The 144,179-nt window shown below is 42.0% G+C and overlaps 4 protein-coding genes and 1 long non-coding RNA gene across 12 annotated transcripts; 3 read left to right on the top strand and 2 right to left on the bottom strand.

Annotated features, from left to right (window-relative positions):
- Positions 1 to 67,656: 67,656 nt before the first annotated feature.
- LOC133049930 (uncharacterized) lies at positions 67,657 to 71,849 on the bottom strand. Its single transcript, XR_009691496.1, has 4 exons — positions 71,513 to 71,849; positions 70,969 to 71,042; positions 70,477 to 70,580; positions 67,657 to 68,797 (listed from the first exon to the last, which is right to left on the bottom strand). It is a non-coding gene; the product is annotated as an uncharacterized LOC133049930 (long non-coding RNA).
- Positions 71,850 to 73,203: 1,354 nt separating this feature from the next.
- DUXB (double homeobox B) lies at positions 73,204 to 77,575 on the top strand (the record flags this gene model as incomplete). Its single annotated transcript, XM_061137429.1, is given in 6 exon segments — positions 73,204 to 73,295; positions 73,297 to 73,320; positions 73,322 to 73,388; positions 75,833 to 75,854; positions 76,009 to 76,092; positions 77,436 to 77,575. Coding segments are annotated over 6 exon segments (429 nt in total), but the record flags the coding sequence as incomplete, so codon positions are not given.
- Positions 77,576 to 83,176: 5,601 nt separating this feature from the next.
- TERF2IP (TERF2 interacting protein) lies at positions 83,177 to 91,689 on the bottom strand. The gene is made up of 3 exons (XM_061138068.1): positions 90,905 to 91,689; positions 86,021 to 86,145; positions 83,177 to 84,466 (listed from the first exon to the last, which is right to left on the bottom strand). The coding sequence occupies exons 1-3, from the start codon at positions 91,575 to 91,577 to the stop codon at positions 84,065 to 84,067; spliced, it is 1,200 nt and encodes a 399-aa protein (XP_060994051.1). The 5' UTR covers positions 91,578 to 91,689; the 3' UTR covers positions 83,177 to 84,064.
- Positions 91,690 to 91,738: 49 nt separating this feature from the next.
- KARS1 (lysyl-tRNA synthetase 1) lies at positions 91,739 to 105,574 on the top strand. Of its 2 annotated transcripts, XM_061138066.1 has the most exons (15): positions 91,744 to 91,878; positions 93,386 to 93,572; positions 95,365 to 95,515; positions 96,532 to 96,697; positions 99,023 to 99,116; positions 99,415 to 99,601; positions 99,688 to 99,813; positions 100,949 to 101,068; positions 102,086 to 102,248; positions 102,358 to 102,531; positions 102,691 to 102,776; positions 103,115 to 103,200; positions 103,798 to 103,924; positions 104,586 to 104,729; positions 105,295 to 105,574. In XM_061138066.1, exons 2-15 carry the CDS (start codon positions 93,427 to 93,429, stop codon positions 105,391 to 105,393), a joined length of 1,869 nt encoding a protein of 622 aa, XP_060994049.1. In that variant the 5' UTR covers positions 91,744 to 91,878; positions 93,386 to 93,426; the 3' UTR covers positions 105,394 to 105,574. The 2 variants fall into 2 exon arrangements, with proteins under 2 accessions (XP_060994050.1, XP_060994049.1); XM_061138067.1 differs by lacking the exon at positions 93,386 to 93,572 and having other exon boundaries at positions 91,739 to 91,878.
- Positions 105,575 to 107,323: 1,749 nt separating this feature from the next.
- On the top strand, positions 107,324 to 137,070 carry ADAT1 (adenosine deaminase tRNA specific 1). Of its 7 annotated transcripts, none has more exons than XM_061138056.1 (11): positions 107,364 to 107,401; positions 108,039 to 108,151; positions 110,143 to 110,340; positions 110,626 to 110,694; positions 111,668 to 111,722; positions 113,225 to 113,355; positions 117,669 to 118,272; positions 120,012 to 120,157; positions 120,660 to 120,759; positions 131,221 to 131,307; positions 134,116 to 136,228. In XM_061138056.1, the coding sequence occupies exons 3-11, from the start codon at positions 110,172 to 110,174 to the stop codon at positions 134,246 to 134,248; spliced, it is 1,494 nt and encodes a 497-aa protein (XP_060994039.1). In that variant the 5' UTR covers positions 107,364 to 107,401; positions 108,039 to 108,151; positions 110,143 to 110,171; the 3' UTR covers positions 134,249 to 136,228. The 7 variants fall into 7 exon arrangements, with proteins under 7 accessions (XP_060994045.1, XP_060994039.1, XP_060994028.1 ...); XM_061138045.1 differs by lacking the exon at positions 107,364 to 107,401 and adding an exon at positions 107,427 to 107,567; XM_061138062.1 differs by lacking the exon at positions 108,039 to 108,151 and having other exon boundaries at positions 107,324 to 107,401.
- The last annotated feature ends 7,109 nt before the right edge of the window (positions 137,071 to 144,179 follow it).

Genomic DNA, 144,179 nt, shown 5'->3' with positions numbered 1-144,179 from the left:
ATATATATGGAATTTAGAAAGATGGTAACGATAACCCTATATGCAAAACAGAAAAAGAGACACAGAAGTACAGAACAGACTTTTGGACTCTGTGGGAGAAGGCAAGGGTGGGATGTTTTGAGAGAACAGCATCGAAACATGTATATTATCAAGGGTGAAACAGATCATCAGCCCAGGCTGGATGCATGAGACAGGTGCTTGGGCCTGGTGCACTGGGAAGACCCAGAGGGATGGGGTGGAGAGGGAGGTGGGAGGGGGGATTGGGATGGGGAACACATGTAACTCCATGGCTGATTCATGTCAATGTATGGCAAAAACCACTACAATATTGTAAAGTAATTAGCTTCCAACTAATAAAAATAAATGAAAAAAAAAAAACCACAAGTCACAGCATGCGACTTTCCAGGCTCAACACTCTAAAATGGTCCCACGTGACTCAGAACAGCCCTCTTAGTGACCTACAAAAGTCTGACTTTACCATTTACTCTTTACTCCATCCTTCAATCCAGCCACAGTGACTTCTTACTTTTCCTCAAATATGCCAAGCACACTCCCACCTCAGGGCCTTTGCAACTGATTTTCTCTTTACCTGGCATAGGCATCCCTCTTTCAAATTATGACTCAAATCTCACCTCCTTTTATCTATTTTTTTCACTGTGGTGTCCCCAGCACCCACAGGAGACCTTCCGGTGCACTGCAGACCCCCATTACACTTGAAAGTCTAAACACAGATACTAAGTTGATACTGAGTATCAACCCTTTATCTCAGTAGTTTCAAAAGATGTTAGCTGAGAAGACAGCAGAGACAGTGCAGGTCCCTCACAACTAGATAACATCCTGAGAAGAGAGCTTGCCCAGGACTGCAGGGTCTGTGGGCGAAAGAACAGACACTGCCCTGGAAGCCATGAGTCCAGGGCTTTCCCACTTCACTCAGAACACTACACACACACTCATATCCATATATGTGTATACCTGTGTACGTGCATGCTAAGTCACTTCAGTCGTGTCCAACTCTTTGCAACCCTATGGAGTATAGCCCGCCAGGCTCCTCTGTCCATGGGATTCTCCAGGCAAGAATACTGGAGTTGGTTGCCATTCCCTGCTCCAGGGGATCTTCCTGACCCAGGGATTGAATTCAAGTCTCTTATGTCTCCTGCATTGCAAGCGGATTCTTTACCTCTGAGCCCTGGGGAAGCCCATGTGTGTATACATGGATATGTATATGCATATATTCATGTGCATGCACATACATGTGTGTGCCTAACTGGTTTCTAAAAACCTTAAGAACCAACTTGCCTTGAGTGACCCTGCAACAGTAGGCAGTAGCACCTCTGTCCTTGATCTCTTTTGAAACTCAGTATAGAGGCTGTAATCAGTGACATCTAAAAACACCTACTTTTCCTTCCAGGACTAAAGAACAGATATCTGTTTTACATTCCAGCACTGGTTTCAGAGTTCCATACAAAGATAGCATCTACACCCTTGGCAAATAACACTATCTGAATTACCTTAAACATGTCACGAAGCCTGATTTGGCTCAGCAAATCATCTACTAACGACCCCATTTTCCCTGCAGTGTTTTTTCCTGACACCAGGAAATGTAGTCCTCCCAATGTTTCCAGATTCCCCACACTCATGTTTTAAGATGTTTTTGCAAATTGTCCTGCACTAGTTTTAAAGTTAGATTTCCATTTCAGTATTCATGCTGCAGTTTAAGGAAAACTAAATCCTCTTACAAATCATGTGTCAACAATCCAAACAGACCATCGTGGCTGAATGTAAGCAACCCAGAAAGATAAGTAAAGTGTACGCTCCTAGAATTTAGTCAAACCGCTAACAGCATCTCGTAGATGATATGCTCTGATAGACCGGTACTTAACGTTGCTTGGAAGATCTCAATCTTCAGCCTTATCTTTTTTTGCTAATAGACTCCCTCACAATAAAAGAGGGAATAGAATTCAGAAATAAAGGAGACATTTTAGTCGCTCCTTCTCTTGATGTTCATCATAGGTGTTTTTCCTTGCTGCCAGCTCAGTACATATTTAGGTTTAATGTACTTGGATATTGGTAAATCCAGACACAGGTGTGTTTTTCATCAACTAGGACACTACCCAGGGAGACACCCAGGCTTCATTTACAGCTGTCCAGCCAAGCTGACCAAGCCAAAGTCCATGCAGCTGTGCTGGCCGTCCTGCATCTAAATGCCCCTTTATATGCTGTTTGCCATGAACAATGCTGTGTGGGAATCGGTGACCTAGAAATCGCAAGCAAGCTGAAATAAGCAAACCTCACTTGCACCCTGTACTTGGTGGGGGTATGTGCCCAGTGTACTGTGGGGCCAGTGTGAGGGAAGCAGGAGAGACTCCATCTTGAAGCCTGTCATCCATCCTCAAGACAGGATTCGCACTGGGCCGGAACCCTGCCCAAGAGTGAGAAAACCATTGCTAGTGAAAACCAGGTCTCCTAGAGACTACCCTCCCTACAGATGGCAAACGGAGATTGTAGTTGAGGTCAGGCTGTCCCTGTTAGATTAACTATGGAGACATCCCTTTAGTATAATCATTGTTCCTTACCTTTAACCTTGTTTGTTCTCCTAGCACCTACTTGTTATAAAACTCAATCATATACAACAAAGAGGTTGCTAACATGCAACCAGTCACGTAGTGGGAGGTATAAAACTGGGCCTCTCAGAAACATCAGGGTCCTTGTTGGAAACTGATTCCCCTTGGATCCGCTGGTGTAATAAACTGTCCTCCACTGTCTTGAGTGTCCTCCGAGGTGTGTTTTGCGACTCCGTATCCCACAACATACTCGGTGCCGAAGAAGAAAATGGGATGCGAACATCCATTTGTCTCAATTCAGGGTTCCATTAGGGTAATTATAAACCAGTGCCCCTGGAGTGAATGGGATACATGATGCTCAAAATGATGCTCATTTCGGGGAACCATTATATTCATTTTACAACCACCCCATCCACATAAAGAAAACATCCTTCCTCTCGTTAGTCTGAGAAAACAACCCATCAAACTCTCCCTCAGTTGAACTAGGAATATGCTGTCTTGATATTTTCACCCTTAAAGCTTTCGTATTTTCCTGTTGTGTGCACGCATGCACTGCTGGCTTCCACATCCTTGTGTATCCTTTTGTCATATCAGCATCATGGCAGCTCACCTTTTAAACAACCCATACCGAGCTGGAGCAAGTTTGGAGAAACAAACAGATATAGCTGGCAAACAAGAATGAGAAGTTCGTTTTCTTTGAGTTAGTGAGATCCATGTAAGACTTCATTTCCTTTTTACTACTCTCATGTTTTACCTATCAAGCACAAAGTGGGGGAACTTCCCTGGTGATCCAGTGGCTAAGACTCCATGCTCCCGAGGCAGGGGGCCTGGGCTTTGATCCCTGGTCATGCAACTAGATCCCACACACCACAGTGAAAGGATCCTGCATGCCACAGCTAAGATCTGGCGCAACCAAATAAATAAAAATAAGTAAATATATTTTTAAAAAACATACAAACTGGTTTGCTGCCTTTCTTTGGTAGCCAGAAGGAAGTTAACATACAAGTAACTCCATTATTTCACTGCCTTTGCCTATATCTCTAATGATTGATCCCAGGAGAATCAATTCTGGGAACATTACTAGACAGGGTCTTAGGCAGAACCATCCTGCAATGGTCTCTCTTTCTTCTGTATTTGCCTTTTTAAATTTTATAGACCAGCCAATCCCCAAAGAAAAACTCCTTCAGAAATGAGTGGGCTTTTTTTTCCCATGGACCCTATAATGTTCTGTGGCATTTTAAAGACATTAAACTCTTGGCTTCTATTTATTATGATTTACTCTTACACATGGGCTTCCCAGGTGGCACTGGTGGTAAAGAATCTATCTGGCAATGCAGATATAAGAGATATGAGACACAGGTTCAATCCGTGGGTCGGGAAGATCCCCTGGAGGAGGGCCTGGCCACCCACTCAAGTATTCTGGCCTGGAGAATCCCCTGGACAGAGGAGCCTGGCGGGGTCCATGGGGTTGCAAAGCACCTAACGTGACTGAAGCAACTTAGCACGCATGCACACAATCTTATACATATGGAAATAGTACCTCCAATTAATTCTGGTTCCTTAAGGATATGTGGGCATTTTGTTCCCATAGTATCTTCTTTAGTGCAGAGTACTAGGTAGGAATTACATAAAGATTGAAAGAATGAAGGAATGAAAGAGTGAATGAGTGAACAAACTGTGTCTTTGCTGACTTCTCAGATGTTCTATTTTTTTGTTTTCTTTGGGGAATACTCCGCTTGACTCACTGCGTGTGTGTGTGTTCCTGTGTGATGGTGTGCACAGAGCACCTCTATGCAGGTAAATTAGTATGATTTTTACCTCCTGGTAGAGTCTTGTTCTAATCTTCAAGACTCCATGCATCTTCTCTCAAGTGGCAGCTTGCCAGCCTCCTCATTTTCACCCTGAGTTCCAATCACCCCCTTCCAGAGTCATGATCTAGCTTCTTCATAGGTTCCAAAAGCAGAGGAAGTCAAGTCCTGGATAACTGGAGAGTCAAGTAAAGTACGACATGAGCTGTTAGATAAGGAGAGTGAAACCCTGGAAAGAGTGAGATGACTATAAAATTAGTTCCTATGCAACTTTTATTACATGCAGTCACCACTATATCAATACTTTTCCATTCTATAGCCTCTTTATCCCCAAATTATTTTTGTAGCCATCTATTAATTAATGTTCACGGTGTTTTGAGTCATATCACTTGATTCATTTTGTGCTATCTTGAAAGCTGCCATATGAACAAAATACTGGAGATTCACCAGCCATATTTCTGAAGCAATTTGAGCCAAGTCTCAATGTCTTACTTCCAGAACTGTATCCCTACCAATAAAAGACACACATCATAAGAATGAAGTTGGGAGAGGAGACATACTTCTATTCTTCCTGAGTCGAAACAAGATTCAGAGTCCTTTAAAGAAATGAGAAAGGACAAAATGCTCAGGTGTGAAAACTTAAAACATTTTTATTCTCAAACAAATATGAAAAAGCCTCTTCCTTAAAAGGTAAGGAGAAGAACATAAAGTAAATTTTTTATCTTGTTGTAGAGATAACTGTTCTATAAGAACAATTATTCATAAACTTCCAATGTTCTGCCCACCCCTCCCATGTAATACTCCATTTAATTAAAGTTGTCACTTATTTGTAAATGCTTTTTCAAGAAATAGAAACAAGAACCCAACAAATAAATAACTAAATTTGGATGATTTGAATATGTTTGGAATGTTGAGAATCTATTTACATTTTAATAAGGTATTTCTTCAGTGCAGGTATTAGATAAATCTCCATAGAGATGAGGCTAGGACACAGAATTAAGAAGAAAGAAGCGCCCTTGACAATTTGGAGAAAAGGAAAGATAAGCAGAGTGGTGTTTAACAGAAACAGATGTAGATGTAATCCCTTTTGGAAGAAAAAAAAAAAAAGCTGTACAAATATAACATAAGAGATAGGGGAATGGCTTTAAACACGAAGAATGCAAAAACCTGGGAGAGTTTGGAGAAACCCAAGCTCAGAATGGCTTCATGACTCAGACTCTCTTCCAATTCACATCCCAACATGGTGTGCTATGTGGATAACTTAAAGAAAGACATGGTGTCAGGCACATTATGCTATTTATAAGAAAGATTAACACCGGTTTCTGAAAGTGGCAACAGAGGGCTGAAAAAAGGAGGGTTTGTCAGCCTAAAATGAACACATCATTATATATATATATATATACATACAGCCACAGACATATTCTGGTTGGCACATCTCTAATCTATGACCAGTGACAATTGTTTTCTAGTCCAGCAAGAAAGATTTGAGTCAACCATAAGGATAAACCTATTGACTAAAGATAGAGCATTAAAACACGTTAATGTGAGTCAAGAATTCTATTAACTCTGTTTTCTTTTAAAAGTGATTACCTGCACTTGTGCGATGCTTTGCACGCTTTGTTGTTGTTTAGTCATGAAGTCGTGTTCACCTCTTGTGACTCCATGGACTGCAGCCCGCCAGGCTCCTGTGTCAATGGGATTTCCAAGGCAAGAGTACTAGAGTGGGTTGCCATTTCCTTCTCCCCGACCCAAGGATTGAACTGGCATCTCCTGCCCTGGCAGGCAGATTCTTTACCACTGAGCCACCAGGGAAGCCCTTGCATACCTTGCAAGAGCATAAATAGATCTAGATTTACAATCCCACCATCGACTGACAAATGGTTAAGTGATAAGGAGACTTTTGCAGTAAAGTTGGGTAGGACAAAATGTCTCCCAGTCCATTTTGACTCAGAATAGCGTTCCCTCACTTTTCAAAAATATTCTCTCTACCTCTGAGAAAATATTTCCACTTTTTGTGTTTTATGTTGTCCTCAATTTTAAGGAATAGAGACTCTGTGACACCTCTACCTTGCTCTATAAAGAAAATGAAATGAACTGAGAGGCTGTCACAGAAAATTTTACTGGAGAGGATTCAGAGAAACAGGTATGCAAATCTTCCTAAAAACAAAAAATAGAAAGCAATTCTGATTCTTCTAAACTTTGATCCTTCACCCCTGAGTCTCAGGCTGGAAGTCAGAACTCTAAACACACCTCTCAAAGTACCCATCATTGATAGCTATTACAGAACACTGTGAACAGTATTATATTACAGTGAATCAACTATTCCCAGTGATTCAACTAATCTAAGGCTGTGAGGTGTGTGTGTGAAGAGGAAAAGTTAAAATTTTACCTCCTTCTGCCTCTGTAACTCAGCTTGCCCCTTGTAAATTCTGGATCACGTCGGTCACGTAGTCTCAGAACGTGGGGAGTTGCAATACTAGGAACTGGAGCTTATCTCACTCACCTTGTCCTGCTCTTTGCAGTCACCCAGCCCCTGCACGCCTGCTTAATCATGCCTGTCCAGGCCAGGCATCTCCTTCCCGATCTTGACCACTGTTCCCACACGTGCAAAACCCCTTAGTTTAAACCAGCCTACTAACAGCTAGTGTTGCCCACTACAGTCTGTCTATAAAAACCCTGTAACCCCTATGTTCAGGGCTCAGAGCTTGGAGTGTTAACTCCTCTGGGCCTGGCGGCATAATTAACCTGAGCTCTCCAGCGCTCCAGACTTGGTGCTTGGTCTCTTGAGTACTGGTTTCTGCGACATGTGTGCATGCTCAGACCCTCAGTCTTTTCTGACTCTTTGCAGCCCCATGGACTGTAGCCTGCCAGGCTCCTCTGCCCATGGAATTTTCTAGGCAAGAACACATTTCCTTCTCCAGGGGATCTTCCCAACCAGAGATTGGACCCACGTCTCTTGTGTCTCCTGCATTGGCAGGCTGATTCTTTATCACTAGCGCCACCTGGGAAGCCCTAGCTTTAAATAATTTTCCATAAATGTTAAGTAATTTATAAATTTATTTATAAATTACTTCTGCAATAATTTATTCCACCAATAAATTTATTCTGCAGAGTTGTGGTTATGATACATACATTTATTCGGCATAGTTGTGATACAAAAAAGCAACAGCCTTCAGCTAGTACAGTCACAGGGAGAGAAGCACAGCTGCACAGTGTAGGATACATTCCCCACCACCTGAATCCCCAGTAAGCCACACTTTCTGCGTCTTAAGGCAAGGAGAATCTTTAGAGGAGAAAGACAGCAGCGGGGCCAAGCCGCACTGAAATGTTCCCTGAGCTAACAAGTAGAGGAGCAGCATTTTGTGACGCCTATTATAGATGAACAAAGAGTATAAATAAAGCAAGTTCATTTTAAGTATATGTAGACTCAGAATAAATTCTCTACAAGTTATCATTATTATTATGATTAGTGTTGCAAGGTTTATATACTCTAAAGAAATCGTTTCAGCATCATCACAAAATATTGCATTAAAAACTTCATCCGTGCTTTTTTTATTATTATTATTTGGCTGCACTGTGAGGCATGCAGGATCTCATTTCCCCAATCAGGGATCAAACTCACACCCCCTGCAGTGGAAGCGTAGTCTTAACCGCTGGACCGCCAGGGAAGTTCGCATTCATGCTTCTTAAAATACAGCAAACAGTGGATGTTATCTATTGTAAAGTGAGATATGGGTACTCAAGGAGGGCCAAACTAGGCAAAAAGCATCTTTTCTAGAATCTGTATTAACAGAGATTATCTCTCTCATATAGTTTTTTCCTTTAATACTCCAAGGAGCTTTAAGCAGGTCTTCCTATTTCCATGGCAGTTTATTTCATTAATGGTATGGCATATTGGCTGCGACTAGCACTTTGCTAGGTATTGTCAGCTGGGTAGGAAAAGCACTTAAGAGTCTACTCACAAGAGCCTAGATGGGGACATTTCTCACACACACACAAACGCACCCCAGTGGTATGCATGGATGTAACAGTCCAAGTGTATGGACATTAACTCTGCCTTGGAGGAGAGAAGTAGAAATGGGAAGGGTTCCTCACAAGAGCAGGAGGTGGGGCGAGAGGAAACAGACCATAGGAGCCTTCTGAGACCCCTGGGGCTGGACGCAGGAGCTGCTGCTCTAGGGGAGGAGGGATACAAGGTTGGCTCTGCACGTGCTCAGTTAGAGGCTGGACGAGGAGCTACCACACCCGGCCTGGTGCTGCATCTCTCTCATCAACCACAGCTCAACCTGGACGCTGAGAAATACCTGCACACAGAGGAGGAGTGCTTGAAGTCAAGAGAGTCAGCCAGTGGGGGGTTATTATGTCACAAACGAGACATCATAGCATCATTGCTACCACATCAAGAGATTTTCCTTCATGTTTACACAGTCAAGGGAAATCTAAAAATTTAATGCTTGGATTAGCACCTTGGATCATGCACCTTGGATTTGCCTAATCAACAAACTATCATTTCCAGCTGCAGCTCTCTTGCACTTCTTCCTCTTCATTTCTAGTAACAGTCTCACTCCAACGCTCGCCCCCGGAACAGGAGCTTCATATTCCCCACGTAGCTTGTGGGAAAGTGGCCAGAATGATTGAAGCCTATTAAATACCTGTTGTGGGTCTGTAGAAATCACCAGGAAAATATCACATCTATAACTATCACCAAGTATTTCAATTTAGTAGTTAGAAATACAGGCTTCTTATCAAAATGGATTTTCTCTTCCTAGAGAGAGTTCAGTCAGGATTCCTAATTCTTATCCGTGCGTATGTGGGTGCTAATTCGCTTCAGTTGTCTAACTGTGACCCTACGGACTGTAACCTACCAGGCTCCTCCGTCCATGCGATTTTCCAGGTAAAAGTACTGGAGTGGGTTGCCATGCCCTCCTCCAGGAGACCTTCCCCACCCAGGGATTGAACCCACGTCTCCTGCAACTCTTGCATTGCAGGTGGATTCTTGACCGCTGAACCACCAGGGAAGCCCCAATTCTTATCCATCTTTCCTTAAAAATTAGTTGTTCTTAATAAGTGGTGCTCATCAGGAGGGAGAGGACCTTGGACGTGGGCTAGTTCTGTCCTGCTCTGTCACCCCCTTGCCCCAGATCAGTGGAGAGCTGAGTGAGTGCCATGTTGCCAAGCAACTCTGCAAAGATTATGAATCTTGTTAATGAATGAATGGATGAACTCTGAAGGGCACTTGGACAACATGGACTATCCTGTCCAGCCAGGGCGGGGGAAATACCACAGGCAATAGCAGGACACAGTGTGAAGACCAGTCACAGAAGGAGCTGGGTGGACACAGTTTACACAGGCACGTTTCCTGCCTTTTTCCACAACATGGATGGACCATGAGGGCATTATGCTAAGTGAGATAAGCCAGATGGAAAAGATAAACACCATATGGTATCAGTTAGATGTGGAATTTTTAAAAGCTGACCTTGTTAAAAACAGAGAGCAAAATGGTGGTTTCCAGGGGTTGGGGGTGGGGGGCTGGGGAAATTTGGGAGATGTTGTTTGGGGGTACAAACTTTCAACTAGTAGATTAGTAAACCCTGGAAATCTAATGCCCAGCATAGAGATTATAGTCAACAATACTATATTATAAACTTTAAAGTTTCTGAGAGACTAGATCTCAGTTGTTCTCACCACCAAAAAAAAAAAAGAAAACCATGATAATTATGTGATCAGATAGGGATGTTAGCTAATGCTATAATGGTAATCTTATTGCAATATATAAATGTATTAAATCAAAACATTGCACTCCTTAAACTTACACAATGTTATATGTCAATTATATCTCTGTTTAAAATTTTTTTTCTGAAGGAGGAAATGGCAACCCACTCCAGCATTCTTACCTGGAGAATCCCATGGGCAGAGGAGACTGGCAGAAGCCTGGGAGTCCATGGGGTCCCAGAGAGTTGGACACGACTGAGCGATTAAATAAAAAATTTAAAGGGATACTGAACCAAAGGAGTAAGGAAAAAAAAAAGTCAAACCACACACAGGTGCCTCATATCACACACCGTGTACAGAAAGCACAGTAGCAACTGAATTCTCCTGAAAATGTCTCATTTGGAAGGAGTGAAAACTCAGACACCCAATTTATTTCTGAAACTTTCCCAGGCTTTGTCATTTTTCAGAAAATGCTCTGAGGAGATGAGCAGACTGAACTGGCAGAAGGAGAATCTTTTCTCTAGGTAGACTCTCCAGGCACCTGTCACTCTCCTCCTGCTGTTTGAAATCAGTAAGTGCCTACTCTTTTTATTGTTGTTGTTTTGCTTTCACGGGTATCTACTTTATGCTTTATTCAAGTAAATGTTTGTGAGTAAAATGCTCCACTGATAAAAGTAGATTAATTGTTTTAGTTTCTACTTCCATCACTGTACGCGGGGAATCACCATCATTTTGTGCGTTAATTCGCTCATGTTTTGGGACCTTTGTTTGGATCCAACTCTCTGTTTGCTATCATCTCTATTACATTTGAAGAACTTCGTTTGGCATTTCTTGTAGTACACGTCTGCTGGTGACAACTCCTATACATATTTGTCTAAAGAACGTCTTTTGCCTTCATTTCTGATTTTAAGCCAACTTAACATTCCAAGTAAACAGGGTTGTTTTCCTGTACCTTCCAGCATCATGGATGTAATTCCATTGTCCTCTGACTCTCATAGCTGTTGAGTAGACATCTGAGATTATTCTTATCTTCATTGCCCAATATGTAAAGTATCTTTTATTTCTAACTGCTTTTAAATCACTGTTTTAAGCACTGGTTTCCTCAAATTTTAGTGTGATGTGGCTCCATCTGTTTTCTTTTTCTGTATTTACCTAGCTTTGCTAGGTTCATTGAAACTTTAAGATCAATTGGCTTATAGAGTTCATTAATTCTGGAAAATTTTCAGTCATTATCTGCTTAGAAATTGTTTCTCATTCTTTATGTTCCAGGACAGCAATTAAGTGTAATTTAGACCATTTGATATTGTCCCACAGATCACTAGGACCAATTATGGTTTTTTTCTTATGTGTTTATTTATTCAATTTCTTTTTCTACATCTTAAGGTTCACTGATCTTTCCCTTTATGGTGGCTGCTTTTAGTTCTGTCTAGTAAAATTTTCATTTTATATATTGTCCTTTTATGCTCATCGGTTCATGGTTTATTTTTCTGTCTTCCATTCCTTTCCTAATTACATGTAAAGTGACGATTTTAAACATAATGATTTAAAATAAATGTTTTAAAGCACTTGAGCTAATTTCATCACCTTTGCTACTTCTAAGTACATATCTATTGCCTGATTTTCTCTTTGTTAACCATAATTTTACAAATAAAATGTATATATACACACATTTATGTAAATATATGTATTTATGTTTATATATATACTTATGTAAAATATATAGAACTGTATATTTTGTTATGAAAATATTATTATATATTTATTTTAATATATATGTTACTTTGCATATCATAATTTTTTATAAGATTTTAAGGGATACATTGTTGAGTGTCAGATTGAGTGCTGAAATTTTGGGAGGCAAGCAATTGATTAACTTTCAGATCAGTTTCTTTTTAAGTTTTATTAGGGCTGAATTAGTCTTTATTCTAGGACTAAGTTAGCCTTAGTACTAAGGCCTAACCTTTCTGCCATCTCTATTGAATAATTACCCAGGTTTCAATGAGATTTCCAGAGAAGGCAATGGCACCCCACTCCAGTACTCTTGCCTGGAAAATCCCATGGACAGAGGAGCCTGGTAGGCTGCAGTCCATGGGGACTGAGCGACTTCACTTTCACTTTTCACTTTCATGCATTGGAGAAGGAAATGGCAACCCACTCTAGTGTTCTTGCCTGGAGAATCCCAGGGATAGGGGAGCCTGGTGGGCTGCCGTCTACGGGGTCGCACAGAGTCAGACACGACTGAAGCGGCTTAGCAGCAGCAGCAATAAGATTTCTCTCCTCTGGTTGGACGGATCTTGTCTCCCAGCACTGTGTGAGTTCTGGGAGTTGTTCTTTGTGTTGCCTCATAGAGTTTCATCCTATGTCAACATATTCATCCTACATCCTACAGTATTTAGCAACAGATTCAAGAGGATTTCTATTCTGATTTCTGGAACTGTTTTCCCTAGGATTTTCTCTTCTTTAGCACTCTGCACTAAAAATTCCACCTATTTCATCCAAGAATTCTATACTCTGCCTGGGTTAGCCTGTCCTATGCCACAGTCCACAAAGGATTTCCAGGGTGATTGTAGCCAGAACAAGGGTAACTTTCACATCATTTATTTTCCTTTTCCCTGGATCACAATCCTTCACTAACTATTGCCCAATTTATGAAAACTGTAATTTCATGGTTTTCCAGCTTTTAAATTCTTTACAGCAAGAGGACAAATCCACTACCAGTTAGTACAGCATAACAAGAAGTGGAAAATCTATAATTTTAGAAGGTAAGGTATTCAGAACAAGCTAAATGGGTATTTCTGACTCCGAGTCCCTCATGAAGTTGCAGGTGACTTGTTGGACAGGACTACAATAATATGAAGTCTTTCATGGGGCTGGAGAATCGATTCCAAGGTGACTCACTGATGTGGATGGCAAGTGCTACTGCCTGTTTGCAGGAAGTCTAGTTCTCACCTCCTGCATTCAGTCTGCTTGTGTGTTCTCCTGGCACATCAGGTGGCTGCTCTCAGAGCGAGTGATCCTAGAAATACTAACGCTTTCTATGGCCACCAAAACACATAAAACACAGGGATAAAGCACCTGTGATTCTTAGGAAATGACTGATCACTGACATTCTCTTTAATACAAACCACACTGGATTGCATTCAGCACACAGAAGAACCAAGTCTCTCAAATTCTTCAGTGACTTACTTATTATGAAAAAGCAAACCAAAGTTCAGCTTGGTTCAAATAAATGCAACCCCCAAGGGAGCTGAGCAGCATCTTGTCACTGTCCTCCCTTCCTTTCACAAGAAGGTTGTCTTGTCATTTCAGAGATTCTAGAAGAAAATACACCCCCAAGAGCCACAAGAAGGCATGAGGGAATCTGAGTGACACACAAAGTCAGGATCCCCCCAGATAACTAGAGCCCTGATACAACACTGCCTTGGCACATCTGAGTGTACTTGGCTGCCCTTGCTGCTCCTTTTCACAAGGCTAAAGCCAGCAAACTCTTTCTGAGAGTACTGCCAGCTCATGCTGTCACCACAAAAACATAATAAGAAAAGAAAGCCTTTCTAATGAGGGGAATGCCAAGGACTAAGAAAAAGATGATCAAGCAGATGCTGCTTCACTATAAATGGTCAGTTCAATGAAGGGCAATGCTGCTTTTGCTTTTAACTGGAGGCAACTTACAAACCATGTAACATTTTTAAATGCATGCATTTCCTTAGACTTTATGTATTCATTACAGAAAATCCACTTTTTGCCAAACACATAAGGCTCATAGCTCTTAGCAATAAATTTAGCATTTAACGTGCAAAAGACTAAGCCAGGAAGTGAACAGAGGAGAGAGATTCACATTGAACTTTTATGGGTCATACAAAAGTGATGGGCTTTCCTAGTGGCTTAAACAGTAAAGAATCTGCCTGCAATGCTGGAGACCCAGGTTTGATCCCTGGGTCAGGAAGATCCCCTGGAGATGGGAAGGTCTACCCACTCTAGTATTCTTGCCTGGAGAATTCCATGGACAGAGGAGCCTGGCAGGTTACAGTCCATGGGGTCATAAAGAGTCGGACACGACTGAGTGATTAACACTTTCTTTTTTTCATATATATTACTTAAAAGAATATTAAAAAGCAGAGACATTTAGCCAATAAAGGTCCATATAGTCAAAGCTGTGGTTCATTCCAGTGGTCATGTACAGATGTGAGAGTTGGACCATAAAGAAGACTGAGTGCTGAAGAATCACTGCTTTTGAACTGTGATACTGGAGAAGATTCTTGAGAGTCCCTTGGACTGCAAGAAGATCAAACCAATCAATCCTAAACGAGATCAACCCTGAATATTCATTGGAAGGACTGATGCTGAAGCTGAAGCTCCAATACTTTGGCCACCTGAAGCAAAGAGCTGACTCATTGGAAAAGACCCCGATGCTGGGAAAGACTGAGGGCAAGAGCAGAGCGGCTGACGGAGGACGAGGTAGTTGGATGGCATTACTGACTCAGTGGAAAATGAGTCTGAGCAAACTCCGGGAGATAGTGAAAGACAGGAAAGTCTGGCATGCTGCAGTTCACGGAGTTGCAAAGTGTCAGACACGACTGGGTGACTGAACAACAGCACGTATACATTCATATTCATATTATACATCAATTTCCATTTAGCTTTTCTAGATAAGAATTAGAGAAATAAACAGGTGCAAAGTCTAGTAGTCAGTTCACAAGCATTTACTGCTGCCCGATCTGCACCTGTGCCTACACTGTTGATGTAGATGTTGAGGTGTTTGCCTTCAGGAACCATTAACTAGGCAATGCACACACAACTAACATGCTGTCAGCTATTCAGTATATATCAACCCCCTGCCATGTGATAGACCCTCAGCAAGACTCTAAGGGTTCAAAGAACAACAAGAGAAAGATTCTGACATTGACATGGTCCAAAAAGAATAAGCCAGAATTGGAAAGGGGACATTGGGTGAGATATTAATACCATTTCTATGATTGTCTAAAATAAAGATTGATTTTAAAATATGTTTGTAGAGCATATGTTTCTTGGTTGATGGCCTAACATTTGATAATCATGAAATACCATAGAGATTCTATGCTAAGAAGATGTTTTAAAAATAAAAAGAACGTCATCATTTCTCAGCCTTATTTATGTTCTCATTAATGCACTGTGGCATTTATAATGGCAATTTGTAAACAGTCTTCTAAACCTCATGATCCAATTGGATCATTAGTTGGATTGGTTGGATTCTAATGATCCAACCTTCTTTTAGTGTCTTAATTTCTACCATCCATAGCTGTGTCCTCTAATATGGCAGCCATATTGGTTGTTTACATTTAAATTTGATTAAAAGCGAAAAGCAAAATTCTCTTCTTCAGTCATGCTATTCTCATTTTAAATATTCAACAGCTACTGTATTATGCTTCACAGATGGCACAGTGGCAAAAAATCCACCCGCTAGTGCAGGAGCCACAGGAGACACGGGTTCAGTCCCTGAATGGGATTGGGAAGATCCCCTGAAGAAGGATCATAGAGAAGCTGGGTCACAGAGAAAGCAAAGGAATTCCAAAAAACCATCTACTTCTGCTTCATTGACTACATGAAAGCCTTTGACTGTGTGAAACACAACAAACTGTGTAAAATCCTTAAGGATATGGGAATATCAAACCACCCTACCAGTCTCCTGAGAAATCTGTATGTGGGTCAAGAAGCAACAGAACTGGACAACTGACTGGTTCAAAATTGGGAAAGGACTAAGACAAGGCTGTATATTGTCACCCTGCTTATTTAACTTCTATACAGAGTATATCATGCAAAATGCCAGGCTGGATGAATTACGAGCTGGAATCAAGATTGCTAGGGGAAATATCAACAACCTCAGATATGCAAATGACACCTCTCTAATGGCAGAAAGTGAAGAGAAACTGAAGAGCTTCTCGATGAGAATAAAAGAGGAGAGTGAAAGCTAGCTTAAAACTCAACATTAAAAAACTAAGATCGGTCCTTGGCTAAGAGGAGACTCTGCCTTGGACCCGCTGGTGTAATAAACTGCACTCCACTATCTGCATTGTCCTTCTGAGTGAGTTTGTTTCCCGGAAAGCATGGCTACAACATTTGGTGCATTGGCCGGGAAACTCCTCACTTTGAGGAGACAGGTCTCATTTGAGGCCACCCAGAGGCTTTGTAGCTTGAATCTCCTACAGCAGGGAAGGCGCCTCGCCCCTCTGGAAGGACTCTGCTTTTTAACGCCTGGACCTTTCACGTCAGCAGGTAGTGGACGGCAGCAGGGGAACTGAGCGCTCAGTTAAAGTTGCAGGTATTGTCCCTTGATCCATCACACCAGAGTGAAGAAGGCACACCACGCTGACCCAGAGGACGCCTAGTGGACCACCCAGAAGGACCCACCGACCCACGGAAACCAAGATCATTCTGAGGAGGAAGAAGAAAACGAGGTCCCGGACGAGCCCTCTACAGGATGGAGCTGGGTAAAAGACTCCTGCTGCTCGGCCTTATCAATGCAATTCTGAACTTGGGTATGTGGGGCTATGCCCCTGTCAGTAATGGACAGACTCCCCAGTGGGTATCGCCACTCTGTTATGGGGACTTTAACAACAGAAAGGAACTTTCCTCTCTCTCACCAACCATAACCTTTCTTTGCTCTCCTGGTGTAAGAAGAAGCCATCAATGCAGGGACATAGGGTTACATTTAACATGAACACCAGCCTTATGGAGACAACAAAGGCTTATACCTCATATATGAAACTTAAAGAGGAAAAGGGCTCCCTTACAAAAGGGGGACAGGCCTCCCGGTACCTTGAGCAATACTACCAGTTCTGGGATGAATATTTCTGGATGACTCCTGAGAAAGGACAGTTGATTGCCCCTGCTACTACTTGCTGGGAACAAAAAGAACAGAAAGTTGGATTTGGAGACCATCCCCTAGACCCAAAAGAATTGTTATTTGTGCCCTGAACAATGTAAACAAATCTTGGAAGTTACCTATCACCCCAATCAGTCTGCTCAGTGGCCCGGTTCCGACTGGCCTGGAATCCGCTGGGTAGCCCCCAATGGGACCCAGTGGCTCTGTGGGCTTAACTTATGGCCATGGTTACCAGTTGGCTGGGTGGGGCGTTGCATATTAGGATTTGCTTTGGCCCATGGCAGAATTAAGCCTAGCCTACACCAGCCTCCAGTAAACCTGCCTTATCTGCATGCAAGATGGACACAATCCATGTTCCAATGGTATGACTATCTTGCTGCCTTATTTGTACCCTCTGTAGGGACAACGGATATCATGGTTAAGGTAGAGGCCTTAACTAATTTCACTAAATAGGCCCTCTTAGACAGTACTAAAGCCATTCAAGCTTTGAACGAAGAACAGATTCAGATGAGGAAGGCAATAATTCAAAATAGGATGGCATTAGACATACTCACAGCAGCCCAAGGAGGGACTTGCACCATAATTAAAGTTGAATGTTGTGTGTACATCCCTGACCTGTCTGGAAATGTATCTACTGCCTTGGAGGATATGCAAAATCAAGTGAAAGCCATGTCTAATGAACTGTTATTATAGTAATCTTGATCATACTGCTTTGTGGGCCCTGCTTCCTACAATGCCTTGTGAATTTTGTAACCCAAAGGTTGATAGCATTCTCTCATGTGGGTGGCAGGAGGGCTAAGGTACAATATATCTCAATAAATGATGCTCGTTATGGAAACTAAGAGCATCAAGAGGGGGGAATGAAGAAGGAATTCATAGGGCCTGGACGCCATCTCAGGCCTGTCTGTGCTGGTGGTGCGCGGCCACCTCTCCAATGGACTCTGAGCTCTGTGCTTAGCACCTGTGGGAATGACAATGGAAGGATAAGACCCCCCTCTGGGCAGGGGAATCTTGAAGATCACATCCAGGTTACTCATTGCCTAAGAGAAAATAGACACTAATCACCCCTGCCTCCGGACAGTATCTATCGGAAAGTAACCACAGGCTTACCAGTTATTAACTGGTTGGAATATAACCGTGGGCTTATTAACTGTTTGAACACATAACATGTGAATGATGGGGTTATTGTGATTGTATTTACCCTTCCTTTGTAAGCCTCAGGGGATTTGGGCTGGTAGGTTTGGACACGTACACATGGGGTATAAAAGATTTTCACAAATGCTGGTCGGAGTCCTTGGCTAAGAGGAGACTCTGCCTTGGGCCCACCGGTGTAATAAACTGCACTCCACTAAAAAAAATAAAAAAATAAAAAACTAAGATCATGGCATTCAGTCCCATCACTTCATGTCAAGTAGAAGAGGAGAAAGTGGAAACAGTGACAGATTTTATTTTCTTGGCCACCAAAATCACTGTGGACTGGTGACTGCAGCCATGAAATTAAAAGATGCTTGCCCCTTGGAAGAAAAGCTATGACAAACCTAGACAGTGTATTAAAAAGCTGAAACATCACTTTGCCAACATATAGTCAAAGCTATGGTTTTTCCAGTGGTCACACATGGATGTGAGAGTTGGACCATGAAGAAGTCTGAGTGCCAAAGAATTGTTGCTTTCTAACTGTGGTGCTGGAGAAGACTCTTGAGAGTCCCTTGGATTGCAAGGAGATCAAATCAGTCAATCTGAAAGGAAATCAACCCTGAATATTCATGGGAAGGATTTATGCTGAAGCTGAAGCTTCACCTGATGCAAAGAGCTGACTCACTCAGGAAAAGACCCTGAAGCTGGGAAAGACTGAAAGCAAAAGGAGAAGGGGGCAGCAGAGAATGAGATGCTTAGATAGCATCACTGACTCAATGTACATGAATTTGAGCAAACTCCGGGAGATAGTGAAGGACAGAGAAGCCTGGAATGCTACACTCCAAGGGATTGCAAAGAGTCAGACATGACTTAGCCACTGAACAACAGTGCCACTGTATTACAGAATATTTCCATCATTGCAGAAAGTTCTACTGGACAGAATTAGTTTATTGATTTCTAACATAAGAAAATAATCTTCCAACTTGAATCATATTGTTTGCCAAGCAGGTTTCCATTGCACTTGATCTGTTTATCTTTATTAATAAGTTAACTTTTTTACTCCAGTGGAGAACTCAATGCTATTCATCTTATGATTATTAAAATAGTAATTGATTAATAAACATGCTCCCTATGCTAAGTTTTCTCCACCCAATATCACCACCATTTGAAGACATCATATAAAACTACACTTTTATGTCTATCAACAGATGAATGAATAAAGAATTGTGGTATTCCACAATTCCACAATAAAGAAGTGGTATTCCATTACACAATGGAATACTACTCAGCCATAAAAAGCAATGATATTTTGCCATTTGCAGCAACATAAATAGACTGTGAGAGCATTATGCTAAGAAAAAGAAGTCAGACAGAGAAAGACAAACACTGTATCGTATCACATGTGGAATTAACAAACTAATGAATGTAACGAAAAAGAACCCGACTCACAGATACAGAGAACACACTAGTGGTTACCAGTGGGGAGAAGGACGGGAGGACCAATATGCAGGGCAAGGGGTTACAAGGCAGAAACCATAAGGTATAAAATAAGTTACAGGGATATACGGTACAACATGGAGAATATAGCCAATATTTTATAATAACTATAAATGGAATATAACTCTTAAAAACTGTGAATCATGCTACTGTACACCTGTAACTTATAATATTATACATTATACTTCATTTTTAAAGCAATGCTTAAATTTTTAACATTAAATTTGAAATACCATTAAAAATTTTAAATTGGATACAATAAAAATTAAATCAACTATTTATTTTCTTTATGAAACTCTGTGGAAGATGAACTGAAAATATATCCCTTCCTTCTTGGAAACTTGCAAATGGCTTGCTAATGAAAAATATGAAAATTATGAATCTAGTACAGTATGCTTCTAGATTTTGTTTTCCACAGAGAGAGAGACGGGAAGAAGTGGATTTGCATATATTTCTTCAATTAAAGAAACTTTCAGATTGCTTTTTGAAACTCAAACTTATATAACATCAAATACAGTGATAATTTACTTGTTACTGGACAGAGAATTATCTGGCAATGATAATTGGACTCAGAGCTCCTTCTTGGAAATTTTATTAAAATTGTTAATATTAGATAAGAGAAAATCCAACATGATAAATTCAAATATTCCACCAGACAAGGAGAGCTATATAATAGTGCATGTCATGACTTTTTTTTGTGAATAGGTTTTATCTCTGACTTTATCCACAAGAATATCTTTCTGTCAAGGACTTAAGACGATTCCCTGGAGGCTCAGTTGGTAAAGAATCCGCCCACAATGCGGGAGTCCTGGGTTCAATTCCTGGGTTGGGAAGATCCCCTGGAGAAGGAAATAGCTACCCATTCCAGTATTCTGGCCTGAAGAATTCCAGGGACAGAGGAGCCTGGCAGGCTATACAGTCCATGGGGTGGCAAAGAGTCGGACACAACTGAGCAGCTTTCACTTTCACCTTATTTCCTTGGCAGATAAAGGCAGTTTTTCTGTCCTGTGTTTGATCTAATATTTGCCTAGATATTCATCTTCTATATTTCCAAGTTCCTCAATTAAGTTTGGGGAATGTATCTATTCCTTGGGGATATTGCAAAACCTTGTCCCTAGACTGGAAGACTATCCAGGCTTCCCAAATCTTCTAACCCACAATTAGATTAAAATTTTAAATACATTATCAGTGTAACTAACTCTGGGTTTCCCAGGTGGAGCTAGTGGTAAAGAACTCACCTGTCAATGCAGGGGATATGAGATGCAGGTTCAATCCCTGGGTCAGGAAGATCCCCTGGAGGAGGACATGGCAACCCACTCCAGTACACTTGCCTGGAGAATCCCAGGACAGAGGAGCCTTGTGGGCTACAATCCACAGGGTCGCTAAGAGTCGGACACGACTGAAGCGACTTAGCATGTACACATGAATAACTATCTCTAAGAGGAAAAGAACCTCACTCCTTTGTGTTGGACACTTCTGAGTTAATTGTGGCTCAGCTAAACACAAAGGTCTTGGAAAGAGACGCCTCCTGTCTGGGGATTTACTTTTTTATGACTGCATTATTCTAATTCTCAGTAAAACTTAGTTTACTAATAATTGAAGAAGTCTGTCTACAATCTTGGGACCTTTGCTTTCCCAACATTCTCATCATACACTTTCTCATCTTCAGCTCCAAGCAGATAGATGCAGAGATCAAACATCAAACTCCTTGATCAAAATGGCTGTCATCCTCCCACTAGACAACTCTCCCCTTCTCTCTACCAAAGTGCTGGTATGATTTTCCTGTCAAATATGCCAAGGAAGTCTTCAAAGGTGTCTGTCAGTTGCCAACATGAGGTCTGCCAGACAAACGTGCTGCCTTCAGGAAGGAAGCAGAAACTTTCAGAGTTGCAACATAAAAGGCGGTATGACTCCAGGAATCCAGGGAAGAAACAGTCCTATTGGAATTTCAAATCTGGATTTTCATAATATGTGAACACATAGGAAAACAGTTCATACATAAGCCTTGAAAGAAGATATTCCTTTATTTCCAAAACAAGACTAATGGCTCATTAAACTCAGTGTTCTGTATAGGGTAAAGAAAGTTCCCCATGAGTTTAAATGTTATTCCTCGCAGATTTTCAGGGAAATGGAGACTTCCTACCAGGATAACCTATTGATATCCTTTTTGATAAGGATATCAAAAAAGATAAGGATATCAAAAAAAAAATAGAGATTCTTATAACTTTGACTTCAGTCTTCTCTCAACTAGATAGAAGGAAATCCTATGTTTAAGATGAGTCACTGAATTTGGGAAGGGAGTTTCTGAAGGGGTCTAGACTCTAGAGACTTCTCAACAGCTACATGTCCATATGATCATTTCTTCACCTGGAGGACTAGTAAAGAACTACCTCAAGGAGTTGGTCTATACAAGCCTCATTTCAGCTCAGCGGCTGATTCATCGATACATTTCTTGCTGTGCACAAGGACTTTCCATCTGACAGAATGAAGTTTGGCTTAAAAACCAGAGTTCAGATTGCTGTGTTTTCTAACTTCACAATATGCTCTCTTAGTTCAGTTCAGTTCAGTCTCTCAGTTGTGTCTGATGCTTTGCGATCCCATAGACTGCAGCACACCAGGCCTCCCTGTCCATCACCAACTCCCAGAGTTTACCCAAATTCAAGTTCATTGAGTCGGTGATGCCATCCAACCATCTCATCCTCTGTCATCCTCTTCTCCTCCTGCCTTCAATCTTTCCCAGCATCAGGGTCTTTTCTAGTGAGTCAGCTCTTCACATCAGGTGGCCGAAGTATTGGAGCTTCAGCTTCAGCATCACTCCTTCCAATGAATATTCAAGACTGATTTTCTTTAGGATGGACTGGTTAGATCTCCTTGCAGTCCACGGGACTCTCAAGAGTCTTATCCAAAACCACAGTTCAAAAGCAGCAATTCTTTGGCACTCAGCTTTCTTTATAGTCCAACTCTCACATCCATACATGACCACTGGAAAAACCATAGCCTTGACTAGACAGACCTTTGTTGGCAAAGTAATGTCTCCGCTTTTTAACATGCTATCTAGGTTGGTCATAACTTTCCTTCCAAGGAGCAAGTGTCTTTTAATTTCCTGGCTGCAGTCACCATCTGCAATGATTTAGGAGCCCAAAAAAAAATAAAGTCTCTCACTGTTTCCATTATTTCCCCATCTATTTACCATGAAGTGATGGGACCGGATGCCATGATCTTAGTTTTCTGAATATTGAGTTTTAAACCAACTTTTCACTCTCCGCTTTCACTTTCATCAAGAGGTTCTTTAGTTCCTCTTCACTTTCTGCCATAAGGGTGGTATCATCTGCATATCTGAGGTGATTGATATTTCTCCCAGCAATCTTGATTCCAGCTTGTGCTTCATCCAGCCCAGCGTTTCTCATGATGTACTCTGCATATAAGTTAAATAAGCAGGGTGACAATATACAGCCTTGATGTACTCCTTTTCCTATTTGGAACCAGTCCGTTGCTCCATGTCCAGTTCTAACTGTTGCTTCCTGACCTGCATACAGGTATCTCAAGAGGGAGGTCAGATGGTCTGGTATTCCCATCTTTTCAAGAATTTTGTATTGTGCTGACTCCTATTTTGCTTTCCACAAACTACTTACATTCAAAAGGGCTTTCCTGGTGGCTCAGACAGTAAAGAATCCTCCCGCAATGCAGGAGACCCAGTTTCAATCCCTGGGTTGGGAAGATGCCCTGGAGAAGGGAATGACTACCCACTCCAGTATTCTTGCCTGGAGAATCCCATGGACAGAGAAGGCTGGTGGGCTTCAGTTCATGGGGTCACAAAAAGTGGGACACAACTGAGTTAATGCTTAAAATTCTCCAAGCCAGGCTTCAGCAATACGTGAATCAAGAACTTCCAGATGTTCAAGCTGGTTTTAGAAAAGGCAGAGGAACTAGAGATCAAATTGCCAACAACCGCTGGATCATTGATAAAGCAAGAGAGTTCCATAAAAACATCTATTTCTGCTTTATTGACTATGCCAAAGCCTTTGACTGTGTGAATCACAATAAACTGTGGAAAATTCTGAAAGAGATGGGAATACCAGACCACCTGACCTGCCTCTTGAGAAACATGTACACAGGTCAGGAAGCAACAGTTAGAACTGGACATGGAACAACAGACTGGTTCCAAATAGGAAAAGGAGTACATCAAGGCTGTATATTGTCACCCTGCTTATTTAACTTATATGCAGAGTACATCATGAGAAACGCTGGGCTGGATGAAGCACAAGCTGGAATCAAGATTGCTGGGAGAAATATCAATCACCTCAGATATGAAGATGACACCACCCTTATGGCAGAAAGTGAAGAGGAACTAAAGAACCTCTTGATGAAAGTGAAAGCAGAGAGTGAAAAGTTGGTTTAAAACTCAACATTCAGAAAACTAAGATCATGGCATCCGGTCCCATCACTTCATGGTAAATAGATGGAGAAACAGTGGAAACAGTGGCTGACTTTATTTTTCTGGGCTCCAAAATCACTGCAGGTGGTGACTGCAGCCATGAAATTAAAAGACACTTGCTCCTTGGAAGGAAAGTTATGACCAACCTAGACAGCATATTGAAAAGCAGAGACATTACTTTGTCTACAAAGGTCCATCTAGTCAAGGCTATGGTTTTTCCAGTGGTCATGTATGGATGTGAGAGTTGGACTATAAAGAAAGCTGAGCGCCGAAAAATTTATGCGTTTGAAATGTGGTGTTGGATAAGACTCTTGAGAGTCCCGTGGACTGCAAGGACATCCAACCAGTCCATCCTAAATGAGATCAGTCCTGGGTGTTCATTGGAAGGACTGATGTTGAAGCTGAAACTCTAATACTTTGGCCACCTGATTTGAAGAGCTGAGTCATTGGAAAAGACCCTGATGCTGGGAAAGATTGAAGGCAGGAGGAGAAGGGGATGACAGAGGATGAGATGGTTGTATGTCATCACTGACTCAATGGACATGGGTTTGAGTGGACTCTGGGAGTTGGTGATGGACAGAGAGGCCAGGCATGCTGCAGTTCATGGGGTCGCAAAAAGTCAGACATGACTGAGCAACTGAACTGAACTGAACTGAACTGAGCAACTAACACTTTCACTTACATCCAAATGAAGAAAGAGGAGGAGTAGAAAGAGCTACAGAAGATCAACTTTGAAACCACCATTCTGGATACCCTTGTGGTTTATAAGTAGTTCATAAAGTCTCTGTAATCAGAGGTCAGTGTGTTTTATTTCCATGGTACTCACTTCAATAGGCCTATTACTTAGCAATCATGACACATTATACATAGCATAACAAACACTCCTGGAGACTACAAGGTTCTAGAGTAACCCAACACCTACAATATTCAGAAAGGATTCCCCAGGTTGGGATTTTTCATGAAATGTGCATGTTTATTTACATTTATGCTGTTGCTGTGTGCCTGAGTTCTATATTTTGGTTCCCCAGTAAGGAGGGGATATAAACATTTAACATACAAGAACACGATGAGGAATGAAGGTACAGTTAGTGTGCATGTAAGTGGCAAAATGCCACACAACTCTGTTTGAAGTCAGCACTTATTTTTCAATAATAGAGCATCAGATTTTTTTATCCTAGAAAAATGGAACTCTTCTTGGGTGCTTTTCAAGTCAGTCAATACCACACACACTGATTGAACAGCATCTATGTATGTGCCAAGCTACTGTTGCTGGTACGGGCGCTTATGGTAAATTATTCTATCTCTGCAACATGTTATTTAGAGGAAAACTGGCACTATTTGCAAGGAACTTTGGGTTTAATTTGCATCTAAAAATTTTAAATACCCATAATTGTATACAGCCAGGAACATTATCCATGGTTAATTTGCATATTGTTCCTATTGTCCCTAAGATGTGAGGACATTTAACAATTAGTACCTTATGCCACATGACTGTTGCACACCCGAGAGCAAAGATCACTCAAGGCTGAGGACTTGGCATTGAAGACTTCGGGGGTCACGATGAACCACCAAACAGTTTAACACCCTTTCATCTCATGCCCACTGAATTTCCCTTTGAAGCGTGCCTCCTGCCTAGGCTTTTGCAGACTCATCCAAGGACTGTCTGGCTCAATTATCTTGGTCCTAGCTGTCTGTAAGCAGAATCACACTTCAGAGGTTCAAAGGGCTCTGGGGCTATCCATCAGGCCAATTCCATTTCAAATATAAAAAAAAATCATGTGCACTCTGATCAAACTGACATTTTCTTTTTCCTTATGTGTCAGTAGCACAAAAGCTGAAGCTCCTTCCATTTTGAGATTCCGAACTTCATTCTCCTTTTAATGTAACAGTCCTTCCACTAAATCCTTTCTCCGGCTCATTGGCTGGTTCTATTGAAAATAGTCTAACCTTGTATCCCTTTCTTGTTATGAATAAAACAGTTATTCAAACCCTAATGCTGAGAAATTTTTTCACAGTTCTCCAGCACTTTCACACTGCAACTCTGTTTCAATAGAATAAAAAAAATGAAGACCCTGGAGGGAAAAAATTGGTGCTTCAAAGAAACAACTATGCATTGTCTATAGCATGTCTCCATATCATCTATTTATAATTCTATGGTAACTATTCTACATCTTTGTAAATTATAGATAACTGATGCCAGTGAAAAATAATCCTGATGTATAGTTACACAAATCTGCCGGGTCCAAAGAGAGTTAATTGACACCCCTCCTCCACTGTGGAGAAGCCAGGATTTGCTTTTGAACCTGTTAAGCATCTACTTAACCAGTAGCTACCTAGTCTACGACCCTAATCTACAACCAGTAATGCTCAAGAAGCTGAAGTTGAAAGGTTCTATGAAGACCCACAAGACCTTTTAGAACTAACACCCAAAAAAGATGTCTTTTTCATTATAGGGGACTGGAATGCAAAGGTAGGAAGTCAAGAAACACCTGGAGTAACAGGCAAATTTGGCCTTGGGGTACAGAATGAAGCAGGGCAAAGACTAATAGAGTTTTGCCAAGACAATGCACTGGCCACAGCAAACACCCTCTTCCAACAACACAAGAGAAGACTCTACACATGGACATCACCAGATGGTCAACACCAAAATCAGATTGAGTGTATTCTTTGCAACCAAAGATGGAGAAGCTCTATACAGTCAGCAAAAAGAAGACTGGAAGCTGACTGTGGCTCAGATCATGAACTTCTTACTGCCAAATTCAGATTTAAATTGAAGAAAGTGGGGAAAACCACTAGACCATTCAGGTGTGACCTAAATCAAATCCCTTATGATTATACAGTGGAAGTGAGAAATAGATATAAGGGACTAGCTCTGCTAGACAGAGTGCCTAATGAACTATGGTCGGAGGTTCATGACATTGTACAGGAGGCAGACATCAAGAAAAAGAAATGCAAAAAAGCAAAATGGCTGTCTGAGGACGCCTTACAAATAGCTGTGAAAAGAAGAGAAGTGAAAAGCAAAGGAGAAAAGGAACGATATACCCATTTGAATGCAGAGTTCCAAAGAATAGCGAGGAGATATAAGAAAGCCTTCCTCAGTGAGCAATGCAAAGAAATAGAGGAAAACGATAGAATGGGAAAGACTAGAGATCTCTTCAAGAAAATTAAAGATACCAAGTGAACATTTCATGCAAAGATGGGTTCAATAAAGGACAGAAACAGTAGGGACCTAACAGAAGCAGGAGATATTAAGAATAAGAGGTGACAAGAATATAGAGAAGAAGTGTACAAAAAAGATCTCCACGACACAGATAATCACGATGGTGTGATCACTCACCTAGAGCCAGACATCCTGGAATATGAAGTCAACGGGGCCTTAGAAGCATCACTATGAACAAACCTAGTGGAGGTGATGGAATTCCAATTGAGATATTTCAAATCCTAAAAGATGATGCAGTGAAAGTGCTGCACTCAATATGCCAGCAAATTTGGAAAACTCAGCAGTGGCCACAGGACTGGAAAAGGACAGTTTTCATTCCAATCCCTAAGAAAGGCAATCCCAAAGAATGCTCAAACTACCACACAATTGCACTCATCTCACACGCTAGTAAAGTAATGCTCAAAATTCTCCATGCCAGGCTTCAGCAATATGTGAACTGTGAACTTCCAGATGTTCAAGCTGGTTTTAGAAAAGGCAGAGGAACGAGAGATCAAATTGCCAACATCTGCCGGATCATTGAAAAAGCAAGACAGTTCCAGAAAAAAATCTATTTCTGCTTTATTTACTATGCCAAAGCCTTTGTGTAGATCACAATAAACTGTGGAAAATTCTAAAGAGATGGGAATACCAGAACACCTGACCTGCCTCTAGAGAAACTTGTACGCAGGTCAGGAAGCAACAGGTATAACTGGACATGGAAAAACAGACTGGTTCCAAATAAGTAAAGGAGTACATCAAGGCTGTATATTGTCACCCTGCTTCTTTAACTTATATGTAGAGTACATCATGAGAAATGCTGGGCTGGATGAAGCAGAAGCTGGAATCGAGATTGCCAGGAAAAATATCAGTAACCTCAGATATGCAAATGACACCACCCTTATGGCAGAAAGTGAAGAGGAACTAAAGAGCCTCTTGACGAAAGTGAAAGAGGAGAGTGAAAAAGTTGGCTTAACCATCACCCTAATTCCAAAACCAGACAAAGATGCCACAAAAAAAGAAAACTACAGGCCAATATCACTGATGAACATAAATGCAAAAATCCTTAACAAAATTCTAGCAAACAGAATCCAACAACATATTAAAAAAGTCATACACCATGACCAAGTGGGCTTTATCCCAGGAATGCAAGGATTCTTTAATATCTGCAAATCAATCAATGTAATACACCACATTAACAAATTGAAAGATAAAAACCATATGATTATCTCAATAGATGCAGAAAAAGTCTTTGACAAAATTCAACATCCTTTTATGATTAAAATTCTCCAGAAAGCAGGAATAGAAGGAACATACCTCAACATAATAAAAGCTATATATGACAAACCCACAGCAAGCATCACCCTCAATGGTGAAAAATTGAAAGCATTTCCCCTGAAATCAGGAACAAGACAAGGGTGCCCACTCTCACCACTACTATTCAACATAATTTTGGAAGTTTTGGCCACAGCAATCAGAGCAGAGAAAGAAGTAAAAGGAATCCAGATAGGAAAAGAAGAAGTGAAACTCTCGCTGTTTGCAGAGAACATGATCCTCTACATAGAAAACCCTAAAGACTCTACCAGAAAATTACTAGAGCTAATCAACGAATATAGTAAAGTTGCAGGATATAAAATTAACACACAGAAATCCCTTGCATTCCTATACACTAACAATGAGAAAACAGAAAGAGAAATTAAGGAAACAATACCATTCACCACTGCAACAAAAAGACTAAAATACTTAGGAGTATATCTACCTAAAGAAACAAAAGACCTATACATAGAAAACTATAAAACACTGATGAAAGAAATCAAAGGACACAAACAGATGGAGAAACATACCGTGTTCATAGATTGGAATAATCAATATTGTCAAAATGGCTATACTACCCAAAGCAATCTATAGATTCAACACAATCCCTGTTAAGCTACCAACGGTATTTTTCACAGAACTAGAACAAATAATTTCACAATTTGTATGGAAATACAAAAAACCTCGAATAGCCAAAGTAATCTTGAGAAAGAAGAATGGAACTGGAGGAATCAACCTGCCTGACTTCAGACTCTACTACAAAGCCACAGTCATCAGGACAGTATGTTACTGGCACAAAGACAGAAATATAGATCAATGGAACAGAATAGAAAGCCCAGAGCTAAACCCACATACCTATGGACACCTTATCTTCGACAAAGGAGGCAAGGATATACAATATAAAAGACAACCTCTTTAACAAGTGGTGCTGGGAAAACTGGTCAACCACTTGTAAAAGAATGAAACTAGAATACTTTCTAACACCATACAGAAAAATAAACTCAAAATGGATTAAAGATCTAAATGTAAGACCAGAAACTATAAAACTCCTAGAGGAGAACATAGGCAAAACACTCTCTGACATAAATCACAGCAAGATCCTCTATGATCCATCTCCCAGAATATTGGAAATAAAAGGAAAAATAAGCAAATAGGACCTAATGAAACTTAAAAGCTTTTGCACAACAAAGGAAACTATAAGCAAGGTGAAAAGACAGCCCTCAGAATGGGAGAAAATAATAGCAAATGAAGAAACAGACAAAGGATTAATCTCAAAAATATACAAGCAACTCCTGCAGCTCAATTCCAGAAAAATAAATGACCCAATCAAAACATGGGCCAAAGAACTAAACAGACATTTCTCCAAAGAAGACATACAGATGGCTAACAAACACATGAAAAGATGCTCCACATCACTCATCAGAGAAATGCAAATCAAAACCACAATGAGGTACCATTACACAGCAGTCAGGATGGCTGCTATCCAAAAGTCTACAAGCAATAAATGCTGGAGAGGGTGTGGAGAAAAGGGAACCCTCTTACACTGTTGATGGGAATGCAAACTAGTACAGCCGCTATGGAGAACAGTGTGGAGATTTCTTAAAAAACTGGAAATAGAACTGCCATGTGACCCAGCAATCCCACTTCTGGGCATACACACTGAGGAAACCAGATCTGAAAGAGACACGTGCACCCCAATGTTCGTCACAGCACTGTTTATAATAGCCAGGACATGGAAGCAACCTAGATGCCCATCAGCAGATGAATGGATAAGGAAGCTGTGGTACATATACACCATGGAATATTACTCAGCCATTAAAAAGAATTCATTTGAACCAGTTCTAATGAGATGGATGAAACTGGAGCCCATTATACAGAGTGAAGTAAGCCAGAAAGATAAGCACCAACACAGTATACTAATGCATATATATGGAATTTAGAAAGATGGTAATGATAACCCTGTATGCAAAACAGAAAAAGAGACACAGATGTACAGAACAGACTTTTTGGACTCTGTGGGAGAAGGCAAGGGTGGGATGTTTCGAGAGAACAGCATCGAAACATGTATATTATCTAGGGTGAAACAGATCACCAGCCCAGGCTGGATGCATGAGACAAGTGCTCAGGCCTGGTGCACTGGGAAGACCCAGAGGAATCGGGTGGAGAGCGAGGTGGGAGGGGAGATCAGGATGGGGAATACATGTAAATCCATGGCTGATTCATGTCAATGTATGACAAAAACCACTACAATATTGTAAAGTAATTAGTCTCCAACTAATAAAAATAAATGGAAAAAAAAAAAGTTGGCTTAAAGCTCAACATTCAGCAAACTAAGATCACAGCATCCAGTTCCATCACTTCATGGCAAATAGATGGGAAAACAGTGGCTGGCCTTATTTTGGGGGCTCCAAAATTACTGCAGATGGTGACTGCAGCCATGAAATTAAAAGACACTTACTCCTTGGAAGGAAAGTTATGACCAACCTAGACAGCATATTGAAAAGCAGAGACATTACTTTGTCTACAAAGGTCCATCTAGTCAAGGCTATGGTTTTTCCAGTGGTCATGTATGGATGTGAGAGTTGGACTGTGAAGAGGACTGAGCACCAAAGAATTGATACTTTTGAACTGTGGTGTTGGATAAGACTCTTGAGAGTCCCGTGGACTGCAAGGAGATACAACCAGTCCATCCTAAAGGAGATCAGTCCTGGGTGTTCATTGGAAGGACTGATGCTGAAGCTGGAACTCCAATACTTTGGCCACCTGATGCAAAGAGCTGAGTCATTTGAAAAGACCCTGATGCTGGGAAAGATTGAAGGCAGGAGGAGAAGAGGATGACAGAGGATGAGATGGTTGGATGGCATCACCGACTCAATAGACATAAGTTTGGGTAAACTCCGGGAGTTGGTGATGGACTGGGAGGCCTGGCATGCTGCAATTCATGGGGTCGCAAAGAGTCGGACATGACTGAGCAACTGAACTGAAATGAACTGAGGCATCTACTTGATTTCCTCATTGATTCACGAATTCAATGAAATATTTAATCATTATTCATTTTATATCTGCATGGGAGTCACATTTTTATCTTTTTTTAAATTAGCATTTAACAGCTGCAAATGAGGAAAAATAAGCATAACAAGGTTATTGATCCAGGAGTTTATAAGAATGAGATGGTAAAGAGGACATATCCAGCAAGAGGGGGTCAAGAGTCATATTCTCTCATGCTTTTCTTAGCATTAACATGCCATAATTTAGGGGGAATGAAAATAAAGTTATTTAATAATATTCTCTGAAAGTAATATCACATATATTCATATTGGGAAATGATTACAGGGTGACAATTAGTATCTGAAACCATTGTCAAAGCAAAAATTGCACCAGACTTAGTTAAGCAGGTAAGGAAGCCTGTATTTAAGGCTACTGACACAGGGAAGAAAGACAGTCTGAATGCAACTCCACCAAAACGATGGGCAGGAGAGTTTAAAAGCTGGGTTGGTGGATATCATAGATCATCTGTGTTTACTAATTGGCCTTACCAAGCAAGAGGAAGGCTGAGAGAATTAAACACAGAGAGGAGCAGGCAGTGTAAAGTCAGAGAGCAGCAGGAGATATGAAGATCCTGGCTGTGAGGACTAGCGTCATTCAGCCACTAACCAAGGACTATCCAGTGCCCACTAGAAGCTGGAAGAGACAAGGAAATTACCCTCCCCTAGGGCCTGTAGCGTGAGGAGAGCCCTGGCAACATCTTGAGTTTGAACACCAGTGATACTTACTTCTGACTTCTGGATAAATTTCTGTTGTTTTAAGCCACCAAGTTTGTGGTAGCTTGTTAGAGCAGCCACAGGAAAACCAAGACTGATTTTGGTACCAAGGAGTGGGGCACGGCTGTAACAAATACCTAAAAATGTGGAAATGGCTTTGGAGTTAGTAATGGACAAAGGCTAGAAGAATTTTGAGGCACATGATAAATAAAACCTAGATTGCTTTAAACAAACTACTGCTAGAAATATAAACACTAAAGGGACTTCCCTGGTGGTCCAATGGCTAAGACTCAGCATTCTCAATGCAGGGGCCTGGGTTTGATCCCTGATCAGGGAACTAGATCCCACGTGCTGCTACTAAGACCTGGTGCAGCCAAATAAATAAACAGAAATGTTTCAAAAAGAAATATAAGCATTAAGGAAAATGCTGGTGAGAGCTCAGAAATAAGGGGGAAGCACAAAAGGGGAAGCTCATATCATCTAGGAGAAAATGCATATTGTCATAAACAGAATATTGGTAGAAATGTCAACATTAAAGGTGCTCAAAGGGCTCAGAAGGGAATGAGAGACATCCTAGTGGAAAAATGGAAAAAGGCAATCCCTGTTAACAGTGGCCGAGAGCTTCACTGCACTGTCACCTACAGTTGTGTGGGAAACAAAATCTTGCAAGGGATGAATTCAGGTATTTAGCTGAGAAGAAGTCCAAGCAAAACCTTGAACATATAGCCTGGCTTCTCCTTGCTGCCTGTACTAAAATGCTAGAGGAAAGAGACATATTGAGGAAAGAAATATTAAGCCAAAAGGAACCAGGACTTGATGATTTGGGAAATTCCCAGACTATCCAGATTGCTAGAGATACTAAAATTAGGAGGTTCACTGTTATAAAAGTGTTCTCTGGAGAGCAATCCACTCCAGTATTCTTACCTGGGAAATCCCATGGCAGAAGAGCTTGGTGGGCTACAGTCCACAGGGTCACAAAAGAGTCGGACATGAATGAGCAACTAAACAACAACAAGCAGGATAAAGTTGACATTTCCTGAGATACAGAAAAATACCAGGAGCCCAGTTTTTAGCATAATAGATTACTATTTCCATTTAGAAAAGCAAGTAGAGATTCTGGGAAGGTAATTGAATTTAGGAGTCCGGAGATCAGCATCTCGGTCCAGATTACAGCTATAAATTTGGGGTCATCAATACAGAGATACAATCTGAAGCCATGAGACTGGAGAGGTCATCAGGAAGTGTCTGTACATACAAAATAGAAGAGGTTCAAAAACTGACCCATGGGAGCCTGCAAAATTAAAAGGTCAAAAAGAGGAGGAGGGCACAGCAGAGGAGAGTGAGATGGAGTGCAGCAGGGAAAAAACCAGGAGAATGTGGAGTCCTGCTACGTCAAGTGAAGAAAGTGTTTCAAAGAGGGAAGATGATAAAAATGCCAAGTACTGCTGAGAAGGTAAGTAAGAAGAGGATGACAAGTGTCCATGGCACTTACCAGTCCGGAAGTTATTGGCGATGTTGACTACAGACATTTTGCTGTGATATTGACATGATGATTTCAGTGGGATAAGAGAGAATTTAAAGACAGTACATATAGGGAATGAAATGAAATGGACTGGAAAGTCAATTAATTTTGCTTTAAAATAAAAATCCACAAATTTGGCCAGAATAAGCTCATTACTGACTTTAAAAAGTTTTGCTGAGATGCACCAGATGGCTTGAGGTATGCAGGAAATGAGTAACCAACATGGATCATTCAATTAGAGAGTTTGCTAATTAAAGAAAGAGGTAGTAAGTGCATGGTAATTTCCAAGAGCTAAGGGGAAAGCAAATGTGATTGTTTTCATCTGTTGAATCTGTTTAGTCTGCGAGGTAAAAATGGAGAGAAGAGAGACTGAATGGGGTTCTTGAAGAATTGAATGGGGTTCTGGAAGAATTGAAAGTGATGCGAACAACAACCCAAAAAAAGCAAAGTGAAGGAAATGACTTTGGTAAAGAAGTGATCTCTTCCTCAGAAATACTAGGGACAGATGAGAAGGTAACCGCACACCGGGCTTTCTCAGTCTGAGCACTGCTGACATTCTGACCTGGATAACTCTTTGCTGGGATGGCCTCTCTGCTGTACTGGACACTGAGCAGCCCTGATCTCTACCTACTAAATACCAGTACCACTTGCCCTCTGTCATGGCAGCCTCACATGTCTCCAGACGTTGCTCATGTCCTCAGACATTGCCAATGTCTCCTCGGGGCAAAAGCACCTTGGTTGAAAACCACTGATGTAGAGATAAATTGAAGAACAGAGAACTGCACTGCGTGTGCTCTGAGTCCTATGAGAAATTGGAATGGTAACTGGATGTGCGCTATTAGAAAGGCCTGGGTGACAAAGAGGAGAACTTCTGGGAAGAATGATTAATAACAATAGATACCATGACGGCTTTGTTTTGTGTAGACCCTGGAACTGTCGTCTGCCAGAATGCCCTTCCCTGTGTAGTTCTAGACTCATGTGAGCCACAAGAGACATTTTACGTGAGATTTGAAGGTGGAAGGAAACAGCAGCACGTTCATTTCACACTGGGAAGGCTGGAGCAGAGCGCCAGGCAGGACCGCGGCTTGCACGCACTGCCACTCACTGCTGGCTCACTTGCGGTAAATTTAGCGACCAACAGACCACAGCTCCCCAGCTCCTCATGCTCCTGCACCAGGCGCCTCTTTGAGCGCTGTGCTGAAGGGCGCCAGCTGCCCCCGCAGGCCAGCCACCTTGTCCAAGTGGGTCCCAGCTCACCAGGGAGGCCTCCAGCCCATCCCTGCACTTCCCAGTTTGTGCTTCCTCTCCCCTGTCTCTTGTCCATCTCTCTTCCTAATCACCAGTCCTGCTGATTTGGGGCTGCAGCATCCAACACAGAAGCAAGAACTGTATATAAACTCTTAAGTGTGATCTCTCAGTTGTCTCAGGTCAAATCCCGAATTCTATACCATTCATTTACTACTGCCTGTATGTCAAGTGTAACAACACTATAAATTACATTGCAGTGTCCTTATTTTATTGGTGAGGAAACTGGGAACCAGGAAGACTGACTCTATCAAGCTTCCACATTTAGTAAGTGGCGAAAACATGGAGCTTGAACAACATCCACCTTCCTTTAAAAAACCCTCTCTCCTTCCATCCGGCCAGTCTAAGAAATAAAGGAGGGGTAGAACATTTCTAAATGAATGACCTTGACAAATGACTCCACACTGGATTCTAATAATGGTAGGAAATAAATAAAAGCCCTTTTCAAGATAGCACTTAATGTTTTAGAGGTAAGAGGCACAACAGTTAAAGATAAAACTTACCTGCTCTTCACAGATATGAAATAAGAAGAGTCTCAGTCCTCCATTTTCTATTACTGCATAATGCCTCTGAGACACTAACATTTGGGGGCAGCAAACATCCTGAAAGTTTAGAAGGGGACTTAACAAATCCACCAACACTCAGTCTACTCAGGACCAGGACACAGCAACCAGGGCACTCATGACTATTACTGTGCCTCGGCCAACACCGAGGCTTCCCCATTCCCGCCTCTCACCCCCGGGGCAGGGCTTCTAGGCCTTCCCCACGCCAGCTTACATCGACAGTAACAACGGCAGCCACTTTCTCCATACACATGGACTGTGGCAACAGACCAAGATAGAACAAACCTTGCTTTTTACTTGCTGGTATTGTTCAAAGCAGCAGCAAAACCAGAAAGGCGCTGAAGAAAATGTACTAGGTTGTCTGGGTGAACAATCTTATGTGTCCCTATCTCCGTGTCTACTACAGCATATAAAGTCTTGACGTACAGGGATCAAATCTATGAATTACTTTCCAAAAAGGCAAGAATGATAGAATATCATCAATGGAAGGGAATTTTTCTTCAGGTCACTTGATCCATTCCAAGTGAATGAATCCATTCTAAAACTAACCAAGTAGTCATCCATGCTCTTCTTTCACCCTTCAAATACCACACCACCATTAACCAATTCAAAAGGGAGCCCTTGTTCTCTTCTGAGAGCTAAAAGCTAGAGGCACTCCTTGCTTTGAGCTAGACTATACCTGCCTATGATTATGACCCAACGGTGTTGGAAGAGTCATTTTGCATCATCCAGAGTATCTCCACCTATCATAGGCCATATTTATTATTTAATGCATGTCCTATAGTTATAATAATGGCAACAATAATAAGACTGATATGAAAGCAGCTACTTGATACACCAGTTTGTTCCATCAGCAAAAAAATTTTAGATCAGTTACTGAGAGCACAAATGATTATTGCTTTTGCCGTAACTTTTTTTATTTTATACCATAGTAGCACTGTGGTTATATCAGCTAAAAAGGTAATAATTATCTTACTATATTATATTTATATATTGTATTCGTAGTCATTTTGAAAATCCTCTTTTCCTTGATTTCCACAGAAAAACTATTCACTTGAACAAAGTTTTATTTTTAAAGTTATAGTAAATGTAGGATATGTGGGAATTTATCTTATAAAAATAAGCTTCGTACTGAAGCCCACTTTAAGATCACAGTTTTATTATCTGAGAAAAGGATAAAATTTTGAAATAGAATACCTTCATCAAAACTTGGGAACAGTTTCTATAGAAATTGCCAGTTAACTCTTGCATATTGTCTTCAGGTTTCTGAAGACATCAGTGCAAGATGGATTCTGATATATGTTATAGCCCCCTTTAAGAGTTGGAGAGATCAAGTCACAAATAGTTCTTACTGTATTTTAGATTGCATGGTCATCTGCCAAAAACAGAAGGAAGGGCTTGTGGTGACCATTCTTCTGCTTTGTACCTAGAGCATAATCTCTCCAGGAATGCCTTATATTTCACCTCATCAGAGTCTGTCTCCACTAAGAGAAAATAGATAGTGCAGATACTGACAATATAAACGACCTCAAGAAAAAAAATTACAGACAGGGCTGACATGTTGAAGCAAAGAGCTTATCAGGATTAAGAGCTGATTCATCAGGGAGCTCCTTGGTGGTCCAGTGGTTAGGACTCTGCACTTCTACCATAGAGGGTCCTGGCCAGGAAACTAAGATCCTACAAGCCATGCAGTGCAGCGAAAAACACCTAATTCATCAGTTTAATTTCTCAGTAACTGGATTAGTATCTGTCCTCTAAATAAATCTGATTCTAGGATGACTGTGTTCTGATTAGTTATAGGTAAAATATATTCAATAAGAAAATTAAGATGGGATTGTTTCTTTCAGATAAAAGAGTAGAAAAGTCCTAAAGGGAACAGGCTAGAAATGATAGGAAGCTAAGTTTGATAATTCAACTTTATATGGCAGTACTCTATGGGAAAAAATACAATTTAGTGGGATTCAATAAATAGTTTTCTTAAATTAAACTATTTCTTAGAAATAAGCTGTGCTCTGGGTTTTTAAATCAAAATGAATATGCTGTGGTAATTGGGGATATGAGAAAAAAATAAATTAACACTACTTGGAACATAGTTAATGTGTCTGAATTTATGCCAATACCTGTTTGTGAGAGGGAACAATATTCTAGTAGATGAAAGCTGCCAATTATGTTTTAATAGGTTCATGTACAATGATGGTAGAATTATAATACTGATTTTCTTCTGAATACTCCAATTTGCACTGTTTTCCTCCAATAATTTCTGCTTCAATGACTGTATATTGATCTTCACTATGTATTATTTGTTCTTAAATACTCTATTTCTAAAGTTGTGGGGGTGGGGAGAGCAGTACCCACATGAAAGAATAATCCAAACTCTGATGAAGCCACATACTTTGCATCAGTGTGCTATTTCATTTTCAGAATAATTCCTGTGGCTTTTTTGCCTTGAACGTTCAGGAATTGGCTGTCCAATGCATTTGTATGAATTCACCTCGGCTTCCTTCATATTTGATCTTTGTTTCTTGCCTTTAGTCATTTCACGGCTAATTAAATCCCTCTACCTTCTAAGTGAGAAGAAGAAAGACAAAATAATGTAAGCTATTGTAGTAGTGTCAAAGGAGAAAAAAAGGTATAAAAGGGACTAAACTGTTTCTCCAGCGTCAGGGCCAATTCACCCCAGGTCTATCTGCTTCCTTCAGCACTGTCCCTGGGGATGAAAAACCCTTGACATGCAGCCCAGCTCAGAGATGAATGCACGTGTGCCGAGCCTGGCTATGCCTGTGGAGATGCACACAGACGCACCATGTCTTAAGGTTGCCGACAGTCCTGCCTCCCCAGTACAAGAAAGCCGTGGACAGAGCATGCTTACTGGGCACTCCCTTCATTCCCTCCAATTTCTTCTAAGGAATACAGCTCTGCCTTCTTTTCCTGACGGATAATCTGTACCTGGAGGGTCTAGAGTCCTCCGTGCCCTTGCTCCCACGTGGACAGATTTCCAACAACGTGTTCAGCCGGCTCCCCATCACATTCTTGCCTGCTTCCTTCTCCCAGGGCCTAGAATTTACATGTGTAACATTGGACACTGTTTCAGAGAAGACACACCACTGGGAAATCTGCACCATCTATTTACAAGTATTTCCCACCTAGAAATCCCCACAAGCACCCTGCGGCTAGTGTACACGACTTAGTGACTAAACCACCACCACACCAAACCAGGTTCGTTTGCCCTACACAAGAACAAGCTGACCGCTGAGACGCCAAGGTCTGCAGCAGAGAAGAGGTTTACTCTCAAGGCAGCCAAGTGAGGAGAGGAGACAGGAGAACAAATCTCAAATCTGCCTCCCCCAAGGCAAGGGGCTAGGGATATTTATGGGACAAAGCTGTGCATTCTCCATCACTTCAGCTGTGTCTGACTCTTTGCAACCTCATAGGACTGTGGCCCACCAGGCTCCTCTGCCCATGGGATTTTCCTGGCCAGAATACTGGAGTGGATTGCCATACCCTCCTCCAGGGGATCTTGCCAACCTGGGGATCGAACCTATGTCTCCTGCATGGCAGGCAGATTCTTTACCATCTGAGTCACCAGGAAAGTGCAAAGGATAAAGTTGAGGTGTGGGGAATTGGGGAAAAGGAATTGGAGATAAGAAAAAGATGAGGTAATCATTATACTTGGCGGGTGCTTCTAAGCTATGTGTTTCTTCATGGACACATGTTCAGAAAATGGCAGTGTTACCACGTACTGAGGGTGGAGTTCTGGGCCCTCTGATGTCAGAAGGTCATCAGTTGGACACTCATGATTGCCCAGTTGGGGGGTCAGTGGTCCCAACTAGTCTTAAACAGCTCGAGCTCAAATTGAACACAGCTGACTCCAAGTCCCTGAAAAACAACTCAGGCAAACATCTTATTCTTTAGGTGATGTGAGGCTTGGAAGACATGAAAACTTTTTGTAGCAATGATTAAAGTGAGCTTGATCGATGAAGGCAGTTTACAGGTTTAACAGATCCAGCTGATGATTATCCTCAGTTTCACTAGAATAACTGTTCTGTTCCCCCTTCCCTCAAGGACAATGTTCTGGAGATTTTGCCACTTTATTGAAGGCAACACAGCCTTGGGTTTGCCCACTAATTACTCCCTGCCCATTCCTGTGCTCTCCACACCCCTCAGCAGCCAACATTCAAAGTCCTGTAACAGCTTACATATTTTAGGTTGATTTAATGTCATCTTTTTGTTCCTGTTTTTCTATTCCAGATCATCAAGATGTGACAGCAATTATAGTAGTAGCTGAGAACTGATGTTAGGTTTCTCTACAGTAAGTTTCTTTTTAGCAAGGTTGGTAAAATATGCAATAAAAGTAGGTACAAAATATTGATCCAGACTCTCTTTGACAAATATGAAGACGGCCTGGAGAGATTCCAACTAACTGAAAGAATTAACCAAGCACAGATTTGTTTTAACTTGGTCCTGTGACAAGGAAATTGGGGATCCTTTTCCAAAAAAATACGTAAGGTCACCCTGTCTTATTCATTGCTGTGTTCCTTGTACCCATCAGAGTACATTGCCATAGTGGGTTTCTATAAACATTCGTTGAATAAAAAAACAAATGGATGAATACAGGATCTCATGCCCTGAATTAAGTTATCAAAAATAACTGAATAAACATCAGTTATGGGAAAATAATGAAAAAACAGTGAGGTGCTGCCTAAACAAGTAGTATAAAAGTTAAAAGAGATAATGGGTATAGTGAAGAACACAGAAAAAAGTAAACTGATAACTTAGAACTAGTTCAGCCTTAAATCTGGGGGGAGGTTTGGCATTGGATAGAGACAAAGGCATTCCTGGCACAGGGAACAGAATGCATGAATACTCGCATGTGCATAAGAGCACGGACCAATGAGACGAAATGCTCTGTTGAGAGCGGGAAATGCGTGGGAAACACAGGTAGGGAGGTGGACTTAAGGCAGAACACAGAGATCATTCTAAAACTCAGTCTGAGGAGCACTTGGAAAAGCACCAGGTCTGGTCTGAGTAACATGTTTTTCGTATGTCTGGACATTAACTTTCTGTTTCACTAAGGTTACTTTTCCAAAAGACGCATATTTCTTTCTCATGCTCTAGGTTAAACATAAGACCCCACAATCGGCAGGGGCAGTAAAGCATTTACGAGCTCATGGTAAACTGGGTAAAGAGAACCACAGTGACATGGGCAGTGATATCAAATGTTATAAAATGATATCAATGTTATCAAATGCTGGTTCTCCAAATTATCACCACAGCATCTGCTGATAAGACAAAGCACAGTTAATTCCTTGCCACGGTAAGCGAGGACCCTAGGTCAGCAGGGCCTTGATAATGTCCTAGGGAAGGACAAAGTCGGGATACTTACTGACATTTTGAAATCTGGTTTAAAGCAGGTCTTACAATGTGGAAGCTTGATTACGATTGGGCAGGAATCATGATGTAATACTTTCAGACTAGTAATAGTTGAGGACATAGCAATGCAAGACTTCTGAGGCAAAGATTCAAAGAGTCTGGTGTAAACTGTCCACAGATGCTTCCTATTAATGAGTTGATGGAACTCCTTGGAAGTCCTTGGTGTGAAAAGTCATATCATATCACCCAGGGAAAGAGCCTCATGAAATACTAAAGTTAGATCAAAGACGGTGGGATAATAAAGTCATGTTAATGTACTGGTGAGCTGCATAGATGGTTTCAGTTCTGAGTGCACATGCATGCAAAGGACACAGGAAGTAAATCCAAAGAAGAGTTCTGAGCTCTGCTTGGTAGATCCAAAAAAGTCTTCCAAGAAGAGGTGGCCTCTGTGCCATGAGCTTAAAAAATGAGCAGAGTTTGATCTGTGTACAAAAGGAAGAAATGATTCAAGGAAAGGGCATAATGTTGTGTAAGAAAAAGGGTGAAAGAATGTGTCTTTCACCATAGATTCTGCAAGCAGAACACATCACTGTTGTTCTAAGATAGAAATTGATGTCCTTCTACTGTGTTTATTGTAATTACTCAGAGTATTTTGTTGGGAAAGAAATTTTTGCATAAGTTAAGGATGATTATTTTAAATTATTGCTGAAACTAGTTTCGTGTTTTACGATGAGCTTAAAAACAAATACAGTTTGGGGATGCAAACTTAAAATCACGTGGGATTTTTAAAAATATTCTTTTTTAATAAACAAATTGTTAAAACACATAGAAACTCACTCCCACCTAGGGAGAGTAAAAGAGAAAGGAAGCGTGGAGCCGCCAGCAGGGTTTGTAGTTTCCCTGAAGCAGTGTAACAGCATTTCAAACCCTCCAGGAAAAGGAAGAAAATATTCTGTGCTCCTGAAAGCCAGAGTAGAGGCCATTTAGCTCTCTCCTGCATGTCAGGGAACTTTTAGTAAACTAACTTAGAAATAAACCCAAAGGGATTATGATCACCGTGCATTATAAAAAAAGGGATGGCCATAAGGAGGTTTAATCAGAAAATAAACTTCAAAATCAAAAACATGCTTTGATGCAAGAACACTGGGAAACCAGTCAGCATTTGATGCTCTTACTAGCCTCTCCTAGAAAGCATCTTGTCCCTCTGACACCTGTGTGTGATAAAGGTCAGGGCACCCCTCCGCGGCCCGTCATGAGTTGGTCAGACCCAGGTCCCCCAGTCAGTGATGAGCACAGCTCTGACTCAACAAGCTGCAAGCCTGCAAACCCTACACCTGAGAGCCCAGACTTTCAAAACAACCAGCTAATTAGACCTGGAGCAGCAAGCTATCATCATCCGAGATTCATGGGCATCCAACAAGCAGAAGAACTAGCAACACGGCACTCAGCAACAGCTGTCACCTGCTATAATGTTCTTTAATTATCTTACAATCTCTAAGAACTGACAAATGGGTGACAAAGTGCAACTTTCTGTGTCAGGAAGCGAGAGAGAAGCCCGTGTTGCTTTGATGAGGAAACACTGTAAACCATCTCTCTCGGCTCTTCTCACCGGGCAGAGGGCACCATTGTCAGCCAGTCCTGGTCTGTAAACACACTCGTCGTTATTGCTGTGGATGTTCAGTCACTCAGTCGTGGCTGATTCTTTTGAGACCCCATGGACTGTAGCTCAGCAGTCTCCTCCGTCCGTGGGATTTCCCAGGCAAGAATGCTGGAGTGGGTTGCCATTTCCTCCTCCAGGGGATCTTTCTGACCCAGGAATCAAACCCACATACACTGCATTGGCAGGTGGATTCTTTACCACTGAGCCGATTAGGGAAGCCCATATAACACACTCATTACAGGACTTGTGGAGGGACATATTTCCTTCTTTATAAAGACTGAAGAAGAGAAGCCAGGATGGGCACTGGGCTATGCCAAGCTGTCCCCCTTAGGCTCAACACGTCTTTCAAATTCAGCCCCAGCTCCAGGGCTAGCCCCACTGTGTGGCTCGTGTCCCATGGACATGCATTCCTGGGATGGATGCACTAGCAAAGCCAATCCAAGTTCCCTGGGATCATGTCACGCCCCTTTCCACAGATCCCTCCCCGTGCCTGTCCAAATTGTGACCTAATCCCCCTATGTTGCAGTGATGTCTATTATGAACTCCATAAGGATTTCCATTAGTCCCTAACCTCTGGTCATTACATTCTACCAAATGTGCATGATAGCATCCTTTATCCCCATGGGGCAAATTTGCTGTGCCAAAAATGTTCACAACAACACAAAATAAGTTGCAGAAAGAAGGTCACTCTGTAGTAAATAGCTCTTATCAACATCAGCAAGAAAGCCACATCATCTGTAGAGAGTAATAGGGTACTCATAAGCCAAGAGCATTGCATCACTCATGATTCTAGAACACAAAATTAGAGAAAAATATGGGCTAGCTCATGTTGACAGAGAGTATAAGATAGCCCTCAGAGCTTGAGGAAAACATGCATTAACAGTGTGCTACAACAAACTTCTACATATAATATAGAAGTGTATAAGTCGTCTCTTTTAGTATTTGAGAGACAAATATTAATAACCAATATAAATATTAATAACCAATCAACATGCTGTTACCAGGTGCTGACAATCTAAAAGGATAATAATTCTCAAAACATACAGTGTCTGTGACTTGTTCTTAAAATGTACATAAATATACTAATGCATGGAGCAATGACTGAAAGCTCTGGTTACACTTTAAGACTTTGATAATTTGTTTTTTTGGCTAAGCCCCACAGCTTGTGGGATCTTAGTCACCTGACTAGGGATTGAACCCGGGCCCTCAACCTGGGCAGTGAGAGAGAGAGTCGAGTCCTAACCACTGAAAGTTGCTCAGTCATGTCTGACTCTTTGCCACTCTTTGCCATGTCTGACTCTTTGCCATAATACAGTATTCTCCAGGCCAGAACACTGGAGAGGGCTGCCTTTCCCTTCTCCAGGGGATCTTTCCAACCCAAGGATCGAACCCAGGTCTCCCGCATTGCAGGCGGATTCTTAACCAGCTGAGCCACAAGGGAAGCCCAAGTAGAATTATGCATTTTGCATTGGCCAGGAACTGCCGGTAATTCCCCAATTAAGATATAAATTAAAGAGGCTTCCCTGGAGGTCCAGTGGTTAAGACTCTGAGCTTCCACTGCAGGGGGCCAGGGTTTGGTCCCTGGTCTGGAAACTAGGATTACCACATGCCCAGTTGCATGGCCAAAAAAAATTTTTTAAATAATAATTTTTTAAAATGATAAAATAAATTAGTGTCAATTTTGTAAACATTCAGTGAACATTTCTGCTCACTAGTTATAGTGTAATCATTTAAATTTTCTATTTTAAATTATTTTAAGCAATTAGAATATTATTTTAAATTTCTATTACTAGTTAAATTAGTCTTTTTCATGCTCTTTGAGATACAAGTTCCCTGGGAACAAGGACAAGATCTGTTAAGTGATTTTGTTCATGATACTTTGATAATCTACATTTTGTATTTGGTCATTTTAATAATAAAGTTAACTGTTCTCTTCAAGACCATGTAGTCAAATTCATTAATTTTTTTCCTCCTCTATTTTCAATCTTATTATCCACTCCATCAATGCTTCTCACTTTAGCATTTCAGAGCCCACAGGTGAAGGCATCTGAGTGTACAGTACAAGATTATACCTGTTAACTGACATGGTACATGCCACTAACCTAAAGAGATAAGAGGAGATCATTGCTTTCTCCAATCAACTTCCACTAAAAATGCAGGGAAGGGCATGAAGCTGATCCCGAAGAAGGTATAGCACCAGAATGCTGCCCAAGATATGACCAAAAAAAAATCTATACTCCCAATTTACCTATTTTGCTTAAAGCAGAAAAAACTTCTGGTGAAAAACATATCCATTTTATATATTTAATATAAATGGGGAATGTTAACACTAAGATCATGGCATCTGGTCCCATCACTTCATGGTGAATAGATGGGGAAACAGTGGAAACAGTGGCTGACTTTATTTCAGAGGGCTCCAAAATCACTGCAGATGGTGATTACAGCCATGAAATTTAAAAGACGCTTACTCCTTGGAAGGAAAGTTCTGACCAACCTAGACAGCATATTGAAAAGCAGAGACATTACTTTGCCAACAAATGTCCGTCTAGTCAAGGCTATGGTTTTTCCAGTGGTCTTGTATGGATGTGAGAGTTGGACTGTGAGGAAAGCTGAGTGCCAAAGAATTGATGCTTTTGAACTGTGGTGTTGGATAAGACTCTTGAGAGTCCCTTGGACTACAAGGAGATCCAACCAGTCCATCCTAAAGGAGATAAGTCCTAGGTGTTCATTGGAAGGAATGATGTTGAAGCTGAAACTCCAATACTTTGGCCACCTCATGTGAAGAGCTGAGTCACTGGAAAAGACCCTGATGCTGAGAAACATTGAGGGCAGGAGAAGGGGACGACAGAGGATGAGATGGTTGGATGGCATCACCGACTCAATGGACATGAGTTTGGGTGGACTCCGGGAGTTGGTGATGGACAGGGAGGCCTGGCATGCTGCAGTTCATGGGGTCACAAAGAGTTGGACATGACTGAGCGACTGAACTGAACTGAACTGAACACTAGAAGGAACCACTGTTTCACCTCTGAAAAATGAAAGTGAAACTACAAGAAAAAGCAAAATTACGACAACCCTTATTCCCAAAGGAACAAACTGCAGCTTCCAAGCATGGACATTTAAATTGCACATCACAGATGCTTTGGTGCCTTTCAAAATAGAATAAATAAAAAGGAATGTGACAAGGATCATTCTCCTCTCTCCCCATCTCTGCAAGGGTGGCCTTCAGCGGAACTTGGCCAGGAACATGGATAGCCCAGGCAATCCTGATAATCAAACAAGACTGAAGAAAGATGATGTATTATATATATAAAAGATATTCTTTCACTGTGTCAAGTCAGTCTCAACAGACTGAATTTTGTTTTCCATTGTAATGCATATTTGTGAAATAATATCAAAAACTGAAAAGCACTTCACAATTTACCAAATATTTCCATAGACCTTCTTTAGCACTGACAGCATCTGGACAGAGATAATGGGCTGACCAACTTAGATCCATGCTCCTCGTTCATAATTCAAAGTTGGTGGAAAGAGGTGGCCCTGGCTGGGACCATGTGATGGAATGTGAGCCCAAGTGATGTCTGCCATTTCTGGGCTCAGATATTGAGTACTGGGTGTTCAAACCTCTATGCTGTCACCTTCCACTACACAGCCAACTAAAGGCAAAGGATCCAGCAGGAGACACTAAAGGCATCTTAAGAGATGGAGAGAGGTACATCGTAACAGGAGATTCACACAGATCTGGGATGTAAGCAGGAAATGATTGAGATTTGCAGAATTATTCTTGTTTTTATTAGCTAGTGAAAACAACACACTGCCAAAAGCAGTGACAATGCACGTACCAGTCAGGGCCTAGTTCACATCAGGCAGTCAAGAAAAATTGGATAGATGGATGGACAGATGGATGAATGGCAGGTAGATGGACAAATGGCAGCCCTATTATATTCTAACCTATTAAATCTGGAAATCATAAAGTTTTGCCACAAATACAACACTCGGTAGTGATGTCAGTTTCTAACACATGTGACCTGAGCTGATGACTATTATAAAGAAACATGGCTGAACTGTAAAATTGTAATACACTTTTCAGAGGAATATCAGAAAAACTGTAAATGGCACTAAATAGAGACTAAATAAGGTGATTGTCTCAAAATATCTCCAGACCACTAACCATGATTTTCCCAAATAATTCAAAAGAAATGGGGATTAGGGTACTAATACATAGGTTTAAGAGCACTGGGCTTTGAGAATAGGAAGATGGTAATTCAGATGAAGGCTGCACCACGTACTAACTGTGTGACTCCAAGTGAATCCCCTACCCTCCCTACGCTTCACCTCTCACATCTGTAAAAGGGTAATGAAACATGAAAATCAAAGTAGAAAGTTTAGCACGGTGTCTGGTACATAGAAGACACTCAATACATGCTAGGCTATTATTCTTGAGAGTGACTCTACACACTGCTAATTAAAATATATTCAAGTTATCCTGTCACAATGGCAGGTAATTTCACAGATATTAAACCATACAAATTAAAGGATTCCTCCAATTTTAAGCATAGTTAAAAGACAGTCAATAACTAACTCATACTGCAGAATTGGAAGCTTTTCAAGGGTAGCTATCAGAGGCTGCTGTATGATAATTGCTGGGCTCTTCTTACAAATTTAACTTGTCAATCCAGCGGTTGCTAGCCTTTTCTGAATATCAAGGTCTGCATTCCTGACATTCTCGTTCTCACTCATTTCTCTCCAAACATGCTTCCCGGTGTTCCTATCACCATCTTCCAGACAAGCCATAATTTCTGCTTCTGAGCATTTTCTTGGACCTCCCCTTCCTCCTATTCTTTAATCTCCCGGGCAAATATCAGACTCAAGGTCACACTGATAAAGCCTCCTGCAAATTTTATATACTTGGCAAATGTCAAGGCTCTTAGCTCTCTCCATTTACTTATACCACAACAGATATCTCCTCTCTTCAGATTCCTAGAGCACATATAATCCACATAAAACAGAGTATTTACTCCTATAGTCTTGTATATTGATATTTAATTATTTCACTTTTTTATTCCTCTTAAATGGGATTGTCAATTTCTTGGCGGCCTTAGTATCCTCATCTGTGAAATGAGGGCATTGTATTAAAGGTTTCCTGGTTTCTTCTTACTCTCAAATTTCTACCATCTCCTGAAGCATGTTGCCTGTGAAGACCAAAGCATTGAGCACAAAGGGGTACATTTTAGCTTAGTCACTATGTAAAGAGTTATGAGAAAAGATGTGTGCATGCTCAGTTGCTCAGTTGTATCTGACTCTGCGACCCCGTGAACTGTTGCCCACCGGGCTCCTCTGTCCATGGGATTTCCCAGGCAAGAATACTGGAGTGGGTTGACACTTCCTTCTCCAGGGGATCTTCCCAACCCAGGGATCAAACCCGCATCTCCTGCACTGGCAGGCAGATTCTTTACCACTGAGCCAACCGGGAATCCCAAGAGAAGAGATAAGTGATAAGCCATCCTTCACAAAATTCGACCAAGGTCAGGTCTAAAGTGAACCTTTTTTGTGTACATCAGCATATAGAACAACATTCACAAAGACTCTCTCTCGACAGATTTAGCTCTAAGGTTAAGAAAATTCATGGCATTTTTCCCCCTTGTTTTTGTGAAATTGAAAGGCAACATAGGGCCAGGCAGCCTGGTAGAAACTTTCTTTTGCCTACAGGAGAGAGTGCTCTCTTTTCAAAGGCTTCCTCAAATGCTTGGGGATTTCTGCTGCCCTCACTTACAAAAACCGACTCAGGCATAATTCCAATTTCTTCTTTCCTCATGCTCAAATTGATTCACCATGAAACAAGTAAGATGTAGCTTTTAGGGTCCCTTATTTGAGAGAATTCTAGAAAATTGTCCATGTGGTCCAATGTTGCACAATTTGCAAATGTAAGATACTTTATTCATAATTAAATGACTGTGGTCTCTTTTCACTCTGGTTTTTTCCCCTTTTACTGCCCTTTGATGAAGTGGTAGTGTTATAACCATGGGCACATGTGAAGACAAGGTAAAAAGATGTAAGTCGAAAAAAAAAAAAAGATGTAAGTTTATGATACATAGTTGGGAACACAGTCAGCTCTTGTTTAGTCAGGTGTTTTCACATGATTCACCATCACTTCCATAAAGTAAAGCTGTAATAGCTTGTCCAGTAAGTGGCAAAGTTAGGATTCAAACCTAAGTGGGTCTGATTCTCATGCTACCATATCATCTTATTTACTCCTATCATATTCTTCGGATCTGTTAACAAGTCTTTGATTCCTTAATTTAAGTATGATGCTCTATGCTCATAGAGCCGCTTGTACCTCCACCTCTCAATCTGGTGCCAACAGACTATTTCCTATCCCTAACACCCACCACTCTCCTACCTTATAAACAACTCTATCCATGGTGAACGCCCTTTCTTTTACAGATTGTACTTTGGTTCATCTTTCCTCAGGCTATCATAGCTTTGACCAGTCACATTTATGTGAATTCTTACTAATTTTTTCCTAAATTGACATAAAGCATTGGCATCAATGAAGATAATATATAACTCATATTATACCACTACTACAAAGGCAGCAATGAAAAACTGGGTAAGGATTGTTGTCATGGAGAAGGAAATGGCAACCCACCCCAGTATTCTTGCCTGAAGAATCCCATGGATGGAGGAACCTGGTGGGCTACATTAGGCCATGGGGTGGCAAAGAGTCGCACACGACTGGGTGACTTCACTATCACTATCACTAAGGCAATTTACAGAATGTGAGAAAATATTTACAAATCATACATCTGATAATAGGCTAATATTCAAAAAATATAAAAGGGAATCCTGCAACTCAATGGGGAGGTCCTTAGCAGAAAACAAGAAATCTAATTTAAAAAAAAAAAGATTGTTGTCAAATTTAAGAGTTGTCCACTGAAAAAATCTAGAGACAAAGATCAACCCAGTAGCACTAAAGACCACTAGCACCCAGATTTTGCTCTCTAAATGTAGGTAAATATAATTTTTTAGTTTAAAAGTTAGAGCACCTTGGGAAAAATTACTAATTACAGGTTGGGGCAGGAACTATCCAAAACTAGAAGATCTTTTGTCATACCTGCAAGCAAGAAAGATTCCTGACATTGCAGAGGTCCCTCCCCTGCTGCTTACCCAAGGTTTCACTGTGATTTCAGTTAACCCCATGGTCAACCGCAGTCCAAAAATATTAAATGGAAAATTACAGAAATAAACAATTCACAAGTTTTAAATTGTGTGATGTTCTGAGTAGCCTGATGCGATCTCGTACCATCCCGCTCTGTCCCACCTGGATCATGAATCACCTCCTTTGTCCAAAATATTATCCCCTACATTAGTCACTTAGTAGCCATCTGGGTTAACAGATCAACTGTTTCAGTACTGCAGTGCCTATGTTCAAGTAACCCTTATTTTACTCATTATTGGCCCCAAAGCACAATAGGAGTAGTGCTAGAAACTCAGATATGCCAAAGAGACACTGCCAAGGGCTTCTTTAAGTGAAAAGGTGTCTCAAGTTACTGAGGAAAGAAAAAAATACTATGCTGAGGTTGCTAAGACCTATGGTAAGAATGAATCTTATATCTGTGAAAGTGTGAAGAAGGAAAAAGAAATTTGTGCTACTTTTGCTATTGCACCTCACACTGCAAAAGTCATGGCCACAGTGTGTAACAAGTGCTTAGTTAATATGGAAAAGGCATTAGGTTTGCACAGTAAGATAGTGTGAGAGAGACAGAAACCATTTTCACATAACTTTCATTACATTATATTGTTTTGACTGTTCTATTAATATTTTACTACTATTGTTATTAATCCGTTACTGTGCCTAATTTATCAGTTAAACTTTATCATAGGTATGTATGTATAGAAAAAAACATAGTATATGGATATACAGCTCCATACTACTCATGGTTTCAGGTAAACAACAGGGGCCTTAGAAAGTATTTCATGGATAAAGAGGGACTTCTATATTGAGGTTATATCACAACAACAGAGGAGTCAGTTTGAAGAGGCTTCAACTGACCAAAGTATTGATAAGAATAAAAACACACAAATATGTTAAAATTCATGAGTTTTAAATAATACTAAAAAAAAAAAAAAAAACGAAACCTTCATTAATCACTTTTTAAAAATGCTAAGGGGACTTCTCTGGTGGTCCACGGTTGAGAATACACCTGCCAACAGAGGGGACATGAGTTCGATCCCTAGTCCAGAAGGATTCCACATGCCAAGGGACACCCCCTGCGCCCCAACCGCTGAGCCCGCACGCCCCAGAGCCCAAGCTCTGCAACAAGAGAAGCCACACGATGAGAGGCCCACACACCGTGACTAGAAAGTAGCCCGACTGCCACAACCAGAGAAAGTGTGCACACAGCAAAGACCTAGTTCAGCCAAAAATAAAATTAATTAATTTAAAAAAATAAGATTTAAAAAAAACACTACAGAATCAACTCATTTTTCTGATAGCTGGTCAATAAAGCAAATAAATTAAATATTCAAGCTGCTTTTAAAAAATCATCTATACTACAGGGTAATCAGATACTTTATTAGGAAATTTTTCTCTCTATGGAATTACTCCAAGAACTATAAGAGGAAATGATTGAATAGCAACATTTGCAAACTCCTAATGAAGACAGGCAGTGGTCATGAAAGGCTTCAAGCAGTCCCAAAGAAAGACAACCAGACACCTTGTACCTTATGAAGGTACAAGGTATAAGGTACCATTTATGAAATACTCTTGCCAATAAAATCAAATCTAAATCAGATCAAGCCTCTGGATATAATTATCAATATTCTGGGAAAAGAGTACACAGAGGAACATAGTGTGTGACATTTTTAAAATGCGATTAGGAAAATCCAAACAATAATGACATTACATAAGTGTATGTTTTTACAGCACTTTTTTTACAATTTTATAATCAGCAAAAAATAAAAATGTTTTGGAACTATAAACAGGCAGTATAACAAATAAAGAAACTTGGCTTACTTGTGATATTATTATTACCTTAACAAAAAGATTCTCTCCTTGACAAGAGTATTCACCAAAAGACACCTTGGAGAATGAACTGAATTGGTATTTATACTTAGTCACAGCTCCTTGACTTATGGTCCTACATACAAACAAATTCAAGAACAAAGTTTTAAAGGCTACACAGTCAATGGAAAACCCAATTGTAGTAAGCAAAAAGTGTTTTTAAATTTATATCACTGAAAATATTATATGTTGAAAGAAAAGTTATACATTTGCAAAACTTTCATTTAAATTTTATCATTTCTGTTGTTGTTTAGTAAGTAAGTTGTGTCCAACTCTTTGCAACTCTATGGACTGCAGCATGCCAGGCTCCTCTGTCCTTAACTACCTCTCAGAGTTTCCTCAGATTCATGTCCATTGAGCCAGTGATGCCATCTAACCATCTCATCCTCTGCCACCCCTTTCTCCTCTTGCCTTCAATCTTTCCCAGCATCAGGGTCTCTTCCAATGAGTTGACTCTTCACATCAGGTGGCCAAAGTACAGGAGCTTCAGTTTCAGCATCAGTCCTTCCAATGAAAATCCAGGGTTGATTTCCTTTAGGATTGACTGGTTTGATCTCTTTGCAGTCCAAGGGACTCTGAAGAGTCTTTTTCAGCACCACAATTTGAAAGTATCAACTCTTCAGCCTTCACCCTTCTTTATCGTCTAACTCCCACATCCATACTTGACTATTGGAAAAGCCATAGCTTTGACTGTACAGACCTTTGTTGGCAAAGTGATGTCTCTGCTTTTAATAAGTTGTCTAGGCTTGTCATAGCTTTCCTTCCAAGGAGCAAGCATCTTTTAATTTCATGGCTGCAGTCACCATCCACAGTGATCCTGGAGCCAAAGAAAATAAAATCTGTCACTGCTTCCACTTTTTCCCCTTCTATTTGCCATGAAGTGATGATATCGGATGCCATAATCTTAGCTTTTTTTTAATGTTGAGTTTCAAGCCAGCTTTTTCACTCACCTCTTTCACCTTCATCAAAAGTCTCTTTAGTTTCTCTTTACTCTCTGCCATTAGAGTGGTATCATCTGCGTATCTGAGGGTGTTGATATCCACATGCTTAAAATCAGGTCCAAATGTATCTGTGCTAGTCCAGCTTCCTGCAGGTCTCTTCAGAGTGCAAGTCCCCACTGTGCGTCGTCAGGGAGAACTCACCTTCGTCTGCACAAGGAAGCGGCACCAAAGAGCCAGGCGACGGCTCTGAGTCCTAAGGCAGGCGGCCAGAGGTTACAGGCGAGATGTAAGTGAGTGTCACGCAGCTGACTTACGTTAGGGCCTTTTGTTTTTTACTCTATTTATTCTATTTTATTATTTAACTCTGCTTTGCATAACCAAAAAAAGATACCTTTGTAAGTCTTTGGCACCCTCTTTTGGACAACATGATTATTTCAAACCTGAAATTCGTTTCAGTAAAAAGGATTTCTGAGTATGTTAAAAGCAAATTGAAATCAGATACATATTTTTATGTACTTTTGTTTTTATAATGAATAGACTTTACTTTTAGAGTGGTTTTAGGTTTGTAGAAAAATCAAGTAGATAATACAAAGTTCCTATATGATCCCTTTCCCACACAGTTTCCCTTATTATTAACAGTTTGCATTAGTGTGGTATATTTAAGTTAAAAAACAATATTAGCACATGATTACTAACTAAAACTCATAGTTTACAATAAAGTTGTACATTTCTATTGGTTTTTATAAATTTCATATATCTACTGTCATAGTGTCATATAGTTTTCAGTTCAGTTCAGTTCAGTTCAGTCACTCAGTCATGTCCAGCTCTTTGCGACCCCATGAATCGCAGCATGCCAGGCCTCCCTGTCCATCACAAACACCCAGAGTTTACTCAAACTCATGCCCATAGAGTCGGTGATGCCATCCAACCATCTCATCCTCTGTCGTCCCCTTCTCCTCCTGCCCCCAAACCCTCCCAGCATCAGGGTCTTTTCCAATGAGTCAACTCTTCGCATGAGGTGGCCAAAGTATTGGAGTTTCAGCTTCAGCATCAGTCCTTCCAATGAACACCCAGGACTGATCTCCTTTAGGATGGACTGGGTGGATCTCCTTGCAGTCCAAGGGACTCTCAACAGTCTTCTCCAACACCACAGTTCAAAAGCATCAATTCTTCGGCACTCAGCTTTCTTCACAGTCCAACTCTCACATCCATACATGACCACTGGAAAAACCATAGCCTTGACTAGATGAACATTTGTTGGCAAAGTAATGTCTCTGCTTTTTAATATGCTATCTAGATTGGTCATAACTTTCCTTCCAAGGAGTAAGCGTCTTTTAATTTCTTGGCTGCAATCACCATCTGCAGTGATTTTGGAGCACAAAAAAATAAGTCTGACACTGTTTCCACTGTTTCCCCATCTATTTGCCATGAAGTGATAGGACCAGATGCCATGATCTTAGTTTTCTGAATGTTGAGCTTTAAGCCAACTTTTTCACTCTCCTCTTTCACTTTCATCAAGAGGCTTTTTAGTTCCTCTTCACTTTCTGCCATAAGGGTGGTGTCATCTGCATATCCACTGGATCATCAAAAAAGCAAGAGAGTTCCAGAAAAACATCTATTTCTGCTTTATTGACTACGCCAAAGCCTTTGACTGTGTGGATCACAATAAACTGTGGAAAATTCTTAAAGAGATGGGAATACCAGACCACCTTACCTGCCTCTTGAGAAACCTATATGCACGTCAGGAAGCAACAGTTAGAACTGGACATGGACCAACAGACTGGTTCTACATAGGAAAAGGAGTCCATCAAGGCTGTATATTGTCACCCCGCTTATTTAACTTACATGCAGAGTACATCATGAGAAACGCTGAGCTGGAGGAAGCACAGGCTGGAATCAAGGTTGCCGGGAGAAATATCATATAGTTTTACTGCCTTAAAAATCCCTGTGCTTTACCCTTCCTCCTCTCCACCCGACCCCTGGAACCACTGATCTTTTTACTGTCTCTATAGTTCAGTTCTCTGTGTCTCTGTAGTTTTCCAGAATGACATATAATGGATAACAAAACATGTATCCTTTTCAGACTGCTTTCTTTCACCTAGCAATATGCACTTAAGAGTCTTCCATTTTTGATTTTGATAGTTCATTTCTTCTTGTCACTGAATAATATTCCATTGTATGGATGTGCCAAAGTTTACCCATTTCCTACTGATGAACATCTTGACTGCTTCCAGTTTGGGCAATTATGAATAAAACTGCCATAAACATTTCTGTGTAGGTTTTTTCGTGTGTGTTTGCAGAGTTTTCAACTCATTTGGGTAAATGCCAAGGAGTTTGATTGCTGGATTATATGGTAAGATAATGTTTAGCTTTGTAAGAAACTGCCAAATTGTCTTCCAAAGTGATTGTACCATTTTGCATTTGCACCAGCAAGGCAAGGAGTTTGATTGCTGGATTACATGGTAAGATAATGTTTAGCTTTGTAAGAAATTGCCAAATTATCTTCCAAAGTGATTGTAACATTTTGCATTCTCACAGCAACAAATGAGAGTTTCTGTTCCGCATTCTCACCAGCTTTTGTGTTGTGGGTTTCGTTTTTTTTTTTTTATTTTAACCATGTATATTTAGGACAAATTCTACTTGGTCATGATGAGTAATTTTTTATTCATTATTGGATTCACTTTGCTAATATTTTGTTAAGGAATTTTACCTGTGTGTTCAGAAGAGATACTGGTCTCTGGTTTTTCTTTATAATGTCATTATCTGGTCTGGAGGGTTGGTGTAATGTGAGCTCCATTGGATGTGTTAGAAAGTGTTCCCTCTGCTTCTATTTCTGGGAAGAGGTTGCAGAGAATTGGTGTCATTTCTTCTTTAAATGTTTGGCAAAATTCTCCAGTGAAATCATTTAGAACCACTGCTTTCATTTTTGGATTTTTATTATCAGTGACTCAAAATCCTTAATAGATACAGCTCTATTCAGATTATTTCTTTTTGTTTGAGTTTTGATGTCCAACTGGTCCATTTTACCTGTTATCAAATTTTGGGGAATAGACTTATACATAATGTTCCTTTATTATCCTTTTATTGTCCACGAGGATCAGTAGTGATCAGTTCTATCCATTTTTTATTTCATGTATTCTGATGCTCTGTTGTTAGGAATAGGCATATTAAGGATCATTAATGACCTCTTGGAGAATCAACTCTGTTTTAATTATGTAATACCTCCTTTTAATTCCTGATAATTTTCCTTGTCCTGAAGTCTGATTTGCTTAAAATTAACATAGTTACTCCAGTTTTGTTTTGATTGATGTTAAGATGGTATATCCCTGGAGAAGGAAATGGCAACCCACTCCAGTATTCTTGCCAGGAAAATCCCACTGATGAGAGGAGCCTGGTGCACTACATTCCATGGGGTCACAAAGAGTCAGGCCCAACGGAGTGACTGAGTACAGCGTAGTGCAGAAGATGGCATAACTTTCTATATCCTTTTACTGTTCATTTACCTGCATCTTTATATTTTAGGGGCTTACTTAGAGACAATAGATAGATCTGAGTCCTGTTTTTTAATATACTTTGATAATCCCTGTAATTTAATTGTTATATGTAAACCATTCACATTTGAAGTCACGTGTGGATAGGTAGATTAAAATCTACCATTTTTCTATTTGTTGCACTTTTTTAAATTCCTTTGTTTAAATTTTCCCTTTTATTCAGTTTGAAAATATTATTTTTTTACTAGATTCAATAGAATCTTATTCAATTCAATCAAAATGATTCATCGATTTCATATTCATAGTCCTAATCCCCAGAATCTTGGAACGTGACTCTATTTGGAAATAGGGTCTTTAAAGAAGTAATTAAATTAAAATGAGGTCATTGTGGTGGTCCCTAATCCAATATTATGGGTGTCCTTTTAATAACAGGAAGTTACAGGGGGAAAACAAAGTGAAGATGCAGGGAGAAGACAGTCATATACAAGCCAAGGAGATAAGTCTTGAAAGAAACCAATCCTGCAGACACTTTGATCTCAGAATTTCAGCCTCCAGAATTGTGAGAAAATAAATTTCTGCCACTTAAGCCATCCAGTCTATGGTACTTTGTGTGACTGACCTAGCAAGCCAATATAATCACCAATCAGCATTAAGGTTTTAAGGACCTTAAAAAAAAGTGTTTTCAATTTGCATTCATATATCTACATTTCAGCCCAAAACTTTTATTTTGAAACCATTGTTTTCTCTTTGACTACTATACAGAAGCCATTCTTGAGGCTATTTGATGCAGTAATGAACAGGGAAAGGTAGAAATGTAGTTATAACATAGGTTTCACATAGCTCAAACTGCTGGCTGCTTCCTGGTGACTAGATATTTTTATAATCCCCAAATAATTATGACGTAAAAATCAAGTCCATGAGAAAACCTGTAGGGCTGTGCATGGGTGAGCCTTATGGCATCTCATCATTTTCAAAGTCCCCGAGGGACTGAGCCAAACACCCAAACAAATGGGAAATCATGTAGAGAAGGCTGGGTGATAAGACTCAGGATTCTACTGAGTATTTCTGTAAGAGCTCTTACCTGCAGTCTGAAGACTTCAATTCTCCTCTAGACTCAACTACCAATTTAGAAGAAGCCAGGCAATTCATTTCACTTTACAAGGGGTGCTCACGTGTTTTGTTTTCTCATGTATGAAACAAAAGGATAAATCTGCTAGCCAATCTCTAAGGCTCTCAATGGCTCCCAAAATTTCTGAATCATAAAAGTAGAAGGAGATGATACCCAATAAGAAGCTCCATGGTGGTGGCCTTACAAGAAGTTTGAGTCAAACTTTCCATGGCATCCACATGACTGGACAAGTGTGTATGAAAAAACAAAAGGCAAAGCAGTCATCCCACTGTAATGTAAGTCATGTAATTGAGGTAAGGTCAGTAAAAATGTCAACATGATAACCTCTGAAAATGTACTAGTTCATAAAAGTAACAGAAGAAAAGCTGGCAAAATTTGTCAAAATCAACTTTTTCAGACCTAACGTTATTAACCAAAGACTTGTAATAACCCAAGGAGCATTTATTCAAGAAAAATGGCTGCATTTAGTCATGAAAGCAGCAAGTTCTGTGGTGTTTCAACTTACCCTAGTACCATCCACACTGTCCATCTCAACAGTAGCCTTGGAAACCAACAGTCTGCATTCCTATAGACAGGTGGAGCAAAGCATCATGAAATACAATCCACAGAATGGGAGAAAATATCTGCAAATCAGATATCTAATAAAGATATATCACCTAGAATACAGAAAGAACTCTTACCATTCATAATGAAAAAACAAATGACCCAAATTTTAAAAATGGGAAAATGTTCAAATAGACATTACTATAGATAGATACTCCAATGGCAGAAAGTGAAGAGGAACTAAAGAGCCTCTTGATGAGGCTGAAAGAGGTGAGTGAAAAAGCTGACTTGAAACCCAACATTAAAAAAACTAAATCATGGCTTCCAGTCCCATCACTTCATGGCAAACAGAAGGGTGAAAAGTGGAAGAAGTGAAAGATTTTATTTTCTCGGGCTCCTAAATCACTGCAGACAATGACTGCGGCCATGAAATTAAGACGCTTGCTCCTTGGAAAAAAAGCTAAGACAAACATAGACAGTGTATTAAAAAGTCTCTGCTAACAAAGGCCAAAGCTATAGTTTTTCTAGTAGTCATGTACGGATGTGAGAGTTGGACCATAAAGAAGACTGAGCACCCAAGAATTAATGTTTTTGATCTGTGGTGTTGGAGACAACTCTTGAGAGTCCCTTGAACAGCAAGGATATCAAATCAGTCAATCCTAAAGGAAGTCAACCCTGAATATTCATTGGAAGGACTGATGCTGAAGTTGAAGCTCCAATACTTGGGCTACCTGATGTGAAGAGTCAACTCACTGGAAAAGACCCTCACGCAGGGAAAGATGGAGGGCAAGAGGAGAAGGGGGCGACAGAGGATGAGATGGCTGGATGGCTTCACTGACTCAATGGACATGAGTCTAAGCAAACTCTGAGAAATAGTGGAGGATAGAGGAGTCTGGCATGCTGCAGTCCATGGGGTCACAAAGAGTTGGACACAACTTAGCTGTTGGCTCAGCTGGAAAAGAATCTGCCTGCAATGCGGGAGACCTGGGTTTGATCCCTAGGTTGGGAAGATCCCCTACAGAAGGGAACAGGTACCCACTCCAGTATTCTGGCCTGGAGAATTCCATGGACAGTATAGTCCATGGGGTCACAAAGAGTCAGACACGACTGAGAGACTTTTACTTCCTTTCACTTAGCAACTGAACAATAACAACATAGATAGACAGATACATAGGTAGGATGGATAGGTAGATAGATTCGGCAAATAAGCACATGAATGCTCATCATTCAATAGAGAAATAAAAAATCAAAACTATGATGAGATACCACCTCACACCCACTGAAATGGTTATAGCTTTTAAAAATTGGAAATAACAAATATTGACAAGGATGTGGGGAAATTGGGTCTTTATGTATTGCTGATGGAAGTGAAAAATTGCACAGCTGTTGTGGGAAAGTTTGGCTATTCCTCAAAAAAGTTACACGAAATTACTGTATGATAGCAATTTCACACCTAGGTGTATATACTCAAGAGAAATGAAAACAAATGTTCATAGCAGCATTATTTATAACAACCAAGAAATGGAAACAAATGGTCATCAACTTATGAAAGGATAAATAAGATGTGGTATAAGCAGCTATACGGTGAAATATGATTCAGTCAAAGGGAGTGGAGTACTGATACTTGCCGCTGAATCTTAAGACGTTTTTGCTAACTGAAAGTAGTCAGACACAAAAGAGCACACATTACATATCATTTTACATGAAATGTCCAGAGTAAGCAAATCCATAGAGACAGAAAGTACATTAGTAGTTTCATCTTTTCCGGATTAATGAAATATTCTGGAATTAGTCATGATAGTTGCACAATCTTATCAATGTACTCAAAACACCTGAAATGTACACTTTAAAATGATGAATTTTATAGTATGCTAATTACATATCAACAACAACAATGAAGCAAGACACAACTAAACCAAATATTGCTGCTGATTTCAAAAGGCTGGCCTTAAACATGGGGCAAACAAGCGACACCACCAAGAATGAACAGGACACCAGCACTGTGGCTTCTCTGGGTTTGACACATATTCTCAATCTTCTCAAAGTCCAACAGTGTTGCCAATAAGGCATTTTCATTTTAAGCTTCATAATAAGCTGGTCCACTGTTACCATTATTCCTTGCCTGACATGTGATTTTATTTTATTTCCACAACATAGTAATTCTTGATGGATCACAGTAATTTCAATCCGTGAGGATCTTTCAACTGTAGGAGTGAATTAGAAAGATATTTTTATATTGCCTATTTGAGATAACAGGTCCTAGCACCATGCTTCGGGCAAAATACATCAAAAGAATGAACTGAAGGTTAAGCTTCCTTTTAGATCACAATTTTTATAACATCACAACATTCTTGCCTAAAAGCAATCCGAATTATTCAACTGCAAGATATTCTATATTCACCTCATTCAGCCTGAGGGAAAGAACAAAGTCAGTAGCTGGAGACACTTCTGAGGTGGAGGCACATTCATCTTCTCATTGTGCCCTCCTAAGTCACCAACACGTGAATTCAACATCAACACACTAGAGAGAAAATGCAAGTAAAAGCTTCCTGACAAGCTTTCTATTATGCTGTATTTGCAAAGGTAATCCTCACATGGAAAGTAGTCATAAGAAATTCAAGTCATGAAATTTAAATTCCATGTTCAACAATTATTACCATTTTATCCTACCCAAATCAGTCAATTAAATATAACTATCTCTCCAAATCAGTGTTAGATAGCACTTAATCCCAATTTGATAAAAAAAATTTACTTTATGTATATTCTTCTTTCTATGAAAAAAAAAAGTTCCTTGCTGTGATTATGAATCTTAGAGAACTGAAAGATTCAAGACTCTTTGCCTTAAATGCTGTTTATCACACAGCAAGATTTGTATTCCGTTTCAGGTGGATCCATGAGGGTCTTTCCCTACAGGGGTTTATTTATTGAACTATCCAGAGATATTCATTATGAGATGATTTCAGATATCATTATCCATGAGCAACTTTAGCGTAACAAGTTTATATTTAGTCAGATCTTTCTTGGTTTCAGTCCCTTTTGCACAAGGCCTGATCTTTGACACACACAGAGCCCACTGAGGCTGTGCAATACTGTGGTCCTGCCTAATAAATGCCTCTTTTCTTAATCTTTATTGAGATATAATGGATATACAAAAAATCACTCACTTGTAATGTATACATAAGTTTGGACATATACTTACACCTGTTATACCAATGCTCTAAACATATCCAAAATTTTCTTTGTATTCTTTTGTGAGTTTCTTGTTTGTTTGTTTGTTGTTGGTTTGGGAGGTGTTAGAACATTTAATAGAAGATGGACCCTCTTAACATTTTCGTGTATATGCACAATAATGTATTATTAACCATAGATAGTCTTTAAAAAATGCTTTCTGATATTGATGACGACGACAATGGACATGACATCAGGTAATATTACCCTCATTCATTCACTCACATAATCAATGATTTTGTATTGATTGCTCAATTTGTGCCATGGCCTGTCTTGGCACTGTTGACAGGATGATAAAGAAGGAAAACACAGCCCCTGACCTCATGCAGTTTTACACTTCAGTGAGAGGAGAGAGAAAACACACATAGCCTGAGTGAATAAGATCACTTCAAATACTAATAAGTGCTGTGGGAAAAGTACAGTTCCTGAGACAGAAAGCGACAGGACAGAACAATTCACAAAGGTGTGCTGAAGTGACGAGAGAGTAGTCAGCTCACCACGCCATCCTGCCCCGGCAAAGACCGGTGGAGCTCCAATACAGAGAACACTGTGGCAACATGAAATATCCCAACAGAAGATGTTTGAAGGCCAGGTGAGGAATCAGTGCACCAATAAGAACATCCAACTCACACCAGTTTTACACTGGGATCTGCTTCAAAGTCTCCCATTAGACTTGGTACACATGTAGCTCTGTCCTATTTCAGCTTTCAGAAGGTATCCACTGAAAGACTAGCCACCATTCTGATATTTTACACTGAGAAAAACCACACTTCCAATTTTATCTGGAAGACAATTCAGGAACTGTGAATCCTGAAGAGTCCCACTGAACCGTTGACATACCATCCTACTGAGAAGAAAGAAGGGGGATGCAATTTTCCAGTCAACAAATTAACAAGGTCAAAATGCAATTTGGGCAGGGAAAAGTATCTGCAAATGATCAAGGTACAAATTATCAACCATCATTACTTTAAAAGACATCCGTTTTAATACTTCATATGATATTGAGATGAACCTCTGAATTTGTTGATGCAATTGCTTATGAACAGTAATTTATAAATTCATACAAGAAAGGTATCTGCAAAGGTGAAGCAGGAGGTGTGATGCTCCCTACTACTCTTGGGAAACTCTTGGCTGAAGAAGCCACATTCACTGAAGGACTAGCAGATGGGCAAAGACATGGAGAGATGGTGCCAACTCAAGCCTCCTCAGGCATCTTCTGCAATGCAGTGTCAGATAACATAGGTCAAATACTCCAGTTCATATTTGTTCTTTGTCCTAGTCCATCTGAACTGCTGTAACAATAATACTGCAGACTGAGTTGCTGCTAAGTCACTTCAGTCGTGTCCAACCCTGTGCGACCCCATAGACGGCAGCCCACCAGGCTCCCCCATCCCTGGGATTCTCCAGGCAAGAACACTGCAGTGGGTTGCCATTTCCTTCTCCAATGCATGAAAGTGAAAAGTGAAAGTGAAGTCAGTCGCTCAGTCGTGTCCGACTCTTCGTGACCCCATGGACTGCAGCCTACCAGGCTCCTCCGTCCATGGGATTTTCCAGGCAAGAGTACTGGAGTCGGGTGCCATTGCCTTCTCCAGCAGGCTGAGTTACTTACAACTTAACAGAAATTTCTTTCTCACAGTTCTAGAATCCAAAAGTCTAAGATCAAGGTGCCCTAATGACTGGGTTCAGGTGAAGGCCCTCTTCTTGGTTGCAGACCACCAACTTCTCACCATGTCCTCAGAGTTAAAGCGCCCCATCCTTTCTCAGGTGTTGACTTGAGAATCAGCTACAAAGTTTTCTTTTCAAGATAATTCTAATCCATCTTCACTTGTAATACTGGAACTTTTTAGAACATGATTGCTCTTTTTAATGTCTGTGCTTTGTTAATTTACAAGGGCCAAAATGAAATACATATTTTTTGAACTGGACTATAACTTTTTGTCTCAGTCTTAATTGAGTCTAATTCCTTTTTTTTTAATTATCCCCAGGATTTTATTTATTTATTTTTGGCTGCACTGGGTCTTCACTGCTGCGCACAGCTTTCTCTGGTTGAGGTGAATGGGAGCTTCTCTCCGGTCGTGATGCAGCGGCCTCTCTTGTTGCGGAGCACAGGGTCTAGGGCACAAGGGCTTCAGCAGCTGCAGCGCGCAGACAGCTGCCCTGAGGCATGTGGAACCCCAGACCAGGGGTCAAAGGAGTGTCCCATTCATTGGTGGGCAGATTCTCAACCACTGGGCTACCACAGAAGTCCCGAGTCTAAATTCCTTATCATGTTTGGTGAGGGTTGGGCTCCTGCCTACACGTTGTTGTCTTTTCACACCGCAGTTTGAGCCACCTAACCTGGAAAGCCTATGAAAGGGCACATGACTCCCAAGTGGCACAGAATGACAGGGAACAGATAGAATAGCTGTCTCCATTAGCAGTCACTTTATACTAAAAGTAAGAAAGAACTTAGACCTCTGATGTTTGCTCGGGAGAGGAGTCTTGCTCAGTCCATACGCAAAATGGTCATGCTATATGTGCAGTGTGCCACGCTCAAAGAAACAGTGGAATTTCACCAAGATAGTCACATTTTCTGAAGTGAACAAGAGAACGTCAAGACTAAAATGCCTTCGATTCCATTTAAATTAGCCTCATTATGACATAAAACAGTGATCTAATCAGGCCTGACATACAGTCTGCAAAAGATTCTAAGTTGTCAATTCTACTTCATCATTAGCACAAGTGTCACAGTTCTGTGTATATTTTGTAACCTACATTGTACTACATTGTACTTTGGATAGGATGTACTGTATAGGTAAAATTCCCACCAGGCTCCTCCGTCCATGGGATTCTCCAGGCAGGAATACTGGAGTGGGGTTGCCATGTCCTTCTCCAGGGGATCTTCCCGACCCAGGGATCGAACCTGGGTCTCCCGCATAGTGGGCAGACGCTTTAGCCCCTGAGCCACCAGGGAAGCCCAAATTCATAAATAACTAGATATAAATATATTGGATGTTTACTAAACCAATATTTTATTACAAAGGCTGTACAAAAGAGTTTGGAGACTAGTCTAAAACACCATTTTAATCATATCAATCACTTAATTGAAAACTGTCATTTAATCTCCACTAGCTAAAAGCTATAGTCCATATTCTTACTGTAGCAAATTTGGTGCTTCACAAAGTGGCCCCAACGCCCTTTTTTAAAATTCTTATTTCCTGCCACTCTGCTCATGGACTCACTCAGTACTCCCTGATCTCGTCATGATATTTTGACTACTTCTTCTCCTACTTTGAGGATGGACAGTTATTTGCCCCTTTCTCAAGTGGAAATTTCCTATACATCTTTTGAATCCCAATGGGTAGTCATCTGCTGTGACGCCCCCCAAACCCACCCTGACAGTCACAAAGCACGTTGCCTGATGCAGTCATCTGGGGTCCACATCTGTGCCCCTCACCAAAGACAGGAGCCCTCTGAGGCACGAGATGCATCTCATCGTTCTTCTCTGTGAGGGCCTTATATATTTCAGACGTGAATGAACACTAACCAATGCCTCATAAACACATATAAATATATTTAAAGAAAGGTTGAAAATAACCCTACCCACTGTGTCATTCCTACTGTTGAGTCCTAGTGAGGAGAATCACTAAATCTATATACAGCACGTATTATTTTAGGCAAAATGTTTTTATAAATTTTACAGAGAAGCTAAAAAATCCCATCATGACAGATACAGGAATAAAGTAAAGCAAATCAGACTGGGTTATCCAAATTAATACCAAATATATCATTTTATGTATCTCCTAACCTAGAAATGCTGTCTCTGCTGTGTAACATTGCCATCTAGTGGTCAACTTTAAAACACTAACTCAAAATAAGCCTGTTTTCACTGTTTCAAAGGTTAAGTTCATAAATAGGACCTTAGCTTCTGGCTATGACAGAATAAGAGGGAACAAACTTCCCTTCCATCAAGGAAAAAAAAAAAAAACAAAAATAAGACAAATCACATAATTGTTTACAAAGCACTGAACAACAGGCAACAGAGGACAGTGGTTCTGTAAAACAGGAAACAAGCAAAGTCAACCCTACAGTCTCCCCAGACTGCTGCGCTGAAAGAGACTGCAGGCCACCGAGACGGGGGGAGGCTAGTGCACTCATTATGGATCACGTATGAATATTTGTTCATCAGCTGTAAGAAACATGCTGCACTAATGCAAGATGTTAATTATAGTAGAAACTACATGCTATAAATAACATAAAACAAAAACTATGTGTTTTTAAGAACTCTGTGCTCTATTTTTCTGTAAACCTCAGCGTGCTCTGCAGAGGGTGTGTGGGCAAGGCTCGCAGAGCACTGGAGGATCCCCGGGTGAGACGTTTGCAGCAGCTCATGAGCGCGCCTCTTGAAGGGTTCTGTGATGCAGTGGGTACAATCCGTCTCCCCGTAACGATCTCTGAGAGCCCTCTCTGCTGCTCTCCCAGCCTCTCCCCACCCCTAGTCATGTAGTTCACATTTTCCTCCATGGGGGATCAGAGGCCCAGAAGCTCTCTCTTGGCCCTATGCCATGCTGTTTTGGGGAAGGAGTGAAGTGGGTAAAGTCAAGCTTATCCACACTCCAATGCGTTCAAACTTTTTTTTCCCTCCAACAGTGTGCTGGAACTTCTCCTCTGGAAACTCAGACTTCCATGAAGGCTCTCTTATCAATGTCTTTTAGAGGCTCCCTGGTCTGAGGCAGGGAAGGGCTGGAGCTGGTTCACAGGCCACTGCAGGGTCCACAGTCAGGACCAAGGTCTGTGTGCCTATTACCCAGTGTTCAGGGGGATGAGACTCCTCCTGGGCCCCCTTGGCATATGGTGCTAGATCCCACAGATCTCATAGAGACAATTTCTGGATGGATGCCAAATTTTTGTTGTTGAGGTGGGGGAGAGACAAAGGCAAGTGACATCTTACGCTGCCGTGATGCTGACATCTGCAGACATGTTGATCGTCAAGGTGGGGAAGGATGCTACTGACATCTAGCGGCTAGAGAAGCTGCTAAACATCTAGGATGCCTCCCACAAATGGTCCTGTACAAAATGCCAACAGAGCCAAGCTTAAGAAATGCTGATTGAATAACACCCAGTTTTGAAAAGGAAGAACAAAGAACAGAGTTAAACCATCTGATTTCAAGACTTAATATAAAGCCATGATGGCCAAAACCACGCAGCTGGTGTACAGATAGACGAAGAGATCAATGGGACAGATTAGTGAGGGCAGAAATAGATTTATACATATAAATTGATTTTCCACCAAGGTCCCAAGACCATTTGATGGGAAAAGGATAATCTTTCAACAAATGGTATTCAAACAATAAAATATATCTGTAAAACTCTACCCTTAATCTCACACCATAGACAGAAATTATGTTGTGTCATAAAGCAATTTTAGGAGCTTAATCTGTAAAATTCTAGGAGAAAATATAAGCATAAACTTTAGCAATCGTGGGGTTGGCAAGGTTCTTAAGTATCACACAAAGAGCACAAAGATATCTACCATAAAAAAATCGGACTTCATTTATATACATATTCACCTTGCTAGAGAAAGGTCTCCAGTAGAACCTCTGTGCATCGTCTGAATGCACAGAAGTGCCCAGTGAGGGGAGAAGCCAGGGGCTGGCAGGGAGGTCCCCACCAGCCCAGGACCCTAAAAGCCCCACAGGCAGGCTGCACCGGGGCGACCTCACTCTGCCACCAGCGCAGCAGAGGGCGGAATCCGTGCTTCCACCGCCCACACCCAAGGCCTGCGCTTGCTCGTCTCTGGAAACGGTGGGGGTGTGAGCCAGGCGAGCACCCTCGGCACTGGCGCTCGTGGTGTGACACGCGCAGCTGTGTTCTCGGCGCGGGGTCACTCGCCCTGGCTAAGCGGCTGGGTGCACCTGGATTCACACCTCCCAGGCCTGGCACCAGCCCAGTCCAGGCAAGCAGCCAGGTCAGGCTTCTGGCCTGAGTGACCCGCCCCGGCTCTAGACAAAGCCGTCTCCCACGTGAAGACAAAGCATATTTCTGTGTGGAGATGGTGGGCATCAGGGATGGCAAGAGAGCTTGAGCTTGTGACCTGTCCTGGGCCAGGCCCTGATGGTGCTCCCACCTGCCTTACTCCCACCGAGGCCTGAAGCCCCCTCTCCCAAGGAGGGGCAGGGTCTGCAGAAGTCAGAAATGAAAGGAGATGAAGAACAGTGTCAGGAAATCCTGGACATGAGGGATCTTGCTGCAGTTATTAGTGACCTGCAGACTTTTCCACAGACCACTAACAGCTCCACGTGGGAATGGGACAGGGCTGTAATTCTTAGACAAGGCTCCGTAACCGTGGACTATTTCATGTGACTCTTAGATGTCCTTCCTTGTTATTCTGTTTGTAGATGGTGTAATGAGAGTATTTTGTGGCTACCCATAAGATATGAAAATGATCAGGAACACAAAATTTTCTTTTTTTTTAAATGACTTAGTTTTATTTTTCTTCTTCTATTTTCATTGCTAGTGTTTAAGTAGGGGCAAAATTTTGGTTGTTTCTGTTTAACAAGGGCCCATAATGCACTAAGAGGAAATTTACACGAGTGGACTCACAACTAGAAAGATTTGGAAGGCAAAGCTTATTTCAATGTAATGAGTTACAACACTAACATGTTTAACAAAATTTTTTATTTAAGAAAAAAGTAGGTTGTGAAACATTTTACATGGCCCAGCATCACTTTCTTCAGCATTCATCATGTGTGGTTTTTGTACTGACAGCCCCTGGGAGTTCTGCAGCCCTTCACCCTCAGAACCGAGCCCTGGGCCTGGATGAGCAGCTTGGAGTGGGTGCGTTCCTCCAAACGCAGCCTTCTCAGGAGGCGATGGTCTCTACCCACCCTCCATCAGCACCATAACCCAGATTAACATCTCCCAAGGCAATCTTTCAAGAAACATGTTTCTGTTAAGTTTGGTGTAGAAGAAAAAAAAGTCACCAAAATATGTAAGAGGTTCACTGAACTCAGACTTAACGCTAAAGCTCAAGCTAAACTCCCCAGGAGGCTCCCTAAGACACAACTTTACTCTTAACACTGAAATGTGCCCCAGGTGGGACTCCACCCAGTTAACAGGTCAAACCCAGCACTTTCCAACCAGGCCAGCCCATGGCTAGGATACGACTGAAGGAGAAGATTTTGTTCAGGGTCCTGATCCCTTTCTCTCTGAGTACTGACTGATTTATCTGAAATGTCCCTTGATATCAAATTTGCCTGGGTGATCTCATGGCATCCAGGACAAGCCCAACTCAGGTCCAGGCAAATTACCTCCTAGCAAACACCTGTCTCTCAGCACATTATTCTGGGCACTATGCCCACCAATCTGCTTTTCATCCTTTATCTTTTATTTGCAATTGTGCGCTTCCTTATGTGCTGCGCTGTGCGGTGCTTGGTCGCCCAGCTGTGTCCACTCTTTGTGACCCCGTGGACTGTAGCCTGCCAGTCTCCTCTGTCCATGGCAGTCCCCAGGCAAGAATACTGGAGTAGGTAGCCGTTCCCTTCTCCAGGGGATCTTCCCAGCCTAGGGATCGAACACAGGTCTCCCGCATTGCAGGCAGATTCTTTACCATCTGAGCCACCGGAGAATTATAACTTTGTTTTTATTCCTCTTGATGTAATAGGCATAAGTTTATGAATTTTGAATTATGGTTGAATCCAACTTCAGGATGTCTGAGAACTGGATCTGGCAGGGACAGGCATGTAGCAAGTGAATAAATAACTGCATTAACCATGGAACCTCAAGACAAACTCTGGAACATGAGTTTCAGCAGAAAGTCTTCTCTTCTTTTTCCCTTGGCCGCACCTTGTGTGTGGCTTTCAGCATCTTAGTTCCCCCACCAGGGAGTGAACCCCGGTCACAGTAGTGGGAATACTGAGTCCTGACCACTATGCTGCCAGGAAGTTCTCCAGGCAGCCTTCTCTTTAATGACACTTCTGTACTTCCTCAGTGGAGTGGGAGATGTCGATAATTAAGAAAAGTAAAATTAGAAAAGAGAAAAGTTTAGAAGACTATATGTATAGACTGTTTTATATCCCTTCCAATTGATAGAATATTTAGGAAACATCAAGTTTCAGAAGGGTTAAGTGGTATTTTTCTTAGACAAAATAACAGAAGGATAGGGACTCCCCTCAAGGTCCAGCAGTTAAGACTCTGAGCTCCCAATGGAAGGGGCATGAGTTCAGTTCCTGGTTGGGGAACCAAGATCCCACATGTTGCATGTCCAATAAATAAATAAAACAAACATTTTAAAAAAATAACAGAAGGATACTTTCTCTCAGGATATATAAGTGTTATATAAATAAATATACATACATCTATATTTGGGCTTTCCTGGTAGCTCAGAAAGTAAAGTATCTGCCTGCAATGCGGGAGACCTGGGTTTGATCCCTGGGTTTGGAAGATCCCCTGGAGGAGGATACTGCAACCCACTCCAGTATTCTTGCCTGGAGAATCCCCATAGATAAAGGAGCCTGGCGGGTTACAGTCCATGGAGTCACAAAGAGCGGACATGACTGAGCGGCTAAGCACAGCACAGCACATCTATATTTATTCATATTCATATATAGTGTGTTATATTCTTAGGAATATTAAGAAAGTGCTACACTTACTTCTCAATGTGACGTGTGTGCTATAATGGATGCAAAGTTAGAAATAAGAATATGTGATTTGACATAAAAGTTGGTAGTAAAGAAAATCTTACAGTGTGAATACCAATGATGAAGATTTTGGGTACTTAGGTCAAGTTTTCTAGGTTTTAGCCTAGAAAGAGTAATATTTACCCAAAAATCTAAATTGTGTCCCAGGTCATTAGCATCCCAGTCATGGCAGCTTAACCAATTTACTCCTGGCAAAATGTTGCTAGTGTTTCATGCACAGGAGTCATTCTGAAAAGGACCCCAGGACTGAATGAGAAGAAACAATATACTTCATATGTGCTCAGTTTCATTGTATTTAATAACACTTCTAACCTTGGGAATTTCACATTTTATTTGAACTTTTAAATTAGAATATTAGAAATAAAATATGGAGAGAGATAAATTAGGAGTTTGGGATTAACATATATACATTCCTATGTATAAAATAAATAACCAGCAAGGACCTACTGTATAATACAGGAAACAGTATTTTGCAATAACCTATAAGGGAGAAGGTTTATTTTCCCTTATAGGGAAAAGAATACATATATTTTATGTATATGTACATGCATATACATGTATATATGTACAGGGAACAGAGATTCACATATAAAACTGAATCACTGTGCTGCATACCTGAAGCATGACACTGTAAATCAACTAGACTTCAATTTTAAAAGATAATAATATGTTTAAAATATAATTAATATAGTAAAACCTACTTACATTTCTCCTATAGCACTCAGACACCTCAGATTTTAGAGCAGCAGAATTCAGTGGCATGTTGATTTTTATCAAGTCTGGGAGTCAAGGGAAAACAGCATGAAGATCTTGGAAAATCAGAATGATGTTAAAGCATTAGAAGACTAGAAGAGTAGATTTAAATGGTAATACTATTATAATAATTATAATTTTAATGGGTAAATAATTAATGAAAATATTAAACATGAATTATAATTTAGCATTCTAATGGCAAATATATAGCAAACTTCAATTTCATTAACATTATATCATCTGGGCTTATACTATCAAGTTATTAAATAAATATTAATAATGAAATAATTTATCAATGTAATTATGTATTACCATTAAATATTAATAGAAATAATTTTGAACTTAAAATTTTATTAATACCAATGTTATATTAATGATTGATAAAATATTACATTTGCATGTTCATTTAGGACAATACTTTCCAAGTTTATCATTAATACTTACATAGAATTATATACAGTATCTGTTGGTCAATAAACAAAGTGATGCTCCTTATATTCATGTCATTTTCCATTTGACTGAACAAAGAAAATGAATAATTTGGAAATGAATGGATGTTTTTGAGTGATGTTTTAATGTCCTTTTATTTTCAACATAATCATATTATTCATTTCATACTTTTGAAATTTTCATATGTGTTCATATCTTCACTTGAAAAACTGAAACTATTCACAAAATTAAATGCATATTTAAATTTTTTTTTTCTGGTGAAAGGTACTTTACGTAAATATTCAAGTTATAGTCAACTAGTCCTCTTTTAATCTAAGCATGTGATCAGTGTTAACAAGTGTTAATACGAATGGCATTAAATTTCACTATATTAACTCCTTAACTTACACTTTCATTTTAAACAATTTTGAGATGTTTCTGGAAAGTTTCCTCTGCACTTGCACATATCCAGGTGGCAGAATACTTTATAAGCCCCTCCCTTATGTTTTTATAAACTATTCTTTTATTATAAATTTTATTAAAAGTATAATTTATTTACCATGAAATGTATCCTTTTAGGGTGTTCAATCCAGTGGTTTTCAGCAGAGTCAAAGAGTTGTGCCACCCTCAACCAAAACAAGAGCTAATTTTTTAAAACTTCCATAACCTATAAAGAGAAATCCCCTATCAATTAGCAGTCAGTCCACATTCTCTCCACTCCCTAGAAACCGCTAACCTACTTTCCGTCTCTATGGATTTGTCCATCCTGGATGTATCATGGAAATGGAATCAGACACACATTGTTGAATTTACAATCAATCAACTTAAAGAATACCTTCACAGCAACACTAAGATTAGTTTTTTTTAAATAACTATGGAGTATAGAATAGCCACGATAACACATAAACAATATCAATGATGGAAAAAATGTTTCTGTAACAGCTAAGAAAAATAGAATACAGAGTAGGAATATCCATATAATATTAATATCATCAAGCCAAAATAATTAAGAAACAAAAGTATTAAAAACTATACAGAACAAAGCATATATTATACCAATGTATACATACATATATATTATAAACTGGAAAGCACAGATTTTAAGTCATATATGGAAAGATGTTATGATTGATGCAAAATTAGAATCTGATAGACTCTGTATTTCCTCTTAATCCGATTACTTCAAGTTTCTTCTGAAAAGCTTCAATATTTAATGAAGGGATTAAGTAGGAGGGTATTTAAGAGATGGGTGGGCTGTTCTGGGTGTTTATAAATCCTGTGTCTTGGGGAACTGCTCAGCTGTCCACTCCTCTGGGCAGAATCCGGATACCTCTTCCCAAGATGGATCAAAACAGCACTCCAAGTGGTCTTTTGCTCTTTTCTTTGGTAACACCACATGCTTTATTTTCCAGAGTTTATAAAAAGTAAAATCACCATTATGATTAGAGGAACAGATTGTTGAAGTAGGTGCTGTTTACAGTGATAAGTTGTGTCAGGGGATTGATGAGTACTCTGAAGTTAACAGAATGGAATCCCATATTTAAGAGGCAGCACTGAGTCCCATAAGTGGGTTTTCAAAAGTCTTAAAGTTAACATTTTTAATGGAGAAAAATTTATATGGCATACATAGTATTTTACATTTAGCTTGTATCTAACAATTTAATATATTAATGACTATACCTAATGATTTAATATATTAATGATACCTAATGATTTAAAATATTAAATTTTATCACAAAATAAGTTTTGTATATTTATCCCTTTAATTTTTTTCATATTTTATTTGTTTCACTTATTTCCATTTATTTTCCTAACTCCTATTTTCTTTGCACATAATTTTGTGGATTTCTAGTAATTTCTTGCTTTGGTAACTCAGATAACAGACTGTGTTTTACTTATTGTATCATATATATATATGTGTGTGTGTGTGTGTGTGTGTGTGTGTGTGTGTGTGTGTGTGTGTGTGTGTATTTGACCTATATGTCTCCAGTTTTTTTTTGTTTTTTTTTTTTTTGGCTATGCTGGGCTGTTTGTAGGATCTTAGTTCCCCAACCAGGGATTGAAGTTGAGCCCTTGGCAGTGAGGGGACATAGTCCTTACACTGGAACAGTAAGGAATTCCCATGTCTCCAGTGTAGAATGACTTTAGGTATAGCCTTAAAGTAAAAATATAAAATAACCATTGAATGTACAGACTTTCAATCTGAACTAAACATAAGTTACATGCTCACACAGTTTTTAATCTATAAACATACCCTTCATACTTCTCCCCATTTTCTCTTCATCAGACATTCGACAAAAAGAACCCTGGCAAGGCAAGATTATTTATAACCAGAGTCAAAAGCGTCCAAGCATGGTTTGAACGCTTTTTACTCTGAACAAGCAACCAGGAAACAGCTGTCCAAGGAAATTGGCATTCCAGAATCTAAAATTCGGGTAAGTATCAGATATTTCATTATTCTGCTTCAAGGTAAAGAAAAAAAGTAGGCTTAGCACTGGCAGGCAATTTACTCTTATATCAGGTATGTTTCCCAGAAGGTTTTTCCTGTTATATATTTAAAACAAAATAAAAACAAGAGTTCCCTCTTTTACCAATGGAAGAAACCTCTATTACTTCTTTTACCAACTGGTTGGGCGTATTTAGTATTGGAGGAAAGAGTATACTGGAATCTCTCTCCCAATAGAAGATAACTGAATCAGCTTTTTAAATTAATTACTTTGGCTGCCTTGGGTCTTAGCTGCGCACTCAGGGCTCGCCCTTGCTACACACAGCTTTCTCCAGCTGCAGCGCACAGGCTGAGCTGCCCCGTGGCATGTGGGATCTGAGCTCCCTGACCCGAGACTGAACCTCTGTCCCCTGCATTGAAAGGTGGATTCTTAACCACTGGACTACCAGGTTAGTCCCTAAGTCAACCTTTGAGATTTAGAGAATATAGGAAATCAGATCACTATGTTAATGATATGGTATCATTAATGATATGGTATCACTGGAATATAAACTACAGAATAAAGATTAATATGTAATTGTGAGGAAAACTGTGGAATAAACACACATGTAAATTCCCAATTCTCAGGCTAGTTTTTTCCCCCACTAATATCTGAAATGTAACTCACATACAGGAGTGCATGAAATAAAATCCCATACTGTATCATTGTGAATAAACTACTGATGTAAAAATAAAGCTGGATTTCTTCAGTCAGCGAAGAGCTGTAAATAAGACAAGTACACCAACTGAAACAGTACTGAAACCAATAAAGGTCAGTAAAAAAGATGCTTTTAGAGAAGAATGAGTTCAGATTTTTATATCAAAAACAGTTTCCAATAAATCACTATATGCAAGGGCTATAAGGGCATCAGTCTGAGGGGACATTAGGAAGAAGAAAATTTCCTCTTTTCTTAATGTATTTGTTTTAGGAACAGGAAAGTTTCCCCAAATCCCAGTAATAAAGTGCCCTTTGGGGGAATATCTGAAGCTTCCTTGGTGGCTCAGACAGTAGAGAATCTGCCGTCAATGCAGGGGACCCACGTTTGATTCCTGGATCGGGAAGTTCCCCTGGAGAAGGACATAGCTACCCACTCCAGTATTCTTGCCTAGAGAATTCCATGGAGAGGAGCCTGGTAGGCTACGGTCCGTGGAATCGCAGATTGGACACGACTGAGAGACTTTCACTTTCAAGAGTATCTAGGGACTGGCTGCACGAGAGGTACTAGGCCCGTCTGAACTGAGGTGGAGAATGGCAAGTCCAGGAAGCAGTGTAGGATGAGCTGGTTTCAGCCATTGTGCTCAGTAACTTGCTCATTCGTTTCCAATTTCCACTTGGGCTTAAGACTTACTAGAAAATATTTTGATTAATTAAAGAACAGATATAACCTTTTAGAAAAATGTCTGGGATATGAATGGTTCATCAAATATTGGTTATCATTTACACCCTACTCTTACCATGAATTATCAAATTATCAAAATAAAACACTCAGAAATTATTGGAACATACATTGCAATGCTGACTCCAGTAACGAGGAAACAAAATACAACTGGTTATATTAGTGATAATTTTGAAGCAAGGTATCTATTGCCCACAACGGGATGAAGGAAGTAAGGGGAAGTGTGGATGAGTTGGCCCTGCTCATGACTGTCGCTAATTCTACCGTCTTACATAAAGAAATGCTTTTCTAAGATATATTCCATACGTATGTATTATCAAATGGCATTTCTAATGAAGAGTTGATACGACACGAGGGAGAGAGAGATTGATTTCCTTTGAGAGAACTAACGGTGTTTCATAAACCAGGGAAATTTACTTTGGATACCCTGAGGATGACCATACAAGAAATGCTAATTTGAGTTGAGAGCAGATTGTGTACTGTCCTGAATTTTATGCTAATAATAGCATCATTCCCAGGATAATGCACTTTCTCTTAGGAATATTATCCCAAGAGCAGCTGATCAACTAGTTTTGTTTAACTGCAACGATATTTGGAATAACACAGACTGCATTACATGACTTTCATGTCTTCCTTTCCCACTCAGATTTGGTTCAAAACCACACAGCAACACAGAGACTATTAGGGTTCAGCTCCTCCTTAGGAGAAGACCAAACTCATGAATAGAACCAGCCTTGGCCTTATACTCAAGGCAAGAACCCACCAGTCCAAATGCAGTTCATCAGTGGGTCCCATTGAGAAGAGGAATCAATCCTGCATGTTGTACCCAAATTCACCACAGAGAATCCTTAGTTTTGGAGCCAATCACAGCTTGTTCTTTGTAACCTAGGGTCAACAATAGGTGGCTGGGACATACAGGTTCTGAGCAAGCAAGGCTTTGGACTTTTTGGTCCTTCTGCTCTAAGCAGGGCGACATCCTCCTCTTCTGTCATCTCAGGGGGATTCAGAGGGAGTAAGAGGTTAGCATGATCTTCTCAAGTTTGAGTTTCCAGCTTGAATGCAAAAATGTCCTAAAACCCTCCCTTTTGTCCCTGCGTTCTCTTTTAGAATACTTACCAAAAGAAGTCACACAAGACCAGCCAGCCATCCCAAGATCTTAATCAAACATTCCAGTTCAAGGTTTCTAGAGGAACCAATTCCTTGATATTGCCACCAGGAAAACTCTAGCCAAACAGGCATTCGGAATTGAGAATTCAAGTAAGTTTGATGTCTGTGGCAGCAAATATCCCTTCTGTTAAATGATACTACCCCCTGAGTGGTTGCTGGAAAACCGTGACTAACCTAGATTATCACAGTAATCAAGGACAAAGGCATGGGATAGTAAACATCTGGCACTGCAAGTCACACTCCTGAAAAAGGAAGAATTTTCTAATCAAATTGTCAGCGATGAATCTGTTCAGAACTACCGGCAACAGAACTGTAGGGAAATGTGAAAGTCAAGGCCAATTTTGAGAACACTCTGTTAGGTTCTCTAGAGCTGGGCACTGTTGTCATTTTGGGCCAGATATTTCTTTCTCAGGAGCGGCGGTCAGTCCTGGGGTAATGGTTTTCAGCATTCCTGGCCTCTACCAACTAGTACCCTGCACACTTCTCCTTCCCCATTCTTAACACTCTCCCAAAAATCTACAGGCACAGGCAAATTGGGGAACAAAAATCACCCTCATGAGTACCTTCTTCTACCTAAATTACGGGGAAAGTGGTTCATATATGTTCAATGTTCATGACAAGGAAGCATGTTCTTAGGTCTATCAGCAGAATGATTCTCAAAAACACTTATGTTTATTAACCCTTACTCAGATTTATACACATTTACAAGATCTGTATTCCTGTGCACACACTGATAAAGAGGAAAAAAATGTCAGCCTGGTCAAGAGACCTTGCTCCCTGGTCCACTGCTGAAATCAGAGGGTGGCTCCTAAAGCATATGCCTTTTCAGCCGAGTTTCAATTCATCTAAGGTTGACTGTTGAAAGTGCTACGACCTAAATCTATGTGTTTGCATGTGTGTATATGTATACACATACATATATACATATACACACATGCACACATACTAAACACATGAACCAGGGTAATTAGTTTCATACATATACCTCCTGAGATTTGCGCCTACATAACAGGCCCTTATTTCTTGCCTTATGATGTCCATGTCTCTGTTTTTCTCATGGAGATATGGTTTCAGGACCCAAGATCTCTGTACCCTGGGCAGAGAAGTGAGCCTGTGAATTCCTTGCTAGATGGCCCAAATGGGAGACCCGGTCCAACAGTTCAGCAGCATGAAATTGACCTGTGAACTCTCCCAGGCCGATCTCATCATCTTCCTTCCTCCAGTTCTTTCAGCGAGAACCAATCATTTCTACCTGTTCTTCTCCCTTCCTACGTATCCTCTGTCCCTAGTGTGATCCAAGGACAAAGCATCATGATGCAGCCTGTGAAGCTGTGCGGGGAGAACTCTCTCTCCACGGTAACATCTGGGAATGATGTGCCCGTACCGCTGACTGTGGGCAGATACTCAGGATCCTTTCCGGTCCCAATAACAAGAACACCAGGACCACCCAGAACAGACAGACATGGGCATACTACAGTTGGGAGACTATTCTCAGCCTCAACCTGAGCACAAAAAAAAACTGCCACAGGCTCCGGGCCAGGAGGACATCTCTCGTCCTGCCGTGGTGGGATGAGTGCCGCTGGGCTGACTGCAGAGCGGGGCCCTCAAAGGGGCCATGGAGACGGGCTGCTGCCACAGCACACGCGAGCTAGAGCGTCTCATACCCTCACGCAGTCTCACCAGCAACACAGAGAAACCGCAAGAAGACTTCAGGTCTACTCCTGCCACCCACAGGTTGTCAGTAAAAGGTACAGATTCTTTGACTCCTCATTCACAGGAAGAGAACCCTCCAGGACTCCAGCTGTGCCTCAGGCAGTAAGATTTTCAGGCTCTTCCGAAGACACTGCAAAGCTCACCAGGGCCTGAGCTTCTGGAGGAAGCAGATGGCATTCTGAATCTGATCCAGGCCTCCCTTCTTTTGATGCAGATCAGAAGAATTTCAGGAACAACAATTGCGGAAGCCATCCTGCCAGGGGCAAGATTAGAGCCGAGGACAGGAGGAGCCAACTGGAAACCCAAATGGAGGTTGTCCGTGAACAGTGGTTCTCTTCGGTACTCTACTAAGGATTCCTTCCAAGCTCCACTCTGCCTCTGGAAGCACCTCAGGACACATCTGCTGAATTCTTGTGGCAAAAAAAGCATTTTAAGTGTGACCTCTGTGATGACCACATCCTCCACCACCTGGAAAATCCACAAAGGGGAGCCTAACTCAGGCGAGAACAGGTCTCTGAGGGACATCAGAATTGCTTTCCTTCCTGGCAATATGGGAGGGCAAACTTGAAATTTGTTATGTAAAAAATGGATGGATGCTGTACTTCCTGATGGAGTTCATAAAACTGATCTTTTTTCCAAAGCTCCAAGGGTTTAAATTAGGAACCAGACACTACCTCAGTATCCATCATTAAAGGAACGATTAAACGGATTAGGACAAATCCTTCAATACTGAGTAACCTTCACTTAGAAGTGTATTTTTATTTAAACTATTTAAAACATACAAGAAATTGTAATAGCAACACCATATCGTCACCATAGTCTAATGATGCTAATATTTCCATTTTTTAGGGTTTTTAATGTATTTGCATATATGATTATATATGTCCATAAAATTTTTCCTCAGATAAACATTGTATGTTTATCAAAATTTGGGATAATCATTTTCACTCTCCATCTTCTCCCTTCTTTTGAAAAGGTAATTTCTAAAAATAGATTTTTGGTTTATGTGGGTCTACCTTGGTAATAAAATGGCTTTAAAAAGCATTACTTCCTAAAAAAAAAAAATTACTTCTTTGTTCATCAATTTGTTTTCTGTTTTGTCATATTTGCTTTACTTTCCATAGGAAGGTATTGAAAAATCAATACACGTACGTCTAGTTTTACAGATACTAGTTTTGCACAAATACAGTTGTGAGGTGGACATCCTTCTGGTATCTGGGTGTGTTACAGGCAAGAGTTCTCTAGGTGTTCATACTGAAGCACAAGTGCCAGAATATTCCAGCACCAAGATTTACGGCCAAATTACACTCAGCACAAGTAATTTTTCCTAATATGAGCGCTATCTTCATTAACCACTTACATAATTAAAACTCACATGCATATATACAGGTATTTGTGGCACAAATCTACCCAAAAAATGATATATTTGACAGTAGATACCATGCCAGTTTGACTTTTAGATTGTTCCCCCAGATGACTCTCATGCAACCAGAGCTGAGAGCTCCTAGTATCTTTCCTGTACTTCAACCTATGTAGGCAGTTCTTCACCTTATGAAAACAAGTCTGATGACTTGAGAAGGGAAAACTCTACATCTGTATCTATAATCCTCTTCATTTATATGCACGTCTGTATCTCCATGTTTATATGTATTGCTCTATGTAAATATACATGTTTATTGTTCACCTACACAGCCTCTAGAGCTCCCCTCTATACTCTTCTCTGTTCATATCTCTGTATCTACACATCTATCTATAGCCTCTGGAAGGACACAGGATGACTTTCTCTAGAGAGAGAAAAAAGTAAATTTTCACCTCCGAAGCAAGCAGTGAGGTTAAGTCTCTAGAGAAAAATGCAGGGAACAGTGTCTGACCAAGTTCAAAATCTCTTGACTAGTTCAAAATCTCTTGAGTCTGATGTGCTTTTCATGAACTGGGTGACCAGACATCCTATCTGATTGAGGTGATCCATGGGTGTGGATGGGGCTCAACCAGTGGAGGGCTTAAAAGTTGTCATGGTCGAGGCCGCCACAGCCTGAAAACAAGGTCGAGAACGTGGAGGCTGCAGGGTTTTGGACCTTGCAGGTGGCAACTCCAGTGGACCTTGCTTGGTGCCCAGGACTAGAGCATCGGATTGTCCCATCCCAGCAGTGCCTTCAATAAAAGGTGTCTGCCCTCCTCCTAGAGGTCCCTGGGGTCCCAAGGAGCTGGGCCCTTAGTTCTCGGACCCCTCTAGGCTGAAAACCTTTGGACTGAGGGGCTTCTGAGAAAGGCTGCCCCCAATAAGAGAGACCCTTAGGGGGAACCCTCCCTCTTTGGCTGTTGGCAGCTGCAGCAGCCACCTTTCTACCACAAGGGGAGTGACTGACAGGACAAGCTAAGGATGGCAGGGCAGAAAACTACAACCTTAAAGCCCCCTAACTCAAGACTTGTTACATATACAAAATATAAATTCTCTTACTTGTTGAAGTTCTTTAGAGTTAGGTTTTCTATTACATGTAATAAACACCTGGCTTTTGATAAGCCAGATGGGGTTATGATTCAGCAAACAGCATTAGTCCAAAAGCAAGCGAGGATGAGAACAATGCAAACAGCAGCATAAACTTTCAAAGCTGCAACCACTTAAATGGAATAGGGAACAGACAAAAACAATACCAGGAATGTTCACTGCTGCAGAGAAAGAGAAGGCAGAATGTTTCTGCCACTAAGGAAGTTGTGGAAGTTATTTCAGGCTGGAATAAGTAATCTCAAAAGCTGGAATAAGAGAAAGCCAGGGGGGAATAATGAGAAAGGCCCAGAACTCATGAGCTTAAAGGATTTAAGAAATAATGTCTCCCAGAACACAAGCAGAAAGCAAACTCATGAAGTCGAGGAAAGAAAATCCAAAGAACAAGATTATCTAGAAGCTTAAGGCAGAAGTATCTCAGTATTAAGACTTAAACAGTTGGTCTTTGGAACAGATTCAGCTACAGTTCAATGCCATTAACTATTAAAATCCAACTCATTTTCCTTGCTTAGTTTTGGGCTCCCAAAAATACTTCTGATAATTTGTTCCCCCACATATATACCAGCCCAAGAGATGAAATGATCTGAGAAATTACAAAACCAGATATTTGAAAATTACTGGTTTATAGTGAACACTAGAAGTTGGCATATGTTTTGGTTTAAACATGTCTTCTGGTAGTATGGGTATAATAAATCAGACCCTTTGGCACATGACAGACAAAACTAGAATCTTTAGCTCTATAAAGCCAATAGGCTGTGGTAACTTTACTGAGGTACAGACATGGTAGATGACATGTCCATTTCATATCTAAAGCAATGCTTTTCAACCACCCTAGTGTCACATCACAAAAGAAAAACACATTTCAAACAAATATGCACCACCAACCCCTCCTAAGCCCCATTTAAGAATCACTACCGTAGCGTCTTCCTGGTGACCCAATGGTTAAGACCCCATGTTTCCACTGTAGGGGGCTCGGGTTTGATCCCTAGTAGGGAAACTAAGATCCTGCATGCCACAAAATGTGGCCAAAAAAAAAATCACTGAGCAAAAAAATAGTGAGCAAATGAGTGTTTTTTAATATTTATTTATGCACTTATTTGGGCTACCCTTGTGGTTTAGCTGGTAAAGAATCCGCCTACAATGCGAGCGACCTGGGTTCAATCCCTGGGTTGGGAAGATCCCCTGAAGAAAGGAAAGACTACCCACTCCAGTATTCTGGCCGAAGAATTCCATGGATAGTCCGTGGGGTTGCAAAGAATCGGACACAACTGAGCAACTTTCACTTCACACGCACTTGTTTATTTGGCCATACCCACGTCTCAGTTGCAGCATGTGGGATCTTTGATCTTTGTTGTAATGTGAAACCTTTTAACTTTTCCGGGGGTTTTGTCAATTAGATCTTTTAGCTATGGCATGCAAACTCTTAGTTGCAGCATACAGGATCTCTGACCTTTGTTGTAACATGTGAAATCTTTTAGCTTTTTCAGGGGTTTTGTCATTTAGTTTAGCTATGGCATGCACACTCTTAGTTGTAGCATGTGGGATCTCTGACCTTTGTTGTAACATGTGAAATCTTTTAGCTTTTTCAAGGGTTTTGTCATTTAGTTTAGCTATGGCATGCACACTCTTAGTTGCAGCATGCAGGATCTCTGACCTTTGTTGTAACATGTGAAATCTTTCAGCTTTTTCAGGGGTTTTGTCATTTAGTTTAGCTATGGCATGCACACTCTTAGTTGCCACATGCGGGATCTCTGACCTTTGTTGTAACATGTGAAATCTTTCAGCTTTTTCAGGGGTTTTGTCATTTAGTTTAGCTATGGCATGCAAACTCTTAGTTGCAGCATGCGGGATCTCTGACCTTTGTTGTAACATGTGAAATCTTCTAGCTTTTTCAGGGGTTTTGTCATTTAGTTTAGCTATGGCATGCACACTCTTAGTTGCCGCATGCGGGATCTCTGACCTTTGTTGTAACATGTGAAATCTTTTAGCTTTTTCAGGAGTTTTGTCATTTAGTTTAGCTATGGCATGCACACTCTTAGTTGCCGCATGCGGGATCGCTGACCTTTGTTGTAACATGTGAAATCTTCTAGCTTTTTCAGGGGTTTTGTCATTTAGTTTAGCTATGGCATGCACACTCTTAGTTGCAGCACACATTGACAGTGCAGAGCCCTGGCCACTGGACCACCAGGGAAATCCCTGCACTTATGTTGTACCATTCCAACAAGCTGAGGAGGAGGAAAAGGTTAAATGCTTTGCTTTAGGCTGGGTTCTCCCAGAAGCAGGCTCTTTTTCCAGAAGAAAAGAGTGTGAGTGCTACTGAGGATTCCAGATGCACTAGCAGACAAATGGGGATGTAAAGTAAGAGCAGTAGGCCTATGAAGGTGCAGTCATCCCACTGTAAGCAACTATGCTTTCTTCTACTTGCAGCCTCCGAAAGAAGGCATGGAAACCATCATCCCATTCAAGGAGTAACTCAAATATTCAGTTGTCATCTCTCTGGTCAGCAAGGAAGCTGAGTATGCATTCTCTGATTCCCATTCACCATTGGGCAAAAGCTGCTCCCAGGGGCATTAACTCCATAGCACGTCGAGCAAAGAGAGCCTCCGACAGGTGTGGCAGTTAGACTCCTGCTGTTGGCATGTGCTGGACTGGTGAGTGCTCAGGCATCTGGACAGGTTCTGACATCTTCTGTTATACACTGGATAGCTCCTTATTGACTTCGCTCCCCTTTGGCTCTCTGCAGTTCACCTGGTTATGCCATCTTTCACAGTCCTTGACACAGATCTTCTCTTTGCTCCATTCAGAAGAAATAGCATCTTTCTAACGGCCTATCAGTTCTAAATGGAACCTCTTATTGGTTCTAATTACTAACAGCAAAAAATGTTAGTTCCTTTATAGCTTTTATACCTAAAAGGTTTTATGAATACAACCAAAGAAAACACTTTGTGGAGACTCAAATACAAAGTTCCATTTATTTTCAACAATGAAATCAACACAACAAAGAGGAATTAATCCTCTAATTTTTAAATCTAACACAATTCTTAGCACAAAACTATCCTCAATAAATAAAAACACATTACTAGTAAACAAGTTAAGACTTTTCTTGAGACTATCTTGTAGTGTGTGTCTGAAACAAAACTAGACGATAGGTAAAGAAACACGTGCTAGAGACTTCACTGACACACACTCGAAGGAAAGAATAGCCAAGGAACAGGGTTCCCAAATATTAAGCTGGCAAAAGAAACATGGGGTTTTCAAAGCAGCCCAGAAATCAGAGCTCACTGAGGGTTACAAGAGTTTGGGACAGTCCATGTTCAAGGTCTTGTAATTAAATTTTTCCATATTTCTAGATTCTTGATTTGGAATCTCTCACAATCTAGAGGAGCTTCTGCCAAAAGATAGGAGGCTCTTTATTCATGCTTTCACAAGACCCATCCAACTTGCCTTCTTTGACTTCATGACTAGCTCTTATCACCAATATAGCAGGGATTCCACTCCAGAAAACGATCACTACAATGTACACCAATCTCATTGTTCTCGATTTTCCTTTCATAAACACACTGATACTGCCCGGAACAGCTCAAAACATGTCCCATTTCTTTTATTTCATCCTCCTCCACAACTCTGCATGGCGTGCTGCAGTCCATGGGGTTGCAAGGAGTCAGACATGACTGAGTGACTGAACTGAACACAACTCTGCTTGGGTACAAAATCTAGGACTCACAGGGCAACAAAATTGGTCAAAAGATTAGTGTCGGTTCCAACTGAAAAATTTCTGAAGTTCAATGGTCACACAAAAAAATGTTAACGTCTTATCTGCCCAACTTTTTCCCATCATATTGCCAATTATTTCTTTCGGAATTCAATCCTCCGAGCTACATTCTGAGCACCAAATTTTTTGACCAATGCATCTCGAGTAGCCTCATCATCTTTTTGCAAATCTAAGTCATCCTGTCGGGACCAAATGGGATACCCATCAGCCCTCTGACCAGACTCTAAAAAGGAGGAAGTAGCCTCCAGCTCACCACTATTTTTTAGGAAGGCCTGTGTAACTGTTGACAGATCCAAGTTAAACTTTTCCATCAACTGCCGAATGATCTTAATGGCAGCTCCCACCTCTGGTGCAGAAACTTTTTCTTCTTCTTCTTCTTCTTCCTCATCAGGCTGTGTTTCTGAGTCTTCCTCAGGCGTGGGTGGATCATCATCACACATTGTTATGTGTATTTCAAAATCAGGACTCTCGTCCACCTAGACAAAGTGAAGAATGGAACCAGTTCGTAATAACGAAGTCACAGACACTTACTCTTAAAATATCTGGTCTCTCCCAACTACCACCTCCTTTCCCTTTCATTCCACTGGACTTCCTTCAGTTCCTCTAATGTGCTATGTTCCTTCTTACATTTAGTCATGCTAGATGTGTGTATATATGCATGTGTGTGTATATATATATATATACACACACACACACATATACAGGCCATAGAGTAAGCAGGAGTGTGAGTATAGGGTATATAAGTGTCTATATGTGCATGTGTATACATATAAATATGTGTATGTGTAATTATGGTATTCCAAAGAACATTAGAAGCTACACCGAATGTGAAAAATGTATGCATATATAGGCACATATATATGAGTATACATGTATGCATTAGATTATTTGTTAAAAATTTGACTTCCCTCTCAGGTTGTAAGCTCCATAAGGGCAGGAATTGCATTTTGCTTATCACTACATCCTCAGTGCTTACCAGTGCCTTCTTATAATAAGCACTCAAAAAACACTGCTGCATTAATATATTGGGGCCTCCACATGCCACTACATTTAGGCACATTACAAAGAATGCTATGTGAGAAAAGATCTATGTAGGCCATGTTTGAGAGTTGTCAAAGTACCTGAAAGCTTGTGAAAAATGAACCAATTTTAAACTATTTCGTGATTTAGACTAAGACCTAACCATTTTTCTTGGTGTTAGTAAGAAAAGTCAATTAAGATTCTTTTTCTTAGAGAAATATGCACATATAATTTGGATTTTTTAAAAATTATTTTATGGTTGCCTTCCTCTCTTACTATGATTAAACATGGGATTCCAACAAAGTATAAGAAATTAACTGAGTATGGAGAGCTAAAAAAGCTCTAAGTATACAAAGAGCTAAAATTGTTTAATAAAAAAATTAACCTCCTTAAAAAATTACTTTTATCTGAGAAGCACAAAGTATTTTAAAAAGGTAAATCCACAGTCTTAACTTAGAAAACCTCATAGATCAAAGTACTCAAAGTGAGATGCTTTGTACTGCTGAAAAATCTTTCTCCCTCTACCCTTCCTTCAAGTGTCCTACCAAACTCTGGGAGAGCTACGTACCTGGAACTTGGGTCAGTCCCACTTTCCATTTTCCTCCTCCATCTTGAACTCTCTTACCTCTCTGGGCCTCAGGTGTACAAAAAGGACAGATGGGATGACCACTTTTAAAGGAGGAGAACGGAGGTAGGGAAAAAATGATTTATATCTAGTTAACATACCACATGGAAAAGGCAATGGCACCCCACTCCAGTGCTCTTGCCTGGAAAATCCCATGGACGGAGAAGCCTGGTAAGCTGCAGTCCATGGGGTCGCTAAGAGTCAGACACGACTGAGCGACTTCACTTTCACTTTTCACTTTCATGCACTGGAGAAGGAAATGGCAACCCACTGCAGTGTTCTTGCCTGGAGAATCCCAGGGATGGGGGAGCCTGGTGGGCTGCCGTCTATGGGTCGCACAGAGTCGGACACGACTGAAGTTGACTTAGCAGCAGCAGCAACATACCACAATCTCCTCAAACTCTCGGGTGGCTTCTACAAGCATCTTTTTGACTGCTGCTTCATTCTCCTTGATCTCTTCTTTTTCAAATTCTTCTTCAGGCAAGTCTGGAGTTCTCTTATTCTGTGGTTCTGTCAAAGAAAATAGCACTAGATTAGAATTAGCTCTGGGCCACAAATTAGGCTGCACTTTTTACCTAACGGTGTTTGATCAGAGGGTAAGAAAAACATAAGACATGCATGTTCAATAATTTCTAATTTTTCAGCTTCCTACTGAAAAGTTGTATAATAAAAATAATGATAATTTTCCTAAGTTCTCATGTATAAAATAAAAATACTCTTCAAGCTTAATTGATTTTTTTGTTTTGTATTTAAATAGATTTTGCAAAAAAAAAAAAAAAACTGTGCCATAAACTGTGTTTTCTGGGAATCAGATTCTGAGATGGAGATTAACGTGTAACATGTTGATCAGCGAGTGCTTAGCGGGCAGAGAAAGAAGTTGAGCTGTGAAAGAGCTCCAACAAGGCCTCAACCAAAACCATGGAGAAGTATGGAGCTAGGAAGGCCCTTCAGAGTTGACCATATTGGGGAAAGGGAGCCAAAATCACCACATAGATTAGTCACTGGATGCTAACATAAAATAACAGAACCTTGCCCAGTTGAAGATGGATCTGAGGGGTCTACCACAATCCACTACATACCATCTACAGAAAGGAGAGCCTCATAAAGCTAAACACCTTCCTATTCTCCTTTTACTCTGTTCTCTGAGGATTTAACTCTGCTGTTTTCCACTTAATAAAAACTGACTGTGAAGGGGCAACACGAGGGAGTTTTGCAATGAAGCTGTTCTGTATGATTATGATGATGGTTACACAAATCTATACATGTATTAAAACACCTAACTGGAAAACTTGTATGGCAATTCCTCAAAATATTAAACCATATGATCCAGCTATTCCACTTTTGAAAATATAAAATAAATAAACTAATTAATTAAATGAAAGCATGGTCTTAAACAAGTATTAGTACACCCATACCATAGCAGCATTATTCACAACAGCCAAGATGTGGAAGCAACTTAAGTGTCTATCAATGGATGAATGGATATACATAAAGTGGTCGTAAAGTGGAATATTATCCAACCCTAAAAAGAACAAAATTCTCACACATGCTACAACATGGATAAGCTTTGAAAATAAGCCTTTCATTTATATTAAATGAAATAAGCCAAATACAAAAGGACAAATATATTATGACTGCACTTACCTGAGGTAGCTAGAGAGATTAAATTTATGAAGACAGAAAGCAGAATGGTGACTGCCAGGGGGAGGCAGGAATGGGGGGGGCTGGTGTTTAATGGGTACGAATTTCAGTTTTGGAAGATGAAAACATTCTGAGATGGATGGTGGTGACGACCGCATCAAAACATACTTAGTGCTACTGAACGGAGCACTTAAAAACTGCTAAAACGGTAAGTTTTATCTAATGTATATTTTACCACCATAAAAAAAATTAAATACCTAACTGTACATCAAAATAAGTCAATTTTATTTTACATAAATTTTTTAAAAGAAGCCTTATATTTTAGAGATACATGCTGAAATAATTAACAGATAAATATAATATTGCCTTGCTCTGATTTACTATTCTAAAAAACACAACCACACACACTATTTCAGTTTCCATGGGTCAGAAGCCCAGGTATGGCTTGTACTGGTCCACTGATCAGGGTCTAATTTACTTTTATTTAATAACATTTCTGCATGTATTAGCCATTTATTTATTCCCTCCTCTGAAAACTCCATTTCCTTTGCTCATTTTTCTACTAGTTTCTCTTTTACTTACTAACTTCAGCAAGCCCTTTGAACACTAAGGAAACTTCCTCTGTTGCAATGTATTGGGTATACTTTTCCAATCTGCCCTCTGACTTGATCATGAAAAGCTTTAAATTTTAAGTAATATATAAGTTTTTTCCTTAGTCTTCCTGGCTTCAGAAATAACAACACACAGCCATTGAAAAGGCTATTCATCCACATCCTCTCCTGGTCCTTTTCGGATCTTAATTTTTATATTTAAATATCTGAACATGAAAACACTGCAAAGGGTGAGTACAGCTTAATTTCATCCCAAGTTCCAACTGGTCTACCAGTCATCTCCACATCACTGATTTATATATAAAAATTATATTTATAAGATATATATGATCTCCTTTACCCATACACATAGCCCTTTCCTCTCTCCAAGAATTCTCCCTCCTTACTCTATCCCAGTCACACTGATTTCTGTTGCTCCAAGAACACAACAGCCATACTCCACCTCAGGACTTGCACTTAATACCCCCAAAACCTGGAACATTCTTCCTCAAATAACCACCAGTTTAGTTCTTTCACTTCTTTTGATCTCTGCTCAAGTATGAGCTTATGACAGTGAACTTCCCCTCTTACCCTGTAGAAAACAACCTCTTCTCCAGCCCTTAGCCTTTTTATTTTTTTCTATAGCAGCTGGAGTTGGTGACAGACAGGGAAGCCTGGCATGTTGCAGTCCATGCACTGAGCAACTCAACTGAACTGATAGCACTCACCACTGCCCAGCTAGCATTTTAAGCTCCATGACTGCAAGGAGTTTTATATACTGCTACCACCCAGCAGGTAAGAGTCTGGCACTCAAATATCTGTTGGATGAATCTCAAGTGTCTCTTTCAGTTCAGTTCAGTAGCTCAGTCGTGTCCGATGAATCACATGATTTGCATGAACTGCAACCCCATGGACCGCAGCATGCCAGGCCTCCCTGTCCATCACCAATGCCTGGAGTTTACTCAAACTCATGCCCATCGAGTCGATGATGCCATCCAGCCATCTCATCCTCTGTCATCCCCTTCTCTTCCTGCCCCCAATCCCTCCCAGCATCAGGCTCTTTTCCAATGAGTCAACTCTTCGCATAAGGTGGCCAAAGTATTGGAGTTTCAGCTTCAGCATCAGTCCTTCCAATGAACACCCAGGACTGATCTCTTTTAGGATGGACTGGTTGGATCTCCTTGCAGTCCAAGGGACTCTCAAGAGTCTTCTCCAACACCACAGTTCAAAAGCATCAATTTTTCGGCGCTCAGCTTTCTTCACAGTCTAACTCTCACATCTATACATGACCACTGGAAAAACCATAGCCTTGACTAGATGGACCTTTGTTGGCAAAGAAGTCTCTGCTTTTTAATATGCTATCTAGGTTGGTCATAACTTTCCTTCCAAGCAGTACGTGTCTTTTAATTTCATGGCTGCAGTCACCATCTGCAATGATTTTGGAGCACAAAAAAATAAGTCTGACACTGTTTCCCCATCTATTTCCCATGAAGTGATGGCACCAGATGCCATGATCTTAGTTTTCTGAATGTTGAGCTTTAAGCCAACTTTTTCACTCTCCTCTTTCACTTTCATCAAGAGGCTTTTTAGTTCCTCTTCACTTTCTGTCATAAGGGTGGTGTCATCTGCATATCCGAGGTTAATGATATTTCTCCCGGCAATCTTGATTCCAGCTTGTGCTTCTTCCAGCCCAGCGTTTCTCATGATGGACTCTGCATATAAATTAAATAAGCAGGGTGACAATATACAGCCTTGACATACTCCTTTTCCTATGTGGAACCAGTCTGTTGTTCCATGTCCAGTTCTAACTGTTGCTTCCTGACCTGCATATAGGTTCCTCAGGAGGCAGGTCAGGTGGTCTGGTATTCCCATCTCTTTCAGAATTTTCCACAGTTTATTGTGATCTACACAGTCAAAGGCTTTGCCATAGTCAATAAAGCAGAAATAGATGTTTTTCTGGAACTCTCTTGCTTTTTCAATGATCCAGCAGATGTTGGCAATTTGATCTCTGGTTCCTCTGCCTTTTCTAAAACCAGCTTGAACATCTGGAAGTTCAAGGTTCACCTATTGCTGAAGCCTGACTTGGAGAATTTTGAGCATTACTTTACTAGCATGTGAGATGAGTGCAATTGTGCGGTAGTTTGAGCATTCTTTGGCATTGCCTTTCTTTGGGATTGGAATGAAAATTGACCTTTTCCAGTCCTGTGGTTGAGAATGAATCTCAAGTGTTTCTTTTCCAAAAACAAAACTCCTACTAAGCATACTGAACAGGAGAAAATAGATTTTACCTCCCCAGATTTCAACTGTTATGCAGAATAGTCACACAAGGAAAGAGACGTTAAGGGGAAGAAGCATGACTCTAAACGAAAGTGTCCGACAGCTTAAGCTCAATACCGATTAAGTCACAAGAGAAGCATCTCAACAGCTAAGCCCTGTGTCGTAACCACGTCGGAAAACCAATATTCAGTTCAACTGCGTTAGAAACTCACCTTACCCGAGCGAAACTAGGAAGCGGCTTCCAACAGACGAGCAATTTCTTCTGTGAATATGCATTCATTTAAGCCAAGATATGAAAATAAACTGCACTAGCACGGCTTTAAAAATGGCTTATACTGAATCTGCCGAAAGCCATGAGAAACATTGTTTAAAACGAGTCTGTGAAATATTTCTGAAAAGATACCCAAGATACAGGTTGTCTCTGGGCGGGGGCGGGGACTGGATAGCTGGTGGGAAAAGAAAGGAGACGGGGGAGAATCTTCCACAGACTCTTTCTGCCTCTTTTGAATCTCGGGCCATGTCAATACCCCAGTTATGAAAAAAGGATGTTAAAGAGAGATTACAAAATGATGCAAACTTTACCCGGACGTTTAAAGAGAGATTACAAAATGATGCAAACTTTACCGGACGGCAAAAGGGGTTAGGGAGAGGGGCTTGGCGACGCCCCTAAGACGCGCACAAGGACTCCCCGCAGAGGGGGAGCCGCCCCCGCCCCCAGCGCACACCAACGACACCCGCGCGTCGGCGACCGCAGACCTCACCCCCACTATCAGCGGCCTCCGGGTCTTGCTCAGCCTTCCTCTTGAGTTTCTGCGAGGAGGGGCTCACGGGGGCCTCCCCCAGCAGGTACTTGTGCTCCTGGCCCCGCAGGCGCTTCAGGTAGCGGTCCTTCATGGACTGCCAGGAGTGCTGGGTGAGCGAGCTCTTCTCCATCGCTTTCCACAAGGCGTTACCGGTGACGGAGCTGGCCGAGCGGGCATGTTCCTTCACGTAGGTCAAGATGGCCACGTCGTCCGCGTCCGTGAAGACCATCCGCCCCGCCTGCGACGGCGGCTCAGGCTCCGCCGCGGCGCCCCCGGCCTGGACCCCGGGCTTCGTCTCTGGGGCCTGGTCGGCCGCCGGAGCCGGGCCCAGACGGTAGGCCTCCAGCTCGAGCTTCTCGTTGCGCTCCACGCAGTCCAGAATGTACTGCGTGGAGATGAAGTCGCCCGAGGCCTCGGCCGCCGCCTCCCCGGGCTGGGCCAACAGCACGGCCCCGGGCTCCTGAACGCGACACAGAGTGCCGCCGCCGTGGAGGATGAGCGTCGAGAGCCGGCGCTTTGCCGGGCTGGGACGCACGTAGAAGGACATGGAGCTGCCATCCTCCCTCACGAACAGAGTCGAGGAATGAGTGGGTCCATTGGGGTCTTTACCCAAATCCATCGCCTCCGCCATAGCTCTCCCCGGGCACCGGAAAAACCTGCCCCCTCGCGAACGCCAGACGAACAGGGAGCTGCAGGGATTCAGATAAAGCTACAGGAAATGCCGGCCCGAGGCCCGTGTTGCGCCTGCGCATTAGCTGCGCGGGAAACAGTGCCCCCGCCCCCTTTCCCGGAAGAGGCGGGGCTTCTGACCTTGACCTGGAAGTTGCCGTGCGACACCCCGGTCCTCTTTAGGTCCGGCCCTCGGGGAAGATGGCTGAGGTGCAAGGCGCTGAAGTTAAAGTGGACTGCGGCGAGCCGAAACTGAGCAAAAAGTAAGTGTCGTTGCGGTCATTATGCGATCGGAGAGTCTGGACTAGGAAGCGCCTCGAGGCTCCGGCCGGAACGGCTGTGCCTGGGGCCTTGCTGCCGGTTCTCGTGGTTATGAACACGTTGGGACGCAGGTACTGCGCCGCGAAACTACATCCCCCAAGCTGCCCGAGGGCCGCGCTGGTTGGGTCCTTCCTCCCTGTTGTTCTCCTAGAGTAAGAGAATGCGGAGAACTGGGCGGCGACGGAGAAAAGCGAAATTTACTCTTTTCGAGGAGAAATGAGTTACTGTGCCACGCCCCGGTAAAGAAGTTGGAGAAATGATAAATACCCAGCTCTTCAGAAGGACCTTCAGATTTTCCTTGGCCTCACCAAGGCCATTTTGAACCTTTTGTATTAAAGGGATCACTCTAAAACTGTCGTGCAGCTATCTTGATGGGTTGGTCAGAGGATCTTTGAGAAGTGAGTAAATCACCCACCTCCAGCAGTGTGGACTGTCTTATTTAGCCGAGTACAGCAAGCTGCACTTAGCACTGCTGGAAGTATCTTTGTTAGTCACCCCAAATCCTTGGAGTATAAAGGTAAATATACATGAATTAAGATTGGCCGCTCTTTCACCGATCGTCCCTTGCACTCTCTTAACACTGCATTCCTCAACCGGAGTCCTTCATAGAACCTCGACAGTGATAAGAGTGACTAATCGCTCAGTGCTCCCAAAGATAGTGCATAAATATAGTACCTTCCAGAGGCATGGAGAGAACTTAGTTTCTTTCATTTAGTGGCTGCCTTAGTGCATTTTTTTACTTCTGTGTCTTAATTATTCTTGGAACTTCCTTTGTCAGAATCTTTAGTGAGCACCACTGTATGCCAGTTATTGTCTCCAAGTTTAAAAGCAGGCTGCCTGCCAGGTGACTCAATTAAGGCCTCATTCATTTTAATGCAATGAAGAACAGGATCTCTGTCATTGTGTTGCCTTCCAGTGTTATAAACTTAATGTAGTCCAAGCCTCTTCCTGAAATTCTCCTTTCCTTCTCATTCCTAGAGCTCCAGACAAGTCTTGTCTTTGACTCAGGTGCTTTTGCGGCCTGTTTTTAGCTTCGTCTAGAGTTGGCAGTTGATGATGACGTTTTGTATGCTTCACATTGCCATCTTTGTGGCTAGGAGAGAAACTGCATGTCAGGAACTTGAGAAACACTGCCTCACGTCCTGTCTCCTGTTTTCTATAATGTTGTGATCATTTCTACCTGTAAATCATTGATTGACTTATTGACTTGTGAACCCAGATAAGCACCATCTCACCATAGCCAGGGCTGAGAACATTGTCAGTTACTTGTGTAGCACAGTGAGTGTTAGAGGGCTGCTGTCAGTGGAGAGGGTCTTGCATAAAATGGGACACTAACAGGTTGTGTAACCTCCCCTTCTCCCCCAACCCAACCCATAACAGTAGGAGTGCTGACTGGGGGTATATTGTACTGCATGTCCCATCTGACACCACATCTCTGTTTCCTGTTAGGTGGTGGTAATCATTCTTAGGTGGTTCCAGGGTATTCTGCCATGTTGATGCAAGCCGCTGTAAGGCTTGTTAGGGGGTCCCTGCGCCACACCTCCTGGGCACAGTGGGGGCAGAGGGAGCTGCGCCTGTGTCAACTTGCTCCTTTCACAACGATTCACAAGGACAAGCCACTTTCTGATAAAAGAAGGTTGGTGCTCTTTACCTTCTTTATTGCTCTGGGAGCAAAAGTCCTTCTTAGTTTCTTATCTGTAAAGCCTCTGGCTGAGTTTTGGACTTGTTGCCAAGTAAACAACCCTGCTACCTACTACCCAAACCAATAGTCCTTTCTCAGTTTCTCTTTAATAAATTCAAATTCTCACTCCATAAATTCTTGAGATGACGTTTAGGTCTTATGCTAGAACAGTGCTGAGAACGAAACCCTTGTATGAATAAAGAATTTGTAATACAGATTATTTTCCCTTCCCTATCTTTCTGGAATTTCTTTGCTTCTGAGATTAATTTGGTTTCTAGTCTTAGTTCTTAATCCTAGAACCTTTTTGGATAATCCTTTTTACTGATGTGATTTAAATGGCAAAAACTAGTTGAATGGTAAACAGGCTTATGTTAATGCTAGGAAGAACCAAATAGGCTTAGATGCTCCTGACTGAATGACAGAACAGTAAATCTAGCACATTGTTCTGGAGGGGCAACTTCACAACTGATACAAAACAGATTATACCCAGAGACACTTAACTTTGGGCCCCTCAGAGTCAGTTTTCTTGCTTAAAAGATGGTCATTTCAAGTCTCCATTTTTTAAATTGATTTATTCTAAACTCATATATAATTAAGAATGTGCCCTGAAACCAAACAGTAGCAAGCATGACTAGGGATCATTTGCCATGGTTCATTATTATAGGATATTCATTTAACATTCGTGGTTTGGAAGAACAATGAGGGTATCCCTCTCTGCCCAAATCTGTTTGGTTTCTGAGTCTCAGGTAACAAGTATTAAAAGAGTTTGGATAGTGAGAGATTTGACCAGAAATTTAATCCACATCTATAAAATTTCTGTCCTTGAGTCAGGGTGTGAAGAGTTAAGATAGTGGGGGAATACCTAGAATAGTTCACATTTGCATGCTTAATTAAAGAATGCAGTTAGATAATAGGGATGGGGGTCATCTCTTTGTGTATATTTCAGTCTTCACAACATTTAGGGAAGAACGTGTCTATTATTTGAAAGGAGTAACTTGAGTAATTGAGTAACTTGCTCAAGCACACCAAGTCAGGTTTTAGTCCTAGACAGTCTGGCTCCAAAGGTGGTGTATTATCCCCTACAGCATGCTGCTTTGTACACTATCTACCCAATTTGTTGTTGAAGTCCAGCTCCTCTGGGGAAAGTGAGGCCAATGCTGAGGGTCACTGTCAATGCATTGATCAATGCTGGGGGAGTGATTGTCAGAGGAGTGTCTCCCTGGACTTCCTCACCCCACCCCAAACTAATCCACTCCTTGTGGGAGGGGGGAGAGATGACAAAGCTAGGGCTTTCGCCTTATCACACATCAAATCTGATGCTCTCAGAACTTCATGTTCTCCAAAGGATACTAAACAACTCAGTCCCTGGCCTCAAGGAGATCCCAAGCCTAATTAGCCTGAGAAAATCTTGATGATTTTCTGTAAAACATTTTTTCCTATCCTAACTATAAATATGTAGGGTTTTCTTTGTCCTTGTGTATCTTGATTTTAGACGGGACCTAATGCCAAGGACCTCCGACTGGGAAATAGAGACTGAGAAAGATCTTTCACATCTTTATTCTAAGTTTATTTTTTCCTCTGTCTACCTCATGTATAGAGTTTAGTAACTAAGAGAGAACCGTGGGGGTGTGGAACTGGACAAGTGTGTTTCCCCAGGCAGTTGATATTTTTGGTAATTGGTGACAGGGCAGAACGTAGGGGACTCTTCAGGCACCTGTTACATTGAACACTTTCATCTTCCTGACAGTGAGCTAAAGAGACGCCTGAAAGCTGAGAAGAAAATAGCGGAGAAGGAGGCCAAGCAGAAGGAGCTCAGTGAGAAACAGCTGAGTCAGGCCGCCACCAATCACAGTGCTGACGATGGCGTGGCTGCGGAGGAGGAGAGCTTGGACCCAAATGTGAGTTCTTGGAACCACTGCCCTCCCTGAGCTCAGGGCAGCTTCTGATGAGACCTAGGGCAGATTCCCCAGGAAGAGACAGTAGGAGGGAACAGTAGGGGGCATAAACAGGGGCTGGGACAGGCACTGGGACTGATGAGGGGGGCCCACCACTCCATCTGGTTAAAAGCATAGGCCTTGCGCATCTTTCTTGTCTTTTCTTGCTTAACATTCGAGAGAATCCAGTACTTCCAAGTGGCTGATACTCCTTGGAGTTAGCTGGACCTTATAGCAACCCTGGAGAAAATCTCTCCCTACAGGTGGCCTGGGGGATTTATTGTAGCTGAGAGATTGGCAAACTGTGGCCCACAGGCCAAAGCCACCACCACCCCTCTCCTCCCTAGTTCTGTAAGTAAAATTGTGTTGAAACACAGCCATGCCCACTTGTTTACATGTCTTAAGGCTGCTTTCACACTACAACCTTGAGTAGTTGCATCAGAAATTATTTTTTCTGATATGAAAAAAATGTTTTTTAATACCTCCAGGCCCATGGGCGTGCCTTGGGGAAAAATCTGGTGTGTGACCAGGGATAGGAAAGGAGGAGGAGGGGAAGTGACTCACAGGCAGATGTGCCTCCAGAAGTGGTAACCAGCTCTACCTACACCAGTTAAACTTACTGTTTTAGTGAATCCCTGGCGGTCCAGTGGTTAAGTCTCTGAGCTTCCACTGCTGGGGACCGCCCCGCCACCCCCCGAAAAAAAGAAACTTATTTAGACAGAAATGTGATTTTTCTTTTTGTCACATCTTGCAAATTTTGGGATTCTAGTCTTTATTCCCAACTATATATCTGGCCACCCTGCATATTTAAGTGCAAATCTCACTCCATAGCCAATGCTTGATTCCAAGGCTGGGGAGAGCTTGGTTAAAGAAACCTCACTGTATTGGGGCCCCTCTGAGGCAGGATACTGAACTCCGCTAGACCGGCCCCTGGTCTGACCGGGCTCAACTTCTCAGAAGCTCTTTTGTTTTTTTAACAGCAATACTTCAAAATCCGAAGCCAAGCAGTCCACCAGCTGAAGGTCAACGGGGAAGATCCATACCCACACAAGTTCCACGTGGACATCTCGCTCACTCACTTCATCCAAGAGTACAGTCACTTGCAGCCTGGGGACCACCTGACTGACATCACCTTAAAGGTGGCAGGTAGGAAGGCTCCCAGGCAGTTTGCTGGGCTCCCACAGCAGGCAGGCCTCTGCACTTGCACAGAGAGGAAGGTCTGGGGTGGTCTTGCTCTCAAGGAGCTTGTGTCTGAGACTGCATTCCTTGAGATGGTGCCAATATGTCTATTCACAGAAAGTAGAGCAGCTCTAAGTCATGAGGCCACATTCCAGTGGCGAGGCTGCAGAGGAAGGGGCATTCTTTCTGGGGGACCCCTGACCTGGTGCCGCTACTTGTTCATTGTCCCTTATGAGACTTTATTCCATCAGTGGGAACCATGGCCCTAATAAGCTCCTAACAACTCAGATCTGTGTCCCTAGACTGCTATACACTAGGCTGTATTTCTAGAGCACCCTTATTTTGTGTAAGATCTTCTTCTTAATTCAAAAAATAATTAAATCTTGCCTTACATTTATACCCCAAAAAATATTTCTATATAAAACTACCAGTTGTGGAAAATTTGGAATGTTGAAACATTCAGAGAGGCAAAAAGAGAAAAGCTTAATTACCCGTAATCCCACCACCTAAAGAGAACCCCTGCCAATACTTAAATGCCCCCCAAATTTCGTTTTCTTCACGTCCAGTGATTTTACTAAAATATGTCTTGATGTTAGTCTGGGTCAGTGTACTCAGGTACACAGTGTGCACTGTAATATATTGTCACCTCTTTATAGGAAATTTTTCTTGAACATAGTTTTTTTTTTTTTTGTATTCTATTTCTTGCTTAGGTTTACTTTTGGGACTCCTTTTATCTATATGTTTTATCTTTGCTTTTTTTCATTATTCGTTTTTGTCACTTTTTCTCAAATTTCTTTTTATCTCTTTTTTTATACTTTGATTTTTAAATTTTATCCTCTTTTCCAGATTGTCTTAAGGCATTACGTGTTGTATTTATTCATTCTTATTTCCTTCTAATTTAGGCTTCATTTCTGAGATGGTTTTCTTACTTTATTTTCTAATTTTCATGCCATCTCATTTGTTTTTCTAACTCTGATTTGTATTCTTTCATATTTTGTATCACATTCAAATGTCTTTCAGGTTGTGAAATAGACTTTTTTGCTTTTTCCTGAACATGTCTTTCTCAAGTGCTTTCATTGTCTGTGGAGATGTTATTCTTGTTACTTCTGCTTCTAAATTTAATATTGGTGTTTGACCTTGCCTCTTTTTTTATTGATAGGCAAGAAATAGATTTATTAATATAAGATGCTTATAAGAGATACACACGAGCAAACAAGAGAGCTCTGCTGTGATGTTTTGTTTTTTTCTTTTAAATGTGAGAGGTTTTTTTTTTTCCTGAATATTAAAAGGAAGCTCAGGGGACTTCCCTGGTGATGCAGTGACTAAGACTCTGCTCCCAACACAGGAGACCCAGTTTCAATCCCTGGTTGGATCCCACATGTTGGAACTAAAGACCCTGCATGCGGCAGCTAAAACCCGACAGAGCCAAATAAATAAATATTTTTTAAAAAGTGGAGGCGGGAGCTTGGTTCAGATAGCTTTTCTAGTTTCACTGAGGTCTCTCTTCAGTTTTTTTGTGTGTGAAGTGTTCAGAAATACAGCAACTTGCTTTCTGGGATTTGCAGTCTCTTCTTCCTTGCTTTTGCTGGACTCTCTGTTTTCTCAGTCTTGTTCAGTTTTGTGGGGCCTTGTCCTAGGAGAGATCCCTGGCCATTGAGTTTAGAGAGTTCTTGGGGGCCCCACTAAAGGGTTTCGCCCCCTAGGCCTTCTTGGTGCAGTCCTCCATACTCACTCGAATGGCAGTGAGCTGCAGTCCTTTACTTAGCCCTGCCACATTGTCCAGTGATACCTGTGGTTTTTAGGAAGACTTCCAGTTCTCAGACCTGTCAGAGACCCCATTGATTCCCATAGCTTTTTCCTGTATCGAAGTCTTGGGGTCCTTGGTGGTTTTTCCCTCTGCTTGTATTTGGGGATTCTTGGAATATCTTCCCACGTAATTTTGCTGTAAATTTTATCCATGGCTTTTTGCCCTTCCCTGTCTAGTGCTTTCTGTTTTTATGTGGAGATTTAGGAAGATCCAAAAACGACACTGCTGCATTTTAGGAAGATCCAAAAATGACATTCTGGGAATCCATGGAGCACCTTTAAAAACCAGATCTTCCTACACATCTTTCACTGGTTTGAATGGGAAGCCAACCTTGTCCTGAAGAAAAGGGCAGGGCTTAGGCCTCAGGCTACGATCAAAGTGCTCTAGTTTATGTTCTGCCTGGATGTAAAAAATGCAGAGGGCACTTTTTTGGCACAGATATCATGAAATAGCTTCTATCAGTATTTTTGCTGTTCTTTCTCTAGGTAGGATCCATGCCAAAAGAGCTTCTGGAGGAAAGCTTATCTTCTATGACCTTCGAGGAGAGGGGGTCAAGTTGCAAGTCATGGCCAATTCCAGGTATATAGAAATATTCATTTACAGGCCTTTCTAGATTGGCCCAGAGCAACATGACAGAGAACAAAGGTCCATGTGGTCTTCTTTACTTGTTGGAAGTAAAAGTTAAAGGGAATGGTGTAGGGTTGGGAAAATAAAATGAGATTGACACCTGTTCTTGGGTTGTGTGACAAACATTTGACCTTGAATCTAGGAGTCTTCTTAGCTTCACAGTAACAGTTTAGCAAGGGTTCTAAAGTACACCAGAGGTCAGTTTTAATTTGGGATATTGTGTACTGAGTTAAATTTTCTATTCATTCAGGAATTACAAATCTGAGGAAGAATTTATTCGTATTAACAACAAACTGCGCCGGGGAGACATAATTGGAGTCCAGGGCAATCCTGGGAAAACCAAGAAGGGCGAGCTAAGCATCATCCCCTATGAAATCACACTGCTGTCTCCTTGCCTGCACATGTTGCCTCACCTTCACTTCGGCCTCAAAGACAAGGTGAATTCTTGTGGCCTCCTGGTTCTGGTGTACCATACCGTTGAATGGAGCGCATCAGTGTTTCCTCTCTGTTCCTCCTCATTTAGGAAACACGGTATCGGCAGAGATATTTGGACTTGATCCTGAATGACTTTGTGAGGCAGAAATTCATCATCCGCTCCAAGATCATCACGTATATAAGAAGTTTCTTGGATGAATTGGGATTCCTAGAGGTGATGGAGAGTTCTTACCTGACATGAGCTGCTTTGCGGTGCCTGCCTCTTGCTCTTCCTTCCCTTCCCTTCCCCATAGGCACATCCTGTGTCAGTATGCTTCATGCTCAATGAAAAGTCCTCTTTCTTGCCACTGTCTTGGTTCCACCTTACTTATTTAGTGCCCTGATTTGGAAGGTAGGACAGGACTGCTAAGATAATAATACGTAGAGGGCCAGTCACGTGCTAATGATGCCATGTTCAATATGTTGCCAACTCGTTTTGCTTTTTTGTAGAATTAAAAGTATTTTTCTTAATTTTTATTCAACTTCTTTAAACTGAAAGATGTTGTTTAGGAAGAATTTTAGAACAAAAAAATTTCAATATTTTCTAATTGTATGAGAAACATGAGTACATGTTACCATAAAACAAATTCAGACAATAAAGAAGTAAGTAGAAGCAAAACTGAAAGTCCCCTTTCATTTTTTCCCAACTAATTACCCTCTCCAAACGTGCATTTGAATATGTATCCTTCCTTGCCATTTACTGTGTATATTTATATGCATACCGATGCACGTTGCAGATGGGGTACCTGTGTAAATGCTTTAGAAGGGTTTTACTCTTTGTTTTAAAACATAAACGAAGTCATATTGTATATATTACAATGGACCTCTCCACACCCAACACATTCTAGGACCCTTTGCATGTCCATATGTGTGTGTGGGTTCCTTTTTGATACTTTGTATTATTTCCTCTGTTGATATCTTAATGTTTCTGATTGTCTCTGATAATATATTAGTGAACATCTTTGTGCACATGTATGCGTGTTTCTGTATGGTGGATTTATGTCAAAGGATATCAGCTGTTACACTTTTAATAAATACTGCAAATTGAACCCAAGAAAGGGCATACCCATTTAGAGTCCCACTGACAGCTTGTGAAAGTTTATGATGCTGTGTTAATGATATTTGGTATTAATAGAAAGAGACACTATTCTAGAGAATCAAGCTAGCTCTACTTCTTTGTCAAACACCTGCACATTACTATTGAACTTATCTTTTACTTGGGATATAATAGACTATCACAGTCAAAGCAGGAGCGATCCCCTCAACTAGAGGAGCTCTGTGTGTGAACTAAACGTTTTTCCCTCTCTTAGATTGAAACTCCCATGATGAACATCATCCCAGGGGGAGCTGTGGCCAAGCCTTTTATCACCTACCACAATGAACTGGACATGAATTTATATATGAGAATTGCTCCGGAACTCTACCATAAGGTAATCAATAAAAGATGCCCTGTGTCCTTAGAGAAGCGGAAGGCTGAAAGACATTGGCTAGACAGGTGCAGTCAGAAATAAGAGGAACAGTGAGGGTAGAACAACAAAAGTGTTCTAAGTGTCAGGTTTGTGAGTGTTACATTTCTGGAATTTATCTATAGGGTCAGTAGAGCCTTCTCTAGGGCCAAGGGAGTGTCTTTCCTAGATGGACACATCTTGCTAACCTACTCTGTTTCCCATAATGCTTTTTAATATAATTCTTATATTAAAGCTGATTTTAGTCCTTTGTTGAAGAATGAGTTGAATTTCTGCTTGAAAGTTGGAAATACCCTCAAATCACCAGAATAAACATCAAAGACTATGTCATTAGTTGCAAACAACAAAAAGTGTTATAGTGTTTATAAGTAAAAGAACAATGTATCCAAATACACAAGGACGCTCACAGTTTCCAGGAGGATCAGAGAATCGGGCTTGGAGACCACACAATTAGGAATGGTTCTGAGTCATATCAAAGGGCTGTCCTCATGAAGAACCCAGTATCTTCCATTTGGGAACTCACCACAGCTCGTAAGCATGGCGTGAGGCACACGTCGTTGCCATTAGGACCTCTACAGTTACTACCTTTATAAGCCAGATACCTCTGGCCCCCTTCACCAGAGGAGATTCTGTACTATATCTGCATCCTCTTTGCACGTGGAAGTCTCACAGATGGGTCTGACTGGGGAGCTTGGGTCATGTGCCTGCACCCTGACCCCCAAGAGGCTTCTTGTAGAAGCTCACACAAGATGGGGGACACCCCAGACAAAGGAAGAGTGAGTATTCAGTGTTCCTGGGCAGCCAGAGTGAATTATAATTATCCACAAAGACCTGAAGAGAGTAGGGCACTCAGCATTTGGGTAGAGACCTGAAAGCATGGCTTGAGCTGTGAAAACCAAGTTACAGCTCTTGTAGACAGAAACTTTGCCCGGCCAGACAAGATTAGCTGCTGTGACCACGACCATGGCCATGTGTTATTAGATGCTGGTGGTTGGTGGCTTCGACCGGGTGTATGAAATTGGACGCCAGTTCCGGAATGAAGGAATTGATTTGACTCACAATCCTGAGTTCACCACCTGTGAATTCTACATGGCCTATGCCGACTATCATGATCTCATGGAAATCACAGAGAAGATGATTGCAGGTGACCCCCTCCTGCTCCCTTTGTCTTTCCCACGTGTCTGGAGGACTGGTGTGCTGCCTTCAATGGGACTTCCTGTTGGTCCTCTTTAAATGACACATTTCTTTCCCAGGGATGGTGAAACACATTACAGGCAGTTACAAGGTCACCTACCATCCAGATGGCCCAGAAGGCCAAGCCTATGAGATTGACTTCACCCCGCCCTTCCGGAAAATCAGCATGGTAGAAGAGCTTGAGAAAGCCCTGGGCATGAAACTGCCAGAAACGAACCTTTTTGAAACTGAAGGTAAAGTGATGCACTCCTCCAGTTGTAGGGCCTTCCTTCCTGTTCAGCTCTGAATTAGATTATGTCAGGAGTACGGTTCCCCATGCAATTCTTCTTATATTGGGGTGGTATTGTGATGGTATGATGTCTTCTGTCCCAACTTGTATGTTTGTATTACAGAAACTCGCAGAATCCTTGATGATATCTGTGTGGCAAAAGATGTCGAGTGTCCTCCACCCCGGACCACCGCCAGGCTCCTTGACAAGGTGAGAGGCCGGGCACTGGTCGTAGATGCCCGCACCCACTGGTAATGCCCCCTGCTCCCTGTGAAGGGGAGCTCCGCCGTAGAGCATTAACTTCCCCAGCTTCACAGGAAAGCTCTAAAGAAAGAAATGAGAGAACAAGTTTTAAGTTCCTGCTTACTAAGCTCTCTGCCAAATAGTTACATTTGTTACCTTAGTTCATCCTTACCAACCTTTCAGCAGCTTAAGATAAACTTCTGTAGCATCAGGTGTGAATAGGAGTGGAGTCCTCTGCCACCAGGACTGAGCCAATCAAAATGGCATTTAGAAGGGCTCTAGCTGTGCTCTGCTTTCTCCTTCAGCTTGTCGGGGAGTTCCTGGAGGTGGCGTGCATCAATCCTACCTTCATCTGTGATCACCCACAGATAATGAGCCCTCTGGCCAAATGGTAAGACAGAGTGTGGTGTCTCAGTTACCTGTTGCTGCATGATAACCTCAGAACTTAGCGACATAAAGCAGTTTATTCTCAAGAGTGTGTGGGCTCACAGGGCTGTCTTGCTGCCCTATGTGGTGTTGGTGAGGGTAACTCAAGTGACTTTTTTCACCTGGGAACTTGGTCAGCGTGCCTTGCATCCCCCCGCGGGGGTTCTCCTACTCCAGAGCCTCTTCTCTGGCAGCGGAGCCAAGGGTCCAAGTGGAATCATTCTGAAAGAATAAATCCTGGTGTGCACACACAGACCAAGCCCCTGCCGATGTCCCACCAGCCAGAGCAAGTCAGCCAGGCAGCCCAGAGTCAGTGTGGCAGGGCATGAATACAGCGGGTTTGGTTCGGGGTCCCAGTCTACTGCATAGGTCTGTTGTAAGATGATTCAAGCTTCCTTGTCTCTGACCGTCCCCGGTATTGTAGTAAATGATTCAGCGCTGAGGATGCATTAAGGCTTCGGATCACAGTCAATAACAGTTTTGAGTCAACCAGGTTTCAGGAGTTCTTGTGCTTGTACCACATGTTCTGTTTATTCACCCTCCCCGGTGGTCTCCTCCCCAGGCACCGCTCTAAAAAGGGTCTGACTGAGCGCTTTGAGCTGTTTGTCATGAAGAAGGAAATATGCAATGCCTACACTGAGCTGAACGACCCTGTGCGACAGCGGGAGCTCTTTGAAGAACAGGCCAAGGTAAGGAGGGAGCGTGAGCCTGCTCACCAGAAGACACCTGCCTTCACCCTGGTCTGTGTCTGGCCTGCAACTCCTGCTGACCGGAACAGAAATGAAGGCTGAGAGCCACAGGCCTCACAGGAGGAAGTCACATTTCAAGATGGAGAACTTGAGCAGTTTGGGCCCTAGAATTTCTATATAAATGGAGCTCAGGTGTGATATCTGTGAGGGGCGTGTGACACTCGTGTTGACGAGGACGTTACCTTTTCTTAGATGGTATGTTTATTGAGGTGGCCTGGGGATGGGAAGACAAAGCAGCCACGGGCCGCCCGCACGAGCGCTTGCCACTGGTGGGTGCTTCAGGGAGTGGGAGGGACACTGTGGGAATCAGCAGTCTCTGCAAATCAACTGCACTGGACTCGCAGAGCCCCAGGCAGTGGAGGGATTTCCACTTGACAGAGAAGCTCGCATATGTTCTGGGGTAGGGTTCATCAGTCCTGACCTTCAGGTCTTCAAAAGAAATGGCTCCATGCTGGAGTTCCTGGGAAGCGTTTCCAGCAAGTGCTAGGTGTCCAGAGCAGTGCTGGGATGGAAATGCCTCTGACGGTTTTCACATGCTCACTCAGACGCCAGAGCGCGCAGCCTGGAAGAGTGTCACTGTGTGTGTGGCTCTGTCCTCTAGGCCAAGGCCGCTGGCGACGACGAGGCCATGTTCATAGATGAAACCTTCTGCACTGCCCTGGAGTACGGGCTGCCCCCCACGGGCGGCTGGGGCATGGGTATCGACCGCGTCGCGATGTTTCTCACAGACTCCAATAACATCAAGGTACGCAGCAGCCCTGAAGGAGCACCAGGAAAGGGCGCTGGGCTGGGAGGAGGGGCAGGCGGAGAGGTTACCTGTGACTTCACAAGAGCACAGTCAGGGCATCTGATTGCACAGAATTTGGGGGTTTCTACCCAAGGCAGAAGAAATACCAATTGTTTGCATTTCTTAAGGATCCAAGGAACATACTGAGCCATCTACATGCATTACCTCATTTAACTTAAGTCAACCTGTGACCTGTAGAAACTATTGTTATCCCCATATTTACAGATGAAATCATTTGGAGAGAACCTGTCTTATTTATTCTTTCTTTTGATATCGTGATCTAGGCAGTGCTGTGCATTTTAATATTTATTTCTTTGGCTCTGGGTCTTAGTTGCAGCATGCGAGGTCCTTTAGTTGTGCATTTCTTCTTTTCCATTGTTTGTAACTAAGACGGACTAAATTGAAATGAAACAACACAGATCTCCGGGTTTTGGTGATAACAGTAACCAGGAGGGGGAAAGGAGTGGGTGGATGGGTAGGAAAAAGTGCTTCTTAGCTTCAGAATCCATTCTCTGTCCTGTAGGAAGTGCTTCTGTTTCCTGCCATGAAACCTGAAGACAAGAAGGAGAATGTAGCCACCACGGATGGCCTGGAAAGCACAGCACCCGGCACTTCTGTCTAGAAAACAGTAATGACGAGTCACGTGACAGCTGATTGCATTTCTGTAACCAGGGACTGTGAGGGAATTCCTGTGTGTGTTGCTGTCTGTTTGACTATCACATTTCACTTCAGCCGCCAAAAGCGAGAAGAGGAATCAAGAATTCCTTTTTACTCCTTGTTACCAAATAAACCATTTGTCTCTACTCTTGTCTCATCGCTCTTTACTTTTGAAATGTCATCTTATTTCCCAGACAACTGACCTAATGAATGTTTAGGATTATACCACTTTACTCATTCAACAAATTTCTCTAGGTGACATCGAAGTAGAGATCTAGAAACAGAGATCTGAGTGGAAAAGCATAGTCCAGACCAGAGGGCTGCATTTTTGAGGAACTCCAGAGGGGTCTGGTATGACCAGTAAGGAGCAAGTAAAGCTCAGTGAGGGGCCAAACCATGCAAGCACTTGTAAGCCATGCAGTGAAGTATGTGTTTTATCATGGCGAGATGAGAAGCCATTGGACAGTTATGGGCAGTGTTTTTCAAAGACTGTTCTAGTTAGTATGTGGATGGCAAGAGTGAAAGAGAGTCAACTTTGCATTTGCAAGCTGAGGAGACATGATGGCTTAGTTTTGGATGGTCATTTTACAAAATGACGGTGATGGTTATGAGTCACTGGAGTTTGCTTGTGTTCCTGAGGTCAGAATCTGTTGGCAAAGTGAGCTGTGAGAAGAGGAATCAAATAATTTCAAGGTTTTAGGCCTAACCACCTGGAAAGCAGAGTTGTCATTGACTTGAGATGGGAAAAATTTGAAGGGCAGGTTTGAGAAGGAAGGTTGAGTGTGGTTAAACATGTTTGTTAGATGTTGGGTGAAAAGAGTGAGTAGGATGTTGAATAGTGAATCTGGTATGTTCATATTTTCAATTCAGTGAAAAAGAACTGGAGCTGGGCAGAAAAATGTAAAAAAAAGTCCAAGATTAACACAGCAATCCAAGAGGAAGACAACAGCAGTTTGTCCAAAGGACTAGGGTTTTGCCATAAAAGTAGAACTGGGTGAATTCAAGAGAGAGATCAACAGGACTTGGTAACAGATAATATATTGGATTATAATACGGGGGTGAAGGGAACGAAAATGACAAGGTGATTCACTTCTCAATTTATGCAACTAGATGAACGGCAGTACTAATCCTTGAGATATACCTGGAAGATGATTACCCCACCAGAAATCTTTTAAAAAACAGAAGAAAGAGTCACAGATAAAACATGTTAGAGAGAGGAACATGATACTTATCTTTGGAGGAGTAAGGAATTTACCCTTCCTCTGATCTAGAAAGAAAGATGGGGGTCAATTAAGCTGCACTTCTCTAGCTTTGGAGGGATAATATGAAAAGTAAGTTCTCTCTCATCTTTAGGAATTGAGGTATACAACTGCCAAATGGTACAGACTCCTGAACTACAATCTGAAGGTTTTAGACCTGAACTGTTAATAAATAAGCCAAGAGCCACATGTGGCTAATGCACATTTGAAATGTGGCTGGTGAGAACTGAGACGTACTCTGAGTGTAATATACAAACCAGACTTCTGATACTTAGTATAGAAAAAATATAAAATACCTCAATATCTTTTTTAAAAAATGGATTACACGTTGAAATATGTTGTATATGTTAGGTTAAATAAAACATGGTTTAAGTTCATCTTTTGAGTTTTTAAAATGTAGACATTTTTTAGTTACATATCTGGCTCGAATTATATTTCTACTGGATAGCAGTGTTTTAGACAAAAATTTACCCTAGTGTTCCAAGATACAACATCATTCTATTCTTGGAATCTATTCTCTCGCACACCATCAGCTTCCCGAGCCCCTTTGACTGATACGCACAGCGCCGGAAGTCGGATCTGACCCTCCCACCTGGCTCCGCCCCCTAAGCGACTACAAAGGCCGGCGGGCAGTGTATGTCGCCTCTTAGTGACGTTACGTCCGCGGAGCCGCACACGCTTCGTCAGTTCCTTTCGACGGCGTGCGTCGTAGAGGTGGGAGGGGAGGGTCTCAGAGAGGGTGGGGTCGCGGAGCCGAGGGCGCGCGAGTGAGCGGTGTCTTCGCGGCTTCTGGGTCAGGTTTCAGTGTCTGACTTTTCCAAGCTCCGTTTGTGTGGGGAGAGGACGTGAGAACAGTACCTCTCCCACCACGCGTGGGGCGGTAAGAGACGGCTCCTTTAATGGAAATACCGCCCTCCCGGCGCGGAGAGCCCCCGCTGCGGGCGAGCGCGGGACGCGTGGCCGTGCTGCAGCGTCCTACAAAACCCAAGAGGGGAGGCACCGACCTAGTCTCGGCTGCAGGGGCCCGGAGTCTCCTGTTGACTGAACACGTTGGCCCTACCCGGACCTCTTGAGGGTGTTGAGCCGGGGGCTGAGGGAAGTAGGCTTCCCTTCCAACCCTTCGAAAAGGGCGTCTCGCCCCTGGCCCTAACTTTCTTTGAAAAGGAAGTGGGCTCTTCAGCTTTTTGCAACTGTTAAAACATGCGATCTTATGGGCAAAGAACTGTCTAACAACTGATCTTTTGTTTCATATAAAAAATTATTCACGTTCTAGGAGAGAGTGGATTTGAATTTTAGTGGACTCAGTGTAGCAAAACTTTTATTCAGCTACTGGGCATGCTTATCCCGACAGCTCCGAGAATGTGACGATACAGTTCTGGGCTGCTGCTTCAGAGAGAGGGCTTCTTCTGGCAAGTTCTGTCTTCCTTGGCTATTATGGCTTGTGTACCTATGATTTAATTTCAGGTGGGTACCAGAGTATCTGCCTTCATAAAGTATACTGCCTTCTGATGCTCCCCGCCCCCTCGTAGTGAGAGGGAAATCTCTTCCAAATGGAGGATTCAAGGCTTGCCCATGCTTTTCTTTTGCTCCAAGAGATAGAGGATTTATACTGCGAGAGCTCCCTGGCGGTCTAGAGGCTAGGATCCGCTTTTTTCCTGCAATGGTCCGGTTTCAATCCCTACTTAGGGAACTTGTGGTTGTGGTTTGGTAACTTAAGTCGTGTCCGAATCCTGCGACCCCATGGACTGTAGATCTTCAGGCTCCTCTGTCCGTGGGATTTTCCAAGCAAGAATACTGGAGTCGGTTTGAGCTAAGACCCCGCAAAACCAGCCTGTGGGGCAAAGAAAAAAGAAACTTATGCTTGTTCTCTGACATAAATCACAATTTATGTCAGTTCCAGCCAGATTCTTAATTTAAATCACTATGATCTGATGTACTATGACCATTTATTGAAATAACAACCCACACATCAGGACAGTTAAATGATAAACTGAAGCATATTAGAATTTTTAAAAGTTTGATCAAAAACCAATTCCAATCGGGCAGCACCAAAGCAGAAGTAGTTAGGAGCCCTCTGCAGCAGGAGGCAGGGTAGACTGTTGTAGAAAAAGTGCAGAAACAAAAGAAGAAATCATTTGATTGGCTGCAGCTGGAAGCCTAGCTGAGGGCTGTTGGTTATTTGTCGTTAGCAGTTTTGATATTATAACCTTAAGGCATTTACACACTTAGATCTTGGTTTGCTTAAATAGGCCAACGCAGCATTAGAGGTTCATCAATCTAATCGTCTCCTTGTTTTATTAACTTAACAGTGCAAACAGCTTATTGTGGAAAAATCAGTTGTCTGCTATATACCTTGAGGCTCAGTGGAGCCTTTTGTTTGTTTGTTTGGTGACACATTTGGCTTTGCCCATCACCTTATGATCTTATTTTTTCCTAAGAAGCTTTTCATACATTTCAGTGACCAAATGAGGTCACTGAGTGAGCATTAATAGAGTCAACAATGAGAAGAGTGTCAAGGGAAGTATTCTAGGCCTCTTTTAGGTCTGTTTCATGGTCTCTTATTCATGGCTTTACGTATCCATCACAGATCCACTATCTGCCAAGGAGCTCAAGGCAAATGAATAAGGAAATTCAAATGTTCTTATTTGTAGTATCAATCTCAATTGATGTAATTATGCTCAACACTGTGCCAACTTTTTCTAAGTATTATTTAAGCCTCACAGCAACTCCAGTGGATTAAATTCTATTGTCTCTTTTATCAGATGACACAGAAAGGTTAAGTAATCTACCCTGTATCTCATAGTTAATTTGTAGCAAAGCCAGGATTAGAATCCAGAAAGGGTAACTCCAAAGCCCTCATTCTGAGAAGCAGAACTGCTGTCTCACTTGAGTGATGAGAAACACTAGGCTCTGTCACTGCCCTCTGCATCATAAAAGATTGAGGAAGAGATTAAAATGTTGCTTTCCTGATGGGGGCGGAGGTTTATTAGGATAAAGAACCTCTCTGCTGTGAGGAAAAGAAAAGTAAAATGTCTGGGAAAAAAAGAAAACCTTTATCCCCAGAAAGATGAAGTTTGTCTGGTGTGGGTCTGTCTGAAGCAAGCTGAGGTCTGCAGCCCTTTACATGCTATTTCCAAATGAAAAGTGGAATACCGACGATCTTTCCTCATATGCTTTCATTTTGAGTATTGGGCTCGGATTCATTAGAAAGATGTCATATATCCAACATTAGGAAAAAAAACAGCTTGAAGAAGTAATGTATCTTCGGGGGTTGTGAGATTTGAGGCTGTTGACCTTTCATTAATGGTGAAAGCAGAGGGGTAGTCAGAGAAGATGATACACAGTTACAAATGGGGAAGCCTCACTGGGAACATGAAGGGGCTACATGTGAACGCCTGCTGCAGCCGGTTGTGGGTTGTAGCATCTTGCCTTGGCTCTCCTTTCTGTCCTGACAGGTGTGGATTTTGATCAGGGCCTGAGCACCATGTGGACCGCGGATGAGATTGCCCGGCTGTGTTATGAGCACTATGGGAGCAGGCTGCCCAAGCAAGGGAAGCCTGAGCCCAACCGCGAGTGGACGTTGCTCGCAGCCGTGGTGAAGATACAACCCACAGCTGACCAGGCCTGCGACGGCTCTGACGGACCAGTGCAAGGTGAGACCTTTTCTCCCTGAAACACTCTCTCCCAGTAAGAGACACAGGGGTAGCCAGGGATGGTGGTGGTTGGGTATGATCCGAGATGCTGGGCACGTTCTGCTGCTGCTGGCCGGGTGCTGCGGGACCTCTGGTGGTGGGAGATGGCTGTGCAGAAACCACGGTCCTCAGCTGAGGCAGCCTGTGAGGGAGCCCTCTGGATGAATGTTTGGGGAGGGTATTAAACTTGCCGACCATTCAGATTCTGAGAATTCATTTTATGATTTGCTTTTTTTTCCTCCTCAGTGACAAAGGAAGTTGTCTCAATGGGAACAGGAACCAAATGCATAGGCCAGTCCAAAATGAGGAAGAGCGGTAAGCCTGGGTGGGGTCTCAACAGGGGCTGTTAGGGAGTTTTAGAAAACTGGTGGCGGTGTCACCTGTTTCTCTTCCCGGCAGAGCAAAGGGGCCTTATTTGCAGAGCACAGGGGCGTGTCACTAGGTGGCTGACCTTTCACTTCCTGCTGACTGTCGCTCCAGTTGGAAGGACAGAACTCATTTAAAGAATGGAAATGAGTTTCAGAAGCAAAGGCTGCCAGGAACATCTTTCTGAGTGGATTGAAAGTTGGCCAGTTACTTTCATGCTCAAACCAAAAGGTCCCTGAGTTTAGCTTTCCATAGTACATCTGAAGCTCCAGAAAGCAATTGTGAATCAAATGGAGATTTTGGCACAAAAAAGAGTAAGAAAACCCCTTAGAGGTCTGGCATCTTCACTTTCTAGATGCCAGTTAACAGATTCCTCCTCCAGTTTCCTTCCCTCATCTCCTGGTTTTCCCTGGGGTATGAGGTCGCTGTTCCAGGACCACTGTTGATTGAATGCAACGGAGTTGTATCACCATGGGCACAAGTATGGCACCAGGATACAAAAGATCTGGACCTCTGTCCTCCTGATAAAGATCTCCCTATAAATCAGGAGTTCTCAGCTAGGGGAGATTTGCCCTCCAGGAGACATTTGGCAATGTCTGGAGACATTTTTGACTGTCAAAACTGGGAGAAGGGGAATATGCTAGTGGTCTCTAGTGAATAGAGTCCAGGAATGCTGCCAAACATCCTGCAGTGTACAGGACAGACACCCCCCCGACACACACACACACAGCATTTTCCAACCCGAGATGTCAGCAGTTGAGGAAACCCTGCTGTAAATGCTGTGCCAGTAATGATTGTGCTGCTTTCTGGCAAAGCCCTCCAGGAGTTATGTGACCTGTCTGGGTACTGGGGAAAACTGCCATGTTCTGCTTTCAGGAACCAGGTTCCACATGTTTTCACTAGTGTCTTATCTTTGCCACAGGTGACATCCTCAATGATAGCCATGCTGAGGTCATAGCCAGAAGGAGCTTCCAAAGGTAAAGCCACATCGCCAGAGAGCTTGATCTAGCATGGGTGGGAGTCCCAGAATTTGCATTTCTAATAAGCCCCCAGTTCAGTTCAGTTCAGTCGCTAAGTTGTGTCCGACTCTTTGCGACCCCATGAAGCGCAGCACACCAGGCCTCCCTGTCCATCACCAATGCCTGGAGTTTACTCAAACTCATGCCCATCGAGTCGGTGATGCCATCCAGCCATCTCATCCTCTGTCATCCCCTTCTCTTCCTGCCCCCAATCCCTCCCAGCATCAGGCTCTTTTCCAGTGAGTCAGCTCTTCGCATGAGGTGGCCAAAGTCTTGGAGTTTCAGCTTCAGCATCAGTCCTTCCAATGAACACCCAGGACTGATCTCCTTTAGGATGGACTGGTTGGATCTCCTTGCAGTCCACGGGACTCTCAAGAGTCTTCTCCAACACCACAGTTCAAAAGCATCAATTTTTTGGCACTCAGCTTTCTTCACAGTCCAACTCTCACATCCATACATGACCACTGGAAAACCATAGCCTTGACCAGATGGACCTTTGTTGGCAAAGTAATGTCTCTGCTTTTTAATATGCTGTCTAGGTTGGTTATAACTTTCCTTCCAAGGAGTGAGCATCTTTTAATTTCATGGCTGCAGTCACCATCTGCAGTGATTTTGGAGCCCAAAAAAATAAAGTCTGACACTGTTTCCACTGTCTCCCCATCTATTTCCCATGAGGTGATGGGACCAGATGCCATGATCTTAGTTTTCTGAATGTTAAGCTTTAAGCCAACCTTTTCACTCTCCTCTTTCACTTTCATCAAGAGGCTTTTTAGTTCCTCTTCACTTTCTGCCATAAGGGCCCCGGGTAATACTAATTATGTCAGCCTCTGAACTGTACTTAAAATACAGTTGGTCTGGTCTAGACAGGGGTTCTTATGCTTGATTGTGCTTCTGAATCACCTGGAGGGTTTGTTTAAACCTCAGATAGCTGGGCCCATCCCTAGGGGTTCTGATTCAGCAGATCCAGGTGGAGCTTGAAAAGTTGCGTTTCCATTTTTTTTTTAATGTTTATTTATTTGCCATCTCAGGTCTTAGCTGCGGCCCAGGCATCTGTGTTGTGTCCTGCAGGATCTTTCCCACGTGGCGCGTGGACTCCAGCTGCAGCACATGGGCTCCAGTAGTTGCACCCTGGGGGCTTAGTTGCTCCACAGCACATGGGATCTTAGTTCCCCGACTAGGGATTGAACCCTAGTCGCTTGCATTGCGAGGCGGACTCTTAACCACTGGATCACCAGGGAAGTCCCAGAAGGTGCATTTCTAATAAATTCCAGCTGGTGCTGCTAGCTCCTGGACCCCATTTTGAGAATCACTAGATCCTTCTCATAATTCCAGGTCGCTACCAGTTTCATTGGTCTCCAGTATCTCTTTTCTTCTTAGTAATCACCCAACCAGAGTCTCTCCCTTGACCACAGAGATGGGTTGTTCGCTGTGGTAACCCCCCTCCCTCCACATCCCATTAGGTACCTGCTCTATCAGCTCCACTTGGCAGCTGCCCTGAAGGAGGATAGCATCTTTCTCCCGGGATCTCAGAGAGGACTGTGGAAACTCAGACCAGACCTCCTGTTTGTGTTTTTCTCCAGCCATACACCCTGTAAGTATATTCAAGCCATTGGATTCATGTTACATTCATCTTTACTTCCTTATTGTTGTCTTATCCGTGCGTATGTTTCTCAAAAAAAAAAAAAAAAACTATTTAGCGAACATGTGGTTACAGCCAGTGACAGTGCCTTTTTGTGAACAGCCCAGTGTGCCTGATCACTTCTCCACCAAGGAAAGTGGAGGGAGCGTCACCCTACTATTATTCAGTTCTCAGGTCCCAGTCAGGGTCAGGAAGCTTAAAGGTCCAAAACCAGCAATAGGGCTTAGAAGTCCAAAGCCCTGAGTTCTGTGGTGATTTATCCTGACACTCATTTCATTCATTCATTAAACACATCAGTTCAGTCGCTTAGTCATGTCCAACCCTTGTGACCCCATGGACTGCAGCAGCCAGGCCTCCCTGTCCATCACCAACTCCCAGAGTTTACTCAAACTCATGTCCATCGAGTCAGTTATGCCATCCAACCATCTCATCCTCTATCGTCCCCTTCTCCTCCTGCCTTCAATCTTTCCCAGAATCAGGGTCTTTTCCAGTGAGTCAGTTCTTCTCATCAGGTGTCCAAAGTATTAGAGTTTCAGCTTCAGCACCAGTACTTCCAATGAATATCCAGGATTGACTTCCTTTACAGTTGACTGGTTGGATCTCCTTGCAGTCCAAGGGACTCTAAAGAGCCTTCTCCAACAAACACCACAGTTGAAAAGCATCAATTCTGTGGCGATCAGCTTTCTTTATAGTCCAACTCTCACATCCATACATGACTACTGGAAAAACCATAGCTTTGACTGGCCAGACCTTTGTTAGCAAAGTAATGTCTCTGCTTTTTAATATGCTGTCTAGGTTGGCCATAACTTTTCTTCCAAGGAGCAAGCATCTTTTAATTTCATGGCTGTAGTCACCATCTGCAATGATTTTGGAGCCCAGAAAAATAAAGTCTCTGTTACCATTGTTTATCCATCTATTTGCCATCAGGTGATGGGACCAGATGCCACGATCTTAGTTTTCTGAATGTTGAGTTTTAAGCCAACTTTTTCACTCTCCTCTTTCATTTTAATCAAGAGGCTCTTTAGTTCTTCTTCGCTTTCTGCCATAAGGGTGGTGTCATCTGTGTATCTGAGGTTATTGATATTTCTGCCTACAATCTTGATTCCAAGTTGTGCTTCATCCAGCCTAGTGTTTCTCCTGATGTACTCTGCATTCAAGTTAAATAATCAGAGTGACAATATACAGCCTTGACGTACTCCTTTCCCAATTTGGAACCAGTCTGTTTTTCCATATCCAGTTCTAACTGTTGCTTCTTGACCTGCATACAGATTTCTTAGGAGGCAGGTCAGGTGGTCTGGTATTCCCATCTTTTGAAGAATTTTCCACAGTTTGTTGTGATCCATACACTCAAAGGCTTTGGCATAGTCAATAAAGCAGATGTTTTTCTGGAACTCTCTTGCTTTTTCGATGATCCAACTGGTGTTGGCAATTTGATCTCTGGTTCCTCTGCCTTTTCTAAATCCAACTTGAACATCTGGAAGTTCACGGTTCACATACTGTTGAAGCCTGGCATGAAGGATTTTGAACATTACTTTGCTAGTGAGTGAGATGAGTGCAATTGTGTGGTAGTTTGAGCATTCTTTGGCATTGCCTTTCTCTGGGATTAGAATGAAAACTGACCTTTTCCAGTCCTGTGGCCACTGCTGCATTTTCCAAATTTGCTGACATAGTGAGTGCAGCACTTTAACAGCATCATCTTTTAGGATTTGAAATAGCTCAACAGGAATTCCATCACCTCCATTAGCTTTGTTCGTAGTGATGCTTCCTAAGGCCCACTTGACCTCACACTCCAGGATGTCTGGCTCTAGGTGAGTTATCACACCATCGTGGTTACCTGCATCATGAAGATCTTTTTTGTGCAGTTCTTCTATGTATTCTTGCCACCTCTTCATTAAACACATATTTTCTACTATTTGTCAAGCAAGTGTGACATCAGTTATGTAGCAGTGAATAAGACTAGTCCTTTCATTTTTCATGAGATATAGACAGTCATGGTGAGTTAAGGTAGATTTTGATGAATTTAAGGGGATGTTCGGGTGCTGTAGTTACATTAGGCAGGAAGACCAGACCTGGCCAGTGGGGTCATTTCTATCCTTTGTTTTTCTGTCTTGAAAATTGAGAATAATTTCTACCCTTGTAGACAACTCAGGGATGATAGTAAAATTTCCTCACCCTCAAAATTTTGAAATAAGGATGTAAGATTGTCCCATGAGTATTAAACTTTAAAACTAACACATGCTATTAGAGCAGATAGGTAATCACTCTTTAGCGACAGTAACTAAAGATCATAATTCAAATAAAAAATATAATATAGCTTTATGAGAGAACATAAAATGACATACAGAGGGAGGCAGGGCTCATCCATACTCTATTCTTAGCGATGCCTTTGGACCAAGGCACCCAAGGACCAAAGGATGTTTCTTAACTCAGTGTTTCTCAAGCTGTAATATATATAACATGCACCCCAAGATCTTGTTAAACTGAACATTCAAATAGGGCAACTCTGGAGTGGATCTGGAGGCCCGCATTTCTAACCAGCTCCCTGGTGATGCCGGTAGTACTGACCTGTGGATCGCACTGTGAGCAGCCAGGGCCTGGGTGGTCCCAGTAGCAGGAGTAGCATTCTTGTGGAGAGATACATCTGGGGATTACAGCTAGCCTGACCACCTAATCAAATGATGAAAATCAGTGGTCCACAGGCTGGTACTGCTCTGTGAGAGAGCACCACTCCATGGTCGCATGAGGAAACTCAGGACTGTTCAGGGAGTTTTTCAAAAAGCTAATTTCTTTCCATTTTAAGTTTATGAGATTTTTATGTATTTATTTTTAAAATAATGATAAATAAGCTTTTTAAAGATCTTACTTGAGGGAATAAAAAGTTGACAACACTCTATTGATCTTAAAATCTTCTGGAGATTTTACTGGTCTGTGAAATCAAAATCTGGAACCGCTGATCTAACTCCCTGGGTGATGGGCAATCTTTTACAGTGGGATGTCCCCACTGGGGGAAGAGAGAACACTAGAGAATGTGACTGACTGACTGACTTGGCGTTTATTCCTCATCACTGACTGTTAAGTTGGTGCCTGGGTTGGCTACTTCAGACTTTTACATTTGAGTTATGTTAGCATGAGTCAGACTCCTGAGTTCAGACATAGGTCAGAATCAAATCTCTGAGCCTTCGGAGTGGGAGGTGGGCCCTGGGGAATTCTTCAAAGTTCCTGTCACCTTGTGAGGTTTCTGGAAGCCTTCCAGCCAGCCTCTCTGGCAACACTCCCATTTCTGCATCTCTTGCCTCTCCCACTCCTAGATTATATAGACCACAGATGTATTATTTACACACTTCAGAAAAGCAGTACACATTAGGTTAGTGTTTGAAGAATCTCCCTTCTCTTGGGAAAGCTATGCTTTTTACTGACCTCTGGTTTTCTTTGGTTCCATGTAAACACAGAGTAAGTCGGAAATCTCTAAACCAGCACAGGGAAATACCAGTTATGCAAGTCTTTACTGAGAGCACATGCAGGGTGGCAAAATTGTGAGCATTATTTGCCAAACTTATTTAACCATGAAATCAACCCTCCACTTCTGTCTTCCAAGTCATCTTGGGGATAACACTCCACAAAATGCACGTGGGAAACCGTGCTTGTTCTAAACCAGGGGTCCCCAACTCAGGACAATTTTGATCCCCAAGGGACACTTGGCAGCATTTGCAGACATTTTTGGTGGTCAGACTCAAGTGGTACTATCAGTATTTAGTAGGTAGAAACCAGAGAGACTGTTAAACATCCTGTAATATATAGAACAAGCCCCCATGGCAAAGAATTATCTGGCCCCAAATGTCCATGTGGAGGTTGAGAAACCTTGGTCTAATCTAGTGTTTCCAAAACATCCTGGGATCTTTGTTAAATGGTTCAATTTTTAAGACTCCTTCCACTGAGAGATTCTAGCTCACTGGGTCATCAGTGAGAACACCAGAGAATTGTTATTAGGGAAATTTGGCCAAGTGTTCTTAATTCATCTCAGGTCAGCTGGGAGAAGAGTATTATCATTTAAGGCAGTCATTCTCAAACTCAAGGTTGTATCAGAATCACATAGAGAGCTTGTTAAAACAGACTGCTAGGTACCACCTCCAGAGTTTCTGATTCATCAGGTCTACAATGGGTCCCAGGATTTGGCATTTCTAACAAGTTCCCAAGGGATGTTCATGCAGCTGGTCCGGGGGCCTCACTTTGGGAACCACTGGTTTAAGGGATTTCTTCTCCTGCAGGTGGGGATGCCTCCATCATTCCAATGCTAGAGTTTGAAGATCAGCCTTGCTGTCCTGTCAGTAGAGATTGGGCCAGTAACCCATCAGTAGAAACTAATGATAACCTAGAAGCTCCTGAAGATAAAAGGAAATGTGAAGACCCAGAGAGTCCTGTGACTAAAAAAATGAGGCTGGAGCCCAGGACTCCTGATGGTACAGCTCACCGTCAGAGTTTTGGCAGTCAGGAAAGGGGCCCAAATCCACCAAATGTCAACAGCTCTCATCTCATGGCAGAGGAACTGGCCAGTGTCACTGGAATGACCCCTAGTGGTGCCAGAGTGGTGGACGTTTATAGAACTGGAGCCAAGTGTGTGCCTGGAGGAGCTGGAGACTCGAGGAAGCCTGGCGCTGCATATCACCGGGTGGGGCTGCTCCGAGTGAAGCCAGGCCGGGGGGACAGGACTTGCTCCATGTCCTGCAGTGACAAGCTGGCACGGTGGAACGTCCTCGGATGCCAGGGGGCACTACTGATGCACTTCCTAGAAGAACCCATCTACCTTTCAGCTGTGGTCATTGGAAAGTGCCCGTGCAGCCAGGAGGCCATGCAGAGAGCGCTGATCGGGAGGTGAGAGGCGGGGAGGGAGCCGTCCCGCCAGAAACAGTCCAGGAGTGTGTCCACGGGGCCCTGAACACAGATACAGACATAGAAGAAGTTAGGCATTTGTCCTAAGGAAGTGATTAAGAAGGTGCTCAAACATTAGTTTTGTGTACACTAAGAAAAAAAAGGAAACCACATAAATGGCCAGCTATAGAAGATTGTGATTGTTTTTTACAACTAATACTGATGAGAATTAAACATGGAAAAATGCTCATAATGTTTAAACAGCAATTTAGAAGGTAAGATGAGTTCCCTTCAGTCTTAAAGTATATTGTGTCCATATAAAAAAACATTATAGAAAGATATATACCAAGGTATTAATATGATTACCTTTGAGTTATGGTATTATGGGTGATTTTTTTCTTCTTTGTGATTACTTTTTTTTTTTGCAGTGTGCATAGTTTGCTATTGTTATGTTTAAGAACACTCAAACATTAGTGTTAATTTTTTAAAAGAAAAAAGATGAAGGATGACCACCCAAGTGTGATCTCCCTAAAGAAGGGTGGCCACGCCTGATTACTGCCATAGTAACTGAGGGCAGAATACAGCCAGGGCCGGGGCTGGGCCCGGGCGCTCTTGTCAAATGCACTCTCCTAAAGCCAGCTCTTGGGAGCAGAGCCAGGTTATGTCCCACTGATTCCACTCCCAGGTACATACCCAAGAGGAATGGGGACATACATCTACATAAAGGCTGTGCACGAGTGTTCAGAGCAATGTTAGTCATAATACCCTAAAACTGAAACAACACAAATGTCCATCAGCTGCTAAACGGATAAATAAAAGATGGTAGCTCCCTATAGTGGAATGTTAGTCAGCCACAAAAAGGGATGGAGTCTGATACATGTCACAACAGGGATGAACCTTGAAAACCTTACGCCAAGTGGAAGAAGCCACACGTTGTATGATCTCATGGACTGAAATGTCCAAAGTAGGCACATCCAGAAAAGGTAGATTGATGGGAGCCGGGGGCTGGAGAAGGAGACGGGGAGCTGCTGCTGTTACAGAGTGACTGGGATTTCTCTCAGGGTGACGGGTGTGTTAGATTTTGGTGCTTGCTGCACAAGTCTGTGACTGAAAACACTGAATTGTAACGTAAAGTGGGTGAATTTTATGGTGTATAAACTTATACCAGTAAAGATGCTCAGGGGGAAAAAAGGCAGTCCTAGGCACGGTGCCCAAGGCATTTTCTCTGTTTTCCATGTTTCTTGATTCTGAGACTTTAAGTTGCTGTCTGCTCAGTTCTAGATCCACTTCATGTTGGCATCTACTTTGTGTGAAATAGTCAAGACAAGAAAAAACTGAAGTTTTGTATTACAGAATAATTATGGTTTCTGGTATATTTGAATGACTCCTTAGGAAGCTGATGCCAACAGGTTAATATTTCTGCTTAAGGTCTTCAAATCTTTCAAACCCAATACGAGGAACAGAGTTTGGTGCTACTGAAGTTCCTGAGGAGTGGTGATAAGTTCATGGCTTCACTTCAGAGTGACGGGAGTGAATTTCCCTCATTCGTAAGGTTCAGAGGATCTCGGTTCTGTTCTGTCCCTACCTCCTGTACCATCCCCATAAATAAATAAACACATGCACACACACCTTCTAAAGCTTTTGCCTCCTGCTGAGACGTGGGTGGTGATGTGGTGCACAGCCCTAGATATTCTCTTTGTTGAGGAGTGAGCTAAATTTCATGCATTTTCCCTCACATTTAGGTGTCAGAACGTCTCAGCTCTACCAGAAGGCTTTGGAGTTCAAGAAGTGAAAATACAGCAGTCAGATTTACTGTTTGAACAGAGCCGCTGTGCCGTGCAGACGAAAAAGGCTGACAGCCCAGGCCGACTTGTTCCTTGTGGGGCAGGTGAGGGGTCCAGGTTCCACTTGCTCTGGAGTCATTTGTCCCCAGACTGTAGAGTGGCCTGGGGTAGTGGTTTCCCACACAAGTTGTCAATAACGTGGGCTCAGGAGACACTCACACTGGGTCAGGATCATGCTGTGTGACTGTGGGCAACTTGTTCTCTCTTAGCCTCAGTTTGTTCATCTTCAGATAAGAATTTGTCATTTATTTATCAGCATTGTTATGAGGAATAAATGAGAAATTCTGTTTCATGCATTTGCTGAGTGTCCAGCATATAATAAATGTTCCAACGATTGTTAGCCCTGATGGTGATGACGATGAAGAATCATGAGCTACTTTATACTCTTGTACTCCGGAGGGCAGGCGTCAGAGGGACAGCCACTGTCTCTGACATCATATCCAACTCTCACGGGTCTGCAGTGGTAGGGAAATATTCTTACTAAAATACCTCTGACATTTACAGAAAACTGAATAGCTTTAACCCCAGAATGTTACCTTTTCACAGCCATCAGCTGGAGTGCAGTGCCTGAGCAGCCCCTGGATGTCACCGCCAATGGCTTTCCCCAGGGGACAACAAAGAAAGGAGTTGGACGCCCTCAGGCCAGGTACAGAGCGCTGGGGCAGGAGGCGGCGGTGTTCACACCTCACCCCCTCCGGTGCCAGAACGTTTCCATCCCCGCAGAAAGAGCCCCCATGCCCACGAGCAGTCCCTGCCCTCCAGTTCTCTCGCCCTTGGCGCCCACAGGTCTGCTTTCTGTTTTCGTGGATTTACCTGTTCGAGACTTTTCTCCACATGGAATCATACAATATGTCGCTTCTTTCACTTAAGCATGAGGTTTTCAGGCTTCATCCATGTTGTATCGTGTGTCACGCCTTCATTCCATCATATGGATATACCAGTTTGGAGGGGGGCACTGGTGTTTTTAATTTTTATTTTTTGGCTGCACAACTTGTAAGATCTCAGTTCCCTGACCAGGAATCAAACCCTTGCCCCTGCAATGGAAATACAGAGTCCCAACCACCAGACCGCCAGGGAATTCCCTGGGTATACCAGGTTTTTAATCTGGTCCATTGATGGTTATTTTACTTTGGGGGTATTCTGAATAATAATTCTTCTCTGAACATTCAGAATGCAAGCTCTTGGGTGGACATTTGTTTTCAACTCTCTTGCCTATACTTGGAGTGGGATTGCTGGGTCATGGGATAACTTTATATTTAACTTTTGAGGAACTGCCAGACTGTTTTACATAATAGTTGCAACATTTTAGACTTCCATCAGCAGTATATGAGAATTTCATTATCCCACATCCTTTCCAACACTTGTTTTTATCTGTCTTTCATTGTAACCATTGAATGTGAAGTTCTATTTCATTGTGGATTTGATTTGCATTTCTCTAATCACTAATGATGTTGAGCATCTTTTGCTGTATAGCCAATTGTATATCTTCTTTAAAGAAATATCTATTCAGATCTTTTGCCCACTTTTAAAATCAGTTTGTCTTTTTGTTGTTGATTTGCAAGATTTCTTTGTATATTCTGGGTATGAACCCTTTATCAGATATGTATTTCAAATGTTTTCTCTAATTCTGTGGATTGTCTTTCATTTTTTTAAAGTGTTCTTTAAAGCAGGAAAGTTTTCTGTTTTGAAGAAGTTCGTCTTATCTGTTTTTATATTTCATGGTGTGTTCTTTTAGTGTCATGTAAAAATCTGTAGTCGAATCCAAGGGCACAAATATTTACCTAGTATTTTCTTCTTGTAGTTTTAACTTCTTTGTTTAGGACTTTGATCTATTTGATTTAGTTTTTATAAGGTATGAGGTAGGGATCCAACTTTATTCTTTTGCATGTGGATGTCTTTATCCCAGCATCATTTCTTGGAAAGGCTGTTCTTTCCCCTTGTTGTTGTTCAGTTGCTCAGCCGTGTCTGACCCTTTGTGACCCCATGGACTGCGGTACACCTAACTTCCCTGTCCTTCACCATCTCTCGGAGCTTGCTCAGAGTCGTGTCCATCAAGTCGGTGATGCCATCCAACCATCTCATCCCTTGTGTCCCCCATCTCCTCCTGCCTTCTATCTTTCCAAGCATCAGGGTCATTTCCAGTGAATCAGCTTTTCCCATCAAGTGGCCAAAGTATTGGAGCTTCAGCTTCAGTAGCAGTCCTTCCAATGAATATTCAGGGTTGATTTTTTTAGGATTGACTGGTTGGATCTCCTTGCAGTCCAGGGGACTCTCAGGAGTCGTCTGTAACACCACAGTTCGAAAGCATCAATTCATCAACGTTCAGCCTTCTTCTTTGCCCTGGAAGATTTGGAAAGAACACTTTCTTAGGTCTTAACCACAAGAGATTCTGGTTTAGTAGAACAAGGCTGGAACCCAAGAATCATTTATGAAGCTTCACAGTGATTAGACTGGCAAGAAGAGTGCCCTAAATACAAGACTTTGCATCTTCAAATTGACTTTTATTGAAATGTGGAGCATGTGACCTGCTGGACATAAGACTTGGATATCATGCCTATGTGTTTGCAGGTTCTGCCTTATTGGTTCTTCTTTTGTTAAATGTTCATCTTGGCCACTCTGCTTTTCACTCCCAGTGAACCACAGAGGGTCTGCAGTAACCCAAGGGAGTGTGGGGCAGTGGGCTAGTAGCCTCTCCGTCAAGGTCTTTCCATCTGTCTGGACTGAGCTGCTGCTGAGTGACTGCTGTCAGACTCCCACAGTTTAAAAGTAGTTCTTTTCACACTTTTCACTTTAAGTGGCTCTTCCGTGTCTTTTTTATGCCCCCTTATAAAGAGTTGTGGGAGAAGGCAGTGGGAACCCACTCCAGTACTCTTGCCTGGGAAATCCTGTGGATGGAGGAGCCTGGTGGGCTGCAGTCCGTGGGGTCACTAACAGTCGGACACAACTGAGCAACTTCACTTTCACCTTTCACTTTCATGCACTGGAGAAGGAAATGGCAACCCACTCCAATATTCTTGCCTGGAGAATCTCAGGGACGGGAGCCTGGTGGACTGCCTATGGGGTCACACAGAGTCGGACAGGACTGACATGACTTAGTAGCATAGAGTTGTATTGTAATGAAAGTTCACAGGTGGATTTGTTTCTTTTCTTTTTGACATGCTTATTTGTCTCCCTCAACAGAAACAATAATAACTTAAATTGTTTCAGACTTTTAAAAAAAAGTTTCTTTTTTTCCACAAACACTAACAAGGGTTCAAACTCCTATTCAGGAGATCTGGCCTGTCTCTTGGTGGCCTAAGCTATTGAATTCAGTAGTATTTACAAAATTGCTGTTGTTGTTGTTGTTTTGTTTTTAGGGATAGAGTTTTTTTGCAGTTTTTCTCAAGGACCTCCCAGCTTTAGGCCAAAATCTGCATCTCTCAGGGGATCAGCCCTTAACCACAGACCAGGATGTGTGCGCAGAGCAGGTCAGGAGGGACGGGGACCACACTTCCTGCCGAGTTCTGGCTTTGCAGTCAGTGACAGCCTAGCATCAGCCCATACTGGCCCCACCCACCTGCCTGTGGCTTTAGTTTGTTGCTTTGCTGAGGTCTAAATGCTCTTCACTGTGAACCCACACCATCTTTTACCTTAAAAACTTGCCTTACCACTGCTTTCTGGCTCAAAATTACCATCTTTTCTCCAGATTCCTAAAGTGCTGTTTTCCAGCTTGTCCCAATATGTCAGTGTTTTCTGTGTGATTGGGAGTGCCTGTGTTCCCACCCTGGCTCTGTCTCCAGTTACCCAGGTGTCTTTGGACAAGTCCATTAGCCCTCTGGGCCTCAGTTCAGTTCAGTTCAGTTGCTCAGTCTTGTCTAACCCTTTGTGACCCCATGGACTGCAGCACGCCAGGCTTCTCTGTCCTTTGCCAATTCCCGGGGCTTGTTCAAACTCATATCCATTGAGTCGGTGATGCCATCCAACCATCTCATCCCCTGTCGTCCCCTTCTGCGTTCAGCATCAGGGTCTTTTCCAGTGAGTCAGTTCTTCTCATCAAGTGGCCAAAGTATTGGAGCTTCAGCTTCAGTATCAGTCTTTCCAATGAATATTCAGGACTAATTTCCTTTAGGTTGGACTGGTTGGATCTCTTTGCAGTCCAGGGGGCTCTCAAGAGCCTTCTCCAACACCATAGTTCAGAAGCATCAATTCTTCAGCACTCAGTTTTCTTTATGGTCCAACTCTGACATCCATACATGACTACCAGAAAAACCATAGGTTTGACTAGACAGACCTTTGTCAGCAAAGTAATGTCTCAGTGTGTTTATATCTGTAAGACATGTGAGGGCCTCAGTATGTTCGTATCTGTAAGATGAGGATACTGGAGAAGGCAATCTGAGGCTTCTGTCGTATTATGGATGTCTCTCCATTTAGAAGGCAGACTTCATACAGGAGGAAGTTCATGGTGGAAAGAGCAGAAGCTCTGCAGTTCAAGAGACTGATGTTTAATTCCAGGCTCCTTTTTCCCCCAGTAATTGAGCAAATTACTTTACCTCTCTGAGCCCCAATTTCCCCAACAATAAAACAAGGGTAACTCTGAGTATCCATCACCCAGGAATGTGAAAATTAAGTGAGAAAGAGTGCCTCTAACATGGTGCAGGGCTTTCAGTAGACATCTTTTAAGATATATTTCCCCTTCAGTCATCAAATGAAGCTGCATGTTACATTTGAAAGAATCAGTTGCTTTAATTCTAGAGACTGACCACTGGAGGGGAGAGTGGATTTTCTCACTTTTCATTCCCAAGTGCTCTCCTGGGACCATTCCCAAGTGCTCTCCACGATTTGGAATACGAACTCAAGACTGGGATGTTAGAAACACTTAAAATTCTAGTGCAACACTCAAAGATAATATTTTTTATACCTTTTTAAAACTAATTTTTATTGGAGTACAGTTTTCAATTTTGTGTTCATTTCTGCTGTACAGCAAAGTGAATCAGCTATAGGTAGGCAGGCATTCCCTCTTTTTCAGCCTCCTTCCCATTGAGGTGGCCACAGAGCACTGAGGAGAGTCCCGCGCTGGACAGTAGGATCGCATCACTTCATGCGTTTGTTGTTGTTTAGCTGCTCAGTCACGGCCATCTCTTCTGTGTCCCCATGGACTGTAGCCCACCAAGCTCCTCTGTCCTTGGGATTTCCCAGGCAAGAATACTGGAGTGGGCTGCCATTTCCTTCTCCATCTTTATACATAGTAGTGTATATATGTCAATCCCAATCTCCCAATTCATTCGCCGCCTCCCTTCCCTCCCTCGGTATACATAAGTTGTTTTCTCTATATCTGTGTCTTTATTTCTGGTTTGCAGATAAGCTCATCTGTACCATTCTTCTAGATTCCATATATAAGCAGTATTATACAATATTTGTTTTTCTCTTTCTGACTTACTTCACTCTGTATGACAGTTTCTCAGTCTATCTATGTCTCTGCAGATAGCACCATTTCATTCCTTTTTATGGCTGAGTAATGCTCCATTATATATATGTACCACATCTTTATCCATTCCTCTGTCGATGAACATTTAGATTGCTTCCATGTCCTGGCTGTTGTAAATAGTGCTGCAGTGAGCATTGGGATGTGTGTGTCTTTTTGAATTATGGTTTTCTCTGGCTATATGCCCAGGAGCAGGATTGCTAGATCATATGGTAGTCCTGCTTTCAGCTTTTTGAGAAACCTCTAAACTATTCTCCTTAGTGACTGTATCAACTTACATTCCCACCAATAGTATAGGACGGTTCCCTTTTTTCCACATCCTCTCCAGCATTTATTACTTGTAGATTTTTTGATGATGGCCATTCTGATTGGTGTGAGGTGACACCTCATTATAATTTTGATTTGCATCTCTCTAGTAATTAATGATGTTGAGCAATTTTTTCATGTGTTTGTTGGCTATCTCTATGATGGCCAGCAAACACTTGAAAAGGTAGTATTTAAGTCTTTGTGTTTATTGCAAACAAGGAGATAATAACAGGAATCAGGTAAAGGACCCTCATTTTCCAGAAGCTTAATTTTACTGTTTGCCCCAAAGTGGCAAATCCTTTTAAATTCTCTTTGCTGTGAAGAGGCATATCCTCTTTCCATCCCACATGAGCTACCACAGCATCCTGGAGAGATCATTACATGGCTCATTGGATTATAAGAGAGAAGGATAAGAGAGTAAACAAACAAAGTGTGTCTAAGTGTGTAAGAATAAAGATAGGCCTGGATTGAATGTGAATGTGTGATCTTTAAAAAAAATCATGTATGTATGTATAGCTTTCCCAGCTCTTTGATGCACCAATCAGCAATGTTGACCAACTCAGCAGGGAGACGTTAATATCTAAGAAAGTAATCCTCGCTGCTAAAAGGAACTAGGGCTTATTGGAACATAGCATCTAGTAGTCACCAAGATGGTTTTGCTCCACAGATGACATTAATGGTTATTGTTGGATGAGTCTCTTTGACAGAGAAGTTATTAGTGTAGTCACTCTGTTCTGTTGTTGAACAAGTCTTGAGAAAGGTCTTATTTCTCTGGAGGGAGATCTTTTCTAGCAAAGGAGAGATTCCCAATTTATCTTTATAGATATAACACCTAAACATTACTCATGAGGTGACTTAGACCAAAAGCATTCCTAAGAGAAAGTACCATTTGGTTCCCCAGAGAGAAGAATGTTGAAAACATTTATAGATCTGTTCTCAAAAAGCTGCTAAGCTGTCTATCACTGATGGCTTCTCACAGTGATGCTAGAGGCCTTGACGTTTCACCAGTGTTGGTGAATCCAGCTGGCTCCTTCCTGTGAGGTTTAAGTGATGTGTTTCTTTAATGAACCTTGAGTGGATCCCTTCTCCAGACTACAGAGCATGGCATGGTTGATAGCCGAGGCTTCTTGTTCTTGCAAATGAAATTCCTTGACATATTTCATTAATGTTCTGTAATTATATAGCCAGATGTTCTTTCATAGCTATACATCAGCAGCCACTGGTTTTTAGCAAAAATCTCATGGGCTCTCCTATCAGTGTTTCAAAGGAAACATGAGCATCTGGGGCAAGATATTAGCTTATTTTTTGTATTCCTCTTTTGCTGATTCTGGGTGATGTAGGCAGTGGAAATGTTGGCTCTGTAAGACTCTCTAGACTTCCTGAAAATGTGTGGTCATGTCACCAAAAATGGTTGCAGACTCTTAAATCTAGAAATGAAATCTTTGATTCTAGGTAACGGTGAGCATATCAACTTAACTACCTGAAAGCATACATGCAATAAAGCATAAATAATGTTTGTTTTTAACTGGGTAAAACCAACCGTAATATAGTACTAATTATCTGAAAAAAATTTCTAAATCTTCCCTTTTTTGAGGGTCATGAACTTCTGGCTTTACTCTTAATATGTTTCTGTTAGCTATATAAACTTCATTCTCTCTCTCTCTTTGGGCCTAGAAAGCACAGGGAGCTGCCAGACAGCCTCATTTCCTTGTCCTGGATGAGATTTTTCCAGGACCGTCACTTCCCTGCTCCAGTGTGTAGAATCATTTCTCTGTAACGTGCCCTGGTTCTGTTACAGGAGAATAACATCAGCAGCTGAAATCCAGATTCAAAGCATCCATGTTTAATTGTTTCTTACAAGTCTTTAAGTGTTAGGTTGATCTAGCTAGTTGGTATGCCAGTGAATGAACTAGGCAAAATATTATGTGAAGCTGTGAGGCTTGACTAAAATTAATTTCTTAATTGTCTGTAATCAGTCAGGATGAATTAGTCAGCATTATTCACACTTAAACTAGTGGATGAAAAAATGAAAAAAAAATGAAGTTGCCTTTGGTGACCACCCTTTGGATATATTTTCACTAATACTGAACAGGTTAATTTGTTCTTGAGTAATAATTTTCAGTTCTGATGCAATCATATAAACACTTGCCCTGTATTTTAGTTCTGTAATTTAAGTTCAGTTTCAGGGGATTGGTATTTCAATATGACAGTTCTTACTTAGTGGCAGCTTTAGCTATAGCTCCTTATTAGCTCCACCAGCCCACTTTATTAACTGAGTGGAAAAAATATGAGCACTTTGAGCTACAGGAATTTCACTTATCTGACATCTTTCTGGTCCACCTGCAGTGACCCAATACATGGTTATATATAAAAAGCTCTCATACAGTACAAGCTCCCTGTCAGAGAAACTCATTTTCTTTATAGAAAAAGAAACTATAGTAATTTGATTGAAATCTATGTTTTAAGTGAACACATATCAAACTTAGAATATTTTATGTGTATGTATATGTATGTATGTCTCTTTCTGGGCATTCTGTTCTATTCCATTAGTCTGTTTCTCCCTGCACCAAAACCATACTCTTAATTACCGTAGCTTTCTAATAAGATGATATCTGTTAGGGGTAAAGTCCCCTTGCTTTGTCTTTCAAGAGTGTCTCAGTTTTTCTTAGACTTTAAATCTAAAGATCAATTTGGGGAGATTTGACATCTTGTCAAGTCTTCAAACCAGGAATATGGTGTTTATCTCTCTATATAATGCTGGTGCCAAATTGGCAGTTATGCCCCAAATTTAAAATAGTTTTGAATGTTCACCTATTTAGGTCTCCTTATATGTATTTCAGTAAAGTTTTATAATTTTCACATCTTTTATTAGATTTATTTCTTGATGTTGTATTAGTTTTCTGTTGCTGTATAACAGACTACACCCTCACCCCATGGCGTGGTGGGGGAGAATACCTTAGTGGCTGAAAACAACAATTAACATTATTTTACAGTCTCTGTGGTTCAGGAATTTGGGAGGAGCTTAGCTGGATAATTCTGACTCAGGGGCTCATGAGGTTGCACTCTATTATGTCAGCCAGGATTGCAGTCATCGAAAGCTTGACTGGGGCTGGAGGATCCAGTTTCCAGTGGCTCACTCATGTGACTGCCAGGTCAGAGCTGGCTGCTGTTGGCAGAAGATCTCAGTTCCTCTCAACTTGGGTCTCTCCATAATGCTACAAGTATTCATCTTTGCAGTGTGATGGCTGGATACCAACCCCCTTCCCGCCCGCCAAGAGCATGCATCCCAAGAGAGCAGGGCGGAAGCCACAGTCTTTTATGGGTAGCTTCAGAAGTCATTCTCCAACCCAGTCTTCTAATAGTTACTGGTGGCAGCCCTATTCACCGTGGGATGGCATTGCATAAGGGCGTGAATTCCAGGAGGCGAGAATCACATTCAGAGATTGCTACCACTGACGCCATTTAAGTCATTTCCTTTATTTCATTTTTCTGGCCATTGCTACTGCAATCAATTTCTATTTTGTTTATTTCTCTCTTACAGTAAATGTACCCAGCAACATTGCTAACTCTTATTATTCTACTAATATATGTATGAATTCTTTTAAAATTTTTTAATGTAGACTATCTTTTGCAAATAGTATTTCTTTTTCAAGTTGCCACTCATTTTATTTTTTTTCCTCACTTACTGTGCCAACCAGAACTGACAATATCACAATCATCTCTGAATAATGTCTTCAGTTTTTGCTTTTCAATCTTTATTCCTTTTATTTCTTGTCTTACTGGCCAGACCTTCTGTATAGCATTGGATAAAAGCAATGATAGCAAGTATCCCTGTATCATTCTTGATTTTAAGAACATATATCAACTGTAGGATTTTTATAGATACCCTTTATGAATTTAAATACTATCTTTCCTAGTCCTAGTTTGCTAAAAGGTTTTAAATCATTCAGTGGATGTTGAATTCTAACAAATGCGTTTTCTGTACATATTTTCCTCATATTACATTTCTCCTTTGGTCTATTAATGAGATCCATTCGTTTTTTGGTTGTTTTTTGTTTTTTTTGTTTTTTTTTTTCGTGTTAAAGCAGCCTACTTCCCTGGAGGTCCAGTGATTAGGACTCTGGCTTCCCTTGTAGCTCAGCTGGTGAAGAATCTACCTGCAATGCAGGAGACCTGGGTTCGAGCCCTGGCTTGGGAAGATCTCTTGGAGCAGGGGAAGGCTACCCGCTCCAGTATTCTGACCTGGAGAATTCCACGGGCTGAATAGTCCATGGGATCACAAAGAGTCGGACACGACTGAGCACCTTTCCCTTCACTTCACTGCTGCGGGCCTGGGTTCGATCCCTGGTCGGAGAACTGAGATCTGACAAGCTGTGCAGCACAGCACAGCCACAAACAGAAAGTAGCCTCGTGTTCCTGCTGCCGGCAGCCACCCCAGCACAGATGAGGCCCAGAGTGGCGTGTGCGGACTCAGGTTCCCTTCTAAGCACTGGTGTCTCCAGTGGGCCAGGTCCCAGCCTGGCAAGGGAGCTTTTCAGCAGACTGTATGGCTCCCTGTCTCATATATGCCAGCGATGGCCTCTGTCTCAGCTGATGGTACGATTCTCAAGGATGGAGAGGGATATGGTATGTAAAATAAGACTGTACCTTGTTGGCACACGCCACGCTTCCCAACTTCTAAATCAGCCCATGAATTGAGTATATGAGGGAAAGGAAGGAGGCACATACACTCTAGGCCCCAGCTGTTATGAATGGACAAAACCAAAAAGACCCAAGGAACTGGTAAGGAATTCACACTGACTTCCGTCACCACTTCAAACTATGACCATTATGAAGCTTGATTCAGAAGCAAAGGATTCACCTCCCAAGGACTGTAATGCCCATAGGAGGAATCTAGAGATTCTTCCTCAGGTGCCTGGGGTGAATGGACTTTATAACCACAGTTCATACAGGGAGCAATACTCAGGTCTCTGAAACAAACTTTCAATGTCTTGTAAGCAGTGTTACCCAAGGGGCCAGCTCCCTTGAAAGGAGGTAGCCAAATAACAGCTGATGGGCATCCTTGGGGGCAGAGTTTAGTAATTCCCTCTGCCTTTAGCCCATGTCAGTCTGTCACCTTGATGATTTCACTGCTGATAACGTTTATGAAATGAGAATCATTTTTGGGTCTCAACCTAATCAGACTCTCAGGTCTGGATTTTTCTTGCCAAGCATTGGTGAAAACAGGGACTCAGGACATTCAGACCTAGAAAGATACCATGTGAAGCCCAGTATCTTTGATGGCGGCCGGGTGCATATTAAACACTTAATAAATCCTCTTGATCTTCTTTTTTCAAACAGATCCCGAATCAGCAAAGTAGAGCTCTTTAGATCATTCCAGAAGCTGCTAAGCAGTATTTCAGAGGACAAGTGGCCAGACTCACTCAGGTGATGTCATTGACCTACATTTTTCATATTTAGGAGGACTTCTCTTTCACTTCTGCTTTTGAATGGCAGGAAGTTTTGGCAGGAATGGTGTTTCAGTAGGCCAGTGAGTACTTAGTACTGACCGCATGCTCCTCAGCCCCCATAGCCCCAGCTGCAGACAGACGTGTGTGTGATCTGAGATGTGACGGGTGCAGAGTTGGTGGGACAGAGTCACAGAGCCTGCGCACAGAATTGGGGCCTGGCCCACCCCAGGTCCTGCTTTATTCCACCTCCAGATGGAGAGCGCTGTGAAAATGTGAATGCTGAGGTGTCAGTGTATTCTGTTGGGAATATTATTCTCTTTTTCTTTTGTTCAATCAGTGGCTGTGAACTAAAGCTCATTGACTTAAATTACTTTCCAAACAAGAATGTAGAGACTATAAAACCACTTCATGAGCAGGTGGGTGGGTGGAATTCAGATGCTAACAGAGTTAGGCCAAATCTCACTGGGTAAGGGCACAGTCCCCAGAAACTGACCTCACTTGGTAACACCAGCTGCATTCTAGGGGGCCCCAAAGCCACTTACACTTCTGACCAACTGACTACAAACTCAGGTTCCAACTACCCCCTCAGGTTCAGTAATCACTAGAAAAACTCACAGAACTCAGGAAAGCACCATACTTTCAATTGCCTTTTATTGTAAAAGATACAAATAAGGACCAGATAAAAGAAAGGACACATAGGGCAAGGTCTGCAAAGGTATCCAACCTGCTGCTGCTGTGTCCCCAGGATGCACCACCCGCCCAGCCTGTCACTGTCTGTCACCAACCAGGAGCCTGACGCACGTTTTAGTGCCCAGTGTTTATTGGGGTTTCATCATCAAGCATGAGTTACGGAATCACTGGCCACATGATGTGACTGAACTCAATCTCTACCTTCTCTCCCCACCCCAGGATGTCAGATATCAGATGACTCAGGGCCCCAGCTTTCTGATCTCATGGTTGATCTTTCAGCCACAGCCAGCCCATCCTGAAACTATCTAGGGCCCACCATGAGTCACCTCATCAAGCAAAAAGTTGAGATCCGAGGGGTGCACCATGAATAACAAAGACACTCCTATCATCAAGGAAGTTCTGAAAGTTTAGAGGTTCCCTCCCAAGAACTGGCAACAAAGACCAGCCAAATTCTTTTTTATAGAACAGTGGGGAAGTCAAGGAGTAGCTAGACACTTCCATATGAAGAGGCTGCTACCTGTTTTTCATCATGTATTCTGCAGTCAGTGTCGATGCCCTCCAGTCATCCATGGTCAGTTTGCTTGTTTCTTGTCTGGAAGAGTCAATCAGATTGGAGCTGGGTAGGTTGCTAAATGTTCTATGCGTTAAAAACAAATCTGGACTTAGGTAAGGAGAGACTTCATTTGAAGGCTTTGTTGCAAGAGACAGGGCCTGTTTCAGTAGGCGGAGAAGGACTAATGCAGTAGCAAGAGCATCACAATCTTAAGGTCTGTAAGCCTCTCGAAGAGCAGGTGCAAAGGAGAAGTTCTGTCTAAGCAAAGTTAGAGCTGGAAATGGGGGAGTGGGGTGAGCAGGTAGTGTGACGGGACCATTGAACAGGAAGTGTCGGTCCTCAGGGGGGCTGTTAAAAGAAAGGGTTGTTAAACCTGCCTACGCTGGCTCAGGCAGAGAGTGGCTCAAAGTTCAGGGGTCTGCAGGAGGGAGAGAAGCATAACTGGTAATTAATATTTCGTCAAATTAGCAGGCATGTTGACTAGATTTTGTCAGTGGGTACAAACAGTTCAGCTAATCATTAAGAGACAAAGAATGGGTGTTTGGAGGGTCTATGTCTGGCCTTGTCACAGGTAAACCAGGGGGGCATCCATGAGTCTAAGTAATGAAGAAAGGTGGTTCTTTCCAGTCTGCCATTTCCCACAACACATAAATATAGAAGGGAGGTTTCTTAACCATCGCTTGTTTTAGGAACTGAGGGCTCAGGTCAAGTTTAACATTGTCATGCATGTAGCTCCCATCCATTGACCACCGAAAAGCTGTGGGAAATTGATCAAAGGATTAGAATCAGTGTCTGCTACAATTAGCAACTCGGCTCTGTGCTGTAGTGAGTGAAGAAACAACTTGGGTCTCCTAGGATCTTGGCAAAGAATGAAAGAGTAGAAGCAGGGTAAAACCTGAATCAATGAGATATGAGCCTCAGTTTCTTCAACTATGAGATGACAAGGACATAGTTCAAGGTCAGGGTTGGGTCAAGAAGAGGACTTTGAGAAGCCTGACTCAAGTCTGAGCAAAGGAAAAAATCTTGGTCTCAAGAAAATCTTTTTATCTGGGTGTAAGTAAGACATTACTCAGCACATTAGCCTTTCTTCAGCAGTCAGAGACACTGAAGGATTTAGGAAGGGTGTTGGCTTTCATTACTCAGGAGAATATGACTAAGGTGAAAAGTACTTTGGGAAAATGCAGTTGAGAAGTTTCTAACGGCTCGTTCCTAACAGTGAAGATTATAGCCACGTAGAAAACTTTAAACCAAGTAGTAGATAGTTATCCTTTTTTATCTGATTCCACCAGGACCGAAAAAAGGGAAGAAAAAAAACAAAACAGACTAGTATTCTGTTTATTTTTACCTGTTTTAATCCCATGTTGTTTTGTAGTGACTTTCCTACAAAGGAGCTAAGAGTCACTCTAGGACAGCATAACAGAATCCTTCCGTTCCTAAGTGTCTTGTAATAAATGTGTCTGGCCAGTCGCTGAGGTGTCTTGCTGGCCACAGTGGTGAGCTGTCCAGTGAGAACGTGTGTGCTCGGTGGCGTGTGTGCATTAGGGCGCAGAAGCTGGCGACGTACCAAGACTACAAGGAGGCTGCATCCACTTACCAGCAGGCCTGGAGCGCACTCCGGAAGCAGGCGTTTGGATCCTGGATCAGAAATCCCCCAGATTATCACCAGTTTACGTGAGCAACGAGTTGTTTTCCATTCGTTCATCCTGGACTACCATCTTCCTACATGCTAAACAGGCCTTAGATTTTCTTGTGGCTGATCAGGAAAAAAGACTGCCATCTACCAGAGCGATAGATCTCTTCTATGTCGGATGGAATTTTGGACATGAAACAATCTATACCTGATTGAACTATGCTTTCAAACTGTGATGCTGGAGAAGACTCTTGAGAGTCCCTTGGACAGCAAAGAGATCAAACCAGTCAATCCTAAAGGAGATCAGTCCTGAATATTCATTGGAAGGACTGATGCTGAGGCCGAAGCTCCAGTACTTTGGCCACCTGATGTGAAGTACTGACTCATTGGAAAAGACCCTGATGCCGAGAAAGACTGAAGGCAGAAGGGAAAGAGGGCAACAGGATGAGGTGGTCGGATGGCATCACCAGTTCAATGGACATGAACTTGGGCAAATTCTGAGAGATGGTGAGGGATAGGGAGGCCGGGTGTCCTGCCTTCCATGGGATTGCAGAGTCGGACACAACTTGGCAACTGAACAATAACAGTACTTGACTGAAGTAGCTCTCTTAAAATAGCATCTTGCTAATGACCTTGGTGTGTGTCCTGTATTTCATTTCTTCTCTAAGAATAAGAATTTGGAGTGTGATGCTGTAAAAGTACTCTGCACCAGCTCCACTTCGTGTGTTCCTCATTGATTCAGCAGGTATTTATTGGGCTGAGATGACGTTTGAATCTCTGCAAATTTTAGAGCTTTACCTGTCATAATGGACATGTATTTTGTATACCCAGCCTTGCTTCCTTTGAAGAACCATCCTTTCCTGCTTTATCCCTGAGACTGGGGTGAAGCGGACTTTCCCCATTGACTCCAGCAGTGTGAGCCAACACTGAACAGTCCTGGAACGAACACCAGGGCGTCAGGAAAGATGCCCTTTCTTCTCATATCAGGAGCTGTAAGCACCAGGTAACCTGGGACTGCCTGGGGCTGCCTTTGCCCACTGCACAGACAGCCAGCTGGAGAAGGAAGGTGATGAATGAAACAGCCCAGAGGATGAAGGCTCTCGTGACCTTGTCTGGATGCCTGAAACTAGTGCCCACTCTGGACTTCAATGATGTGACATAAATTGCTCTTGTTATTTTGAGTAAGCTCGTTTGACTCCGTTTTCTGTGACTTTCATTGGAAAGAGTTGTGTCTAAAAGGCCAAACAAAAGTCCCTATAGCAACTCAGCAGCACACCTAGAAACCAGGCCTGTTTTTACTAACATCTAGTATTTAACTCTCAACCTCTTCACACTCTAATATACTGACTGGAAGTGGAAGCTCTCTGTGTTGGGATTACTCAAGGATCTTGTTGGTTCTTTAGTATTTCTTTATAGCTTTAAATATTTTTAATAACAGCTTTATTGAGATGTAATTCACATACCAAAAAATTCACCCGTTTAAAATGTACAGTTTAGTGATTTTTAGTATATCCACAAAGATATGCAAAATCACCACAATCGATCTTAGAACATTTTTGTTCTAAACTGGGGGTGGGGGGTGCTATCTGACCCAGTACAGTACCCATCAGCAGCCGCTCCTCACATCCCCTCAAGACCCCCACTAACCCCAGGGAAGCAGCAGTCTACATTGTGTCTGTATGGATTTGCCTATTCTGAACATTTTATATAAATGAAATCATACAATATGTGGTCTTTTGTGACTGGCTTCTTTCATTTAACATGATGTTCTAAGACTCATAATGTTGTAATGTGAATTGGTAACATCATTCAGTACTTTATTCCTGTTTATGGGGTAAAAATCACATTCAGTTCTATGGATATACCACATTTTGTTATCTAATCATCAACTGATGGACTTTTAGGTTATTTCCACTTTTTGGCTATTGCCAGTATTGCTGCCGTAAACATTCATGTACAGGTTTGCTTGTGAACATATGTTCTTAATGTTTTTTAATTGCAGAAGTAATACATAAGATCTCTTTTTTTGCCTTGTTATCATTGTTGCTTCAGGCGGGGGCGGGGAGAGCTGCGTGGCTTCTGGACGCTTACTTCCCCATTCAGGGACTGAACCCAGGCCATGCAGTGAGACCGTCGCGTCCTAGCAACTGGACCACGAGGAATTCCCCTACAAGGTTTTCATATTGAGCTATCCTTGAACCTTATTCTATGAGGAATCCTTTTAGCTGAGAGCAAAGACAAAAACCTCACTACCGAAGGCCAGACTTCCCACATGCTGCTTTAATCAGCCCTTTGCCTGACCTGGCCCCAAATCCTACGACATGAGAGTAGTTAAGACACCTCGACTGGCAGAAGCTTTTATCCACAGAAGACTATGCATCACTCTCATGAGATTCTGTTTTCAAAGATAAAGGTTTATTTGAGAATGTAAGGAATTAGTGTCTTTTCTTTCCTAAAATTTATGGTGTTTGTCACACGTGTACAAAATGTACCCTCAATTTAGACTTTAGACCAGAGACTAGGAAACCCTGAAAGCTAGACACCAGAGGCATCTTCACTTTGGACTCTGCCTATTTTGTCAAGAGTCAAAAGGAGAGCTTAGACAGCCCCCTTCCCTAGGTTTTGCTTTAATCTCTTCAAAACCCAAGTTTCGAATCTCACCTGTGCCTTCAAATCATATCTCTGCAATATTGGCAGGTTCTCAAACTTCATACATTTAGATCATGTGTTTTTACTGATAACTACTTCTAACTTTTAAGTACCTGTTAAAAAAAAAAAATTCTTATAGAAATTTTTGAATAGACTCAAAACTAGAAAAGCACAGTGGACCCATCACCCAGACCAAACATCCATCAGCTGTATGCTATTGTTACCTGATCTTTTCCCTACTCCACTCCAATTTCGTTTTTCTTAAAACATTTTAAACTGAATTGTAGCTATCCTATTCTACCCAATAAAATTAACAATCATTCTTTAATATCTATTATGCAGGCCACGTTTAGTTTCCCCTATTGTCTCAAAAATCTCTTTTGACTACTGATTTGTTCAAATTAGAATCCAAACAACATCCACACAGTGCATTGGATTGATGTATCTTTTGTGTCTCTAGCAGTTCACTCTCCTTTTTATGTCCATAACAAATGGGTCATTTGTCCGGTAGACTCTGTCCCATCCAGGATTTGGCTGCTTATTTCCTCCAGTGTTGATAACCGGTTCCTCTCCCCCTCATATTTCCTATAAATCTGTGGTTACATGGAGAGGCTTGATTACAGCCAAGTTCAGTTCTTCCCAGGAGATTCTGCACTCTTCTGTTACATTTTATTAACCTGGGGGAACATGACATCAGGCTGTCCCGCTTTCAGTGACTGATCAGAGAGTTCAGTGGTACCAGCATGATCTACCCCTCACCCTTTCACAGAATGGTTTTAGCAGCTGTGGCTTGAGGTCCCCAAGACCACCCTCAGATTGAGGCAGTAGACAGACTCACAGAACTCAGAAAAGCTATTGTCCTCAGAGTTACCATTTGTTACAGTGCAAGTTGGCAAAGAGAAAGGCACATGGGGAAGAGGGTCTGTACAAGCTTCTGGTTGTCCTTGCTTGCCGACGCTCCTGGCGTCTCTGACATCTTTGCCTTGCTGACCCTGGAGAGACTGCCCCTCCTGGAGCTAGCCAGTCCCAAGCCCGCTTTCCCCGCCCGGCCCCTGCCGGTCCCTTCACACTGATGGCTCTTGCCCACATTTCCTCCTCGCCCCCAGAGCATCCTGACCTACCCTGGGGCTTCCACATGTGGCTCCTCCTGGCATGGCCTTCCCCCTCCTCCTGTATTCCAGAACACTCTCCGGGGGGGGCTCACCCAGCGCAGTGCTGGGGGGCCGTGACATCTGACCGGCAGTATGAAGTATCACTGCCAATCAGGGAGGCTCACCCGAGCCTTGGGTGCTGATACCCTATGATACATAGGACAACCCCCCACAACAAAGAACTATATCCTGCCCAAAATGTCAGTGTTGCTGAGGTTGAGGAACCTGAACTAGGGATTATGAGGTGTTCTGGTTTTGTTTTTGGAGGCGCCCAAAGCTTGTGAGATCTCAGTTCCACAACCAGGGATTGAACTTGGGCCACAGCAGTGAAAGCCCCAAATCCTAACCACTGGACCACCAGGGAACTCCCAGATTGTGAGTATGTCAAAGTCACTGGAAACAGTTCCTCTCTAGTTCCTCTCTGCTCCACATCTATACACAGTTAATTTTGCTTCATTTCCCTTTCAATTTTTAGGGGGACTTTTTACCCAAAAAAAAAAAAATTATGTAAAATTTAAAACAATTTTTTTTTTAAAAAAAGGTACATTCAGAAAGGTCTTCCATCTTTGTCCCGTGACTTCTGTTCCTGCCCCCAGCAGTAACCATTTTTTTAGTTGGTGATCAGTTCAGTTCAGTCACTAAGTCATGTCTGACTCTTTGCAACCCCATGGACACCAAGCCTCCCTGTCCATCACCAACTCCCAGAGTTTACTCAAACTCATGTCCATTGAGTTGGTGATGCCATCCAACCATCTCATTCTCTGTCGTCCCCTTCTCCTGCCCTCAATCTTTTCCAGCATCAGGGTCTTTTCAGATGAGTCAGTTCTTTGCATCAGGTGGCCAAAGTATTGGAGTTTCAGCTTCAGCATCAGTCCTTCCAATGAACACCCAGGACTGATTTCCTTTAGGATGGACTGGTTGGATCTCCTTGCCGTCCAAGGGACTCTCAAGAGTCTTCAGCAACACCACGGTTCAAAAGCGTCAATTCTTCTGTGCTCAGCTTTGTTTATAGTCTAACTCTCACATCCATACATGACTGCTGGAAAAACCATAGCTTTGAGTAGATGGACTTTTGTTGGCAAAGTAATGTCTCTGCTTTTTAATATGCTGTCTAGGTTGGTCATAACTTTCTTAGTTGGTGATAGACATTTCATATTCTTCCCTTTTGACATACTCTGTGAATAGAATATTTTGTATTTTTGCCAGTCTATCTTTTGGGTAGATTTTTTAGAGGTGGGACTCACTGTGTCAAAGTATAAATGAACATAAAAGTTTTCTTTATTGAAATGCCTCTTCAAAATTCAGCTTCTAAATACAAGTGCAAATGAAAAAGCAAAATGTAACATTCCATTTCTATAAAAAAGGAGGAAAGGTATGTATCTATGTCTTGCTAAACTAGCTCTGAATAGACACATGAGAACAGGCCTACGGGGAAGGAAAGAGAATGGCTGGGGCCTGAGAGCAGGAGGGAGACTTTTCTCTGAATACATTTTACGTTTGATTATTTTTAAAATTTTAAGCCATGTTAGTATAGCACCTATTTTTTAAAGTAAATTTTATTTTATTGTTATTATTTTTTAAACTGTTGACTGTGCTGTGTGGCCTATGGGATCTCGGTTCCCCGCCCAGAGGTCAGCCCTGCACTTGCTGTACTGGCAGCACGGAGTCTTAACCCCTGGACCACCAGGGAGGTCCCTGAAGTAAGATCCCAGAAAGAGAAAAAGAACAGCATTTTAAACTGCAGAAACACCACAACACACTCAGAAGTGACACTATGTAGGGAAGAGGGACTCAGCAAGCTTCAGGCAGCTAATTACACAGAATTCTGTCTTTGCTCACAAAATGTCTTCGGAAATCTGGCTCTTTCAGGGTAGTTTACATTTTCAGCATTGCCTCCTCTTTGTTCTGTGTTCACGAGTGGGTGCTAATGTTACGACTATGTGTGCATAACTTTTATTCTCTTTAGAGTTTTTAAAAGTTGGCTTGATTTAAATAATTTTGCGTATATATTCCATGTAGTCATTTCTGCCTCAACGTGTGCGGTTAAATGCCTTGTTTTCTGGAGCTTTTCCGTGCCAAGCATTAGCTCACTGTCTAGGGAGCCGACCGATGTGGAGAAAATGACCCGTGCTGGCTGCGGTGCCCCGCGGGGAGAGGCAGGGCCCGCCGGTCCGCGGGGAGAGGCGGGGCCCACCGTGGCTGGTGGAAGGCTTCGTCCACCTGGACCCTGGCAACACTTTTTGGCTTTCAGGCAACGTTCTGAGCAAGCTTTACCCGAAGTTTTCCAGTTTCCAAGACCCAGGTCCCTTGCTGGCGAGTCAGATAGCTTAGGACAATGTTAGGTTTTTAACGGCCACGCCATCCTGTGATGATATCTGGGGCAGGCAAGGGAGCTGTCAAGAGGAGTCCCCTGCAGGAGCAGGTTCTGGAAACTGGGAAACAGCTTCTAAGCAAGAGAGCTAATGCGCATGTGCTCGCTTTCAAGGGCTCAGGCAATTCTTTCCACTGGAACAAAGGCAGCTACTCCGAAGGAATGGTAAGATACGCAGAGAGCCAAGGAGGCACGTATTTTGGAAAAAGAAACTTGATTTTCCAGCAGGAAGAGCTCTTTTTATGCCACATCTTGAAGAATCATATTTAATAGTTAGCCTCCACTTCTTCTAAACGTGAATCCATTTAAACCTAAATGTGCCTGTACTGGGGCTACGACTGACTTTCTGGAAGAATGTCCAGATGGATCCAAAACAAATCTTAAGCAGGACTTGTGGTCCAAGATGGGGAGGAAAATTCTGTAGAGACTCTTCAGGGCTGCAGGCAAATTCACATGCATTCGTTTTTTATTTCTTGAAACCAGGGCCCCAAAACTAATCAAAGGAGATGGAATTCAGAGCAGGGGTCATTGCTGGGTGCAGGAAGATGGGAGAAGGGAGTTGAGTAGAAAAAGACCCAAGGCAACTTCTAGAATGATGGAGACATTCCATGTTTCGACCAGAGAGTTGATTACATGGATGTAAACATTTGTCAAAATGTATTAAGCTGTATACTTAAGATCTGTGCATTTTATTATATGGAATCATACCGCAATATAAAAATGTTAAAAAAAAAAAAAAAAACCTGGTCGTTATCCCTGACTTGGCGTAGTAGAATAAACTTTGGTTTAGATATTGAAGTGTCAATAATTATGTCCTAGTTCCAATTGTCACTTCTTCCTATGCGGATGCAGAGAAAGCATTTACTCTCTGAATTTTAACCTGTCACCTGATCTAGAAAATGAGGCCCCAGGGTTAAGATATTTTTTCAGTTTTTTCAACATTGAGATGAGATTTCTCATAAAAATTCTTAATTGGGTAGATGATGCAAAGACAAATTTTCTCCAAGAAACTTAACTCATTGACACTGTGAGATATGTATGGACTGTCATGTTGGTTACAAGAGAGGAATGGAAATAATTTTTGTCTCAGTAACCCAGGCACTGTAATACAATGTAATAATGATGTATTAAAAAGCAAAGACATCCCTTTTCCGACAAAGATCCATATAGTCAGGGCTATGGTTCTTCCAGTAGTCATGTACAGATGTGAATATTGGACCATAAAGAAGGTGGAGCACCAAAGAATTGATGCTTTTAAACTGTGGTGTTGGAGAAGACTCTTGAGAGTCCCTTGGACTGTGAAGAGATCAAACCAATCAATCCTAAAGGAAATCAACCCTGAATACTCATTGAAATGACTGATGCTGAAGCTGAAACCCCAATACTTTGGCCACCTGATGCAAAAAAGACCCTGGTGCTGGGAAGGATTGAAGGCAGAAGGAGAAGAGGGTGACAGAGGATGAGGTGATTAGATGGCATCTCTGATTCAATAAACTTGGGCAAACTCCAGGAGATGGTGAGGGACAGGGAGGCCTGGGGTGCTGCAGTCCGTGGGATCACAAAGAATTGGACATGACTTGGTGCAACAAACCCAGACTCCGGGTTTTCATGTAGATTTTTTGTCCCTTGTCCCCATGAGCTAGCAGGATGAGGAATTAGCTTCTAGAACTGTGTTCAGCACTGTTCTTCAATCTCCCAAGTTCAGAACCTGTCTCAATAGGAAAAAGGCAAAGGCAGAAAGTCGCTCCAAGTGAGGACCCAGGCTGCCAAATGTTGGTCTCAAACACATGTTCCCTGAACTTGGGCTTGGCTCCATGAGAAGAGCTCACAATGGAAACAGTGATGGCTGTTTGCTCAGGCAGCCAAGAGAATGAAAAGCTCATTGAAACGCGGCAGTGTCTCCATGGGGAGAGGCGCTACGGGCCCCTGGGTGGTGAAACCGACCTGACAGCAGAGCAGGACCACAGAGCCCGTTCCCAGCACCCTTCTGCAGTTCAACAACAGGCCTTTATGTGCACCCTCTCGGGGAGTCACCAAGAAGTTAAACTGTGGGCAGCCCAAGCTTTGCCCAGTTTGTCCTGTTTGCATTGAATTTGATTCTGTTAATTGAGAGAAAGCAAAGAGTTCTTCTCAATGCGTGTTCCCTGTCCCTCCCCTGTAAGATTTCACCAACTTCCTTTTTTATCGCTGCCCCTGGTGGACTGTTTTGACCTCCAGTGAGTGCCATTTCAGTTGGTATTTTCATGCCATACTTTCTGTCCTTTCCCCAGTGGTATTGTGACTGCCGGGCTGAGGAAAACAGCTGGCAGCCAAAGAACCAGGCTTTGGGGTGAGGGAGCAGGCGTCTCCACCGACTCCAGGGTTCGGTCACCTGTGCCGCACAGGCAGATCGTGCCTCCCGGTTCTCTGCCTCTCTCATCAAAGATGAGGGCCAATGTGAGTTACTATTTTGGTTACATGTACTTTGGGGAAATTCTGTTCTAAAATAAAGGAGGGCACATAAATTATGGTGCAAAGGTTGTAAGCCCAAATATATCCAGGAATAGGAAACCTTTAAAAAGTAGATGGAGTGAACTGGAAGGCGCCTTGTCCAAAGAGGAGCCATTCTGTTGTTGTTTGTTATTCTGGCCAATTGTTGCCAGATCTTCAGAAATTTTTGAGAAGCAAGAAAGCTGTATTTTTAGATACACGTTTAGGGGCCACGTACAGACAGGCATTCCGTTTGTAACCTCTGGTCTAGCAGAACAGAGATGGATTTTGGCTACAGATCTGAGTTTGAGTTGTGGCTCCAGGAGGCTCTGAGTGTCTGCTCGTGGGTGGGCAAGTGCGTTTTCAGAGTGTCGGTATCCTCACCTTTGACTGAGGGTGGGGTGATACCCCCGGCACTGGGGTTGTGGCCATGAGCTGAGACACTGTCCAGCACAGGCTTGAGGAGGGCTGCTTGCCACGTGTGCTGGGCCAGCCTTGGTCTCCCGCTGCTGCTCATAAGGGACTCTCTTTTGCAGTTTACTAATCCGGATTTGCAGAGCTGCTTCTAACAAACCTGAGAAATCATCCATAGAAGCAGCCTGTTGGGCAAATGATTTGGAGCCCCTTGCTGCGCACCAGGCGTTTGCTCACATGCACCACCCCTTCCCACATGTGGAAGCAGCAGCCCGTCTCTACGGAGGTGAGGAAGCAGGGCTGTTGATCACAGAGATATATATATATAGATCCTCCTACCTAACTCTTGGGGCCTTGCCTTCTCGATGTCAACCACCAGGATTTCTTTTTCTCCCTGAGGAAATAAAGATGAAAAGGGGAACTTTAAATCCCCAGTTGTGCTTTTTAAAGCATTCTACCATTCAGCCTAATGAAGAGTGAGGCTTTTGAGAATAAAAACATTTACACTGCCTCCTAAATTCTCCTTGAAGGAGATGCTTGGGCTGCCTCTGGGATGGGTGCCCTGGCTGCGCTGTGCTGGGTCTTTGGCTGCACGGTCTCTTCTCCCGTTGCAGCGAACAGGGGCTCCCTCCACTTGCAGTGCTCCGGCTCCTTCTTGCAGTGGCTTCTCTCGTTGCGGAGCACAGGCTCCGGGGCCCGCAGGCTTCAGCAGCAGCAGCGCAAGGACTTGGTGGCCGTGGTTCCGGGGCTGCAGAGTGCGGGCTGAGCTGCTCCTCGGCATGTCCGCAGGATCTGCCCTAAGCGGGGATCAAACCCTGGCGAGGTCTTTACCAGAGCTGCCAGGGATGTCTCTCTTTCCCAACACTTAAGATAGTGGCTGTTCCAAATTGTTTTTCCTAGTTTTTTTTTTAAGTTTTGCTTT

This window comes from Dama dama, chromosome 4, assembly GCF_033118175.1.
Source record: "Dama dama isolate Ldn47 chromosome 4, ASM3311817v1, whole genome shotgun sequence".
In the NCBI taxonomy this organism is placed as follows: domain Eukaryota; kingdom Metazoa; phylum Chordata; class Mammalia; order Artiodactyla; family Cervidae; genus Dama; species Dama dama.
The sequence above is the reverse complement of the archived record's forward strand: the minus strand, read 5'-3'. Positions and strand labels throughout refer to the sequence as shown.

Coding starts and splice junctions, on each gene's coding strand:
- TERF2IP (XM_061138068.1), bottom strand. CDS start 91,577: ATGGCGGAGGCGATGGATTTGGGTAAAGACCCCAATGGACCCACTCAT. Junction 86,146..90,904: donor GGAGGCCGCTGATAGTGGGG/GTGAGGTCTGCG, acceptor TTTCTTTGACAG/AACCACAGAATAAGAGAACT. Junction 84,467..86,020: donor GAGAGTTTGAGGAGATTGTG/GTATGTTGCTGC, acceptor CACTTTGTCTAG/GTGGACGAGAGTCCTGATTT.
- KARS1 (XM_061138066.1), top strand. CDS start 93,427: ATGTTGATGCAAGCCGCTGTAAGGCTTGTTAGGGGGTCCCTGCGCCAC. Junction 99,814..100,948: donor ATGAATTGGGATTCCTAGAG/GTGATGGAGAGT, acceptor TCCCTCTCTTAG/ATTGAAACTCCCATGATGAA. Junction 102,532..102,690: donor GAACCTTTTTGAAACTGAAG/GTAAAGTGATGC, acceptor TTTGTATTACAG/AAACTCGCAGAATCCTTGAT.
- ADAT1 (XM_061138062.1), top strand. CDS start 110,172: ATGTGGACCGCGGATGAGATTGCCCGGCTGTGTTATGAGCACTATGGG. Junction 110,695..111,667: donor GTCCAAAATGAGGAAGAGCG/GTAAGCCTGGGT, acceptor TCTTTGCCACAG/GTGACATCCTCAATGATAGC. Junction 113,356..117,668: donor TTTCTCCAGCCATACACCCT/GTAAGTATATTC, acceptor CTTCTCCTGCAG/GTGGGGATGCCTCCATCATT.